Below are 144,179 nucleotides of genomic sequence, written 5' to 3'. Positions count from 1 at the left end.
GATGAATGTTGCCCCCCGCCCTCCACTGTTACCATAGACCACTGGGCCCTCTGCTCTCTTCATTCTGACCAGCACACTCCACACCTTCTAGCTGCCTCAATTCTGCAGTCATGTTTCTAGGTTTTGTTTTGCTTTAGTACTGCCGGTTCTTTTGTTGTATTTATCTATATTCTACACATGAGTGAAGCCATCTGATATTTGTCTTTCTCCCTATTTCACTTAGCACAATCCTCTCCAATTCCATCTGTGTTGTAGCAAATTACCTTTTTTTTAATAGCTGAGTAGTATTCCATTGTGTGTATGTATACACCACATCTTCTCAGTCAGCTGCTCTTCATTTTCTGACTTCTTGTGGATCAGTTTGACTTGGCTTTCTTCTATTTCTTTGAATTTCTATGTTATAATGTTTTTGAACTCTTTACTTGACAGTGAGATAAATTTTCTGTCATTGTATGTTTGGATTCTGGAGAGCTGCTCTCCCCTTGTGACATCACACTCTCTTGAGTTCCTTATTTTCAGGTGTTTTTTTTTGTCTGCCCATTTTACTATTTGAGTTCTCCTTATTTTATTATTGTTTTTAGTATTTTCAGGGCCTCCCTATTGGCCTAGGGGTTAAGTCCCAACCCTAACAAGCCCCTGTGGTATGAGTTTGATCCCCAGCCAGGGAGCTAACCCACATGCAGACCTCTCCTGTCTCACCCACTGCTCCCCTCAGCAGTGTATTTCAGTAGATCTGCCTGTTCTGCTCCCCACTCTGTCTCTGGTGAATCCTCTTACCTCCCGCACCTCTGGCCGATGCCCCAGTTCTTGAATGCATAAAAATAAAAATAAAAATAAATAAAAAACATTTTTAGCAGTATTAGGTGGTTGAACTATTTTACTTTTCCTACAGCTGATTCTGTGATTTTACTTATTTGTGTATTTATTTTGGCTTTATTGGCTGCATGTGGTCATTTGTTTTGTTGTTGCTCAATTTGCAGGGTGAGGGAAGAGCTGGAGGGGTCCTGATGTTGGTTTGCATGAGTTTGGTGGGTTTGGCTTGTGTTTGTGGCACCCCTGGGTTTGGAGATGTGTGGCTCAGCAGCCCCTGTGCTCTCAGTGTGCCTCACAAGTCAGTGCCAGTGGGGGGTGGGGAGAGGGGTGCAGCTGAGAATGCCTGCTGTTACTGTCTTATTGGAGACCCAAGCTGTGTAGAGCACCCCAGCTCCTCCACAAGATTTCCTCCGCTTTGAAGGGGGTTTGCCTCTACACAACCTTTGCTCCTCCTCCCTGGAGCCCCTGGCTGAGTTGACAGTCCTGTCACCAGTGTCCTCACTCCCAAGCACAGCTCCCAGGTTCCTCTCTCCATCCCTTTTATTTGATGTAGTGAGAATCTCTTCAGTATCAACCCTGTTGAATTCTGGACTGAACTCTGCCCAGAACACTAAAGAGTGTCCCTGTCAATCACTGTTCCAAGAGCTGAGGCCACTGGGGCTCAGACCCTGCCATTGCCTCTGCCAGGGCCTGTTGCATTTGTGCCCCTTAGCAGAGTCTGTGCCACTGCTTGCCAGGGCCGTAGCTTCTGGTCTGCTTGCAGGTCCCACCCCAGGGCTTTTGGGGTCTGTAGGTTCTACCACATCAGGAGCACTTGACAGTTTCCTGATGCTTATGGGGCCTGCTCGGCCATGGGGGCTCACCTTCTTCCCTAGTCTACCCTTATGACTTGTTCTACTGCTCACTGCCCCAAAAGTGGTTCCTCTTGTGTTATGTAATAGTCTTTTTTCCCTTCCAGAGTTGCTGACTTTGTTCTGCTGCATCTGCCTGTGAGTATATGGAAGAGTCCATCTTCCTTCTCCAGTTTAACCACTTTAAAGAGAACAATTCAGAGCAAAAAATTACATTTATGATGCAACCAACACCACTATCTATTTACAAAATGTTCTTATCATCCAGATGGAAATCTAATGATTCAACAATAGCTCCTCATTGTTCCCTGTCTTGAGCCCCTGGTAACCCTCTCACCTACTTTCTGCCCCTCTGAATTTTCTTGTTCTGGGTACCTATATATGTGGAATTAATAATATTTGCATTTCTGCGTCTGACTTATTTCATTTAGTATAGTATTTCTAGGGTTCATTCATGTTGAAACAGATATAGTCCCTGGTAATTAACTGACCAGCCTTGGCCTGGGAACAAAAGGAGTTATTGAGTTTACTAGATATTATTGTAGAAGCTTGGAGGAGGCAGAGGAGAGTGCCATGCAAATTCAAACACCCTTATGTGTCAGGAGGTGTTACTGATATATTTGAGGGGCTGCTGATACATCTGAGCTGGGCATGATGATGCTCATTCTGCATGTGGAATAAGAAAGTTGAAAACTGGAATGATCTGATACTTCTGGCCACCCAAACAGGAAGATTCAAGTCACGTATCCCTCCTCTTCCTTCCTGTCTTTCTCTTATGTCTCATCAGAACATAACAGGAAACCAACTGGGCATAAAGAGCCTGTCTTGAGGCCAGGTGGGTGTGGATTGTGGGTTAAGAGGTATAGCAGGAGGGTGATTGACTTGTGGTGACCTCATTTCCTATAATAGATCACCTTTAAGAACAGCTTCATAAATAACTGAAATGTTTTATCCCTCCAACAGCCCAACAAATCAGAATGAAAGCAACCCAATTTATTATTTTATTTTTAAAAAAGATTTATTTATTTATGCATACAAAAACTGGGGTACAGGGCAGAGATGCGGGAGGGTGAGAGGATTCACCAGAGACAGAGTGGGAAGCAGAACAGGCAGATGTACTGAAAACACTGCTGAGGGGACCAGCAGGTGAGACAGGAGAGGTCTGAGGTCTGCTGCACCATGTGGGTATCTCCCTGGCCGGCCAGGCAACAGACCCGTGCTGCAGAGGCTTCTGAAAGCTTTACAGCATGAAAGCAGACCGATTTATTTTTATTTATTTTTTAAAAAGATTTTTATGTCTTTATTCTCTTTTTTTAATTTTATTTTTATATCCCCATACAATTGCAACCCCCTCATTTTGACCCCAATCCCCCCCCCCCCATAGTGTGTCTCTGGTTCATAGTTGTTTGTTGATTTTGATTTTTTCTTTCTTATAGTTATTCTTTTTCCTGGCCCCTTATTTAGGTTTTCTAGATTCCTGCTATGAGAGAGACCATCTGGTATTTTTCTTTTTCTTTCTGGCTTATCTCACTGAGCATGATCCCTTCCAGCTCCCTCCATGTTGCTGCAAATGGCATGAGTTTATCTTTTTTGATTGCTGAGTGATATTCCATGGTGTATATGTACCACATCTTCTTGATCCAGTCATCTATTTTTGGGCATTTGGGTTGTTTCCAGGTTTTACCTATTGTAAATAGTGCTGCAATAAACATAAGTGTACAGGTGTTCTTTTGAATCAATGTTTTTGTATTCTTTGGGTAGATCCCTAGTAGTGGAATTGCCAGGTTGTATGGTAGCTCCATTTTTAGTAGACCGAGGAACTTTCACCCATCTTGTTTTGATCCTACTCCCTTCTCCCACCCTGTAGTGTATCTCTGGTTTATAGTTGCCTGTTGATTAAGACCAATGTTTCCTGGATGGCGTTGGAAGGGATCATGCTCAGCGAAATAAGCCAAAAAGAAAAAGAAAAATACCGGATGGTCTCACTCATAGCAGGAATCTAGAAAACCTAAATAAGGGACCAGGAAAATGAATATAAGAAAGTGAAAATCAAAATCAACAAAAAACTATGAACCAGAGACACTTTTTGGGGGGCGGGGGGCGGGAGGGGAGGGATTGGGGTCAGAATGGGGCGTTTGCAATTGTATGGGGGAATATAAAAATAAAATTTATTATTTAAATTAAAAAAAAAGAAAAATTCAGAAGAAAAAAGAAAAATATCAAATCACACACTCCTATACAGAATACAGAGAAACAAAATAACAGACAAAACTAAACTAAAACAAACCCTGGAAATATGACTGTAGAATTGAAGCTACTAAAGGAGGAAGGAGGAAACAAAATGGTGGAGAGTATCCAGTGGTCTATAGTGAAGGACTGGGTGTACTGATGTGTGGTAACCTACTTTGGAAGAGTATTGCAAATAAGTTTCCTCAATAAAAAAGAATATGACAAAGAAAAAAAATATTAAAATGCTCCAAACTGTTCAGCCTAAGACTTATGATATATATATTCTTAAATTTAAGCTCTGTTGCAACTATAGTAGGTGCTAACATGATTATACACAATATAAGGATTATTGCAGTTTATTTTACACTGAAAGTTTTCATGCTTCATATAAATAAAATATATTACAATGAAAAAAAAAAGACCAATGTTTCCTGATTGTTTTAGGCTTTTTCTTCAAATGACAAGTCACACTGTAAAATTATGTATTTATTTATGTGATTATTTATTTAAAATCTAGCTCTGTTACAGCAAGTCTTCTACAGATTTATTTATTTATACATACAAGAAATGGAGTACAGGCCAGAGTTGCAGGAGGGTGAGAGGATTCTCCAGAGACAGAGTGGGGAACAGAACAGGCAGACATACTGAAAACACTGCTGAGAGTAGCAACAGGTGAGACAGGAGAGGTCTGAGGTCTGCAGAGCTAGATTTTAAATAAATAATCACATAGTGCTCGCTTCGGCAGCACATATACTAAATAAATAATCACATAAATAAAGACACAATTTTACAGTGTGACTTGTCATTTGAAGAAAAAGTCTAAAAAGATCAGGAAACATTGATCTTATCTGGAGTGATAGACAAGGAGACTTCCCTGAAAAAATGATACTTGACCTGGCATATGAAGGATGAAAAGATAATTTGGGGAGAATTATTTTTATAGAGGAATTTGAGGTAGGGAACAACTTATTTAGGCAATGCTTAGGTTTCCTGGACCCAATTACATGGTATGTAGAGGTTTTGCTACACCAATTAGCAATTGTTGGATATCAGCAGGTGTTCAAGAAGTTGACTTAATTCCATTATTATTGACCTGAATATAGCATCAGATTCCACAGGTTAAGGACTTAGACTCCCAAGACTGTCCTTCACGCAGAGGCCAGGTGCAAGCCCAGGGCTGTCACCTGTGCTTCTGACCAGCCAAATGCAATTAATTTTCTAAAGCAGCTTAAGGAAATCCACTTGTTCATTAGATTACCAATTTATTACAAAATTGAATGAAAAGATATAATGGAGGTAGAAGAGATGCACAAGGCAAGATATGTGGATATGTGTCCTCTCCATGCATTCTTCTGAAATCTCCATGTGTTCACCAACCTGGAAGTATTCTTTTTTTTAAAATAGAAGATTCATTCCATAGGCCTAATTGATTAAATTATTGGCCATTGCAACTGAACTCAACCTCCTCTCCCCTCCCCAATGTTCTTGAAAGATTGAAAGTTCCAAGCCTCTGATTACCTGGTTGGTTCTCCAGGCCACCAGCCCCCAACCTCATTCACATAACAAAGAAATCTTTATCATTGTCATTGTAACTTCCAAGGGTTTTTCAAACTCTGAGCCAGGAACTGTGGATGAAGTAGGTAAGAAATATATATTTTGGTCATCTTAATGATCAAATATATATATTTCCTATAAATCAAATATGTATATTTCCTATAAATCACAATATCACAGGGAAAAATGAAATAATAGAGATGAGAACATAGAATGTAGAAGTCAAATTAAGATTCTTTTCATTATCTAGAATCAGTCGGAGACCACTGAAAGATTTTAGTAATATGCATGGCAGCTCATATTCAATTTGAAATGAATAGAAACAACATTTCATTGGAAACAATCGTTCCTGCTGCTGGTGGAGAATGACTTGGAGTATAGATGTGGGACAGAAGTGGATTTGCTCTGCAGCTAACATAGGATAAGCTGTAGGGACCTCACTTTCATGGGTCCCTCCAAGGTTTTGGGAGAGACCTGACAATGCACATATGTGGCCCATGCTAATTCTTTGTTAATATGCTTGTACTTTTCTTTAAGGAGGAAGTCCTCCTGCATGAATCAGACAGGTCCTGTGAAACCTGGTTCTGCCCCTGATACTCAATAATAACCTTACAGGACAGACTTTCAAACCCTTACTAAATAATTGGGGGTTTCCCTTAATCAGGGGCCTTTAAGAATTAAGCCATGCATTTCAACCTTGGGTAGCATATTGTATGAGGTGTAGTTCTTGATGATGAGCAACTCTGGCTAGCTCCAGCAAAGTGGGAATTTGTTGGGTTTTAGGCAGGAATCGGCAAACTTTTTAAAACAAAGTAATTTCAACTTTGCAGACCATATATTGTTTATTGTAACTACTCATGTCTGCCACTACAAAGTGATAGCAGCATTAGATAATATGTACATAAATGAACATAGCTGTGTCAATAAAGCTTTATTTGTAAAAACAGGTCATAGGTTTGATTTGATGAGTGAGTCATAGTTTGCTGATTCCTGTATATGGAGACTCCAAAATTGTTGGGTGTTTGACTCACAGGTTTGTAGATGGATGGGTGTATAATGTAGGTATCAGTAGATACATCAGATCTACTTGGCCCTGTGTATTAGCTTCTGCCTCAGACACTTGCTCTGCCATTATAGTCCCAACAGCTTTATGGCTATTACTACTACATACATTAAGGAACCCTGATTCTACTTGAGAACTTGGTGACCCTAGACAAGTCACTCCCTAATGAAGAGGTTCAGTTGGATCAGGATGATGTGCTTATGTTTCCTGAGGTGTGAGAGGAGACAGACTTTAAGACAACACACTGTTTCATCAAAGAAAAGGTGTGATTGATTAGTCATGTCTGCCCTGGGCACCCAGATAGAGAGAGATGGAATATTTGTTAAGTAATTAAGATCTTGAAACTAGCAGATCTTCATAGTGCCTTATGATTCTGAAAAGCTACGCTTATATATGTGGGACTTTCTTGGGACTATTATGAAGATGGAGCAAACATGTAAAAGATAGACATTAGACAAGGAAGTTTGCCCCTCAACAATATAAATTCCCAGCACATCTGCTTTTACGAAGAGATTCTTTGTTTGGGATAGACACACTTGGGAGGTAGCTGACTACTGGGAAAAAACAAAAACAAATTCATCATGCCTTTCACATCAGCCTGAAAGCTTAAACATAGAGCAAAGACTAGCACATTTAAAGTTGGCAATTCTTTATTGAACATCCATTATATTTGTCAAAGACTTGTCCCCTGCTCTCAAGAAATTGTAACCATCATCATTTCATCAATTAGAAAGAATACTACAAATAACTTTCTGGAATAAGCAGGGGTTGGAAGAAGCAGAAAAGAGGTAAAGAGAGAGACAGGGTACTCCAGCTTGGGGAACTGGTGATAGAAAAGTCTTAGAGGCAGGAATAAGTAAAAGGACATTAGAGTGAATTCATGGTGGGAGAGAAAGGGCATGAATTTGACTGATTTCTAGTAGAAGGTGTATCTGTAAGAGTGTGAAAAAAGAGGATGTGCAGCTTGGCCTTGGTCTCTAAAAATGGGGTGTTACTGTGTCTTCTTGAGTGTTGTAGGGAGATCAATACTTGTGGAAGGCATGGAGGGCAGACGAAGGATGAGATAGGCAGGGAGAGAGGCAAGAAGAAGCTGATGCAAAGGTGCAGATGTGAGAGGGTGGAACTTGAGCATGGAGGGTGACATGTGAAGGAAGAGCAGAGACACATGAGATCCACTGCAAACTCAGAGTAGGCTGGGCATGGTCGCTGGTGGCAGATGATGGATGCAAGAAGAGGGGAATCATAGATAACTGCAAGTTCCAAGCTTGTGATCTGAAATTGAGGGTGCCAGGGTACACTTGGAGGATGAACAGGGAAAAAAAGACTCACTTTTAGCCTTGAATTTTCAGTGATGGTGACCACAGATTATTTCAGTGAGAAGTGTCAGGGCTGGGAATGGGGAAACATGGGCCATAGACTTGGAAGGTAGTGCATTTAATCCAGCTTCTGACCCAGAGCCAGAATTCCATGGACTTAACATTGACTGCTGGTTATTGAAGATTTCTAGAGGTCTTCCAGTGATCTTACTTTCAGGATAAGAACTTTTTTTTGGGGGGCAGGTTTAATTATAAACATTTTCTGATAAAGATTTAGAAGTGGACTAAGTTGAAAGTCAGATCTTGACCCTGACATTGACTTACTGTCTAGCATTTGTCAAGACATTTAACTTCTCTGGATTTCTACCATGTTGTCTGAAAAGTAGCAGGGTGATACTAGGGGATTTTTCAAAGTCCCAACATTCTATGATTTAGAGTGGTTGAATACTGGTATCATGAGAATGGATGAATTTTCTTGAAGAGATGGCTGAGTCCAAGGTCTTGTGTACATATGGATAACATTAGGAGGGAGGGACCAAGAAAAGGTGTCAGCATTACTAGATAGAACTGTGTGAAGGCACCAGCTTGTTAACCAAGGAAGAAGAGTTTTAGAGAAAAAGAACAATTCTTGCATGACTGAATTTCCAAGACTTGGTAGATCATCTATGAGAAATGGCAATGGATCAAGAGTTCAAGTGTAGGTTATAAACTAGATGAGATTCAGGAGCCATGCAAAGGTTTGATTGACGTGGGAGGTGGTGAGTAGGCATTGGTTTTCAGTAGAAAATTTTGCATGGGTAAGATTAATGGGTTTAGCTGAGCATGGGAGCAGAAACAGATAAATGAATGCCCTTAGGTAGCATTCATAGAGGCAGGGAGTCAATCCTGGGGATGGTGATATTAGTTACTGCCATGCCTTGTAGTCAGTTAGCTGGATTGCTCAAAGAATGACAAGGACAGACTGAAGGAGGGCTTGTATCAGGAGTGTGATAAGGAGGGACTGGGTGCCACTTTTTTAACCTTAAAAGAAAATTTGGTAGGAATGGTGAAAATTGCTTCTAAATATCTGTGGGAAGGCAGAGCATCTGCAAGAGAGCCCCTCCCTGCCATTTCTCTTCTACTACAGATAGAGCTGTTTCCGAAGGGTGCTTTGGATTTCAGGGTTCACTTTCCTGGGTCTCCCTTCCTGAACCAGCTCTGCTTCCGCCATTTGCCGTGTCACCTGTAGCAACAGTGGTTGTCAGCTGGAGTTGGACTCCTGGGGAAGTCAGTGTTATGGGCTTATGGGTGAAGGGTAGAGAACAGGGCAGGTGGGTTTCCTAGTTCTAAGATGGGAGACCTTTATTGCGTGATCCTGTACCACAATCTCTATGGATCATTAGTTTGACATTCTTGTTACATGTTTTTTTCTTACTCACCGTGAAAGCACATAACCATTAGAAGAGAAAATCTTGCCCAAACATTCATCAAACCTGAACCATTTAGGGCCTCCCCTGTGGTGCAGTGATTGAGTGCTGGGTTGCGAAGCTGCCCGCAGCCTCTGAGTGCCCATTTCATCTCCAGCCACTGGGGCGGGGGTCCCACATGGCGCCCAAACCTCTCCTGCCGCCCGCTGCTACCCTCAGCAGTATGTTTCATCAGTCTGCCTCTTCTGTTCCCTGCTTGGCTCTGGTGAGTTCTCTCACCCTCCTGCGCTTCTGACTGTACCCAATGCTTGTATAAATCAATCAATCAATCAATCAATCAATCAATCAATCAATCAATCAATCTTTTTTTTTTTTTTTTAAAACCTGAACCATTTAATTCACAAAAAATTATCTATTTTTCATCTAATTCTCACGTACTGTGGAATTCCTTGCATCAGGGAAAATCATTGTTGGGAAATGGGCATCCTGGTGTCTGTGTTAGGACCCAGGTTTGATTTTGGTTGGAGGCAGGGAAGGGGGAAATGCAAATACATTTGAAGAGACCCAGCCCACTCTGCTTGCTCCCTGCTCAGGCTGGGTGGGGGTTCTAGGTCCCTGGTTTCAACTCACCTCAGTCAGGAGTTCCAGAATGGGTCCTTTATTCTCTGTGAACACATCAACCAGGGTCTGGATGAAGCAGGAGCCTTCCTTGTCATGTCTGTAGGCGATGTATCCTGGGAGTCCAGAGAAGCAGATTCAGGGGAGCCTGGTGGGGGTGGGCAGGTGGGTGGATGTGGTGGCAGAGGCCCTGGAAGGGGAGGGATCCTAGAGGTGCATCTTGGGTTTCAGAAGTGGTAAATGAGGTGGAGGAACAGCAGGTAAGGCAGACGAGAAGAGGCTCACTTTGGGTCACCTGGGAGTCATACCCTCCATGGTGGAGTAGATGTGCAGGGCGTCTGTGTACGTTGGGATGGTTTGGGGACTGTCTTTTGTGATCATCACAATTTCATCTTCACCTATAGTTTCACCAGGGTCCCTATGTTCTGAAATACCAAGAAGAGGACAAGGCAAAGTCAGAGATAAAGATGGGGGAAATGATCTGATTCCAAGACAACAGCATTGGGGGAGGGCCTGCCGGGGCTCTGGATGTGGGGTTGGGCTGGGTTAGGAAGGCAAACTCTGTGTTCTTGACTCTGTCCCCACCTCCTCGACAGGCCTGGATGATGTACACCTTAGGCTTGCCTCTCAAGGCCAGGCAATTCTTGTTGTTCAGAACCTCAAAGAGGTTCTCCAGCTCAACCATCTGCTCATCCTCCCCCTTGAGGCGACCTTCTTGTCCATGTGCCATGAGCACCACAAAAGCACAGCTGACGAAGTCTTCCCGGGCATCTATGGCCTCCTGGAATTTTTCCAACTCTTCCTGGAATTGCTGGAGTGAGAGGAATAGTTAGATGCAGGTGTGGTCCCAGAACCTGCCATCTGGTGCACTCCCCAACTCCCACCCCCGGCTGGCCCCACTCCCACCCCCTGCTGGCCTTGGGCTGGTTGCACAATACCTGGGCAGTGGGATTTCTCTTCATGATGGCCTCAAATCCCAACAGCTGGAACATGCGCTCTAGGGCATCCAGGTCTGCCTCTGACCCTTCCCGGGCTTTAGTGACACACAGCACTAAGGCTAGGCGGGCACCTGACATATCATATGCCTCCTGGGCCAGGAGATGACAAAAATCAGCAGAAGGGAGTGAAATCAAGGAGAAGCAAGAGATATAGCCCAAAGAGGCTTGGGATTAGGGTTTCCAGGTGACATACAGGTTGCCAGTTACATTCAAATTTCAGATTATAAAACATTTTTTTGTATAGGTATATCCCAAACATTTCATGGGATGCACTTATATCCCAAGATGATTTTCTGTTGATGCACAATTAAAATTTGACTGCATATCCTTTGTTTTTATTTGCCAAATTTGGTAATCCAACCTTGAATCTGGCTTTGTTATAACCTTGTGTGAACTTGAGCAGGTCATTGCTTCAATCTGAGCCTCAGTTTCCAAATACAGACAGTGAGTGTGTGTGCATGTGATTCTGAAATTGTCCTATTTGGTGACTGTCTCCCTATTCTTTCTAAGGGTGTTCTGAACATGACTTTCTTAACTAGCAGAGATCTCAGAATTTCTGAACATAATACTAAAATCTTATTCCCAAAGAAGAGGGATATTGAGGTCAAAATTTCTTTTCAGAAGAAAAGGAAAAAATTGAATACCATGGTGATAAGAATTTGATAATTGAGACAGATATAGCAGGAATCCACCCTCTACTCCTGACTTGAGTTCTGTCTGAGTCTTTTTCTCCATCTGAATGATCACAAATCAACTTCTAACTCTGAATTAAGGTCATGAGACTTTTCAATCCCCACTGTCATTGAAGCATTAACCTCTCCCCTGCACTCCCCTTCCCCCCGCCCCCGTGCCTCTCCTTCAAACTGCACTGACCCACCTCTTCCAAAGGCTGGAGATGGCTCATTTCCTCTGATTCTGAATCTGGTTCCCAGCAGATTGTCTAATCCTGGGGGGACTGAGAGGAGAGAAGATGAAAGTCTCCAGGGGAAGGAAGAGGAGTTCAGGGGATAGATGAGTTTGTTTTTTCTGGATTTCCAGGAATGAATAGGACTGCAGTGGTGGGGATTTTGTTCATGGTCAGACCTGGGTAAGAGATGATGGACAATCCATGAAGCAATTCCTCTTTAGTGTAACACCTGTTGTGTCTCCCATTCCTGTATATATCCAGGACTCTTGATAAACTCATTCCACAATGCCATTCATCTGGAATCTTCCTTATACCTCCCTTGGGACATTCACCAGCCTGGGACAGACTAGTCCCCCCTCTGAAGGCCCTGGATTGATGGGGGGGGGGCACATAGCCTTGTGCATTCCCCGTGGTCACCCTGGAGCTCCTTCAGGGTTGGGTTTAAAATGAGAATGCTTTCAATGTGTACTATTTTGAGACCGTCCCAGTGGGTCTAGAATCCAAACAGACCAGTCCACCCCCCTTCCCTCTGCCTTGAACCTGAATATCTATCTGATCAAGTTCACTGTACTCATCTCTGAGTCCTGTTCTACTCTGAGTGAAGAGAATGGCTTTTGTTGTGTTATATGCATTTCCTCATCTCCTTGATTTTTGTTGCAATTTCCCTCAGACTGGCATGCTTCCTCACTTTTCCAGATCCTTCTCTTGACATGGTATCATGTCTACTATGCATTTTCCTACCATCTCTCCATCCATCCATCCATCTAGCCAGCCAGCCATCCACCTATCCATCTGACCACTTCTCTATATACAGCAAGAATTTTCTGGAGGCCTATTATGTGTTAGGCATTGGTTAATACACAATATATAAGACAGGCATACTTCCTGCATTCACATAGTTTTGGTCCATAACAGAAATGAACATTAAATCTTTCCCCTCACCTCCCACCCCCCCACACATTCAAGTCAGTGTTGTGAGGAAAGAGAAACCAAGTATTGTGAGAGAAGAAGTGGAAAGAGCATGGACTCTGGAGCCAGACAAACCAGAATCAAATCTTGCCTCCACCCCTTCCCAGCTGTGACCTTGATCATGTCCCTTCCCCTCCGAAACTCTGGGACTCAGCTTTCCCACTTAAAGGGAACCTTGAAAGAGCAGTAGAGGCTTCACAATAGCAGCACAGATCTCTGTGAACCCCCTGGAAGCTGCCTCTCCCTTCTCCAGACTTCACAGCCCTGCCTGCTTATACTTGCATTACGCAGTGTTTTGATTCTTATTCTCATGGCTGAACTGGAAGCTCAGTATTTAGGATTGAAAGTCTTGATTTCATCTCTGTCTTCATCAGTATCACAGGTGTGGGAATGGGCACAGAAGGGGTGTCGGGAAGAATTAGTCGAGTAAACAAATAATAACTAAATGAACAAATGGAAGATTGGATGAGTAGATGAATGGAAATTTCTTCAGTTCTGCCAAAACTGGCTGAGCATCTATTGAAGCAAGGAAAAGAGAGAAAGAAAAAGAAATTGGAGGAGAAAGAGAAAGAGTGGGGTGGAAGCGGGGGTTGCGGGGGAGAGGGAGAGAGAGAGAGAGAGAGCGTGCGCGAGAGAGGCTATTATTGGTGAAATCACTTACTGACTGTAGAAGTCTGCTCCTTAAAGCCGGCTCAATCTCACCACTCTCTTTGCTGCCAAAAGAGCTGGGTACCTAGCAGGAGACCAGGCTGGTGCGTTGATCTTGGAGAAGAGGCTGTCAGTGTGAGATCTTCCCAGGTTTCACTTGAGAGGCCTGTCTGTGAATTAGCAGCACAGCTGTCTGAACCTTTATTGCCAGCGACTTTCTGTCACTCAGGAAATCTCATGACAGAAGTGACACACCCTTGGCACAGCCTTGGTGAGGAAATGAAGCCAGATGCCCTTGGAATGAATGTTGGTAAAGCTCAGCCGACAGCCCCTGGCAAAGGAGGCTGAGGCAGAGCATCCCAATTAGCCAGGGTTTTTATGCCAATGCAACCACAAGGCAGCCCCAAGGTCCAGCTCATCTGGCTAATGCCCATCATTTCCATCACCACACCTACTCCTTTCATCTCTTCCACGTTCAGCTGTTCAGCTAGTGACATTTTCACTCATTATGATCGCACGGTGTGCTTAATAGCCCCAAGACACCAGCATTGTTGCAGGTGAGGAAACAGACCACAGAGGTAAAGTACCTGCACAGGGTCACCCAACAATGATTGGAGCTGTTGGCATTCAAGCCCAGGAGAGCCCGGCCTAGACAGCCCTGTCCCGACTGATGCTTCCCCACTGACTCAGCCTCTCCATCAGGACCTCCCTCCTTCATTCTTTTTCAGCCTTAATTTGTTTTGGTTAATTTGACTTTACCTTAGTTTTTAAAATTGAAATAGCATTGAATTAAAACATTGTATAAGTTTTGGGTGGGCATCATTGTAAATCAACACCTGTACATATTACATCTTGTTCACCATTAAAAGGTATTTTAGGTAAACAACTTTATAAAGAGATATAAATGCGCACACCACATGAGTTACCCATGTAAGTGTACAATGCAATGTATATTTTCTTTCTTTTTTTTTTATATATATTTTTAAAGATTTATTTATTTATTTATACAAGCACTGGGTACAGTCAGAAGCGCAGGAGGGTGAGAGAATTCACCAGAGCCAAAGCGGAGAGCAGAACAGGCAGACTGACAAAATACACTGCTGAGGGGAGAAGTGGGCGGCAGGGGAGGTCTGCGCGCCATGTGGGACCCTCGCCTGGCGGCTGGGGATCAAACTGGTGCTGCAGAGGCGATCAAACTGGTGCTGCAGAGGCTGTGGGCAGTTTCGCAGCCCAGTGCTCAACCACTGCGCCACTGGGGTGGCCCGCAATGTATATTTTCACTATATTTACAGAGTTGTGCAATCACCACAATTTGAGAACATTTTTCATCATTTCAAAAAGGAAATCCATGAACTTTAGTTATTGATCCCTATCCTTTCCAGCTATAGCCACCCATGTGTGTACTTTCTATCTCTGTAGGTTATTGTTTTAGATATTTCACATGAATAGGATAGTGTGCAGCCATCTCTGTCCATCAGTGACAGGCTGTGTGCACAGTGGTGGTCCCTGCACAGACTAGGTGTGAAGCTGCAACTCCATCTAGGGGTGTGTAGTTATACTCTGTGCTCTTTGTGCAATGATGACATCACCTAAATGATGACATCATTTCTGAGAAAGTATCCCTGTCAGTAAGCAATGCACGACTATAATATGTGGTATTTAGTGTTTGGATTCTTTTACTCAGTGTAATGTTTTTTTTTTTTTTTTTCTTTTTTTTTTTTTTTTTTTATAAATTTTATTGTTATATTCCCCATACAATTGCAGCCCCCCATTCTGACCCCAATACCTCCCCTCCCGCCCCCGCTCCTGTAAAAGTGTCTCTGGTTCATAGTTTTTTGTTGATTTTGATTTTCACTTTCTTATAGTTATTCATTTTCCTGGTCCCTTATTTAAGTTTTCTAGATTCCTGCTATGAGTGAGACCATCCGGTATTTTTCTTTTTCTTTTTGGCTTATTTCGCTGAGCATGATCCCTTCCAGCGCCATCCATGTTGCAGCAAATTGCATGTGTTTATCTTTTTTGAATGCTGAGTAATATTCCATGGTATATATGTACCACATCTTCTTGATCCAGTCATCTATTTTTGGGCATTTGGGTTGTTTCCAAAGCTTAGCTATTGTAAACAGTGCTGCTATAAACATAGGGGTGCAGGTGTTCTTTGGAATTGATGTTTCTGTGTCCTTTGGGTAAATACCTAGGAGTGGAATTGCTGGGTCATATGGAAGCTCTATGTTTAGTAGGTCCAGAAATCTCCACACAGCTTTCCACAGTGGTTGGACCAGTTTGCACTCCCACCAACAGTGCAGAAGAGTTCCTTTTTCTCCACACCCTCGCCAACATTTGTTGTTGCTAGTTTTTTTAATATGTGCCATTCTCACTGGTGTAAGATGGTATCTCATGGTAGTTTTGATTTGCATTTCCCTGATGACAAGTGATGTTGAACATTTTTTCATATGCCTGTTGGCCATTTGCATTTCCTCTTCAGAGAAGTTTCTTTTAAGCTCTTCTGCCCATTTTTTGACTGGATTATTTTCTTTGTTGTTGTTGAGTCTCATCAGCTCTTTGCAGATTTTTGTGATCAGTCCTTTATCATTAGTGTTGGGTGCAAAAATGTTCTCCCAGTTGGTGGGGTTTCTCTTTGTTTTTGTTATTGTCTCTTTTGCTGTGCAAAAGCTCTTTAATTTGATATAGTCCCAGCTGTTTATCTTTGCCTTCACTATCACTGCTTTGGGTGATGTGTCTGTAAAGATGTCTTTGATGTGCAAATCACGTAGTGTTTCGCCTATATTTCCTTCTATATATTTTATGGTTTCAGGTCTTATGTCTAGTTCTTTAATCCATTTTGAGTTGATTTTTGTGTATGGTGTGAGGTGGTGGTCAAGCTTCATTCTTTTGCATGTAGCGACCCAGTTTTCCCAGCACCATTTATTGAACAAACTTTCTTTGCTCCAATGCATAGTCTTTGCTCCTTTGTCAAAGATTAGTTGACCATAAATCTGTGGGTTTATTTCTGGATTTTCTATTCGATTCCATTGGTCTGTATGTCTGTTCTTGTTCCAATACCATGCAGTTTTGATGATTATGGCTTTGTAGTATAGTTTGAAGTCTGGGAGTCTGATGCCTCCATTCCCTTCTTTTTTTTTCAGGAGAGCTTTGGCTATTCGGGGTTTTTTGTGATTCCATATGAATTTCATCAATAATTGTTCTATTTCTTTGAAGAATGACATTGAAATTTTGATTGGAATAGCATTGAATCTGTATATTGCTTTTGGAAGGATGGCCATTTTAATAATGTTTATTCTTCCAATCCATGAGCAGGGGATGTCTCTCCATTTCTTTGTGTCTTCTTCTATTTCTTTTAACAGTGTTTTATAGTTTTCTTTGTATAGGTCCTTTACCTCTTTTGTTAGATTTATTCCCAAATATTTGATTTTTTTTGTTTCAATAACAAAAGGGATGGTCTTTTTGATTTCTTCTTCTTCAGATTTATTGTTTGTGTATAGGAAGGCTACTGACTTTTGCGTGTTGATTTTGTATCCTGCCACTTTACTGAACTGATTGATGAGTTGAATTAGCTTTTCTGTGGAGTTTTTGGGGTTCTCTATGTATAATATCATATCGTCTGCAAATAGTGATAGTTTGACTTCTTCTTTTCCTATTTGGATTCCTTGGATGTCTTTCTCTTGTCTTATTGCCCTGGCTAGGACTTCCAGTATTATATTGAAAAGCAATGGTGAGAGTGGACATCCTTGTCTTGTTCCAGATCTTAATGGAATTGCTTTCAGCTTTTCACCATTGAGAATGATACTGGCTGTTGGCTTGTCATAGATGGCCTTTATGATGTTGAGGTATGTTCCTTGTATCCCAAGAACTTCAAGGGCTTTTATCATGAATGGGTGTTGCACTTTGTCGAAAGCTTTCTCAGCATCTATTGATATTATCATATGGTTTTTATATTTCTTTTTGTTGATGTGTTGGATAACGTTGATTGATTTTCGGATGTTAAACCATCCTTGTGCCCCTGGAATGAATCCAACTTGGTCGTGGTGAATTATCTTATGGATACATTGTTGGATTCTGATAGCTAAAATTTTATTGAGGATTTTTGCATCAGTGTTCATTAGGGAGATTGGCCTGTAGTTTTCCTTTTTTGTGTTGTCCTTGTTCGGTTTTGGTATTAGTGTAATGTTGGCTTCATAGAACGTGTTTGGTATTGTCCCTTCCTTCTCAATTTTTTGGAAGAGTTTGTGAAGGATAGGCACTAATTCATCTCTGAATGTTTGGTAGAATTCATTTGTAAATCCATCAGGTCCTGGGCTTTTGTTTTTGGGGAGGTTTTTGATTACCATTTCAATTTCGCCCATTGTAATTGGTCTGTTTAGGTGTTCTATTTCTTCTTTATCTAGCTTTGGGTGATTGTAGAGTTGTAGGAATTTGTCCATCTCCTCTAGATTGTTAAACTTGTTTCCATATAACTGTTCATAGTAGTTACTGATTATTCTTTTGATTTCTGCTGTGTCCGTTGTGATTTCTCCTCTTTCATTGATGATCCTGTTTATTTGTGCTTTCTCCCTTTTTTCCTTTGTGAGCCTGGCTAGGGGTTTGTCTATTTTATTGATTTTTTCAAAGAACCAGCTCTTGGTTTCATTGATCTTTTGGATTGTTTTTTTAGTTTCAATTTCATTTATTTCTGCTTTGGTTTTTATTATTTCTTTTCTTCTACTGGTTTTGGGGTTTTCTTGTTGTTCTTTTTCTAGATCTTTGAGCTTCGAGATTAGGTTGTTTCTTTGCGTTCTTTCTTGTTTCTTGATGTGAGCTTCTATTGCTATATATTTTCCTCTTATTACTGCTTTTGCTGCATCCCATACATTTAGGATATTGGTGTCCTCCTTGTCGTTCAATTCAAAAAATTTTTTAATTTCTTCTTTGATCTCCTCATTAGTCCAATGGTCTTCCAGTAGTGTGGTTTTTAATCTCCATGAGGTAGGAAAGTTCCTTGCCTTCTTTTTATGGTTTATTTCTAGTTTGATGCCTTCATGGTCAGAAAAGATGGTTGATATGATTTCAATCTTGGTGTATCTGTTGATGTTTGTCTTGTGCCCCAGTATGTGATCGATCCTGGAGAATGATCCGTGTGCGCTTGAGAAAAATGTGTACTCCGTTTTTTTGGGGTTTAGTGTTCTATAGATGTCTGTTAAGCCCAATTGCTCTAGGTCTTTATTTAGAGCTTTGGTTTCTTTACTTATTTTTTGTCTTGTTGATCTATCCATTGTTGATAGTGGTGTGTTGAAGTCTCCCACTACATATGTGTTTTCTCTGATGTCTGTTTTCAGAGAGGACAACAGTTGTCTGATATATTTTGGTGCTCCTTCGTTTGGTGAGTATATATTAATGAGTGTTATTTCTTCTTGAAGTATTGTCCCCTTGATCATAATGTAGTGACCATTGGGGTCTCTTTTTATCTTTTTGAGTTTGAAATCTGTTTTATCTGATATAAGTATAGCTGTTCCTGCTTTCTTTTTTGGTCCATTTGCTTGTAGGATTGTTTTCCATCCTTTAACTTTGAGCCTATTTTTATCTTTTGTAGCTAAATGTGTTTCCTGGAGACAGCAAAAGGTTGGGTTTTGTTTCTTAATCCAGGCTGCAACTCTGTGTCTTTTTATTGAAGAGTTTAGTCCATTTACATTCAGAGTTATTATTGATATGTTAACATCTGTATTTGCCATTGTGTTTGTATTTCCTTTGATTTTATTTATTTATTCTTTTAATAACTTTTTTTTTGGCCTTCTTTCATTGTTATTCGTTCCTCTGAGGTTCTGGCTTTAGGACTCCTTGTAGTATTTTTTGGAGTGGGGGTTTAGTTGCAATGAAATTCCGGAGTTTCTGTTTGTCTGGAAAGGTCCATATTCTTTCTTCAAAGAGGAAGGAGAGCTTTGCGGGATAGAGTATTCTTGGTTGGCATCTGTTTTCTTGGAGTCTGTTGACTATGTCCCTCCACTCTCTCCTTGCCCGTAGTGTTTCTTCGGAGAAGTCTGATGTCAGCCTGATTGGTTTTCCTTTGAATGTTATCTGTTTCTTCCCTCTTGCCAGCTTCATTATTTTTTCCTTGTCCTGGATTCTTGGGAGCTTTACTATTAGGTGTCTTGCTGTATTTTTCCTTTCGTCGTGGAAGTTTGGTGTTCTTCTTGCTTCTTGTATATCAATTTTCAGCTCCTTCTTCACATTTGGGAAGTTCTCTTCAATTATCTCTTTGAATATTTTCTCTGTTCCTACATCTCTCTCCTCTCCTTCTGGTATTCCTATAACTCTTATATTTCCTTTCCTCATGGAGTCAGATAGTTCCCGAAGTCTTTCTTCGTTCTTTTTCCTTCGTACTTCTCTTTCCTTTTCTGTTTTGGTTCTTTTTATTTCTATGTCTTCAAGATTACTTATTCGTTCTTCCATTTCATCTATTCTGCTTTCATTGCTTTTCCCAGAATTCTTTAGTTCTTCCATTAATTCTTTGATCTCCTGCATTTCTTTTACTTCCCTCTTTAGGGACTCAATTTCTTTCTTCTGACCATTGTTTTCCCTCTCTAGGGACTCAATTGCATTCTTCTGATCGTTGATTATTTTTCCCTTATCATTGTTTTCCTTTATGACTTCTGTTAGTTTTTTAATCACGGCAATTTTAAATTCTCTTTCTGGAAGGCTCAGAAATTCTTCCAAGTTATTGTCTTTGCAATCTGGGGGCTGGCTTTCTTTTTGTGGTGTGCTTTTTCTCTGGAGAGTTGCTAGGTTGCGTGTGGTTCTTCTCTTCCCTACTGTCTGTTTTCTAATTTGCCGTATGCGTTGGGACACTGTGTAGTTGGGACTGGCCGGCATCTTGGGTGGGCTTCTCTGTTCCCCTCTGGTTCTTCCAGGAGTCATCTGTCAGTTTCAAGCAGTCTTTACTGGAGAAAGGTCCCTGTTCTAAAATGCCGATGTAGGGACACACTCCCCTGTGCGCCTGGTCTGCCCCGGCGGTGGGTTCCTGCTCCCCTCTGGGCTTGGACTGCAGGCCAGAGGGGGTCTGGCGTGGGCGAACTTCCCCCGCTCACCTCTGGCTCCTGAGGAAGCCTTCTGCAGGTAGTCTTTACTGAAGAAATGTCCCTGTTCTAAAATGGTGATGTGGGACACACTCCCTGCGTGTCTGGTCTCAGGCACACTCTTCTGCGCACCTGGTCTGCCCCAGCTGTGGGTGCTCGCTCTCCCTGTGGGCTCAGACTACTTGTTCGGAAGGGGCCCGGTGTGGGCAAACTCCCCAGCTGGCCACTAGCTCCTTCAGGAGCCTCTGCTGGCTTCAAGTCGCTAGGTGGTGCCAGAGATCTCTCCTAGAGCCCTTGGGGAGCTGATTTTCCACCCCGTGGGACAGGGAGCAGAGCGGGGATGGTAGGGTACACCTCAACGGCTTTGGGGTGCTGTGTCTGCCTTGTGCCCCACCGTCGTGGGGAACCCACGCCCCTAATTTCGTGCCCCGGGTCTCTGTTCCAAAGCCCTCAGTTCCAGGACGCGGGCTGTAGCCCAGATCAGTGGGGCGGGAATGGCGCCTTTTGAATCCTGCTCCCCTGCCTGGGCGCCTTGTTCCTGCTCACTCAGGATGGGCCTCCGCCGTCTCCCCCTAATTTCGTGCCCGGGTCTCAGTTCCAAAGCCCTCAGTTCCAGGATGCGGGCTGTAGCCCAGATCAGTGGCGCGGGAATGGCGCCTTTTGAGTCCAGCTCCCTTGCCGGGGCGCCTTGTTCCTGCTCACTCAGGGAGGGCCTCCGCAGTCTTCCCCTAATTTCGTGCCCCGAGTCTCAGTTCCAAAGCCCTCAGTTCCAGGACGCAGGCTGTAGCCCAGATCAGTGGCACGGGAATGGCGCCTTTTGAATCCAGCTCCCTTGCCTGGGCGCCTTGTTCCTGCTCACTCAGGGAGGGCCTCCGCAGTCTCCCCCTAATTTTGTGCCCCGGGTCTCAGTTCCAAAGCCCTCAATTCCAGGACGCGGGCTGTAGCCCAGATCAGTGGCGCGGGAATGGCGCCTTTTGAATCCCGCTCCCCTGCCTGGGCGCCTTGTTCCTGCTCACTCAGGGAGGGCCTCCGCCCGGGTCTCAGTTCCAAAGCCCTCAGTTCCAGGACACGGGCTGTAGCCCAGATCAGTGGCGCGGGAATGGCGCCTTTTGAATCCCGCTCCCCTGCCTGGGCGCCTTGTTCCTGCTCACTCAGGGAGGGCCTCCGCCGTCTCCCCCTAATTTCGTGCCCCGGGTCTCAGTTCCAAAGCCCTCAGTTCCAGGACGCGGGCTGTAGCCCAGATCAGTGGCGCGGGAATGGCGCCTTTTGAATCCCGCTCCCCTGCCTGGGCGCCTTGTTCCTGCTCACTCAGGGAGGGCCTCCGCAGTCTCCCCCTAATTTCGTGCCCCGGGTCTCAGTTCCAAAGCCCTCAGTTCCAGGACGCGGGCTGTAGCCCAGATCAGTGGCGCGGGAATGGCGCCTTTTGAATCCCGCTCCCCTGCCTGGGCGCCTTGTTCCTGCTCACTCAGGGAGGGCCTCCGCCCGGGTCTCAGTTCCAAAGCCCTCAGTTCCAGGACGCGGGCTGTAGCCCAGATCAGTGGCGCGGGAATGGCGCCTTTTGAATCCCGCTCCCCTGCCTGGGCGCCTTGTTCCTGCTCACTCAGGGAGGGCCTCCGCCGTCTCCCCCTAATTTCGTGCCCCGGGTCTCAGTTCCAAAGCCCTCAGTTCCAGGACGCGGGCTGTAGCCCAGATCAGTGGCGCGGGAATGGCGCCTTTTGAATCCCGCTCCCCTGCCTGGGCGCCTTGTTCCTGCTCACTCAGGGAGGGCCTCCGCCGTCTCCCCGCAAGCCTAGGTCGCAGGCGCGGGGACCTGGGCAGCTGCGATCCGGTCCGGATCCGCGCCGCTTTCCGCACGCAACCTTACCGGGCGGCCAGGGCTGTGTGCTGGTGCTGGTCTCCTCCTGGGGGGCGTGGCTCTCTTTAATGGCGCCTGGAGCTCACCTCCGCGGCGGATCCTGCAGGGTTCGCCTCTCCCGTTCACGGGGTGTGGTGGCTGCAATAGTTCCTTTCCACTCACAGTCCCACTTGCTGCTTCCGTTTTTCTTGTTGGCCGTTTTGGTTTGTTGCTTCCCTCCTTTCTGCCGGTCGGTCGGAGAGTGCCGACTTTGTGGGCGGGGGAGGGGAGCAGGGTTCTGCGCTTCCCTCCCTTCTCGTCCTCTTTTATGGCAACTTTCTTCTTCGGGCAGTTTGCTGGAGTCGTCCGTTTATCTTCCATGTCCCAGTTCTCACTGGGACCTGCCGCTTTTCCTCCCTATTAACTTTTTTTAATGGGAGATCTTACTCGCAGCGTCTCCTCGCCGCCATGTTGCTCCGCCCCCTCAGTGTAATGTTTTTAAGGTTTATTCATGTTGTAGAGCATATCAGTACCTCATCCTTTGTTGCAGCCAAGTAAAATTCCATTGTGTGGCTATACTTCATTTTGTGTATCCATCTGTCTGACCATCTGTCCATCCATCCATCCATCCATCCATCCATCCATCCACCCACCTGTTAATGAGTAGTTATGCTGCTTCTACCTTTTGGCTATGATGAATAATGTTGCTATAAATATTAGTGTACAAGTTTTTGTGTAGATGTATATTTTCTTTTCTCTTGTGCTTATGCCTGGGAGTGGACTATTCAAATAATATAGAAATGTAGTTAGCAAAACTAGAACATTCCCAAGAAGTGATATAGACTCTGTAGAAAATGGTATGATGGTTCTTAAAAAAATTCAACATACATTACCATTTTGATCCAGCAATTCCACTTCTAGGTATATATACAAAATAAAAAAATAGAACTCAAACATATACAAGTATTCATAGTATCAGTATTCACAATAATCAAGTTTAAAACAATCCCATGTCCAACAATGGATGAATGGCTAAAGAAAATGTGGTATATATAAAACGTGGGATATTATTCAGTCTTAGAAAGGAAGGCAATTCTGACATATGTTTCAATATAGATGAATTTTGAAGACATTGTATTAAGTGAACTAAGGCAGAAACAAATGGATATATATATTGTTTAATCCCACTTATCTGCCCTGCCTAGAGAAGTCAAGTTCATGGAGAGAGTACGAAGAACAGCTGTTACCAGGAACTGGAGGGCAGGAATGGGGGGCAGAAAATGGGAAGTTAGTTTTTGATGGGGACGGAGTTTCATTTTGGGAAGTCCATGTAGAACAAACTCATTTTTGTTTTCTTTTAAAAAATGTTTTATGGAGCTGGAAGGAATCATGCTCAGTGAAATAAGCCAGAAAGAAAAAGGAAAATACCGGATAGTCTCACTCATATCAGGAATTTAGAAAACCTAAATAAGGGACCAAGAAAAAGACTAATTATAATAAAGTAAAAATCAAAATCAACAAGCAACTATAAACCAGAGACACACCACAGGGGCGAGGGGCGACAGGGGAGAAGGGAGTTGGATCAAAACAAGGGGGGTGGGAATTTTATGGGGACTATAACCGAGATGAAAATGCATACATTATGCAAAAATGAAAAATGATGTAAAAATATATAAAATAAAATAAAAAAAATGTTTTCTGGTTCTGTAGCCCAGTGGTGGGGGTGATTGCACAAAAGGTGAATGTCCTTTTTCTTCTCCTCCTCCTCCTCCTTTGCCAAGTCAGACATATAATTAGAAAGCAGATACTATTTTTTTTTTTTTTGGTACAAAATTTAAGGACAAGTGAAACCAAGTCCACATTACTTTTTTTTTTTTACACACATGTATTTTTATAGACATTAAATCACAAAGCAGCTAATCTAGCAGTACCCAGTGTTTAATAACTTTGGCTGAATCTCTGTTCTCCAGCAAACCTGACTGTAAGATCCTGGAGGGCAGAGACCACGTTCTAATGAGTGTTGGATTTCTCCAGCACATGACACAGTGTAGTGAATGTTCTTAGTGCCATTGATTAAACCATACACTTTAGAATGATTAAAATGGTAAATTTTAAGTTATGTATTTGTATTTGCCGCAAGAAAATTTAGAAAATTGCAACATTTTCTTTTTTAAATTTTAATAATTTTATTTTTAAATATATTATTTACATCATTCTTCATTTTTTTTTTTACAATGTATGCTTTCTCATCTCAGTTACAGTCCCTGTGAAAGTCCCACTACCAATTACCCATGTACCATCACCATAGTCCCTTGTGCTCTTCCCACCCATTTTGATCCTACTCCCTTCTCCCCCCTGCAGAATGTGTCTGGTTTATAGTTACTAGTTGATTTTTATTTTCACTTTATGATAGTAACTTTTTCTCTTTTTTTTCCTGATCCCTTATTTGGACCCTCTATATTCCTCCTATAAGTGAAATCATCTGGTATTTTTCTTTTCCTTTTTGTCTCATTTCACTGAGCATGATCCTTCCAGCTCCATCCATTTTGCTGTGCATGGCATGAGTTTATTTTTTTAATAGCTGAATAATATTCCATTGTGTATATATATCACATATTCTTGATCCAGTCATCTATTTTGGGGCATTTGTGTTGTTTCCATAGCTTACTTATTGTAAATAGTGCTGCAAAAAACATACGGTGCAGGTGTCCTTTTGAATTAATGTTTTTGTGTTCTTTGGGTAGATACCTAGGAGTGGAATTGCTGGATCACACGGAAGCTCCAATTTTAGCAGTTTGAGGAAACTCCACACAGCTTTCCATAGTGGTTGGACCAAAAACTGCAACATTTTTATCTGTCCAATTCTTCCTTGTGTTTCAAGATAACCTAGACTCCAGGCTGGGTAGTTTTTCTCCAAATCCCCATCTCTGCATTGACTGATACTTTTTTAAGTTTATTATGTGCTTTGGCTCATTTTACCAAGTTGTTCTGTTACTCTGCTCTTATATGTCTGGGTCATCTTTCCACATTAGTCCAAACTTATTTTTGTTTTCTTTTAAAAAACCTTTTATGGTAGCTCCATTTTTAGTAGACTGAGGAACCTCCAGACAGCTCTCCATAGTGCGTGGACCAGTTTGCACTCCCACCAACAATGTAGGAGAGTTCCTTTTTCACCACATCCTTGCCAACATTTGTTGTTGCCTGTTTTTTTGATATGTGCCATTCTCACTGGTGTAAGGTGGTACCTCAATGTGGTTTTAATTTGCATTTCCCTGATGATAAGGGATGTTGAACATTTTTTCATATGGCTGTTGGCCATTTGCATTTCCTCTTTGGAGAAATGTCTTTTAATAGGCCTCCCTGGTGGTGCAAGGGGCTAAGACGTAACCTATGGGGTGATCCGCAGCCACTGCAGCACGAGTTCGATCCCCAGCCGGGGAGCTACCCACACGGAGCAGCAGACCTCTCCTGACTTGCCCCCTGCTCCCTTAACAGTGTATTTCAGTTGGTCCTCCTGTTCTGTTCCCCATTCTGTCTCTGGTGAATCCTCTCACCCTCCACACTTCTGGCCTGTACCCGGTTCTTATTTGCATAAATAAATAAATCTTTTTTTTTAATAATAAATTTTATTTTTATATTCCCCCATACAATTGCAAACGCCCCATTCTGACCCCAATCCTTCCCCTCCCGCTCCCCACCCCCCAAAAAGTGTCTCTGGTTCATAGTTTTTTGTTGATTTTGATTTTCACTTTCTTATATTCATTTTCCTGGTCCCTTATTTAAGTTTTCTAGATTCCTGCTATGAGTGAGACCATCCGGTATTTTTCTTTTTCTTTCTGGCTTATTTCGCTGAGCATGATCCCTTCCAGCGCCATCCATGTTGCTGAAAATTGCATGTGTTTATCTTTTTTAGTGCTGAGTAATATTCCATGGTGTATATGTACCACATCTTCTTGATCCAGTCATCTATTTTTGGGCATTTGGGTTGTTTCCAAAGTTTAGCTATTGTAAATAGTGCTGCTATAAACATAGGGGTGCAGGTGCTCTTTGGGATTGATGTTTCTGTGTCCTTTGGGTAAATACCTAGGAGTGGAATTGCTGGATCATATGGAAGTTCTATGTTTAGTAGGTCCAGAAATCTCCACACAGCTCTCCATAGTGGTTGGACCAGTTTGCACTCCCACCAACAGTGCAGAAGAGTTCCTTTTTCTCCACACCAGTTTTTTTAATATGTGCCATTCTCACTGGTGTAAGATGGTATCTCATGGTAGTTTTGACTTGCATTTCCCTGATTACAAGTGATGTTGAACATTTTTTCATATGCCTGTTGGCCATTTGCATTTCTTCTTCAGAGAAGTTTCTTTTTAGCTCTTCTGCCCATTTTTTGATTGGATTATTTTCTTTGTTGTTGTTGAGTCTCATCAGCTCTTTGCAGATTTTTGTGATCAGTCCTTTATCATTAGTGTTGTGTGCAAAAATGTTCTCCCAGTTGGTGGGGTTTCTCTTTATTTTGGTTATTGTCTCTTTTGCTGAGCAGAAGCTCTTTAATTTGGTGTAGTCCCAATTGTTTATCTTTGCCTTCACTATCACTGCTTTGGGTGATGTGTCTGTAAAGATGTCTTTGATGTGCAAATCCCATAGTGTTTTGCCTATATTTCCTTCTATGTATTTTATGGTTTCAGGTCTTATGTCTAGTTCTTTAATCCATTTTGAGTTGATTTTTGTGTATGGTGTGAGGTAGTGGTCAAGCTTCATTCTTTTGCATGTAGCGACCCAGTTTTCCCAGCACCATTTATTGAACAAACTTTCTTTGCTCCAATGCATAGTCTTTGCTCCTTTGTCAAAGATTAGTTGACCATAAATCTGTGGATTTATTTATGGATTTTCTATTCAATTCCATTGGTCTGTATGTCTGTTCTTGTTCCAATACCATGCAGTTTTGATGATTATGGCTTTGTAGTATAGTTTGAAGTCTGGGAGTGTGATGCCTCCATTCCCTTCTTTTTTTTTCAGGAGTGCTTTGGCTATTCGGGGTTTTTTGTGATTCCATATGAATTTCATCAATAATTGTTCTATTTCTTTGAAGAATGACATTGAAATTTTGATTGGAATAGCATTGAATCTGTATATTGCTTTTGGTAGGATGGCCATTTTAATAATGTTTATTCTTCCAATCCATGAGCAGGGGATATCTTTCCATTTCTTTGTGTCTTCTATTTCTTTTTACCGTGTTTTATAGTTTTCTTTGTATAGGTCCTTTACCTCTTTTGTTAGATTTATTCCCAAATATTTGATTTTTTTTGTTTCGATAATAAAAGGGATGGTTTTTTTGATTTCTTCTTCTTCAGATTTATTGTTTGTGTATAGGAAGGCTACTGACTTTTGCGTGTTGATTTTGTTTCCTGCCACTTTACTGAACTGATTGATGAGTTGAATTAGTTTTTCTGTGGAGTTTTTGGGGTTCTCTATGTATATTATCATATCATCTACAAATAGTGATAGTTTGACTCCTTCTTTTCCTATTTGGATTCCTTGTATGTCTTTCTCTTGTCCTATTGCTCTGGCTAGGACTTCCAGTATTATATTGAAAAGCAGTGGTGAGAGTGAACATCCTTGTCTTGTTCCAGATCTTAATGGAATTGCTTTCAGCTTTTCGCCATTGAGAATGATACTGGCTGTTGGTTTGTCATATATGGTCTTTATGATGTTGAGGTATGTTCCTTGTATCCCAAGAATTTCAAGGGCTTTTATCATGAATGGGTGTTGCACTTTGTCGAAAGCTTTCTCAGCATCTATTGATATAATCATATGGTTTTTATATTTCTTTTTGTTGATGTGTTTTATATTTCTTTTTGTTGATGTGTTAATGTTGATTGATTTTCGGATGTTGAACCATCCTCTTGTCCCTGGAATGAATCCTACTTGGTCGTGTTGAATTATCTTATGGATACGTTGTTGGATTCTGATAGCTAAAATTTTATTGAGGATTTTTGCATCAGTGTTCATTAGGGAGATTGGCCTGTAGTTTTCCTTTTTTGTGTTGTCCTAGTTCGGTTTTGGTATTAGTGTAATGTTGGCTCAAGAAACCATTTTAGACATCTCACCTAATTGCCCTCCATGAAATTTAGTACATGTGTATACATGTGTATATAGTTATCTCTCTCTTTCTGTCTCTCTCTCTCCCTACCTACCTACCTACCTATCATCTGTCCATCATCTCTATTTATTTCTATGTGCTGCATGTATAGCTATATATTTTAACTCATCTCAAACTGATTTTTTGTTCCCATAGAGGTAAAATATTGCTCCCACTGAGAATGCATGCTTTATGGTTTTCTATTCTGTGACTATACCACAATTTATGTATCAAATGTATTATTGGTGAACATTTGGGTAGTTTCTAGTTTTTCTAGAGAAGTGTACATGCTACTATATGCCCATTAATGCACATATGTAAACACTTCTGTGTGTATATATTTGAGTGTAATTGCTGGATAATAGGGATTGTATATAGATAACTTTTGTATCTATTGCCAAACCATTTTCCAAAGGGGTGTGCCACTTTTAACCTCCCAACAGCAGTGCAAGAGGACTTCAAATACATGCCAGTCTTGGCATTTTCCATCTTTAACCATTCCAGTGCAAATGCAACATTGTTGGTTTTATAAACTGCATGATATTCCATAGACTGGATGTACAATGATTTGTATAATCATTTCTCTGAATGAGATATTCCATGTGTTTTCATTCTTCTTGTCATGAAAAGGTACCCTGTAAAGAGGAAACTTGAATACTCCTCACTGTCAAAAGAGAGAAATTCCTAGAGGTGGAGTTACTATTTCAAAGGGCGTAGATGCCAACAATTTTGATAAATTCTCACAGCCTTTCCAGTAGGTTTTTTTTTTTTTTTAACCAGTTCACTTTGTGTCTCAAATAATATATGAGTGTCTATTTCCCTGCATCATCCACAACACAGGTTATTCCCACTAAGCTTCAGCTTCCTCACATGAGAAATGAAGACAATACTATTAAGTTCTAGGGTGCCAGGGAGATTCGGAGTGGAATCCTGTACGTACACTCCCCAGGGACATTGGTTCTTGGCATAGAGGAGCCATGCTATGCTTCCCTTCTTTTTATCTCTTCCTCTTCCTAGTTCTCTTTCTCCTTCATTCAATTTATTCAACAAATATTTTCTGAGCACTGTGTCTGATGTGGGTCAGCACTGATGGATAAAACGGACATAGCCTTCATCTTTGTGAAGATTATAATCTCCTGTCATCTTCTCCTCCCCCTTCTTTGTCTCCATTGTCACAGACAGCACCCACATCTTACAAAGTGCCTCATTATCTTCAGCATGGCAACAAGTAGCAATTATATACCATGTCCCAACCATACATTTCTGTGCAGGGGTTGGCTGTTGGGGTGTGTATGCAAGGCATGTGAGGATGTTCTCCTTCTCATGTTTCTTCACAATGATCCAGGTAAGGTCTGACTATTCCAAAGGGATAAAACAACACAGCTGCGAGTGCATGGAATCATCCAGTGAGACTGGGAGACATGCATCACTTTTTCCTGTGATTGTGAGAAATCTTTTTATTTTTCACTAGAAGAGAAACAAAACAATCAAAACACCCAATCAAAACACCTAACATCCCATCCTCATTCTGTGCCAAACATTCTGACCAAACTATGCTTCTTCCATCTTGAAATCCTATTCTGGTTAGCTGAGAAGACTGTTGGAAAATGGCTAGCAAAATGATTTTTCGCCAAAGAAACAAGCAGCAAAAAGTCCTAATTTGTAGTGTTTGCCACTTTCCATGGTAGAAATGATTCCACAGTGGCTGATCTCAAGCTACTAAAATGTTGTCATGGAATATGGAGTTGGGAACAGCTGGCTGTGGCACATCTGAGTGACTCAGAAGGAGTCTTTGAGGGGGTTCAGTTATACCTGCTCAGGTTTGAACAGGGTATTTCTGATGGAGTCCCTTTTCAGGGAAGCAGTTCCTGGGGACAGAGCCATGTCTGAATATTTCACCCAGAGCCAGGCACATAGTGGTTGCACAGGACGAGCTGGGTGGATGAAGTTACTGGATGTCCAATCACCTGGAGAGAGGCAGAGAAGGTTCCTTTTCAGTTCTTCCTCAGTCCATCAATGATGAGACCTCCTGAGACCCTGGCTTCTCTGTGTCAGCATGTGAGAGAAGGATGTGTCACTATGGACTGGAGTAACTGTTAGTTAATCATCTCTAGTTAATGTAATAAAATTGATTAATTATATCAATCAGAGTTATCTGATGATTAGTTAGCCAGAGAAAGACAACCTGGTGCAGATTCCATGGAGGGATGTTACATGTAGGAATTAGAGATGTAGGTTGGCTTCCCAGAGGAACTGGCATTTCATCTGTAATCTGAGGAATGAGTGGGTGGTTTCCTGGTGGGGATGCAGAAGAGGAAGCCCAGGCTGAGGGACCTCAGCATGAGCAGTAATAGAGGTGAAAGGGAGAGCTTGGTGGCTTCTTGGTGTCATGCTTGCTTCTATATACCAGTGAACAAAGTGTCAGGGATGATGGTGGTAAGAAGTAGGCCCTGATGTAAATGTGGGGAGGGGTGGAATCATGAAGAGACTTAAAACCATTCTAGCCAGTCTGGGTTTGGTTGGGTTGTAGGAAGAACAACAGTTCTGGTTTGCCCAGGACTGATGGTTTCCTCGGATTAAAAGATTTCAGTGTCAAAAACACTGGAGAAGTCCTAAGCAAAGCAAAATGACTCGGTTCCCTGTAATGGGAAACCATTCTCGGTAATGGGGAACCATTAAAGAACTCTGCATTGTGGGGTGCTACAACTCTTGGTTGTTAAAAGATCACTGAGATTTCAGGTGAAAGGAAATTTCTATGGGAAGCCATCTCTGAGCCCTCCCTGGGCCAGATGGGATCCAAGCCAGGCTGGATCGATGCTGCCTTCATCAAAGGACAGCTGACAGTGTGAGCTTGAGTCATACACATGCTTATTTAGTGCCCAGAATGACTTGTGGGAAATGGCCAATCAATGTCTATAGGTCAGGAGCAAATAACTTGGCATCAGAATTGACACTCGTGCTCCCTAACCCTATAAGTATAAAATGAGAATAATACCACCTCCCTTAATAAGACTGTGGTGTGAAAAACATCTACGTTATGGAGACATTTGATTTGTCCCAGCACTGAACGTGGCCTGGGTATCCCTGGGTTATGTCCCCATCTGGCTGCAGGTCATTACCTTTTCCAAGCCAGAAAATCAAAACCGATTTGAAGAATTGTTCTGAGGATGAAATGAAACAATTCTTGTAAAGCGGCCTGGTGTCACTTGACCACTTGGCAAGCTCTGGGTCAGATTCTGCTCTCGGAGCTGTGGATACAGCCTTCCCACACAGGGCTTCTCCTCCAAGGCTGCATGTTGCAATTCCTTGGGGAGCTCTTCAAAATGTGGACACGTAGTGCTCTTCCAGGTGATTCTGATTTAAGTGATCAAGTTAGGGGTCCTGAGCTTGGTGTTTTTTAAAAAGGAATCCAGGTGATTTGAATGTGTTGCGACTACCACAGGTTTTGTGGAAGAGGACAGATAATAACTGAACAAATAATAAACTAATTTGGATGGTGATTTCCATTTAAAATGGACCAGAAAAGGTGATGGAAAATCACTAGATGTGCTGACAGGATGGTTGGGGTGGGTATCAGAGGAGAGGGCACTTGAGTGCTGGGATGTGTAGGTGATCAATTCCCATGGCCTTTTCCTCCTTCCATTATACCCCACAGTTTCTTCAACTTGGCTGCCTGGTAGAATTGCTGAGCAAGTTTTAAAAAATATGAATGCCTGACAACCATACCCAGAGATCTGATTTAGTGGAACTCAGGTCACATATAACATAAAATTTGCCACTGTCACCATTTTTAGGTTTACAGTCCTGTGGCATCGAGTCCATGTGCTATGTTGTGCACCCATCTAGTTCTGGAATATTTTCATCACCTCTAGTGAAACCCCATTCAAGTTAAGCATTCTTGTCAATTTGTCCCTTCTCTCAGCCTCTGGTGAGTATTAATCTGGATTAATCTCTGTCTCTACAGATTTGCCCATTTTTACTCACAATAGTCCAGAGTCAAAACAACCCAAACATCCACCAATGGACGAGTCATAAACAAAATGTGGCAGATCCATATAAAGGGGTATGATTCAGACGCAAAGAAAAATGAAATTCTGATCCCTGATACAAAGTGGATGGACCTTGAAACCATTATGCTTAAGTGAAAGGAGCTAGATACAAAAGGTCAGTTAGTGTATGATGCTGCATGATTAAAAAAAAATCTCTAGATGACCAAGATGTGCAACAAAGCTTGTGAACCATTACCTTATATCATATTGGTTTTCAATCAATGAAATGTTGCTGCTCAAATATGAGTTTACATTGTTTACAGTCAGGTCAACAGTGACTTTCCAGATTTGAAATGGATTCATTTCTCATGCAGTTGTCCCCACGCTGCTCAGTCTCTTGGACTGTTTTGTAGAAAAGTGGGAGACATTTTATTGAATGTGCGTGTGTTTCCTGGGTATCATTTCCCTGTGAGTTCACAGACACCGGGGCTGTGTCCCCCTTTTATGAGCAGTCAGAACATGGTCCTGTACCCAAAGATCTCTTGCTCAAACCTTGGTTATACCCATGAATTCATATTTGCAGAAATAGAATCTTTTTTCCTACTATTGACTTTGTTTTCACCTGTTACCAACTCCTGGTTCCATTGGAACCTCCGGTCCTGACCTCTGCGGCCCCCTCTGCCTGTGTTGGGAGATGTGGCAGTGAGATCTCTTTGTTATGAAAGGAGGTGGTGTTGCTTAAAGACTTGGCAACTTCTAAGCATCCCAAGCTCCCTTGGGGGGTAAACAACCCACAGGTGGCTGACAAGACAAGACAAGACAGCATCTCATCTTGTCAGGCAGGATTTTGTCACTATGACTGGGTTGACGCCCATGTGCCCTGGGTGCTCCTTCCCTCCCTGAATGTATTAAGGTTTTGTAACTCACTGTGCTTGCAGTACAACGGGGAGCACAGATGAGTAGCTGTCACTTCCCAGACACCCACTTGGGGCATTTGAAAAACTGAGGACTCTAACCCTAACAATGACTATGAGATGCAATGGGAAGCTGGATGGTTTAGAAACATTAAGCAAGTTGGGCTTAGAAGACAGTGCTCTCAGGCTCCCGAGTCCTCTTTCTCTTCCTTCATGGCCCAAGGGCTAGATCAATTAAAAAGAAATCAAAGAAAGTTTTGGCTACTCTCCCAAGTTCAATCCAAAATGGTCATGTAAGCTCAGCAGAATAAATGAGCCAGTCCAAGCTTCCCTGGGGGTCCATAAGCTGTTCTGGAAACAAAAGCTCTTCTGTCTTAGAACTTGGTTGAGTGTGCTCGCTCCACATGGCTGAGTTCTCTGGCCACATCTACCCTTTGGGCATCTACACATCTCAGTTGCTCCCATCACTACCAATTTCCCACAGATGTCAGTCTATATGACCATGAGTGTATACGTGTGTGTAAGGTGGTGTGGGTGGAAAGATGCAAATAAATGGGCAATCTTTACAGGTTTCAGATTCTGACTGATTTTGTGACTTGAATTATGTAACTTCTTGGTGACTCAGTTTCCTTATATGTAAAGAAGAGACAATGGTGTTCACTTTGCTTTGGTGTAGTGAGAAGCTAAAATGTCTAAATATTTAGAAAACTATTATTTAGAAATCATTCTATTTTACTTCCTAATTACCTATTGGATTCACCCTTTGCTCTTGAACATCTCTTTATCCTAATTGAGACATCCTACATCCACAACCTGGCTGGAAAACACAGACCCCTGATTAATCTCCACTAGCCAGTTGTGTGACCTGGATGGCCCCTGCCACGCCCTACAAGACCTACTTCTGCAGTGAACATAGGAGGTTGGCTATGGTCAGTTGGTTGATGTTCTGGAAGCTGTGTGGTGTTTGCACTGTATGAAGGAAGGGAGATGGGAGGGAGGTATCCATAAACTGATACTATCAATGGATTGAGCCAAGTCTGGGGAGGGATCTAGTTCACATCACTAAGATGCAATGACTTAATAGCATTAATGATGAATGCAATGGTCACACTATTAATGAGACATGAGATGAAATATAAGAATAATTATCATATGATAATGCCATGAACAAACAGAAATGGCTCCTGCCATTGTGGCAACTGTGGATACTCTTGCAATGAAGAGTCACAAACATAATTTTGTGTTTGTGAATGGGTGAGGAAAGAGATGCCAAAGAATGAGTGAGAGGATTCCAGCAAGGAATATCTGGGTGGAAAATTACACCTGGAAAATGGATTATAGTAGAATTGCCTGCCCAAGTCCATTTCTCCACAGAGGGAGAGGACTGAAGCCCCGATGGGACACTGTCCATCAACTGAAATATTGAGGCCTTCTCAGGCCTGAGAAATCACAAGTGGAAGGTTTCTATGTGAAATCACACCTTTCAGATGCTCGCCTCTTGATGGTCTCCTGACTGGGGGGAGGGAGGTGTTCTTAATGGTTTTACACAAAAGTTTTTTTTTCACTTTGGGGGAAATGTGTTTAGGCAGAACTTCCTTTATTTCCCTCCCTCCCTCCTTTTCCTCTTTCCTTCCTTTCTTCTTTCTTTCCTCCCTCCCATCCCCCTCCCTGCTAAGCTTACTAATTGCCTACTATGTACTATGTCTCAATCAATGTGATATATATATATATATATATATTTAAAGATTTATTTATACAAGCACTTGGGTACAGGCCAGAGGCACGGGGGGTGGGGGTTGGGGTGGGGTGACAGGATTCACCAGAGACAGAGTGGGGAGCAGAACAGGCAGACAGACTGAAATGCACTGCTGAGGGGAACAGCGGGTGAGACAGGAAAGGTCTGCTGTGCCATGTGGGACTCTCCCTGGCTGGCCGGGACTTGAACTGGCACTGTAGAGGCTGAGGACAGCTTCACAGCGCTGCACTCAACCCGCTGCACCACTGGGGAGGCCCTCAATGTGATATATTGGAGAAATATTAGATATAGTTCATTCTGTCATGGACCTAATACTTCCTGGTTAAACATTTAAAATAATGAGTATATAATTAGAAGCTAAGGTAAGTACAACAAAGGTGATAAGTGTGATTCTTTGAGAACCTAGAGACCAACTGGGACTATTAAGGGATCTGGGAAATTTTCCCTGAGGAAGAGACAGGCTCGAGTGGGCATCTTCCAGGAAGAGACAGTGGCAGGTGGCAAAGGAGTGAGAAAGAGTGGCTTGGTAGGGAATCCACAATGGCATAAGGTCCTGGGGCAGGGAGAGAAGCCACTGGGAGGGATGGCAGGGAAGTAATCCATGATGCCATGAGAGAGAGATTGAGAGAGAGAGAGAGAGAGAGAGAGAGAGAGAGAGAGAAAGGGAGAGAGGCTTTGCAGACTTTTGTCTTAAAGTGACTCTTTCTTCCAATTGTCATGAAATCAACTCTCCCCACTTTGTCCTCTATTTGCTGCAGGTGGCAATGTCAGAACACAAGAGATAAGGAGCACCAAGACTACTCAAATCAAACCCAGAAAAGCCTTCCTTGATTTATGGGACATTAGATTAGGCTGTTTGTGAGCATTCTGGAGGAGGCAAAGCTCTCAGTAGTCTATTGATGATTTGTTACGCACAACTGCTGATCCCAACAGTACTTGAGCCCTAAAATATACTGAGAATTACAGAATTTTCTACTCATGCTAATGAGGTTCCTGACAGAAGAAGGCAATCTTCAACAGAGTTTACGTGAGGAAAACAATGAGGGATGTGTGGAAGAGGGGGGAGCTCCTAAACTAGATAAGGGTAAGGGAAGGGGCATCTAGAACACATCCAAATAAGATCTGCAAAATTTAGTCCCTGGCCACCTTTCCAGCTGCAGCTACCATCGTCCTAAAATAATTTTCAACTTCCTAAAGGTAGCATCTATTTTTTTCTTTTACCAGAATCTTTGCTCAGGCTGCTTATCCTTCCTGAAACATCATTCCTTTCACTCTCCTTTTTTTTTTTTTTTTTAAATCTGACTTATCCCTCTTCATTTTCAGGTGACAGCTTTAATATCATATACTTTAGGGCCTGCCTTCTCTTCACCAGGTAGGATCTCCCTTGTTTTAGTCTTTCCTCACATCTCAAATATCACTTGCCTGCTAGTTGTGTCTTTTTTTATTCTTACCCTTTGTTTGGTTTCTCTATATTCCTCCTATAAGTAAAACCATCTTATATTTTTCTTTTTCCTTCTGACTTCTTCATATAATCCCTTCCATCCATTGTGTGTGTAAATACCACATCTTCTTGATCCATCATCTGTTTTGGGGCACTTATAACCTAAACATTTTAAATGTCTTATCTAATTTAATTCTCACATCCCTGAGAGGTGAGAATTGTTATTATTACTATTATTTCCAGATTTTGACTTTAATTTTTTTTATTGAAGTAGATTGCATTCTAACATTGAATAGGTTTTAGGTATGCATAATGATAAATCAATGTATATAAATACTACATTAAGTTCACCACTAAAAGTCCAGCCATACATTTCTGTCTTGGGAATAACAAAAGGGTCAGAAAAACATGTCCATTGAAAGAAACTTGCCCTGTGTCTGCTTCCCCCTTAAATGGCTTAGGTTTTTGGGAAAAGATTATTTTAGCCAGGGACTGGAAGTGGTGTTGGTTGTACCAAAGTGATGTTTACCTCTGAAGGCAGAGAATACCAGCAGAGTAGGAAAACTGCCCTCCATTTCTTGCTGTTCTGCTTCACTGCTTGTTTTTTAATTCTTTTCTTTTTTTGCGGCGACATTGGCTTAGCGGCATAGGCTCACACCTCTCCAAATGTACGTTTGTTTATTGCACTGCGCTCACCACCAAAGCCCTGAAAACCTCCATTGGGCCCCTCACCTTTCCTCCCCAGCCTAAACCCTCCCTTTCAGAAGAACTGTTGTTATGACTATTGTGTTCGGGCAACTGAGGCATGGCAAGGTTGAATACATGTGCCAAGGTATCTCAGCTAGGACTTGGCAACACCAGTGTCTGAGCAGAAATCAGTCCTGTGTCCATGTTATTGACAACTTCCTGCAGTGCAGACAAAAGAGGGCTCAGGCTGGAGAATTAGGCAAGGGCTTCTCAGAACAAGGTGGTCTCCTATTCCCAGGTTGCCTTGACATGCAGATCTTATCCCAGAAAACAGGGACCATTAAGCTCCATACTAGATTCTACCAAAACTAGAGACACAATGATTTGCGGGGACATGTGAGGGTTGAGTCCATTGATTACTCAGGTGAGGAGCTGGGAAGGTGGATTCATGGCCATGTCTCTGGAGGAAAGAGGCAAAGTTCTACAGTTCTGTTCTTATAAGGTGGGAAGACAAAGGAATTGTATCTTTAAACATGTGTCATTTAGAAAAATGTGTGAATTGTAAATAGAAGGTAACTTTTCTCTTTCATGTAAAGACAGAGATAAATGGTTAAGGGTTGAATGCTGCTAAATATCCTACAGAACACCCCCGGGCACCTCATGACAAAGAGAGTGATCTGTCCCCAAAGGTCAACAGTATCAGGATTGAGAAACCCTAGCTGAGCAGGATGGTGGGGACACACGTATGCATTCTGAGAAGCTTGTCACTCTTGTGATAAAGCACTTAGTAAGATTGCTAATTACAATGTGGGCAGAGCCTATAGCTCTAAAAGAAATAGCTTACAAATTTCAGAATGTCAGAGTTTGTTAACTGCTTGCTGCTTTCAACAAAGTTCTATAAAAACAAACAAACAAATAAAAAAATGGACTCAGAATGGAGCCAACGAGTGTGCAAGAGAAAAAGAAGGAGGAAACATTATGTGGAGTGAAAGAAGGGCGACACAAAGGGTCATGTAGTGTGTGAATCCTTTTATGTGAAATGTTGAGAAGAGGCAAACCCACAGACAGAGAGGATTAATGGTTTCCAGGGCTGCGGGGAGGGGAAATAGGGGAGTGACTGCTCATGGGGATGGAGTCTGATTTTGTGTTGGTGAAACTGTTTTGGAAGAACACAGTGTTGTACAACACTGTAAGTGTAGGAGGTAAAGGACTGCTGAAGGTAAAGGAGTGAGGGAGGGAGAGAGGGAGAGAGGGAGAAAGGGAGAGAACAGGAATCATCCAAAATTTGTAGTTAGCTATATTAAAGATATTTAGATGAACTCTTTGGTTATAGTAGTTCCCCATGCATGGAACTAACCAGAAATTAATAGACTGGAAGCCTAGTAACACTTTGAGAGAGTTTAATTATTGAAAAAATTTTCCATGTGTGAGTTGTGTCAAAGAGCCTATGATCAAATTTCAAAACACCTCTGGTTCCAAGTCTATATTATTAGGAAGTCAAGTTTGAAATTTGCAGCATCCTTCCCCAAGATTCCAGCTCTTCTGCCCACTTAAGATAAATGTTTTGAGACTGTCTTCCCAAAAGCAATGCCAGAAGTCAGGGGGAAAGTGGAGAAGGAAATTTCCCCAAAAGAGAAGAATGAAGTGGAAAAGTGTACCTTTCAACCTACCCTTCACTGTGTACTCTTCCCTTCATGGCCAGACACGAATGTCACATATCGCAGAAAACACCTTGCATCCCGAGAGAATGACCCCAAAATTGTACTACCTTCTTTTTCCTTAAATTATTCATTAGTTTTGTATATCTTTAAAACCCAATAGATTATAACCAAGATGAAAATGCATACATTGTGCAAAAATGAAAAGTGATGTAAAAATATATAAAATTAAAAAAATTCTATATTAAGTAAAAAACAAAAACAAAAACAAAAAACAAACCCAATAGATTAAATGTTGAGTCCTGTGGTAGGCAGCTTTTGAAATTGCCCCGATGGTCCTACCTCCTATATTGATTCCCTGTGTAACCTGCTCCCCTGAATGTGGGAGGGCCCTAGTGACTCACCTCTAAAGAATAGAATATGGCAAAGTGATGGGATATTCCTCAAGTGCTTGGTTATGTACAGACTGACTTCTCGCACTTTTGGTCTCCCTGTCTTGCTCTTTCTCTGTGTCCAGCTCTCCCCTCCCCCCTCCATTATTCTCCTCCCTCCCCCCTCTTCCTCCCTCTCTCCCCCTACTCCCTCTCCATCCCTCCCCCTTTCTGTCTCTCCCTTGCTTCCCCTTCACTGCCCACCTCATTGGCTTCACACTTTGGTGATGCAGCTGCTATGTTGGGGAGGTCTGTGCAGCAGGAGGCAGTCAGTCTGCCTGTTCTGCTCCCCAGTCTGTCTCTGGTGAATCCTCTCACCCCCCCACACCTCTGGCCTGTACCCAGTTCTTATATACATGTATAAATAAATCTTTAAAAAAGTTGAGATATAATTGACATACAGTATTGTCACTGATTTGAAAAAAAACTATACTGCAACATGATGGGCATTGTAGCATTAGCTGGCCCCTTGGTCTTGTCACATAATTTTCATTTCTTCTAGTGGTAGGGACAATGAAGATCTATTCTGTCAGCAAGCTTAATGTTCATAAGATAGTTTTGTTGTCTATAATCATTGTATTGTGTATTAGGGCTCCAGGACTTTTTTTTTAATCTTCTAGACGCATGTACGTATCCTTACATTCCATTCCATCCGAGTTTTTCTTGAATCAAATTAATTTTACTCCACTGTCTTAGAAGGACATCTTTATTTTATTTTTTTTTATTTTGAAGACATTTTATTTATATATATGTATTTTACATCATCCTTCATTTTTGTACAATGTATGATTTCCCTGTGAAATTCCCACCTCCAATCTACCCATGCACCATCAACATAGTCCTCTGTGCTCTTCCCACCCTTGTACTTGTCCTTTTCCCTCCTCCTCCCTTACAGAATGTCTCTGGTCTACGGTTGCCTGTTGATTTTGATTTTTACTTTATTATAGTTTCCTGATCCCTTGTTTGGTTGCTCTACATTCCTCCTATAAATGAAACCATCTGATATTTTTCTTTTTCTTTCTGGCTTATTTTGCTGAGTATAATCCCTTTCAGTTCTGTCCATGTTGCTGCAAATGGCATGAATTTATCCTTTTTGCTTTCTGAGTAATATTCCATTGCGCGTACCACATCTTCTTGATCCAGGCATCTATTTTTGGGCATTTGGGTTGTTTCCATAGCTGCAATAAACATAGGGGTACTGGTATTCTTTTGAATTAATGTTTTTGTGTCCTTTGGGTAGATACCTAGGAGTGGAATTGCTGGATCATATGGAAGTTCCATTTTTAGTAGTTTGAGGAACCTCCGCACAGCTTTACATAGTGGTTGGACCAGTTTGCATTCCCACCAGCAGTATAGGAGAGTTCCTCTTTCACCGCATCCTCGCCAACATTTGTTGTTGCTAGTTTTTTTAATATGTGCCATTCTCACTGGTGTAAGGTGGCATCTCATTGTGTTTTCATTTGCATTTCCATGATTACGAGTGATGTTGAACATTTTTTCATATGCCTGTTGGCCATTTGTATTTTTTCTTTGGAGAAGTTTCTTTTTAGCTCTTCTGCCCATTTTTTGACTGGATTATTTACTTTGTTTTTGTTGAGTTTTGTCAGCTCTTTGTAGATCTTTGTGATCAATCCTTATCATTAGTATTGTGTGCAAAATTTTTCTCCCAATCAGTGGGGTGTCTCTTTGTTTTGGTTAATGTCTCTTTTGCTATACAGAAGCTCTTTAATTTTATGTAGTCCCAACTGTTTATCCTTTCCTTTACTATTTTTGCTTTGGGTGATGTGTCTTTAAAGATGTTATTGAGGTGTATGTCATGTAGTGTTTTGCCTTTTTTTCTTCTATATATTTTATGGTTTCAGCTCTTATGTGTAGTTCTTTAATCCATTTTGAGTTGGTTTTTGTGCATGTTGTGAGGTTGTAGTCTAGCTTCATTTTTTTCCAATAGCAGTCCAGTTTTCCCAGCACAATTTATTGAACAAATTGCTTTCATTCCATTGCATATTCCTTGCTCCTTTGTCAAAGATTAGTTCTCCACAAGTCTGTGGGTTTATTTCTGTGTTTTCTATTCGATTACATTAGTCTATGTGTCTATTTTTGTTTCAGTACCATGCAGTTTTAATTATTATGGCTTTGTAGTACAGTTTGAAGTATGGGAGTGTGATACCTGCATTCCCCTCCTTTTTTAGTCAAGAGAGCTTTGGCTATTCGAGGTTTTTTGTGGCTCCATATGAATTTCATCAATATTTGTTCTGTTTCTTTGAAGGATGTTATTGAAATTTTTATTGACATAGCATTGAATGTGTAAATTGCTTTTGCTAGGATGGCCATTTTAATAATATTGATTCTTCCAATCCATAAACAGGGGATGTTTTTACATTTCATTGTGTCTTCTTCTATTTCTTTTAACAATGTTTTATAATTTTCTTGGTATAGGTCCTTTACCTTTTTTGTTAGGTTTATTCCCAAGTATTTGATTTTTTTGTTTCAATTATAAATGGGATGGTTTTCTTGATTTCTTCTTCTTCAGATGATTGTTTGCATATAGGAAGGCTGATTTTTGTGTGTCCATTTTGCATTCTGCTATTTTACTAAACTAGTTGATTATTTTGATTTGTTTTTCTGTGGTGTTTTTAGGGTTCTGTGTGTATGTTATCATATCATCTTCAGAGTGATAATTTACTTCTTCATTCCCTATTTGGATTCCTTGTATGTCTTTCTCTTGTCTTATTGCTCTGGCTAGGACTTTCAGTATTATATTGAAAAGCAGTGGTGAGAGTGTACATCCTTGTCTTGCTCCAGATCTTAAGGGGAAGACTTTCAGCTTTTCACCATTGAGAATGATATTGGCTATGGCTTTGTCATGTATGGCCTCTATTGTGTTAAGGCATGTTCAGAAGAACACCTTTAATCTCCCATGTAGAATGATTTGCCATTTGTTTATGATCAGGGACTGCTTAGCTTTCCCTCTTTCCTCCACTTTCTTTTTTTTTTTTTTTAAGATTTATTTATTTATGCATACAAGAACTGAGGTACAGGCCAGAGGTGTGGGGGGTAAGAGGATTCCCCGGAGACAGAGTGGGGAACAGAACAGGTAGATTGACTGAAATACACTGCTGAGGGGTCAGCGGGCTGCTGCAGTCCAGCTCTGGTGAACAGGGTTGAGAGAGGAATCGGACTGAACCTAGAAAATAAAGAAATGACAGACACAAAATAGAGTTCAAGAGAAGTGGGACCCACCCAGGGGATGCAAGACCTTTCATTTGTGCTCAAGGGTCCCGAGTGCCAGGTGCAACTAATTTTTTTGATACCAGCAGCCCCCTTCCCTCAGGTTAATTATTAGAAAATTAAGTATTCTCTTAGCATTTGGCCTTGTCTGGGCACACATTCACTGCCAAGGTTCTGAGCTATCAGGTTTTCTGTTTCTTTTTCTAATCCAGTTTGTCCCCTAGACATAGTTTTGCAGACACAAGAAAGAACATCTGGATCTGTACAGCCACGACTTTGTCTCAAGCCTTAGGGGTTGTCTTAGCACTGCATGCCTTAGGGATCTCCAACAGAGGGCGAGTCAGGAGAGGTCTGCTGTGCCATGTGGGTAGCTCCCTGGCTAGGGATCGAACTCCTGCTGCAGTGGTTTTGGATAGCTTCATAGGCTGCATCTTAACCCCTTGAGCCACCAGGGAGGCCCTCCCCCACTTTCTCGTGGGGATTTTAAACTTCTGCTCTTCTCTTTGAATCCTAACACTATTTGATATTTCTGGGGTAAATAACTAAATCTTTGATTTACTCACAAGGCCTTGAGTCATCACATTCAGACCTGATTCAGAGAACTGCTCATCACTCAGAGGTCCTCAAGCCTGAGCTGGAAGTATTTAGGATGTATTTAGGATTTAGTGTCTAATCCACATAGTGTCTAAATGGAAGAAGTATGCACTGAAAGAACCACTTTTAAGATGTTTTAATTCCTTCCAGGATTTGCACAAGAATTTTTGATGTTGTAAACTCACAGAAGCAGAGAATAGAATGGTGATTGCCAAGGAATGGGGGTGGGTAAATGGGGGAGATGATGGTCAAAGGGTACAGACTTGCAGTTATATAAGATGCTTAAATTCTGTAACTATAATATATAGCATGGTGAATATAGCTAATGATTCTATTGTATATCTGAAATTTGCTAGAAGAGAAAAGAGAAATTGTGGGTGCTGGGGTTGGGGGGGAGGAGGAATGCAGTTAGTGTTTAATGGGAACAGATTTTCAATTTTGCAGAATGAAAAGATGGATGGTAGTGATGAGCGCACATCAAAATGAATGTGTTTAGTGCCACAGAACTGTGCACTTAAGAAGAAGACAGAAAATTTTATACTATGCATTTTACCATAAAAATTTTGCTTTATCTATCCCTATATATAAATTAGTGCCTACTAGGGTCAATGCATAAGTCAGCACTATGAGATTGGCAGCAGAGAGGGAATATATTTTATTTAATTTATTTAATATATTTAAAAATATTTTATTTTATTTTATATAATTCTTACATCATTTTTCATTTTTTGCACAGTGTATGGATTTTCATTTTGGTTATATTCCCCATAAAATTCCCACCCACCTTATTTTGGCCCTGATCCCTCTTCTTCTCCCCACCCCCCCAGTGTGTCTCTGGTTTATAGTTGCTTGTTGATTTTGATTTTTCCTTATTATAATTAATCTTTTTTCCTGGTCCCTTATTTAGGTTTTCTAAATTCCTGCGATGAGTGAGATCATCTAATATTTTTCTTTTTCTTTCTGGCTTATTTCACTGAGAATGATCTCTTCCAGCTCCATCCATGTTGCTGCAAATTGCATGAGTTTATCTTTTTTGATTGCTGAGTAGTATTCCATTGTGAATATGTACCACATCTTCTTGATCCAGTCATCTATTTTTGGGCATTTGGGTTGTTTCCATAGCTTAGCTATTGTAAATAGTGCTGCTATAAATGTAGACATGCAAGTGCCCTTTGGAATAACTGTTTCTGTGTCCTTTGGGTAAATACCTAGGAGTGGAATTGCTGGATCATATGGAAGCTCTATCTTTAGTAGGTTGAGAAAACTCCACACAGCTTTCCATAGTGGTTGGACCAGTTTGCACTCCCACCAGCAGTGCAGAAGAGTTCCTTTTTCTCCACATCCTCGCCAACATTTGTTGTTGCTAGTTTTTTTTTAAGATGTGCCATTCTCACTGGTGTAAGATGGTATCTCATGGTAGTTTTGATTTGCATTTCTGGGATTACAAGTGATGTTGAACATTTTTTCATATGCTTGTTGGCCATTTTTCATTTCCTCTTTGGAGAAGTTTCTTTTTAGCTCTTCTGCCCATTTTTTGACGGGTTATTTACTTTGTTTTTGTTGAGTCTCATCAGCTCTTTGAAGATTTTTGTGATCAGCCCTTTATCATTAGTGTTGTGTGCAAAATTTTTCTCCCAGTTGGTGGGGTTTCTCTTTGTTTTGGTTATTGTCTCTTTTGCTGTGCAGAAGCTCTTTAATTTGATGTAATCCCAGCTGTTTATCTTTGCCTTCACTATCATGCTTTGGGTGATGTGTCTGTAAAGATGTCTTTGATGTGCATATCACATAGTGTTTCGCCTATATTTCCTTCTATATATTTTACAGTTTTAGGTCTTATGTGTAGTTCTTTAATCCATTTTGAGTTGTTTTTTGTGCATGGTGTGAGGTAGTAGTCAAGCTTCATTCTTTCACATGTAGTGACCCAGTTTTCCCAGCACCATTTATTGAACAAACTTTCTTTGCTCCAATGCATATTCTTTGCTCCTTTGTCAAAGATTAGTTGACTGTAAATCTGTGTGTTTATTTCTGGATTTTCTATTTGGTTCCATTGGTCCGTGTGTCTGTTCTTGGTCCAATACCATGCAGTTTTGATTATTATGACTTTGTAATATAGTTTGAAATCTGGGAGTGTGATGCCTCCCTGAGGGAATATATTTTAAACAGTGATAAGCACTGAGCTCTCTGGGAACTCATTTACATTGCATATCCATAGGTTCTGCCCTGTAACATTCAGATTCTATAGGTTTGGGGTGTGGCCTAGAAACCTGCATCATGAGTGACCCTGCATGTCTTCTTCTGAGCTGGTACCTAGATCATTCTTTGAGGGAGCAATAATCATTAAATTGACACAAGCAAGATTAACAAGATAAATGATAAACAGGGGCCTCCCTGGTGATGCAAAGGGTTAAGATGCAATCTATGAAGCTATCTGTAGCCACTGCAGCATGAGATCAATCCTTGGCCAGGGAGCTAACCCACATGGCACAGCAGACCTTTCCCCTCTCGCTTGCTGCTCCCCTCAGCAGTGTATTTCAGTAGATCTGCCTGTTCTGCTCCCCACTCTGTCTCTGGTGACTCCCCCACCCCCCACGCCTCTGGCCTGTACCCTATTTCTTATATGCATAAATAAATAAATCTTTAAAAAAATTAAAAAAAGAAAAATGATAAACATTTTAAATCTTTTTTTTTTATTATTTTCGATTGAAATAATGTGGTGGGACCTGAACCAGGAATATGACCCCTGTTGTAGAAGCCATTGTACCACATTCCTCAGGGCCATGAGAATGGGTTGCCTCATGCTCAGTGAGGTGTGTCTGCTCCTTCCAAGATCCTGGTAACATCAGGTTCTGATGAACACCCGAGGGTCATTTTAATGATAACACAGAAGAGAGCAACCACTCCAGAAATGTTATCAACAGTCTTGTGATATACTACCCCTTGACTGCCTAACACACACCGAAACACTCCTGTATGCTCTCATACCCCTTCCTTGCCACTTGCAGAGAAAAACTTTTCTGATGCTGCTGTCTTCCCTGTGTGGTGCTGCTCTTTAACAAAGTGCTTCCTTTGTGGCAACACCTCCTGGTTCAGTCTGGCTTTCTGGTTGGTGACGGTAATTCTGGTTTACAACACTACATGATTTAGGGGTTAGGATCACAGCTCTTTAATGTGTTACTATACCACACTCACTACCAAAGCATCAATAATCCTCTACCACAGTCCATTTTGCCCTTTACTCCCTTTGCTCCCACTCTGCCCCTCTGGTAGCCTCAATTCTGTAGCCAAATTTCTAGGGTTTGTTTTTGTTTAGTATTGTCTGTTCCTTAGTTTCTTAGAAAAGATAAACTTAATTGTATGTATACAGAGGCTAATACACAAAATAAGTAACCTCTCATCTAGTCACTCCATTGAGGTGAGATAGTCTCTAGAAAGTTGGCAAGAAATTTAGGAGGGAAAAACAGAACAAAGAAACTTTGTGATTTAATGAAAAAGGAATTTTGCAGGGTTTGTCTACACATGTGTCAGAAACAGATCTTGCAAGCCCTAGTCTGGGTCATAAGCTGAAGGGTTATCTCCCACTTCCTGGACCATCACAGAAATTTGGTTCCTGTTTTTAGGGGGAAATAGAATGAGGAAAATTCTCTTTATCATTCTTGGATCTTCTATCTTTTAATTTCTTTTTATTCAAAATAAACACCATGCCAATTAAACACATCTTGACAGCCTATCTTTGTCCTCAACACAAAAGCAAATCTCCATGTGGGGGCATCCCCATGCTTTTAAAAGCCTAGCGTTAAGCTCTCATTGGGTGGGTAGCATTTATATATCTTGCCACTGCTCCAAGCCTATTTCTTCATCTCTTACATGTGGTGACCCACCTTATGATGTCATTGAAAGGTTCTCTAGGTACCCACAACTCTACCTGTACCAGCAGTTGAAATCTCAGTTCTGAGGTAACCTGGGGGTTGTGCAAACAATGTTGGGGAACACTGGGTGAGCTGAGGTGACAAATTGGGGCTGTGTCAACAAGAATGCAGGTTGCAACCTAGATGGTAAGACATTGCATGCAAGGGGTGTATTTGCATTCCCATGCCAGGATTTTGGGCTTGATGGTGTTGGGGTCCAAGACAGGCTGCCCCAGGATGTGTCTACTTAGACATTGATTATTTTGAATTGAAAAAAATCAAGAGACAGAAGATCTGGTGATGAAGTTTTTGCCTAACCAGCTCCCTAAAAATAGGAAGTAAATCAGTGTTGTTGTCCTGGAGGTGAGAGGTAAACTTATCCACCTTATCATTCAGACTAGGACTGGCAAAGTCTGTTTCCTATATGTAGATATCAGATATGTAGATAAATCCTGCAAAATTCCTTTTTTTGTAAAATTGCAAAGTACTTTGTTCTGTTATTCCCTCCTAAATTTCTTGCCTGCTTTCTAGAGACAGTATCGACTCACTGGAATGACCAGATAAGAAGTTCCCTTATTAATTTTGTTAATTTTCTCTTGCTAATTGCCCTTGTGTCAATTTAATTATTTCCCAGTCATACTGGACATAGAAGGTAGAGAAATACTAGTTTCTTCCCCAACAATGGACAAAAGTTCAGGCACAAAGACATTCCCCAGACCTGGGAAGGATCTGCAAGAGGCTCAAAAGTTAGCAAAGTGGAACTCTATCTAGCCAGTGAAGAGCAAGGTAGTAGGTAGGGGCACTTGTTTTCCCAGCATCCACAAGGCAGCACTCCAAAGCTACCTGCTTCTGTCTACCTGGTGCCTTTAGACTGATTGTATCCTGTTCTGAGATGCCGACACCCCCTAGCTGGCCAGAGAGCTAAGTAACTTGCACAGACTTGAAGTCTGTGAAGCAACTATGCAAAAATCTACTGTCTAAGTGTAAACCGGCCTTTCAACTCCCACTATTGCCCAAGGAACCAGATGAAGATTTAAAAAATGGGTATTCAGACCTTGCATCTTCATGGTGCATTCTTTAGAAATCAGGGAAGTGATTAGATCCCAGTATTTGCCTTCCTCTCTACATGATAACATCAGCACATCTTCAGATAAAATAACTGAGAAACAGAAGCCCCCCTGCCAAGAATAATTACATTTTTGCCACCAGTGACTCACTGTTTCTATGTAAACGAAACTGTCACTTGTGATAGTTCGAATATACTCACAGGATTAAATCTGTTGGGCTGCTTCCTGGGTTCGACTTCTCACTTTAATTTTCTAATAAACTGGTTATCATTAAGTTCATTGAAACTTTTATTTCAGTCAAGACCTTACAGGTGACAGCACCTTGGCACTGTGATAGCCTTCAGGTGTTCTTATATCCTGCCTACACCTTTGCAAATATAATTGATTCTTACTATTTGCAGAAGTTATGTCTTTTAATGTTGCTGGAATACCACATTCTCAAGAGAAAGATAAAGGACAAGTATTTGTGAGACTCTGGTCAGTTGATATATATATATATATATATCTCCGTCCTCATTTTATATGTTTTTCCGTTTATATTGTTAAATAAAAATATATTCAATTTTAATGTGAGCCATTAGTATTGAGTTCAAGGCCAATAGCACTATACTTCCTGCCCTAACGAAGCTTGTTTAACACATTTGCCTGTTATGGCACTTCCCAGTCTATTTGTGCTTAAGAATACTAGATAGCACTTCAGCACTACACTTCAAGGCCATTTTAAAGTGAAATCATAATGAAAAGCACAAAAATATGAAAAAAATAAGACACTAAGTAGACCAAAAAACCCCAAAACAGACACTTGTTTGAGTGTGAGCCTTGAGGGGGAATGCAGAGTATCCCTTTACTGGGTTTGGCTGGGAATATGCATGTTGGGCTACAGAAATCTTTCAATGCTCTGCGTATATCTACAAATAATTGCTGGAAAGCCTCTGTATTGATTTGGGGGGTTAGAAATAAATTTTAGTGAGGCAAAGTCACAAATACAGAATCTGCAAATAATGGGGATCAACTGTCTTCAAATGGCTGTGATATCTGCTTCCTGTTGGTGTTCCTCCTGTCGCTCTTGGGATAGGGAATGCTTGAAGAATATCTCTGGGTGAAGTCTGAGCTGCAGGGTACATCCTACACAGTTGATTTGAACCCCCCAGCTCTACTCCTCAGATAGCTGTCTCTCTTTATTTCCTGTGTATTTCCCTGCCAGACGTGTATAATTTACCCCATTTCCATTTGGTTGCTCTAGGGACCAATCAAGATCATGGTGAACGAGCCATGTTTAATACTTGCATGTGGAGTAGGGAGAGAGCATGGATTCAGACCCAGGTTTAAATTCTGTTTTGTTTCTTATTGGCTCTGGCCAAATGAGTTTAATTTCCTGAACTTTATGCCCTTCTCTGTAAATTATTGCCTGGGTTATGTTATATCCAGGTGACTGGTTTGCTTTGCCAAAAGCTAACAATATTCTTGAGAGCCAGTCTCAGCATATGCAAGGTCAGTTCCATGAAGGCAGGATGGTATCTTATTTGGTCTGTATACTAGCATCTGTTATACAACAGTTGCTTGGAAGATATGTGTCGCTTGAAGAACAACCCCCATTTTACATATACCACACAGTGAAATCTTCCTGTGGATAACAAATAATTATTAATTCTCTGTTCAAGTAATTCTATGATGGGAACATACCCAAGAGACTCTGGGAACATAAGAGGAGAAACTGAGGAAGGTGGCCTTCCTCTAAGAGGAGCTGCAACCAAAAGGAGGATGTTGCTTGCACTTGATTAATATGTGAGCTTCTTGAGCAGGGGCCGTGGCCTCCTTGCTTACTGCCACGCTCTTAATGCTTGGTTCACAATTCAGCACTTTGTAGGGGCTCAAATAATGAAGGATGCTGTGAATTTTGAAGGTGCAGTCCCCCTCACCCCCTCAGGTAAATGGAGAAAAGGGCAATAGGTTTAATTCCACCTCCCCAAATTAGCTGCCAGGGATCTGGGAAATAAAGAGCTCCCACTAGAAAGAGCTGGGGGTGGGGGTGGGGGTGGGGAGGAAGCTATATCTGTGTTTGTGTGTGGTCAATAAAGGCAGATAAAGGGGAGACTCATGTTCATCTAATAGGGGAGGACAGAGGAGAGGGCCAAATTCTTTGTAAAGTGCAGAGTTTAGAGTTAGGAATTAAAATTCCAGGTCTTCTACTTAATATTAGCTGCATGACCTCTGGCATCTGCTTAACCTCAGTTAAGTCTCAGTTTCCTCAACTGAGGAAAGGAATGATAATAACTCAGGCACACTGGAGATATTTTATCTGCAGTCACCATTCTGTGAGTCCTACATGTAACTCTCTATCTTTAGGACCACGCTTTGAGGGGGGTGCCATAATTCTCTCTACTTTATAGTTAGTGACAGCCCAGAGAGGGTCAGCACCCCATAGCTTGAAATTATGGACCTGGGATTTGAATCCCAAAATGGCACCCAAATCCATTCTCTGTTAACTTCCAGGATGGACCTGCTAACCTTGTGGGAAAGTGAACGATATTGTGTAGGTGCCTAATAAACCATAAATATTTTTAATTACACTTTTGCTAGAAGGCGCGCGGAGGGTAGGTTTGTCTGAGAGCGAAGGCCGGCAACCTGCAGCCTCCATGGCTCCCAGGGTCCAGCCAGCTCTGGATTCCGCAGGCTGTTGTGGAGCGGGGGCACTGTGGGTCACTGGGTGCCTGGGCCTGGAGGCGTGTGAGGGGTCCAGTCGCTGACGAGGCGCTGCGCCTGCTCATAGTACACGTGCGGGTGGCGTTGGCGGAGGCGCAGGCGCACCACACTGTAGTCTGCTTTCTGGCCCATCTTCTTGCACTCGAGGCTCCAGGAGAGGTGCTTGTGCTTGTCCATCAGCTCCTTCAGGTTCTTTTCCACGTGCGAGATGTGGCGCTGCAACTTGTCAGTGCCCTGAAGACGAGAAGGGGCCGGGATGACACACCAGGGCCAGGCGCTACTTCGCTGGATGGGCCCCCACCTGGGAAGGAGCAAGTCTGAGGAGGAGCTGTCCTCGCCTGCAGTTGGGGGCGACCCATTTGGGTCAGATGTGTTGGGCAAAAATCCTGACAGGGCGGGCCTGAGGTGGGGGGTGCACTTGGAGACTGAGGCCCTGGGCATAGCTGGTCTTCTCAGTGCTTGCTTCTAAGCTGTCAGGCAAGGTATCTGGAAGAAGGGGGGGGAGGGGAAGGGGGGGGAGGGAAAGGGGAGGAAGGGGGTATAGTTAGGGAGGACCCCTGATGGGGTAGAGGGTGAGGCAGACAGGCTGAGGGGAGTTACCGAGACAAGTGTAGAAGGACTGACAGACTCGGGTGAGGGAGGATTACCTGGGCCAGGCGTAGCTTCGGAATCTTACCAGGGAGGGTCAGGGTAGGAGGGTCATCAGGGAACCCACAGAGATGCGGGGAGTCCTGAAGGGGAAAGAAGAACAAGTACCTGGGCAAGGCGCGAGGCCTCCGGGAGTTGGGTGCCCACGTGTCTTTGAAACACGCGAACCAGGGGTCTGTCCAGCTTCTCTCTAGTCTCCAGGTAACTTTTTGACAGAGGACCCTGGCAGAGTGCAAGGTGGGGAGCAATGAGGCCCAGCCTACCTGGCACCTTTGGCGCCCCCCCCTCACTCCCCACAGACCCTTTACCAAACGAGACCTTGATGAGGCCGCCGGTGATGTGCATCTCCTGGCTGAATTTCGTGCACCGGTGGATAGTTCCCCTCATTAGTCCTAAGGCCATGTTCATTTTTTCCTGGGTGGGTGAATAATGACAGCTCCCAATTCCTCTGCGCTCAAGTCTGCCCCCTGCCCTCTGTACTCATGTATCCTAAAGCCCAGCCGCCAACTACCTGCACCCTCTCTGCCCACCTTCAGCTCTGACGTCTCGCGCATCTTCTGCGCCAGTGAGGTGCACACACTATCGCTTATCTGCTGCTGTTGCTGCCGGATATCCTCCTCGTTCTTTGCCATTTCTTGTAAGGTGTCCTTGGACTCCATCAACAGTCGCTTGGCTTCATGCAACGCTGTGGCACACTCTGCAGGGGGGTGGATCGTGCATGGGGTGCCAAGCCCTCCATTCCCTGACCTTGGCTTTCTATTCTCAGTGGGTGGTGACTTCTGAGTGGAGGCTTTACTGAGGAACTTGCAGAAAGTCCCCTGTGTGAATGGCATCTGCAAGTGACTTGGAGTGTAGGAAGCAGGAACATGCCAGGGGAAGCACTCAGTAAGAAAGTGGATCCAGCTGGAGATTGGCTAGGGCAATCACTGAGGGTAAAGGGCAGCAGCAAAGTCAAGAGTGGTGGCCATTGTAGGATAAGTCTCCCCCAAAAGGTTCAGATAGGCTCTTTCCCCAAGATGCTCCGGGTAGGTTTTGTCCAATAGGCAAGACCATGCATGTAAAACTAAGGTCAAGGCCCTGGGGGCCTTGGGAGAAACTGTTACCATTACTTAAAGAATGCAGTTTCCTGAGATTTAAGAGTATTTCTTGATACAAGCTTTTTAACCAGAGAAATCTATCTTAAGACAGGGCAAACATAAGAGGTAAGATTTTGTCATGAAGGCATTCCCTCCTTTTCACGTGAAACCCATTTCTCTCTCCTTGACACCTAGGTTCCTTAATACTGTATATAAATCCCCAGTTTGTGCCATTTACTTTAGAATTTGTTGCTGTGTAAAGTCTCCCTATGTATATTATTAAGTTTGGCCTTTCACTCCTGCTAGTCAGTCTAATGTTAATTTGTTTGTCCTGCCTCAGAAAAGGGATGGGGGAATGTTTCCTCATGTCCTGATAGCACCAAGGACACCCAACACAGAGGACTGCTTTCTGTGGACCTACCTGGGGTATAGGCACCCACAGGGTCTATAGGTGGTGTCTTCTGGCCCTGAGTGCGTGGGGTGGGCACACGGGAGAGGTTCACCCATGAGTGGCGGCCAGCCTGCTCCAGAACCTTGTCCAGTGGCTGGTTCATTAGGTCCACAGCTTGGAGCCTCTCCTTATAGCAGAAGACCAGAGTGTCCCGGCAGGAGGCTAAGGCCTGGGGGAAAGAAAGAAGAAAGAGTTGGAGGAGAAGGCAGAGTGTGATCTGGGAGGTTGGAGAGGTGGCTAGAAGTGATTTCTCTGCTCATGCTTGACGCCCAAGGGGCTTGAGGCAAAGCATTTCTGCCTTCAAACAGACCCTCAAGTTCTTGTTGTAACCAAAAGGAGTGATTTCAAAATGGAAACTCAGAGTCTGGCAAGATGGTGGCAGAGTGAAGACCCTGGACTCACTCCCTTCACATAGTCACAATTAGATATCAGCAGAACAAAGCCAGCAACACCTTAAGGAAAAATAACCTAAGCACACGCTAGGAGCAATCATCTGGCTGAAAGGAAAAAAATTAAGTGAACCGTGTTTATAGTGATAATGGGGCAGCACAACCCACAAGACGGAAGGGTGGCTGCTGGGTGGAGCCCCCTAAAGTTGTGACTCAGGGGTACATACCAGCATCGGAGACTCTTGAAACCTGGCACGGCATTGAATAAGGGAGTGCACAGACTGTACGCTCAGCTCAGGGGGTGCACTGGTGGAGAGCTACAGGAGCAGGGGTGCAGAGTAAGGGTTACTAGCTTGAGACGGAGGCTCTTTATATCAAACAGTCAGAGCCTGAACTGGAGGGGAGGAACAGGTAGGGGCACCTGTGTCTCCCACAGACAAGGCTGGGCTTTTCAAAACAACTGCACTTCTCCGCCCCTCCCCCCGCCCCCCCACATACCTAGGGGTTAAAACGAAGACAACAAATGAACACTTGAGTAAACCAGAGTTTAAGCACCTGTTAATAATGGGGGCAAACACATCAGGATAAGGGCCTATGCTGGAAAGGACAAGGGAACAACTCCTGATCTGTGACCCCCATGTCAGCTACAGCATGTACCCATGCTGCACCCATGCTTCAAAACAGCATGTACCCATGCACCCATGCTTCAAAACAGCTGAGAGGTGCAGCTGACATAAGGAGACCTTAGAATAAAGAAATGGCCCAGAGGAGGGCTCACTGAGGACCCAGCATACAGCTCGGGTCTCAGTAGGGAGCTTCAGCCCCTGATGCTCACTGCAGATGAGTCTGTGGTTTCCTGCTCTCCATCCTTTTTCGTTTAACTTTACTAACCCTTGCCTGTACCAGTTCTCTGATTACTTCAACAGGTACAAAGGCAAAAGTCTAGAAGTTTATGCCTGTTACACCCATACAAACAAAAAATGAAGAGACAGAAGAACATAAACACTGGAGCAAATTAAAAAAAAAAAAAACAACCTGAGAGGAAACTTAATCCAGCAGAACTGTGGAACATGGCTGAAGAGGAGTTCAGATTAGAGTTATAACAATACTTATAGAACTGAAAAAAACAATGGTTACTCTAAAACAGAAAATATGAGGCAGTTGTAATTAGAAGTAGTGGAGCTAAAAAATACTATAACCAAATAAAAAAACAATGGAGGACCTCAACAGCAGACAGACAGAAGCAATGGAGAGAATCAATGAGCTTGCAAGCACAATGTCAGAGAACATACAAATAGAACACCCTAGGGGAAAAAAAAAAGAATAAAAAATGAAAAGGGTTTAAGAGCCCTTTGGGGTAACCTCAAGAGAAATAACATCCATATCAGGGGATCCCAGAGGGAGAAGAGAAAAAGAAAGACAGAGAAAATTTATTTAAAGATGTAATTGCTGAAAATTATTTAAATTTGGAAAATGAATGAGATGTTGTGATCTAGGAAGCCCAAGGAGTTCCAAATGAAATAACAGACAGACACACAGCAAGACACATTATAACAAAGCTGCTGAAAGCCAAAGACAAGGACAGAAAACTAAAGGGTAATCTATAAGGGAACATCAATCAGACTGTTAGTGGACTTTTCCATCGAATCATTACGAGCACAAAGGAAATGGCAGGAGATATTTAAAGTACATAAAGAAAAAGATTTCCAGCCCTTCAAGATTAATTTTCAAGACAGAAGGTGGAGTAAAGAACTTAACTAAAAACCAAAAACTAAAAGAATTTATGAACACCAAGTGTACATGAAAGAAGTCTTGCAGGGGTAATTATAAAGCAACGGAACAATGAATACAGAGGTAACAGACACCTAAATCATTTAACTCAGAGGAAAAGGAGAGTAATAATGTGGCCCATCAGATTGAGGGAGGCACCAGACCGTCCAACAAGCCATACAAACAGCCATACAAATATATGCTAATCTCAGCAGAGTCCTCAAGTGAAAATTAATGGAAATAATACATAAGACTAAGGAACTAGAGCCTAAACAAAACATAAAAGGAAGAATTTAAAAAATAAAAAAGACATGACAAACCAAAAATCAAAAACAAATCCAAAACATATCAAAATGGCAATAAGCACTTGTATCTCAATAATCACCTTAAATGTAAATTGATCTGAATTCATCTGTCAAAAAATGTAGAGTTGTTTGAAAGGATTTCAAAGCAAAGTCCAACCTTCTGCTGTTTACAAGAAACCCATCTTACCTATGAGTAACTTAGAGTTAAAGGCTGGAAGATAGTTGTACAGCAAAAGGTAACAGAAAAAAAAAAAAAAAACAAAAACGGAAGAGCTATACTTCTATCAGATAAAATAGATTTTCAATTAAAAAATTATTGACATAGAGATTGACACTATGTTATGATAAAGGACCTAATACATAAAGAAGAAATAAACTCATAAATAAATATGTACTAAATGATGGAGCACCAAGGTACATAAGACAATAATAGAACCAGTGAGAGATACTAACAACTCAATAACACTAGAGGATTTTATGGTTATTTATTTATTTTGTTTTTCCCTGCGCAATTACTTTATTTTTTTTTAGTTTATTAACACTTAAAAAATCTGTTTATTTATTTATTTATTTTACAATGTTTGCTTTCTTTTCTCAGGTGTAGTCTCTATAGAATTCCCACCATCAATTCACCCACGGACCATCCCTATAATCCCCTGTGTGCTTCCCTCCCTCTTTTTGATCCCCTTCCCTACTCCTCCTCTGCAGAATGTCTCTGATTTATAGTTGTCTGTATATTTTTTTGTGTCTTTGTTTTTGTATTTTATTCTCCGCCCACCCCCCCCCCCCACCACCCGGATCCCCTATATGCCTCCTATAAGTGAAACTATCCGGTATTTTTCTTTTCTGTATGACTTATTTCATTGAGCATAATCCCTTCAAGCTCCATCCAGGTTGCTACGAATGGCATTAGTTTATCTTTTTGATTGCTGAATAGTAAGTATTCCACTGTGTATATATACCATATCTTTTGGATCCACTCATCTATTTTTGGGCATTTGGTTAGATTTCAAGTCCTACCTATTATAAATAGTGCTGCAATAAACATAGGGGTGCATGCATTCTATTGAATTAATGTTTTGTGTACTTTAGGTAGATACCTAGGAGTAGAATTAATGGGTCATATGGAAGCTCCATTTTTAATAGTTTGAGGAACCTCCACACAGCTTTCCATAGTGGTTGGACCAGTTTGCATTCCCACCAGCAGTGCAGGAGAGCTCCTTTTTCATCACATCCTTGCCAACATTTGCAGTTGCTATTTTTTTTTTTTAAATATGTGCCATTCTTACTGGTGTAAGGTGTTATCTCATTGTGGTTTAAACTTCCTTTTCCCTGATTATGAGGGATGTTGAACATTTTTTCATATGCCTGTTGGCCATTTACATTTCCTTTTTGGAGAAATGTATTTTAAGTTCTTCTGCCCATTTTTTGATTGTTTACTTTGCTTTTGTTGAGTCGTGTCAGTTCTTTGTAGATCTTTGTGCTCAGTCCATTATCAGTTGTATGGAGTGCAAAAATTTTTTTCCCAAGGGTGTCTCTTTGTTTTGGTTAATGTCTCTCTTGCAGTACAGAGCTCTTTAATTTGATGTAGTCCTAGCTGTTTATCCTTTTCTTCACTTTCTTTGCTTTAGGTGATGTGTTTGTAAAGATGTTACTGAGGTGTATGTCCTGTAGTGTTTTGCCTATATTTTCTTCAATATATTTTATGTTTTCAGGTCTTATGTCTAATTCTTTAATCCATTCTGAGTTGGTTTTTGTGCATGGTGTGAGGTAGTAGTCAAGCTTCATTCTTTTGCATGTAGCAGCCCAGTTTTCTCAGCACCATTTATTGAGCAAACTGTCTTTGTTCCATTGCATATTCCTTGCTCCTTTGTCAAATGTTAGTTGTTCACAAGTCTGTGGGTTTATTTCTAGGTTTTCTATTCAATTCCATTGGTCTGTGTCTATTTTTGCTCCAGTACCATGTAGTTTTAATTGTTATAGCTTTGTAGTATAGTTTGAAGTCTGGGAGTGTGATAGCTCCATTCCCCATCTTTTTAGTCAGGAGCACTTTGGCTATTTGAGGCTTTTTGTGTCTCCATATCTACATGAATTTCATCAATATTTGTTCTATTTCTTTGAAGAATGTCATTGAAATTTTTATTGGAATAGCACTGAATGTATAAATTGCTTTTGGATGGCCATTTTGATAATGTTAATTCTTCCAATCCATGAGCAAGGGATGTCTTTCCATTTCTTTGTGTCTTCTATTTCTTTTAACAATGTTTTATATTTTCTTTGTATAGGTCCTTTACTTCTTTTGTTAGGTTTATTCCCAAGTATTTGATTTTTTTGGTTTCAATTATAAAAGGGATAGTTTTCTTGATATCTTATTCTTCAGATTATTTTTGCATACAGAAAGGCAATTTATTTTTGTATTGATTTTGTATCCTGCTACTTCACTAAACTGGTTGATTAGTTTGATTAATTTCCCTGTGGTGTTTTTGGGGTTCTCTATGTATATTATCATATCATGTGCAAATAGTGATAGTTTTACTTCTTCTCTCCCTATTTGGGTTCCTTGTATGTCTTTCTCTTGTCTTATTGCTCTGGCTAGGACTTCCAGTATTGTATTGAAAAGCAGTGGTAAGATGGACATCCTTGTCTTGTTCCAGATCTTAAGGGGAAGGCTTTAAGCTTTTCACCATTGAGAATGATAATGGCTATATGGCCTTTTATGTTAAGGTATGTTTCTTCTATCCCAAGAATTTCAAGGGCCTTCATCACAAATGGATGTTGAACTTTGTCAAATGCTTTCTCAGCATTTTTTGATATTATCATATAGTTTTTATATTTCTTTTTGTTGATGTATTGGATTACATTAATTGATTTTTAGATGTTGAACCATTGTTGTGTCTCTGGAATAAATCCTACTTGGTCATGGTAAGTTATCTTTTTGATGCATTGTTGGATTCTGTTGGCTAGGATTTTATTGAGGATTTTTGTGTCAGTGTTTATCAGAGAGATTGGCTTGTTGTTTTCTTTTTTTTTGTGTTGTCCTTGTTCAGATTTGATATTAGTGTAATGTTGGCTTCATAAAATGTGTTTGGTATCCATTCCTTTTCAATTGTTTGAAAGAGTTTGTGTAGGATAGGCACTAGTTCATTTCTAAATATTGGGCAGAATTCATTTGTAAAGCCGTCTGGTCCTGGGCTACTGTTTTTAGGGAGAGTTTTGATAACTGTTACAATTTCACTGCTTGTAATTGGTGTGTTTAGGTGTTCTATTTCTTCTTTATCTAGCTTTGGATGATTGTAAAGTTGTAGGAATTTGTCCATCCTTTCTAACACTAGAGGATTTTAAAACCCCACTTACAAACAGATAAACAAGACAAAGAATAAGTAAGGAGCCATTAAACTTAAATGAGGAGCTAGGTCAAAAAGGTTTAGCAGACATCTACTAAACACTCCAGCAAAATCTGTTGCATACACTCTTTTTTCAAGTTCACCTGGAACATCCTCAAGAATAGTCCATATTTTGGGACACAAAACAATTATCAATAAAACTACAAGGATCATTATCATGCCAAGCCTCTCCCTTATCATAATGCCATAAAATCAGGAATCAAGTATGAGGGAAAAAACATGAAAAACTGTGACCATATGTTTATGGATAAAAGAAGAAATTAAAGCAGAAACTAAATAATACCTTGAAACTAATGAAATTGGGGATATAAATCACCAGAATATACGGGATGCAGCAACATGGTCTTAAGAGGGAAAATCCTTGCACTACATGCTGACATTAAGCAGCATGAAAAATCCCCAATGAAAAACCTAATACTAAACCAAAAGCAATTTAAAAAGAGGAATGAATAAGATCTAAAATTAGTAGAAGGAAGGAAATAGTAAAACCAAAGTGGAAATAAATAAAATGGGTGTCAAAAAGACTAAAAAAATCAATGAAACTAAAAGTTGGTTCTTCAAGAAGATAAACAAAATAGAAAAATCTTTCACAAAGCTAAAAAGAAAAGAGACAAAATGATAGTGTCACAGAAGAAACAGATGAAATCACCATAGATAGCACAGAAATACAAAGGATTACAAGGGATAACTTATGAACAAGTATATACCCATAACCCATACTTGGGCATCTATCCAAAGAATATGAAACCATCAGTGAAAAAAACCTTGTGTTCCACAGTATTCATAGCTGCTTTATTTGTAAAAGTCAGGACATAAAAGCAGCCTTAATGTTCATCAATAGACACCTGAATCAAAATATGGTATATACATCCTTTGGAATATTATTCAGCTATAAGGAAAGATGAGATGCAGCCATTTTCACAAAGTGGAGGGAGTTTGAGAGAGTTATGTGTAGTAAAGAAAGTCGGAATGATAAGAACAATACTAGTCATGGGAGTGCAAACTGGTCCAATGACTATGGAAAGCTGTCTGGAGTTTCCTCAGTCTACTAAAAATGGAGCTACCATACAACACGGCAAATCCACTACTAGGTATCTACCCAAAGGACACAAAAACATTGATTTGAAAGAACACCTGCACACCTATGTTTATTGCAGCGCTATTTACAATAGGTAAAACCTGGAAACAACCCAAATGCCCAAAAATAGATGATTGGATCAAGAAGATGTGGTATATATACACAATGGAATATTATTCAGCAATCAAAAAAAGATAAACTCATGCCATTTGCAGCAATGTGGATGGAGCTAGAAGGAATTCTGCTCAGTGAAATAAGCCAGAAGGAAAAAGAAAAATATTGGATGGTTTCACTTATAACAGGAATATAGGGGAACCAAGTAAGACATCAGTGTAAAAAAAAAATAACAGTACAAAACACAACAAAGCAAAAACAGACATTTACAAATCAGAGACATACTGCAGGGGAGGAGGAGGGAGAGGGATCAGAGGGAGGGAGGGAGGAGCACAGGGGACTGTGGTGATGGTGCATGGGTGCCTTGGGGAAGGAAATTCTATGGGGACTCAACTGGAGGGGGTGGGGGAAGCAAATATTGTTTAAAAATAAAAAAAAATTAAAAAAAGAACAATGCCAGACATTTACATAACAGATATTTGATAAAGTCAGATACTTACAAAAGCTAGAGGACATCAATAAAAGGGTAAGAGGGAAGGGGGCGGGTGAGGAAAGGGACAAGGGGAAATCAGGGATGGTGTGGGGGAAAAGTGTTATCCAAAAAAGCCTACACAGTTCTTAAAAGAGCTGGAATTCTTGTGAACCAATGTTATCTCAATTAAAAAATATATCCCCTTGTAAAATAAGTAGGCCCCCTTATCCTCCAGAAATATGTCAGGATCCCCAGGGGATACCTGAAACCACAGGACCAAAGCCTATATTATACCATGATTCTGAGACATAAAGTTTGAGGAGAGAGTTAAATTTATAAATTAGGCACAATGAGAGAGTGAAAGCAATACTTAATAATAAAATACAACAATGGTATCAATATATTTAATACAAGTTAAGTGAATGTAGTCTCTCTCTCAAAATATCTTTTGTTGATACTATTTTTGGATCAAGAGGAATGGAAATCATGGGCAGTGAAACTGCAGATTAGGAGGCCTACTGTATTGCATTCCTTTAATACTTGCAATTGATTGAAGGTTATCTTAAGAGAAGTTTTGTTTTTTGCAAATGTATATGCCTATAGAAACACCACTATCATCAAAATATAGACTATAAAGAAATGTCACTAGTGCCATTTTCCTTGTCCCCACCAAGCTGCCTTGTAGGTTCATTTCTCATGTTCTTTAACAGTTTATGAAATGCAGCTGTGGACTAGCTATCTGTTTTGTAAATAAAACTCTATAGGAACGTGGTCACTCTCAGTGACATCCTTTTTATCTCTGGTGTTTTTTGTGCTACACTGAATGAATTAAGTAGTTGTGATAGAGACTGTGTTGCACACAAAACTTAAAATATTGACATGTTTTCTGACTTTAAGAAAAAGCTTGTGAGACCTATAATTTCCTGTAAATAGGACCATACGGTGTGTACTCTTTATGTCTTTAGCAGAAAATCATATCTTTGGAATTCATTCATTTGGATGAAAAATGGGTTTAAAATGTCTTTTGTTCATTAATTCAAGTACTCATCAGGCCGCTCCTGTGTGTTGGGTGATGGTGGTGGGGATGCAGTGGGGAAGTCAGCCTAGTACCTGTGCCAAAGAAAAGGGTCAGGTCAGATGAGATTGACTAATGAGTGAATCAGAGAAGTGGGGATTATCTGGGATCAAGAAAAGTGGGCTTTTTTACATTGTGGTAAATCAGACATCACGAAGTTTGCCTTCCTCTCTTGTTAAGCACGCAATCCAGCAGCATGAAGCACACGAGTGTAATGTGCAACCAGCAACTTTTTCCATCTCCAGAACTTTTTCATCATCTCAAATAGATCTTTACCTATTAAAGAATAATTCCCACTTGTTTACTGTTGAGAAGGATTCAACAGAGAAGGAAACATTATGATGGATAAGACAGGGGTGAAGGTGGGGGCGGAGGTAGCTGGAGTTAGTGGATGGCAGAGGAAAAATGAGAGAGATTCCCTTCAGTGGCTGCCAGACAGTGGGGTCATTCATTGAGAGTGAGGAAAACTCTTGGAAGAGGAGAAGGTAGGACATAACTTGCACGTTAGGTTGGAGAGCCCAGGTGAGATCCCTGGGAAAGTTCTGAGTGTCTAAAAGCTTTGAGTTCATGATTTTAAGTTGAAATCTATTTGCTTGGAGGTATTTTAGTCCAGAAATATTTACAACCCAGTTCTCTCTTGGCAGCCTGTCTGTTTCTTTTTTTCTATTCCATCTTTTCTCATCTTTGTAGTCCCCTTACTCTCTTTCAACCCCATCCTACAGGGCTTATAGGATCTCCCCCACACAGCCTGCCCCAACTCTCTTTCAGACTTTCTGGAAGGATTTGCAATCACCAGATTTAGAGGAATACCATAGTGCCCTGACAATCCCTTGACTCACACTTGTCGGGTAGGGGTGGGGTGGGGGAGTGTCTTATCCTCTTGGAGAGTAGGGCTGGAAGCTTTTCTCTTTACAGGCAGGAGTCCAGTGAGTTGGGGTGGTGACAATTTAGAGGCAGATTGTTCTCACTGTCTGGGCCTGGGGGGGTCCAGCTTCTGTAGTGATGGGGTGTAAGGGCAGGACTTGGACACGGTGCAGGTTTTCTGATCCCATGCAGACCGGGTAAAGGAGGAGTCAGAGTCCTCAGTAGTTTTGCAGGTTTTTTATTTGGGGTTCACCAGGCATATGGCAGGCAGGGGTGCTGGCTGGGGAGCTGGGAGGCTGGCAGGCCGCCCAGCTCCCAGCAAGTCTTCACTCTATCTGGGCTCTCTGGCATTCTCTGCTTCTGCTTCGGCTTCTCTTTCAGGTTCTGCTGCTGGTGCTGCTACTGCTGCTGCTGGTGTCCCCCCGTGACACCGCCCTTAAAAGCACAGTCTTAGCTCAGCTGAATCCCATCTACCTATGCCCACACCCTATTCCAGGTGCCCGCCATCAGGCATGCATTCAGGACAAGGATCCATCATCTCTCCTGATGGCGGAAGGGCAGAAAAGCCTGACATTCTCTTTACCCTACAGTCCACCCCCTCAGGGTTTTCTGCCATACAGTCTATACATATATATATACAATTTTCTAAACAAACAATGCAGCCATGGCCCACAAAAGCAAATACATCACAATATAACAAAATACAACAGAACACAAATAAGTCCAGGCAGGGCACCAACTTAGTGCAAAAGACAATTATTGGTACCAGCAGATAAGCCACCAAATCTGCTGCCGAAGGCACTGCTCATACGAGGGAGGGGAATCACTCACGGCATCTACTATATCACACCAGGAGCCATCAGGCTTCCTGGCCTTCTCTGGCTGTAGTCTCGGCTACAAGGCACACACAGCATCCACCCCCAGGATGCACTAGCTCTGGGATTGGCAATTTTATTCTGTTGGGGGTAATTGCCAACCCTCAGGGTTTCTGTCTGCAGTCGCTCCAACACTCGGCCTTCATGGCCACCAATGCGACTCACAGACCCCTGCACTCAAGCCAACCCACTGCACAATCACATGGGTCGGGATCCAAACTCTGCATTCGGCTTGGGCTCCACCCCAAGCCACATTCCCCACCCGTCCCCCAAGGACAGGTTCCTCAGCTCCTCACCCTCACTCAAGAATGAGCAGGGCATCACCCACAGGTGATTTTACGAGACTCACAGTTCTTCAGCATACCCAGGCTGCTTAACAGCCGCTTAGGGCTTCTCAACTTAGCATCAGTACCAGCTTTTGCCTTCTTAGTTGGCTTTTCTCCTCCACCTGGCTGCTGGGCATAACAGGCTGCTTTTGGCCATCTAGGCCCACTGGCCACCCCCAGATTCCCATCTCCTGGGGTTTACAAACAAAACTGTTCCACCCCCAGGGTCCCAAAACATATCAACCTGCAAGGTCCTCCGCCTTCTGGCGGGTATTGTCAGTCCTAGTCCATCAGTCCATCAGTTCAACTCCATTGGCCTCTCCCTGCATCAGCAATGGCCTGCTGCCTCAGGGGTCATTGGCTGGTCCTTTCCGGTGTCGTTGGCTGGTCCTTTCCGGTGTCGTTGGCTGGTCCTTTTGGGCGTCTCCTTCACGCCAGGTCTCGTCCTGTAGCTCGTGGAAGTTGTCCACCTTCTGTGCCACCATGGCGCCTCCAGCGTCATCAAAGGCAAACAGTCTGTTCTCCTTAGTCCCTCCAGGTCTTCGGAGGGCTCCAATACCCGTCTGCGTGGATCTTGCCGACTTAACGCCAATTGTAAGGGCAGGACTTGGACACGGTGCAGGTTTTCTGATCCCATGCAGACCGGGTAAAGGAGGAGTCAGAGTCCTCAGTAGTTTTGCAGGTTTTTTATTTGGGGTTCACCAGGCATATGGCAGGCAGGGGTTCTGGCTGGGGGGCTGGGAGGCTTGCCAGCCTCCCAGCCCCCCAGCAAGTCTTCACTCTATCTGGGCTCTCTGGCGTTCTCTGCTTCTGCTTCGGCTTCTCTTTCAGGTTCTGCTGCTGGTGCTGCTACTGCTGCTGCTGGCGTCCCCCCGTGACGCCGCCCTTAAAAGCATAGTCTTAGCTCAGCTGAATCCCATCTACCTATGCCCACACCCTATTCCAGGTGCCCGCCATCAGGCATGCATTCAGGACAAGGATCCATCATCTCTCCTGATGGCGGAAGGGCAGAAAAGCCTGACATTCTCTTTACCCTACATGGGGTTATGTCTCCTTTCTAGCAATAACCCCTGCTTATTGAGATGATTACAATGAAAGCAATTAGCATCAAAGACAAGAGTTTAAGGCCCCAGCCCATAAGTATCTCCCAGCCCCCAATACCACCTTCCAATCCTGGCCAGTTCCTTTTTTGGAGAAGCCCTTATAAGGTGAATCCTGAGAAGACAAGGCCAGCTCTGTCGTGTTCAGTACTTTGTCTCCAAAGCTAAGTACAGTGCCTGGTACACTAGAGTACTGGGTTAATATTTATTAAATGGATAAGTCAAGGCACACATACAGGTTATGGGCTAAGCCTAACTAATCCTAAAGGCTCTGTGAAACCTGGCCACTCTCTCATTTTCATTAGTGCCCTCAAAAAGAGATCTTGGTTGCAAGAGTAAAGAATGTAGTGAAAGTTCATCTTTGGTTGGAGTTGTCAAAAAGGGAACACTTGTAAAGTGCTAAACTCAAGACACCTGAGCTGAATTAGAAGGTAGTTCTTTGCTGGGCATAGATCCAGAGGATCGGGATCTGGAGGATATACCTATACTCCTGTTCATTTCAGCTTAGATGTGGAATAGCCTTGATGTGGAAATGGTCATCAATGGATGATACACAAAAAACATGTCATAAATTGGAATATTATTGAATTGGAATATTACTCAGCCTTAAAAAAGTATTGCCATTTGTGATAATATGGATGAACCTGGAGGATATTATGCTAAGTAAAAAAAGCCAGGTGCAGAAAGACCAACACTGCACAATCTCACTTGTATATGGAATCTAAAATAGTAAAATTCATAGAAGAACAAGTAGGGTGACGGTTCCCAGGAGCTGGGGGGAGGGAGAAATGGGGAGATGTTGGTAAAGGGGTACAGAGTTTCAGTTAGGCAAGACGATCACAATCCCAAGACCTAAGGAGACCAAATGTATAATCATGTAACAACGGCTAATAATGCTGTTATTTTAGAATAGAAATTTGCTAAGGGGAGAGATGGTAAGTGTTCTCATTATACACACAAAGAGGTAATTGTGTGAGGTGATGAATATGCTAATTACTTCAATTGTCCTTTTATTTCACTACTATACATATTGAATCATCAAGTTATATACCTGTGCATAAACAAATTTTGTCAATTGTATCTCAGTAATTATATCTCAGTAAAGGAAATAAAAGGCACCTGAGCTGAAACCATGTCTTGCCACTGGCTAGCTCTATGCCTTGGGTGTGCCATCTCTCTCTGAGCCTCAATGCCCTTATCGTTAATAAGGAGATTGTAGTTTCCATTTCACAGGAGTATTTTAAGGAGTTAACTCAAGGACTCCATCGGGTTTGGCACAGAGGGGATGGCCACTGTTATTTGTAGGCTCCCCTCCATCTCTTCAAGGCCCAGTTTTTCCATTTCACAAAGTGGAAATAAGGTTTCCAGTCAGGGAGGGCCGTGTGTGGATGGAGGGTTTGCTGTTGCTATAGTCCCAATGTCAGAGACATTTGCTCCCCCCACATCCCAGTCGTCTTAACGCGGCCCCAGCTATTCCCAACCTTGAGCATGGCCTCTGATTTTTCCATGTCTTTCTCCATCTTCCTCTTCATGCCCCTTAGCTCCTCCTTCTCCCACCTAAGCATGCTGTCAGCTTTGTCTGGAATCTAGAAAACAAGAGACTTTTTCACTCCTTTGGGAGAGGGGTTGATTTCCAGGGCCGTGGAGGGTTTGCCAACCTCACAAACTGGGCCTGGAGGAGTTAGGGTTACTGTCATCCTTTGGGGATCTCACTCTGAGAAGGGTTTATTTTTTCAGGGGACTCAGACTTGTGGGGCAGAAGGGGGGAGTGTCTTATCCTCTTGGAGAGTAGGACTGGAGGCTTTTCTCTTTACAGGTAAGAGTCCAGTGAGCTGTGGTGGTGACAATTTAGAGGCAGGTTGTTCTCACTCTCTGGGCCTGGGGGTCCACCTTCTGTAGTGGTGGGGTTATCCCTCCTCTCTGGCAAGAAGTGAAGGGCTCTCATCATTTTAGGGGTGATGAGGGTTTGCCTTTTTGGCATCTTACTATCTGGATTTGGTGGCTGGGAGTAGGAATCCCACTCTGTGGTGGGGTATCACCGCTCTTCAGGAAGGCTGGAATGTCCTCCCCTTTTGGGGTGGGGATTTGGGAGGATTTCACCAGGGCTGGGACTGGGCATTCTTTTCCTATGGCTTAACTCTTGGGCTTGGGGGCTGAGAGTCTGAGGGTCTAAACCTGTAGGCAGGATGTGTTCTTTTCTCAGATGAGGCCTGAAAGGGGCTCTTGTTCCTGGAAGCTGGAGAGAGGGCTTGGGTTTTTAAAATAAACGTTTTGGGGAGAGTTTCATCTGGGCTGGAACCAAGGGCATCGCCCACTTCCCTCAGCTGGGGTCTTTGGGTGTGTTTTTACTGGGGTTGGGGCACTCATGCCTATGGGATCCTCTATGCCCGGGGACTGTGTGGGTGATTTTATGCCTGTGTGAGGTTATGGGCTTTACCCGTTGGGTAGAGTTGCACCTAGTCTAACTCATATGTGTCACCTTCTCTCCTGCTGGGTGACTAGAATAGGTTCCCCCTCTGGAACAAGGGATCTGAGGATCCAATCCCCTTGGAAGAGTCTCACCATGTGGGGCTGCTGACAAGGCCCCTCATCTTGTGCATATCCTCATCTTATTGTGTCCCTACCACTGAGCTGGAGGTTGGGGCGAGAGTGTTCGCTCTTTGGGGAGGGTTTTTCCCCTGGTCTGTATCCAGGAATAGAGACAGTCTTTGCTACTGGGTTTTTTGGGGGCTGTGGTCCCACCTTCTCAGACTTGGGTCGGTAGTTCCGCAGCTTGACGCTCTGCTGGTTAATGAGCAGCCCTTTGCGCACTTCGCTGAGCCGGTGGTCGGTAGCGTCCCGCTGGCGCTGCAGGAGCTGCAGCTGCGCATTGATCTGGTGCTGTGCGCGGCCCAGGCGGGCAGCGGTGAGGCGCGCCCCGCGCGTGTGTGCGTGCACCACCTCCGCCGTCTGCAGGGCCCGCGCGTCGCGGTGCATGGGCAGCGGTAAGCGTGCGTGCCAGACTGGTGGCTTCATCTTGCTTTTCCACAAAGTGACGCCCTCACCCGGCGGCGGCTTCTCTAAGGTGCCACCACCTTTGAGCATCTCCACGCGGAAGCGCCAAGGAAGGATGTAGGCGGCGCGGCTGAGGTGGCTCGCCACGTGTGGGTCCCGCACGCTGTCCTCGGGTTGCCAGAGGGTCACTGCCTCCCTCCCGCAGCGGTCGGTCAGCTGGCGCGCCTTCCGCGTGATGACCTTGGCCGCCTCGCGCCATGCTGGAGCCCCAACGCGAGTGTCCTGGCTGCGCTCAGCAGGGGGTATCAAGACTGGCATGGTCCTCGCTGGATGCCCGCCTCTGGCCCAGGACCTTCGCGGGGAGTTGCAGGGACCTCCAACCTAGCCGAACTCCTTTCGGGTCTGAAGAGTGAATGAAGCTGGGCGTGCCCACCCCCATCACCAGGGCGACAGGCAACAGCGCTGGCAGAGTTCCAGAGGTGGGGGAGGGGGAAGGCTTCAGGAAGGCTCCCCAGAGACTCTTAAGACGAGTAATTCCCTCAACAGAGATAGCAGGTCAGAGTCTGGGGAAGGGCAGAGACAACTGCCCTCCATCCTTCCTGCATAATCGTCCAACACCTTGTTTCCTTCCTGAAGTGGCATCTTGGGCAATCAGTAGGCAACTCAGACGCAGAAGGACCAAAACCAAACTTTTACTGAACTCTCCAATTTTTTTTCTCCTTGAATGTTCTTTGAGTTGATAGTTGGTCTACCACCTGTGGCTTTTCTGCACACCCCATGTGGCCTCTCTATGCACCTGTGCTGTAGGGTTTGAAAGAAACACTCCTGCATAACTGCCCTAAGACAATGGCCCACATCAAGAGGCAGCCTGGATGCTTAGGTAGGCATTGACTGACGGTGGCCTGAGAGTAGCTCCGAAATTACAACAAGTACCTGCACAGGAAATCCTCCCTATGTAGGTGGCCAACATGTCCTTTCCAACTCCCCATAAAAATTGATTACCTTTGTCTCCCCTGGATGCTGTTCCTGCTGCTCATTGTCACATAATCAATCACACTTGTTTGTTACTGCTAATAAATAGCAAGAGGGCTTGCCTTGCAAATCTGCTCTACAACTTATCCCTTGGGGAACATGCTGGCCTGGCAGGTTTCTGACTCAACAACAACCCACCCCAGTTGCTCATGTTAAAAACTTAGGAAGCTTCCTTCTTTTTTCACTTCCAGTTCCAACCCACCAAATTCTGCCTGTGTTATCTTCAAAATTTATCCCCAGTGTGAACATTTGTTTTCTCCATTACTACCACCAGCATTCTTTTTTCTTTTTTATAAAGCATTATTATTTCAGAGAAAAGGGTAAAACTTTCCAAATGCAAAGGTTTAGCTGGAGTGCAGTCTAAGAGATTCCGAGACATTAGTTAGGACATGGATTGTTTTGCTATTACAAGTCTGGATTACAATTTCAAGGGATCCAAATTTCCGATAGATTAGTTTTTTTTCCAATTGAGGTAACATTGGTTTACAACATTGTTTGTGATTTAGAGATCTAGGATGTCCCCCTTCAGGTGTTGTTACTACACCACACCCACCACCAAAACCCCCAGTCCCTCCCCATTGTGATCCCTCCTCATGTTGTTCTCACCTCTCCACTTACCCTGATAGCTCAGTTCTATAGCCAGCTTTCCAGGGTATTTTGTTAGTTTGGCTCTATCTGACTCTTTCTTTGGTTTCTCCATATTCTATATATAAGTGATACTTTTTCCTTCTCACACAATCCCCTCCAGTTCCATCCCTGTTGTAACAAATGCAAGAACTTACCTATTTGTACAAATGGGCAGTATTCCATATATATATTCTACATGTTCTTGATTCACTCATTTGTCTTTGGGCATTTAGGTTGTTGCCATATTTGGCTATTTATTTTTTTTATTATTTTTTTTATAGAGGCATGTTTTATTTATTTGTTTGTTTGTTTTGTTTATACATGCACTGGGTACAGTCAGAAGTGCCGGAGGGTGAGAGAATTCACCAGAGCCAGAGCGGGGAGCAGAGCAGGCAGAAGGACCGAAGTACACTGCTGAGGGGAGCAGCGGGCGGCAGGAGAGGTCTGCGCGCCATATGGGACCCTCCTCCGCGCCATATGGGACCCTCCTCCGGTGGCCGGGGAGAAGCCGGGGATCGAACCGGCGCTGCAGAGGCTGCGGGGCAGCTTCGCAACCCAGCGCTCAACCGCTGCGCCACCGGGGAGGCCCATATTTGGCTATTGTAAATAGTGCTGCAACGAGCAAAGGAGTACATGTTTCCCTTGAATTAGTGTTTCTGTGTTCTTCTGGTAGATACCTAGGAACCCCCAGCATTCTTACTCCCATCATCCTCTCACTTTCCTGGTCTCCCTGCTTGCCCACTCCCTCTTACCTCCTTAAAAGCATACTCCACATCACAGCCAGTTTTATGTTTTAAACTAGAACACATCAGTTTTTTTTTACTTAAAACCCATCAGTTAATCCCAGTGTGTATAAATAAAACTAGACTCTAGTTGCAAGGCTCTGCATGGCCAGCTTTCCCTGCATTAACTTACCTTTTATCTCCCACCCCGAGGGCTGGCGCTTGGTGCCCTGGCCTCCCTGACCATCTTTGTGCTCCTACAATATGTCATGCTAGTTCCTACTAGCACGTGCCTTAGCACTTGCTCTTGATGTGATCCTTTTGGTTGAATCTCTTTCCCTCGAAATTTTTGCCTGCCTAGTGTCCTTGGGAGGGGGATGTCGCACATCTTAGTCAGGTCTTCCTTGAGTACTTGATCCAGCTCTCTTAGTCTCACAGTTCCTTCATATAGTGTCTTCAAAGTACTCACCATTATCTCAAAGTAGTTTACTTTAAATTTTTGACTTTCCCCATCTACCTAGAAGATTCTAAAAGCCTTGTGAGTAGGATCCAGCTGGTCTGAAATTTTTAGTGCCTAGCATGGCTCACAGGTTCTTTTTATACATGGGATGAATGGATGGCATCAGTCACATACTGTGATTATTTTATTTGCTTTCTTTTAAGTGAAATTCTCACAAATAAAATTAAACATTTTAAAGTGAACAATTCAGAGACATTTAGCACATTCACAATGTTGTGCATCTACCAGTCTCTATCTAATTCTCAAATATTTCCATCATCCCAAAATAAAATCTCACCCTCATAACCATTTACTCTCCATTCTCTCCCCATGGCTCCTGGCAACCACTAATCTACTTTCAGTCTCTGTGGATTTGCCTGTTTTGCGTATATCCAGTAAATTTACCATATACTCTGGGAACTTTGTGTTTGGCCTCTTTCACTCAGCATATTTTCAAGGTTTCTTCAAACTGCCGCATGCTTCAGTACTTTATTTCTTTTTATAGCTGAATCCCATTGTATTTATATACCACAATTGTTTTTCCACCCATCCATTGGCGGACATTTTGTTTGTTTTTTGCAGGTCTCCTTGTCCATCTTTCCTATCAGAGCTTCACGAAGACAGTGACCTTGCCTCTTTTTTTTTTTTTTTTTAAAGATTCATTTATTTATTTATACAAGCACTGGGTACAGTCAGAAGCGCGGGAGGGTGAGAGAATTCACCAGAGCCAGAGCGGGAAACAGAACAGGCAGACTAATGACATACACTGCTGAGGGGAGAAGCAGGCATGGCAGGAGAGTTCTGTTGCACCATGTGGGACCTTCGCCAGTGGCCAGGGATTGAACTGGTGCTGCAGAGGCTGCGCGCAGCTTTGCAGCCCAGCACTCAACCACTGCGCCACCAGGGGAGGCCCCCTGGCCTCTTTTATACATCACAGAGTCCCAGCACCCAGCACAGATTGTGGCTCAGAGTGGCACTCGATAAACTTTGATTACATGAATTCATAAGTTAAAGAATGAATACACATCTTCTTGTTGAGTGAATGAGAGGTGAAGAAATGAAAAGGGATGAATGACCTTGGTTTTGCAAAGCCGAAGAGTTATTCAGTCCTGGAGAGGAATAAAATGGCAACAAAAGACTCAGCCATGCTAGGAACCCAGCGGAGAGACCAGGACAGATAACGCTAATTTCACAGATTCATAGAATGAGGGCTTAGCTCAGTCATGAACTGCTGGACCTAACTGTGTCTGGTTAAACAAATCTTCACTAGAGTCAGGCGAGTACTATGATCAAGATTGTGAAGACTGGTGACTTGACTTCAAATTATAATTCTGACACTTACCAACTGTGTGACCTTGCTTGACTTCTCTGTGCCTCTATTTCCTTAACTATCAACTGGGATATTATTAGGATCATGGCCCTGGATTAAATGAGTTAATATGAGTTGAGTGCTTTGCGCAGTGACTGACAGAGTAGGTATTATGCAAGTGCTTACTTTTTGTTTTTATTAATTGAATGAACAGATGAATGAGCTATCCTAAAATCAGAGTTTCCCAGAGAACAAGACACCTCACATGGACAACAACCAGCACTGACCTATCTACTTTTGCTTTGCTCATTTAGTGTTTCCATTTTTCTACCAAGAGGATTTCATGGGGTTGGCTTTCTGCCTCGTATGTGGAGCATCACAGTGATGCCGAAGAAGGTGCTGTGTGTGTGTGCCCCATGAAGGGAGTATTTTGACTCCACAAGGTCTCTGATGAAGCTTATTAGGGCTATTGATTGGGGTGTGGACTGTTCCTTTGTGACATTTTTTATTGGCCAGTCCATCCACACCAACACATGCCTAGTGTATATTCCCGTTGTCTGAGCAGAACTTGATACATATGTTTGAGTTTGAGGAATAATAGATCTCTGCTATCAAAGCCCACAGGCCACATCTTTGGTTGGCAGTAGTTAGAGGCTGGATGTTTGTGAATCCCCAAAATTCACATGTTAGCTCCTAATACCTAATGTGATGGTATTATGCAGTGGGACCTAGGAAAGATGATTGGCATGAGGGTGAAGCCCTCGTGAACGGGATCAGTGCCTTTATGAAAGAGACACCAGAGAGTGCCCCTGCCCCTTCTGTCATGGAGAACACAGGAGAAGACACCTGTCTGTGAACCACGAAGTCCTCATCAGTCATTGAATTTGCTAATACCTTGACCTTGGACTTCCTAGTCTCCAGAAGTGTGAGACAGAAATTTTTGTAAATCATCAGTCTATGACATTCTATTACAGCAGCCCAACCACCTTAGGATATCAGGTGCCTGGAAGGAGCCATAGCAGGCTAGTATTAGTGCTCAGTCTCCAGGACATGGAACTACATATGCCTGAATAGAAATGACATTCAAATGTAACAAAAAAAAATTGAACTGGGGAAATTTTTAGCTACTGTTCAGATCCAAATACATCTCCTAACAGGTCTGTTTTATGCTACGAAAGTAATGTATGCACCTTGCAGAGATACCTATTTTATCATCCAGAGATATCTATTCTAAGTAGTCTTTGATTTCATTGTGGCCATTTTCTTATTTCTCCCATTACCCCATGTATGTGATTATAGTTATATACATCTCCCTTCTCCCAGTATATTAAAGCCCAAATATTTCTAACTCAGGCCAATTGGGAATAATATTAGTAAAATTACATCTTTAGATCTTTGATTTTTGTAATGATGGATGCTATACAGGAATTCTTTTTTGTAGCCATCTTTTCTAGGACCACTTGTTCTATACAATGAGTACAGCAAAGTGGGGAGCAAAATTCTGCCCTTGGATTAAATAGAGTGAAATTGCAGGATTTATGAGCAGGAGGAAACTTCTAAAACTTCTAGTTTTTCTTTCCTTTTTTTTTTTTATTTGGCATTAAACGGAGTTGCCCTTCGCTCTGATATCTTGGCAGGTAATTATCAGAGACCCCTTTTCAGGTTCCCCAATGTCTTCCCTTCTGGGGCACCAGGTTCTACTTTTAGTAGGTGCCCCCTTTCTCTTAGAGATAATCACATCAAATGGTCTCTTGTTCCAGGGGGATGTGACCTAGAATCAATTTTGTCTTTGAGAAATGAGGTCACTTTCCTGGGGGAGGTGTCAGGAGACTGTGGGAAGCCCCAGGCTGGGAGAGGAACTTCTTCCTGGTCACCTCTTACAGAGGTGCTGGTTGGTGAGGGATAAGGACTGGTCCTTATTGCCCTAGCCCCTATCAGTTTCCTAAAAATGGTAGGTAAATGTCTTCCTTCAATTGATAAATTACACATTTTCTTTTTTGCCCATTCAGTTTGACCTGTAGATAGCATTTGAAATTATCAACCACTGACATTTGCCTCTCCTCTCTTGTACTCTTTTACACTTTTCCTTTTACTTATACTCCGGGTCCTGATTGGCTACTATCCAACTGTCAAATATTGTGCTCTTTGGGTGAGTCAGGCATTCTTGAAGATGAGCCCCATCCCCTGGTCTTCATGCCCTGTGTGGCCCCCTCCCTTTGATTGTGGACTGGACCTGGTAGCTCACTTCTAACCAACAAAATATCGCAAAAGTGATAAGATGCCCCTTCTGAGGTTGGGTTATAAAGGTATCATGGCTTCTGCATTGCTTGCTCTTTTAGAAAATGGAGAAGCCTATATGGCAAGGAATTGAGGGAGCCACTGGCTATCAGCCATAAAGAATCTGCATCCCTCAGTCCATTATCCCATGAGGAACTGAATCTGCCAGCAAGTACATGAGTGAGCATGGAAGCAGATCTTGCCCCACTCTAGTCTGGAGATGACATCTTGTTGGCAGCTACAGGAACAACACAGGAGACAGTGCAGGAGTATCTAACTAATATATTAGGTTTCTGTCTTCCATTCATTTTGCATTCCTTACCTTCTCCCTGGAAAATCTCATCCACATTTAGATTTGGGTAGTACTTGCTAGGTTAGCATGACTGTAGCTTTAAGACCAGTGGGTAGATTCAGTGAAGTGAGCCTCAAGTTTAGAATAACATCCAAGTTCCTTACTATGATCTACAGAATCCCAGTTCCTTAGCATCTGGCCCCTGCCCATCCATCTCCCAACATTCTGACATTGGATCATTGTGCATCAGTCATGCTGCTGCTTAGACTCACCAAGCTTGTTTTAATCTCATGGTTTTATGCTTGCTTCCTCCCCCACCCCAATTTGCTTTTCCTGCATTTTCTTACTCTCTCTCACCTTTTTGTTCTCTGCTCAAACACTATCTCAAACACTAAAAAGCCCTTTCTTAAACCTCTGATCTGAAGTATCACACCGCCATGCCAAACTATCCTTCCTTGTCATAGCACTCATCAGTCTGTGCTTGTCTCTAGATATCAATTTCTTGGTAGGACCTCGTGTTTTAGTCATTTCTGAATCTTATCACTGAATCCGTGGTGTCTACCCCAGACTCCTAGTACTTATTTGTTGAATGGCTAAGTGATGGTGGCCCTGCCATGCTTGGACATAATCCATGTGTAGACCAACTAAGGATTTTCTGCTGTTTCCACCATGGAAATTCCCATTCTGTATGATTTATTTGCAAACATCCTTCTGATTTATGGGGGTATTCAAATCTGATGGGAAGCAGGACCGATGAAGAGCCTTACCCACTGATGTCGGTTGAATTGTGTCCTCCCAAAATGGTAGTAGAAGTCCTCACTCCTGGTACCTGTGAATGTGAACTTATTTGGAAATAGGGTCTTTGCAGGTAATATATTAAGCTAATATGAGGTTATACTAACTAGAGAAAGGCCCAAATCCAATAACAGGGGTCCTTATAATCAGGCTATGTGAAAAAAGAGAGGCATACAGGGAAGACAGCCAAGTAACAAGATGCAGAGACTGGATAGTTGCATCTATAAGCACAAGAATGCCAAGGATTGCCAGCAACCACTAGAACATGGGGGAGGTGAGGAAGGATCCTCTCTTAGAGCCTTTGGAGAGAGCACAGCCCTGCCAACAGCTTAGTTTTAGACTTCTGGGCTTCGGGACTATGAGAGAATCAATAGCTGCTATTTAAAGTGTTGGTTTCATGCATTTAAATCTTTAAGTATGGTTATCACCTCAGAGTATTCAGGTACTTCTATCATGCTACATAATTATCATTTCTTTTTGGTGGTGGGAACAATTAAGATCTAGTCTCTTCGCAACTTTGAGTTTATAATACTTCAAGTTTTTAATATTTTCTGTTATCACTGTGCTGTGTATTGGATCTCCAGGGTTTATTTATCTATGCCCATTTATTTTTCTATTTATTCTAAATTCTGGTTTAGAGGGACATCTCAGCAGAAACAGAAGGCACACTCACACTGGGGTCTGCTGTCACTTTCCTCCATCCTCTGACCTCCTGCAAGGGTCTCCCGTTGTCTGAACCCAACCAGAAGTCAGTGAGCAAGAGAACTTTTGGTATGATCCATGAGGGTCAGTGTCCTAGGAGACAGAGCAAGTATGGAGAGTGTCCAGGAGTCCACAGGGAGAGTTTCCAGTAGCATTTTCCATTAAGGCAGAACTATGAGGGCAGGGCCATTCCCACTCCTCCCCACTCAGTGCAGTGCCCCTTCTGTCTGTATGGATTTACCTGTTCTGCAAATGTCACATAAATATACATGCAGGCTGGAAGGGGGATGGAGGGAGGAATTACCCCCTCATCTTTGACTTTCCTCTTCTTTTCTTACCTGAAATTCACTTATATATCAGGCCATTCTGGTAATGGGAGGGAGGTCAGAGAAGGGGGACCTGGCCTTCCTATGTCCCCTCCTTTGCTCCCTCTGGGGCCTCAAGAATGATGGGGAAACTGCTAGCCAATAATGAGACCCCCCTCTCCCTTAATGACTCTTGGGGCTGCGGGGATGCCGCAGGCTAGCTCTGCCCTAATTAATTAATAGGGAGTGCTTCCCACAGAGGAATTAGCCTCAATTCTTCTATCTCAGGCTCCTCTTGACTCAGCTTCTGCTCAGGCCCCCACCCCACAGCCAGGGCAGTCCTTTGGGACAGCCTGGGGAAGCTCCATCTGGGAAGGCTTGCCTTCCTACCGCCAGGGCCAGAGCTAGAACCACTGGTCGGAATGGAGCTGGACTGGGCTCCTAACCCAACCTCACCATTTACTGATGATACAAGCTGTGACTTAGCCTCAGAGCCCTTTCCATATCTGTAGAGGGAACCTGTAGCTTTCTTCTATTGAAAGAATGAGAGAGAAACTTGAGGGGTCAGGGTGAGCAGAGTAAGGTATGTGCTTGGGGTGCACAGTGTAAGAAAGCACCAAAACCTCTGTAATTAAGGTAAATAACACTGCAAACTTTGAGAGGTGATGTGTGCATGGCCTTGATGGTGGTGACAGCTTCATAGGTTTATTCCCAAACTCATCTGGATGCAGACATGAAATACATTCAACTCTGTATATATAAATTATACTTAAATAAAATAGTTAAAAGTAAGATGACTAGGGCAGTGAGATAGACAGAAACACTGTATTTATCTGTGATTTTGAAATAATGAAATTTACCAGAAACCATATTTTTATGAGTTATTTTCTGGGTCTATGCTTATGGTATCTTTTCACCATTCAGAGGCAACAAAGATATTCTCCTATAAAAATAATATTCCAATGTGAATAGTTAGAAAACACTAAATTAATACAAAAACTCATAGTGAGCTAAATATCAGAATGTCAATGTTTGAATCAGTAAGAAGATCGAGCTGAGGCATCTTGGAGCAGGAATTCTGATCCTGTCTTTATTTGAAATGTTGATATTTTTTTCATTGTGATTTTTTTGCATTTATTTTGATTTTTAAAAACGTTGCATAGAAATATTGTTATCTTAAATACTGGTTTTGGAACCTCCCTTGCATTTTTCTTATTGAGGTGAGATGCGCACAACATAAAATTAACAGTCTTTAAGTGTGCAATTCACTGGCATTTAATACTTTCACAATATTGTGCAACCATCACCTCTATTTAGTTCCAGAACATTTTTATCACCACCAAAGGAGGCCCTATACTTATGAGCAGTTACTTCCCACCCCCTCTCCCCAGTCCCTAGCAACTACCAATGTGCTTCTTGTTTATGAATTTGCCTGTTCTGAATGTTTTCTATGCATTCTGGCCATAGAATCAAATATGGCAAGCTAATATATGACCTTTACTTTCACTCAGCATAATGTCAGGGTTTATCTGTGTCATAACATGGATCACTGCTGGGGTGCACAGTGTAAGACTTTGCATCCACCGTGAAAGCTTCATGCTTTTCAACTTCCTCAAGCCCTGAAGAATCACAGCTGTTACCTTTTGTCAAGCCCTTGGTATAGGCTTCACTTTTAAAATTGAGATATTATCCACATATAACAACATGTACATTTAAAGTGTACAAGTGTTGATTTGAAAATTTTAAATATTGTAATGTAATGTTAGTTAATGCTTATACCACATCATATAATTACCGTTTTTTCTTTATGGTGAGAACATTTAAGATCTAGTCTCCTAGCAACTTCGAAGTATTTATTGCAGTGTTGTGACTGTAATCACCATGTTCTGCATTAACTTACCAGAACGTGTTTATCTTCTAGTTTATTTAAGCCTCATTACAGCTCTAATGGGGTAATTCCTGCAAGTGCAAAGTCTCTGGACATTCCAATTTTACAGAAAGGGACACTGGAACTTGAAGAAACAAAGCCCCCAGTCCCAAGCTAACAAGTGAGGAAAGCAGAATCCAGACTCAGGTACTGAACTCCAGGGTCCGTACCCTCAATACTGCTTATAGAGTGACAGGCAGTGCCTGGCAGAGGTGGTGCTTGACAGATGCAGAGTAGCTTAGACCATATCGACCCCAAAAGCACCTTGTTTGGGGTTAGACCAGTCTTTCTGAGCTGCTTCTCAAAGGCTTCCTAGTTGGGGACAAGTTGAGACTGAATTTACTGTGAACTCCTCTGGTTGATGCACGCTGCCCTCTTTCCAGGGTGCCGCCTGCCCCATTTGCTGTTCTGGTCACCTGGATTGTCTGTCCTCCAGATGGCCTCATAGGTCCCTCCCTCATCTTCTTTGGGTCTTTGTTCAAATGTCACTTTCATACCTAGACCTTTACTGGTTGCCCAAATAAAGCTCTTTTCTCACCTCCTACATATTCTTTTTCTGATGCTCGCCACCGCCCCGTCCCCCCAGGCTCATCACCCTCTGACAACAGTTTGCAGAGTGTGGCCTGCAGAGTCCTGGGGTATGATCTCCTTGAAGCCTTTTCAGAGCTCCACAAGGTCAAAACTATTTTCAGACCAATACTAAGATATCATTTCTCTTTTCCACTGTGTTCATCCTTGCACTGGTTGTACCAAAGCCACAAAAGGTAACTATCATCTTAGCAAGAACCAAAGCAGTGACACCAAACTGTGCTAAGAGTTGTTGTCCTAGCACTGCCATCCACTCAACGTCAAAAAATGTCTGTTTTGCTTTAGCATGTCCTTTAGGAAACAATAAAAATTCATTTCTATTAAATCTCAGTTCTTGAGAAGAAATTTTGAATTTTTCTGATTTATTTATTTGTTTACTTATTTATGAGTTATCTTTGGGGATAATCTGTGGCATCTTTTTTCCATTCAGAGGCACTCTTCTATTAAAAGAAATAATATTCCAATGCCAATAACTAGAGAAACACAAAGTCAATGCAAAAATAACTAGGTAGGGCCCTGTGAGCCTATAGTCACAACGTTTTGTCAACCAATCAACCCCTAGCTCTGTTTCTGGATACAGATATTGCTTTTAATATACATTATTGATTCATTAACATTGAAGTCACATCCAACAGTCACAGCTTCAACAAAGCTCATTTAACTAGGATATTTCTCTGTAAGGCACATCACAACCTTCTTGTAAAACGAGAAGGTAAAAAATGTGGCACTAAATAGACTGGAAAGGACATTTTCTATGGTATTAACAGCTGGAACAAGAAGTCAGAACACTGTCTGGTTTGATCTCGGCTGAAAACTCACACATGAACTACATCAAATTTTTCACCACTGTGCATGTCTGCCAATGGACACAAAAGTGCCCTGGGTTTTGATTCTGTGGTTACAAGTAAATTTTAGAGTAGGTGACAGCAAATGTGGAATGCTCACATGATAGAGATCATCCGTGTGAGAATTCACTTTCTTTTTATTAAGATAGACATTAAAGAAATTTTCAAAAGTGTAAAGAATTATCTTATCTCATAATTTTTTGATTGGGAAAATACAGCTATTTTTCATAAAAATACAGTAGGTAATATGTAATGAATTTACTGTTATTTAAAAATAAATATTAAACAATGTTCTCAGTTTTAATTTCTAATACGATAAAGATCAATTGGCATAATCTACATAGATAAAAACTCCATAATCTTTTTAATGAACAGACACAATTTTCTAAACTAGCTTTATATTTTCCAAAAAATTGAAAACAGTAAATTCCACACTTCCCAACACCTGAACTTTCTCCTATTATTACTATCTTCCACTAGTGCATACATTTTTTATAATTAGTGAACCAATATTGATATGTTAAAGTTCATACTCTATTCAGATTTCTTCAGTTTCTGCCTAATCCTTTTCTATCACAGGATCCCATGCTACATTAATCATCATGCCTCTTCTTTGCTGTGATCCCTTTTCATACTTTGTTTTTGATGACTTGACAGTTTTGATGAGTACTGGTCAGGTATAGTGTATGATGCCCCTCTATTGGCACTTGTCAGATTTTTCATAAATCATTAGACTGGGGTTGTTGGCTTTTGGGGGTTCCTCACTAATTTTTAGAGTGCAAAGGGGTTCTGAGCCTCAGTAGTTTGACAATCACTGGTATTTTATTATTTTGTGCAAAGGGGCAGAGGCTCTGGTTTCTCCCCTGTTCACTCTACTGGGGCACAGTACATGCACAATAAATATTTATGGATTGAAAGACCACAAAACTAGGGTCTCAGAGGCAACTGTAGGCTCAGAGAAGGAAGCAGCAGCATTCATGCATGGCTAAAACAGGAAGAAGAAAGCCTCAGTCAGGTATGGTCCAGCAGAACCTGACATCTCGGGTTCAACTACACATTGAAATTACTTGGGGAGCATTGAAACCTATGGTGCCTGGGTCCCTGGGAAGCTGGTGGATTGGTCTGAGGTGTCATCTGGGCATCAGAATTTTAAAAAGTTCCCCTGGTGTTTCCAAGATACTGGAAAGTTTGAGAACCACCTACCTAGGAGGTGAGCTCTAGTTGTAGGACAGCAAAATGGAATTAAGGTGGTTGATCCCTGGCTGTGACTTTGGGCAAGTTACGGAATCTTTGTAAATGCTTGTCCCCTCATCAGCAAATGGATGTAGGTGACAACTACTTCATATGTGCACAGTTTAAATATAAATCAAAAGAGGCTTTCTAGATTAGGAAGTGGCAACCATAGCTCCAGAACAGCAACATGAGAAAATAAGTTTTGAGTTGTTATTACCTGCTCAGCTCTTTAAAATGGCAATTAGCTTTCATGAGAGGTGGGAGATGTTGAAAACAACCAAGTCAGTGCCCTTTGAAGAGAAGCAGGACATTTCTCAGAGTACACTAAAGACAGCAAAGAATAATAACAGAAATTGCAATGCTAACAGCAATTATTCATCTTCCATTTGCACTGTGCTTTACACCGCACGGCGCATTTTCTCACTAACGTACTTTAATTTTCGGTTTTAATTTTCCGTGGGGTCAGCTCTCACATCCGTTCAGAAGAGGAGGCCAGGCTCAGCGGAGAGGACTGCCCCAGGGCACCCGGCAGCCAAGTGCCCAGGGCCGGAATGTGCACCAGAGGGAGAAGCGGCGCAGAGGAGCCCACGCGGTGACCGCGGTCTCCAGGACGCTCGCGCCCAAGCCTTGCCCAGACGTCCGCGGAGGATGCGGGTGCGGGCCTGGCAGAGCCAGGGCCTGTCGTCTGTGCTCTCTAGGGATGTTCAGGCCTCAGGAGGGCTCTGGAGGGGGCGGCGAACGGAGGCTCCGCGGCTGGAATCTGAGCTGGGGGCGGGGGCTGGGCCCACTCCGCCCACCCTATCCCCCCTCCCTCCCCAAACACGCGTTTCCCTTTCTCCCGCGCGGCTGCCAGCCCAGGCTGGGCGCAGGGGAGGCGGGGGGCATCCCGGAGGGGATCCCGCCCCCTCCCCCGGCCTCCTGGTGCCCCCGCACCCACGTGAGTTCAGGGCCAGCCGGGATCCCACCAGCACACAGCGCGTGCCGGCTCGGCGCCGGTGCCTCTGCCGTCCGGTTCCCTCGCCAGCGCAGCGCGATCCCTGGCGGGTCTCAGCTGCCCGGGCCGGGCGCTTCGCCGGGCTCCGGCTTCTGCATCCGGCGGTAGCCAGTAGGCCGAGGCGCGGGCAGGCCGCCTCAGCCGCTCCGAGTGTGGGTGAGTGAGGAGCCCGCGGGCCCTTGCGTGCTGGGGCGCTGAGGTTCTGGGCAGGTGGGATACGAGGCTGGCTTGGTCCACCCTAGGGTCAGGTGATGGAGCGCCTTATGAGCCCACGTTCCCATCTTTCCGCCGCTCTTTGTCTTTGCGGCTCCCAGCCCCACCGCTCAAGTACGGTGTTGAGCAGGTGAGTTCCTACCACAGTAGTTATCCTGGGGTCTCCCTACCCATCTCCTCTCTCCATCCTGTCCCTCTGTCCTTGGCCCTAACTCCTGGCTGTTTGCCATCTCTGTGCCTGATGTCTCCTTTATTTCTAGGACTCAGTTCTCTTCCCTACCAGGGGTTTATTCCTTCAGTCTTGAGGGAACAGGTCTTGATGGAGCCTTTGGCTGCCCCTGAGGGTGACCCGAGATCCGAAGTTGTGAGCGTGGTTGTAGTGCAATGTGCTGGTGTGTGCTACTGAATTTATAAGCGGGGTTGCCTTCTTTAAGAGTTGTGTGGGATTGCATGTTTGCATGTGGGAATGGATTAGAATGGCTGGAGTTTTGTGCAAAGGTGTGTTGTATGTATAGGAATTATGACAGCCATGGTATGGAGTCCTGTATAACAGGCATTTGTGCAGGGGCTGGAAGGTGTGTGTGGAGTTGTGTGTCTGTTTTTGTGCATGAATGTGGTATGTGTGCATATCTGTGTATGTAGGAATTGTGTGTCTGATGCTGAGTGAGCAGAGTTGCATTTTTAAGTGTGTGCATTTCTGAACTGTCCTTGTGTGTGAATGTGTCTGTAGTTATGTATATGTCAGTTGCGCCCAAGATATGTGTGGATGAGTATTCAAGTGTGTGTGATGTGATGTGATTTTCTGTCTATCTTTCCTAGTAGTCCTCTGGCAAGCAGAGTGTTGAGATAAAATGTATGGAAACATGTTTGTTTTGTCCAAGGTAGCTTCAGCTTTTGAAGGGAAGAGGTCCTTCCTTTCTTTCTCTTGGCTGGAGGGGGCAGCCAGCACTTTTCATCTAAGTCTGGAGGTTGGGGAAACCAGGGAGCTATCCATCCTTGAACCCCTGCAGAGAGTGGGTATCCTAGAAAGACCACTTCCCCAGCAGAAAGCTTTAGAAGTAGGGCCAAGAGAAGGTCCAGGACCAGGAGACACCTGAAAAGAGTGAATCCAGGATGAGGGGAGAAGCCCATGGGGGTCCATGAGAGGCTGAGAAAGGACCAAGTAGAAGCCAAGCTCCTGACAAGTAATGCAGACAGGACTGGGAAACTGAAAGGAAGACAGCCTCCCAATTCAGCATTTTCCTCTGTCCTCAATTGTATCTGTTGGGTCTGAGCTTTTTTATTAACCATTGTAGATATTTATTTCATGCTCACCAGGCGCTGTTCTAAGCGTCACATGAATTGGGTCATCTGAGCCACACACAAAGTGACCAATTCCTACAAGGAAGTGGGTGGTTTAAAATAAAGAGCTTAGGTATGCTCTTCTTCTAGGCCAGAGTTGGCATATTTTTTTCAGCAGAGAGCCTGAGAGATTATAAAGGCTGCAGAAATTGCAGCCTTTATAAAGAAATTGTCTTTATAGTCTTTGTCTCAACAGTTCAACTCAGCTGCCGTAGCAGGAAAGTGGACTATAGATAATACCCAATGAATGGGAATGGTTGTGTACCAGTTGGTACACAGCTGAACACCCCTGTGGGAGCCAAGTTACCTCATTATACTGTGACTAGCTACATACATCCTAGAGGAGAGGGTGTAATTGTGAGTTTCCTGTGTAGTCTGTGATCTTGTATCTGGTCTTGTATCACATCAAGAGGTGGGAAGCAGCACTGTGATTTCAAGAAATGGATCCATTTGGAGCAGGACCCCAACTGAGGTTCAGCATTGGGAACCAGGACTCGACTTGGAGGAAATAGGGTGAAAGCTGAGGTAGATGTCCTATTCCTTGGCGATGGGGGAGCAGAGGAGGCCAAGGAAGACAGTTACCTCAGAAAAATAGCTGTTCAGCCTGTGACAGAAAAAAATAATTCCAGGTACCTATCAGTTGGTGGAACTGAAACCTCCAAAAGTCTTCCAGTTTTCACCAGTGTAAATTCAGGTGCTGGGAGTGGGGGTGATGGGGGTGCGTGATGCAAGGAGAGAAATCAGAAGCTGTGATCCCTCAGAGAGTAGCTAGGGAAGACCACATTCTTTTAGGTGAACAATTCCAGGAAAATCAAATATGCAGAGTCCTGCACAGGTGACAATATTTCCTGTCTTCCTTTGGTCTGGAGTTTTTTTCTTTCTTTCTTTTTATTTTTAAAGATTTATTTATTTATTTATACAAGCACTGGGTACAGTCAGAAGCGCGGGAGGGTGAGAGAATTCACCAGAGCCAGAGCGGAGAGCAGAACAGGCAGACTGACGAAATATACTGCTGAGGGGAGCAGCGGGCGGCAGGCGAGGTCTGTGCGCCATGTGGGACCCTCGCCTGGCGGCTGGGGATCAAACTGGTGCTGCAGAGGCGATCAAACTGGTGCTGCAGAGGCAGCGGGCAGCTTTGCAGCTCAGCACTCAACCGCTGAGCCACCTGGGAGGCCCTGGAGTTTTTTTTCTAAGAGTGAGTGCAGGGTTAAGGGAAACCAGTACGGTTGGTGTAGCACTTAGGGACCAGTTGGAATCGGAGGGTACACGGAGGGAGCAGGACAGGGCCCACGTGGCTGTACCAGATGACTTTTTTTTTAAAATGCAAATATTATTAACATAAAACATTGTTTAAATTTAAGGGGTAAAATATAGTTTTATTTATTTTTTTAATCATGAAGGACTCCACAAAGGCAAAAGTTCCTCAGGTCCATGAAAGTCACATTTCCAAGCTGCGTTCTTCACATATGAAATGTTTAGTTGAAAAAGGATAGCAGGTTTTTATTTTTATAATACATGTTATTTGATGTGTATTAAAATAGAACTAACATTTCATGTTATCACCCAAAGTTTCCATTTTAGATACATTTATTTAGATAACAAGGCCACATGGATATGGCTGAAGGTAAAGAGGAGACACAAAGTGTGATATTTGGGAAACAGTGCCAGGCACCCTGGAAAGAATTCTGAATATCATGTTTCCCTTCCAAGACTGATGCTGAGGAACCACTGGGGACAGGGATTGTCAGTTTCCTTCTGGAGGAACTCTTTCCTCTCCCTGTTGCACACCTGGACATTCAGGCAAAGCAGCTACATTCATTTGGCACCCACTGTTTGTGAGGCACCTGCCATTTAGTTGTTGTGGAAAGTTCACTTGGCAGCACCTCCAGGCCAGACACTAAACTATTAATTTTGGGGACTTACTGTAAGGTACAATGGCTAGGGCTCTGCATGCAGTTGGCACTCAGCAGAGGTTTGTTTGGCTTGTGAACTGGGACAGTCACCAATTGCTTGTGATGATCTGAAATAACCATAGGGCTGGAGTCAGGGAATGGCAAAACCATCCATCACATTTTAGTGTCCTTCACTGTCTCTCCCCATCCATGCCAGGAGGTGATTAAGAAACCTTGATCCCTTTTTGTCAGGACTTGACTCTGAAACCCCAAGCAAAGTACCCCTCTCCTCGGTGTCTAGGCGCTTGCTGAGTTCCTCCACTCTTTCCCTTCTGCCGGCACCATCCTCTGTCCCGCCCTTCACCAGGGCTTCTCTGTCCTTTGCAGATAGAAGATGAGTAGCCACGGAAACAGCCTGTTTTTGCGGGAGAGCGGACAGCGGCTGGGCCGGGTGGGCTGGCTGCAGCGTCTGCAGGAGAGCCTGCAACAGAGAGCGTTGCGCACACGCTTGCGCCTGCAGACCATGACGCGCGAGCATGTGCAGCGCTTCCTGCGCAGGAATGCCTTCATCCTGCTGACCGTCAGCGCTGTGGTCATCGGTGAGTGGGCTGGAGGGGCGGAGACCTCAGGAAAATTCCCTGCACGCTCATATCTTTACTCCACCCACTCATTTTTTTTCGCATGCGCACACATCCCACCACCCACCCTCTCCTCTTCCTTCCCTGTAAGGACACCTTTACACAAATGGGTACGGTTGTGCAAACACAGCGGTTTGTGGCCACAATGACACATGTGTATGCACATGCACATACACACGTGTTTCCACGACACACACACTTTCTTCATATGGACACACAAACATGACCATGTTTTTTTGCATGCACAAAACTTACAGGTGCAAACATGTAAACCATATACACGCACGTAAAACACATTCAGATATGCAGTGTATTCCTCTGCACACACATTGGCATATTTATGAGGTATAATGCACATATGCACTCATGTTTGAAAGTGGTCACAAATATGTACAAGTCACATCTAGATACACATAGGAAAAACATGTGAATCTCATGTGTAGGAGACCACACATATAGTCACAGATACAGTTGCACAATGAGTGTATGCATGTACACATGTATACATGAATGTGTGCATATACATTCATTTACACATATCCACATGGTAACACAAGTCATACATTTCTACAGTACACACACACACATGCACACACACACAGACCCATGCTCTCATAGGACATTTCTCTCACCTCCATGGTGCACACTCATCTTCGGACAGGTGATCTCTGGTGCTGAGTGACCCAAACTTAATGCCACTGACCCCTGTTCTTGGCCATAGGGGTCAGCTTGGCTTTTGCCCTACGCCCTTACCAGCTCACCTACCGTCAGATCAAGTACTTCTCTTTTCCTGGAGAGCTCCTCATGAGGATGCTGCAGATGCTGGTGCTGCCACTCATTGTCTCCAGCCTGGTCACAGGTGAGAAAGCCCAGAATAGTGTTGGCTCCAGCATGCACCAATCTGGAGTCAAAGCAAGACCCCAAACTCGGGTCCTCAGCAAACTCAGGACCTCAGAACCCCCATCCCAAAACTCTCTAACTCTCAAACTCAGGACCTCAAACATGGAGCACACACCTACCTTCGAGTCTGTGATCAAAGCCCAGATCCTAGCAGATGCATGTTCCAACCCCCATATGACCTATACCACGTATTTTAGTCATTTCCTGTACTTTTCTTTGGAGGTAAAGACTGGCCTTCCAGGAATGTAATATCCAGCGGTGACAGAGCATTGTGGGCAGCCAGGGAAGGCAGCTGGGATATGCTGTAGGTGATCAGTGGGTAGGATGTGGATGAAGTTGTTTGAGATGGAGGTGATGAGAAGGTGACTGGGAGTGGGATGGAAATATAGATGTATTATACAGTGGTCACCAAAATTTTTCTGTTAAGGTCCATATAGAGAAGAAAACAGTTTAGCTTTGGGGCCATAAGGTCCGTCTTGACCACTCAGTTCTGCTCTTGTAGTGCAAAAGCTGCTGTAGAGTAATGTGTGAACAGATGGGGTTGCTTGTGTCCCAAGAAAACATTATTTACAAAAATAGGTTATGGGTCAGGTTTGGCTCCTCAGTGATCAATTGCCAATCTTCAGAATGGGATGGGAATGAAGATAAAGACATGGAAGTATGGCTTCATGGGTTGGTTTTCCTGCAGGCAGAACCTGAGCTGGGGATAGCTTTCAAGGGAAACCCATGAAGAAGTGAGGCAAGCAGAATGGGGCAGGGAAAGAAGCTAAGCTGAGATGTGGGTTCAGAAGAAGGCTGGCCTCTTAACTGGCCCCCTGGACAGTGCTCTGGAGCATGAGCAACACTACAGAATCGATCCCTACCACTGCCCCCTACCTGGGTCAAAAGAGATGGAATTTTGGAATCCTGTACTAGGCAGTCATTGGCCATAGATTTTTAAAATTTTTTTAAAAAAGATTTATTTATTTATTTATGCATACAAGAACCGGAGTACAGGCCAGAAGTGTGGGGGATGAGAGGATTCACCAGAGACAGAGTGGGGAACAGAACAGGCAGATTGAAATACACTGCTGAGGACAACAGTGGGCGAGTCAGGAGGTCTGCTGTGCCATGTGGGTGGTACCCTGGTTGGGGATATAACTCGTGTTGCAGTGGCTGCGGATAGCTTCATAGGTTGTTTCTTAATCCCTTGTGCCACCAGGGAGGCCCTTAGCCATAGATTTTTTTCCCATGGGGTAATTCTTTAGAGGAAGGACAGTATGAGCTGTTAGCGGCCAAAACACTCAGCAGCTGAAGGCTAGGTGTGTGGCCTGGTAGAGGGCACTGAAATAGGGCACCGAAAATATCTATACTGGATAATGTGCAGCGAGGGAGTAGGGCTTTTGGGAGTGAATAGCAGAATGATGAGTAGAATGAAAGTGAGGTTATGGTGCAAAATAGGGGTAAATGAAGGATGGGGTGGGCGTTGAAAATGTTGGCTTGGAGTGGAGGGAATGTTAGCGAAGTAGTGCTTGGGGGAAGGAATGGGATGGAAAGTGTATATGGTAAATAAAATGGGGGTTAGAGAGTGATGATATGGGTGCGAAGATTGTCATGAGGGAGCCGGGTGGGGTGTAGGAGGAGGAAATATTTGGTGGAATGGTTATTGAGTGGGTGGTGTGAGGGAGGGTGGAGCGGTTGGATGGGAGAGTGGGGGCGGGGTATGGATGGGGCTGTCTTCCACATGGAAGACCACTTGTCTTCCAGGTATGGCTTCCCTGGACAACAAGGCAACAGGGCGAATGGGGATACGGGCAGCTGTATACTACATGGTGACCACAGTCATTGCCGTCTTCATCGGCATCCTCATGGTGACCATCATCCATCCTGGGAAAGGCTCCAAGGAGGGGCTGCATCGTGAGGGTCGAATTGAGACCATCCCCACAGCTGATGCCTTCATGGACCTGGTCAGGTGATGTATTTTCTAATTTTGATGGGAATTTTCATCCTACATACAACAACCCTGCTTAAGGAGAGGCAAAGGGGATAAGCTGACCTACCCTGGAAATGACAGCACCCAAATCAAGCCTAGTTTTATTGGGACCCATTTTCTCCTTGGAGAGCAGTTGACTCTTAGGATGTGATCTTTTGACCCTTAGGCTGCTTAATGGAGACTTTCATTGAAGCATCTTGGGATGGGCTTCGAACAGGTGATATTTGGGGAGTGAACGATGCTCTTACAACAGCAAGACTTTGCCAGCCAGAGTCAAGACTAGCCATAATTCTACCCTAGTCATCAACTTAGGGAGGATTGGGAGTTGGAGGAGTTCAGGAGCTATCTATTGTTTTTGAAGCACACATGTGAATTAAATTGAGTAGGTCCTATGTTAGGGCTCAGATAGACCTGCATTTGAGGTCCACCCACACTCCGTAGGAGCTGTGTAGTTTTGGGTAATTTACATAAATTCTCTGCACTTTGGTTTCTAGGTGCATAAAATGAGGGACATTGAGAGTACTCATTTTTGTAGTTATTACAGTATTAAAAACAGAACTTACAGGTAAGGCATTTAGCTCAGCCTCGACTAGAGTAAGTGTTCTATTGTTGACTCCCATTATTATTATTGTTGTTATAATTATTACTGTTCTCTCCCTATAATCCCTTCCAAGGTCTAACTGCTTTCCTTCATCTGATGTTTTTCTGCAGAAATATGTTTCCGCCCAACCTTGTGGAAGCCTGCTTCAAACAGGTCAGAAAGAAGTATATATTGAATAATTTCATCATGGAGGCTTGGAGGGTGGGGGAGTTTGCTGCTGAGAGAATGGTTCAGAGGTGAGGGGTGGAAAGAAGGACCCCATGGCGCATTAGGCTGGAGATTTTGGAAGAATCTGGGAAAATGAATGCATTTCTGATTTGTGGGATAATCAGCTTACATGTCACCTCTTCCACAAACTCCTCCTTCAACACTCACAATTAAGTAATGCCACTCAGAGAAGGACTTAGGAGAAGGGCTGCCTGGAAGTGGTACTGGAAGAGGAACCAAGGTTTCTGACCATAGATGGTGGAGGTGACACACCCCAAACACTGTCTGTACTTTGCCCAGGAGTTTATACTCATTTCCCCATGCACATTGTTCACACTATCATTCATTCATCCACTCACTCATTCTTCAAAGCATTGGTGAAATCATTCATTCACTCATTCAGATAAATGAAATAAGACTCTCCAGAGTGTGGGAATCAGGAATTGATGCTCTAAAGAAATTTCTCCAGGGGATTCTGATGCATCCACTGAATCAAATTTGGGTCCAATCTCTTCATATTTCAGTTTAAGACACAGTACAGCACAAGGTTGGTGACCAGGACCATTGTGAGGACAGAGAATGGATCAGAGCTGGGTGCCTCCATGACTCCTCCATCCTCGGGGGAGAATGGAACCAGCCTCCTGGAAAATGTCACACGAGCCTTGGGAAGCCTGCAGGAGGTGTTGAGTTTTGAGGAGACTGTACCTGTGCCTGGCTCAGCCAATGGCATCAATGCCCTGGGTCTCGTTGTCTTCTCTGTGGCCTTTGGGCTGGTCATTGGCGGCATGAAACACAAGGGCCGAGTCCTGCGGGACTTCTTCGACAGCCTCAATGAGGCTATTATGAGGCTGGTGGGCATCATTATCTGGTGAGTGCTGAGCTCGGAGGGTGGTGGGTGATGGCGTGAGGGAGGGATGGAGCCAGGTCTGGAAAGTCAGGCTGTGGGCAGTTGCTGAATGGGTTGTTAGAGTCATTCATGTATGTCTTAATTCACTCGTTAATTCTTGCACTCTTTCTCTTATTCATGTGTACCTTTCTGTAATTATTTACTCCCTATTCACTCTCACTTCTTCTCCATCTAGTCATTCACTGATTTATTTGTCCCCATTCTTCCATGATTTATTCATTCATTCACTCATTCCCTCATTCTTCTATTGATTGGCCAAATCATCCACTCACTCATTTATTCCTTTATATTTATTCTTCCATACATGGTTTCACTCATTATTTCATTCATTCATTCATTCTGCTATGTGTTGGCTAATCCATTCCTTCATACATTTATTTACTCAAAATAATTTATAAACTCATCCATGCTTTCTTTTCTTCCCTCTCCCTTTCCTCCCTCCGATCCTTTCTCCTTTCTTTCCTAAATCATTTATTCATTAGGATTTACTCTTTGATCCACTTATTCATCTTTGCATTTGTTACTCTTTCATTCACTCAGTCCCTATATTTATTCATCCATTCATTAAACACACTTGTTCATTTACTCACCTACTCATTCATGTCTTATTTGCTCATTTTATTACTCATTTACCCACTTGCTAATTATTTCTTAGTTGATGCATGCATTCTTTCATTTTTTATATACCTTCATTCCTTCAACAACTCCTTCACTCATTCAGCAGACACTTTTCAGGCTTTGTCTTGAGCTCTGGTCTATAGAGATACTTTGAATTAGTCCTTGTCCCCAGGTAGCTTGCAAAGTCTCAGAGGAGACAGACACAAACTAGATAAATATAATATGGTGGACTAAGGTTCTGTAGTCAAGAGGCACTTAAAAAGTGTTGGGAACATGGGAGAACAGCTAGTGGAGGAGTATGCAGTGAACTGTGCCTCAGAAGGTGATGGGGAAGTCATCTCTTAACTAGGCCTTGAAAGGTGACTAGGAATCCAACAGTACAGGAAGAGGGGAGAGATGAGAGAAGGAAGAGACTATGTGAGCCTGAAAAAAACCTGAGTTGTTCGGAGAATGGTGAGGAATTCAGGACTGGGAGCATAGGATAAGCTGGGAGTAGTGGTGGGAGATGTTAACAAGATTCTGATTCCAAATGGGGAAGACTTTGACATCATCCCAAATAATTTGAAAGTTGTGTATGGGGGGGGGAGTAAAGGCCAAGTTGTGAGTTTGGAAAAGCAATTGAAGGCAATGAGAGTGGAAGCTTATTTTGATAAACAAGAAGATTGATAAGGAACAGTGAAGGCTTAACTGAATTGGGGATAATAAATTTATAGTGTCATTTGTATGGTTGGAATGATTAGAATATCCAGCTGTGCTGGGTGGGTGAGTATAGGAGGAGAGATGTCATGTACAACTGATCCAAGGTTGAGGAATTTTGCAGAGGACAGGGAGGAAGGGTGGAGGTGATGGCTTGGGACTGGGGTTCACAGAGTTATCAGAGAGGTAGACCTAGACTTGGAGAGATCTTAGCAGCAACTGACCTGGGCTAATCCTAAGCCTGGGAATACAGATGTTACTGGAGAAGTCTACCACATTCTCATTCTCATAGCCTTACGTCTTATCATTTCTGATTCAAGCTATTATCCCAACTTCCCAAATGGTCTCCTCCTCCTCTACTTTGAGGATGACCAAGGGTATACTTGAATGTATAAAGAAAGGTATTACAGTTGAAGCCAGTGATGGGTGAATGATGGTACCTAGGGCAGAAATTCACAAGACTAAGCAATAGGCTGGTTTGTGGGGAGACTAGGTGATCCCCCGATGAACTTACTTGTTCTTTCTCCTCTGCTCTCCTTTTCACTTATTGCTGTAGCCACAATGGTCTCTGTTCCTTCAATATTTCTAGCTGAGAGTCCTCATAGGGTCTTTGCACTGTACATGCAATGTTTTCCCTTCAGATATGCCTGGTGTATTCTCATCAATCAGGTCTCAGCTTACATGTCACCTCTTCCACAAACTCCTCCTTCACCACTCACAATTAAGTAATGCCACTTAGTGATTCTTTTGCAATATGCCAAACAAAGTTTTTAATTGTGTGTGTTTATGTGAACCATCAGTTTTTCCATTAGAATGTAAGCACCCTGGAGGCAAGGACCATGCCCCTGGAACATAGTAGGTGATCAATAAATAGTTGTTGAGTGAGTGAATAAATAGATGATGTGATAAGACAGCTTGCATATGTCCATGGGAAATTCAGATGAAGTAGCTCAAGACAAATGAGAATTTGCTTTTATAGGAAGGACAACAAATACAAAGCAGAGAGCTGTGAGCAGCAAATAAAGGAAGTTAGAAAGTCAGAGATAGGGAATGTTTGGGCAACATCAAGGGAAAGCACCCTGAAAACAGTGATTGTTTAGGAGTTAGGGCTTATATGGGGGAGTGGGTAAAGGAGAGACCTGATAAAATTGTATGCTCTAGAGTTGTAGGAACTTTTTGCTGTCTGGGGGTGAGCTTTGGATGAACAAGAAGAGGCGTTGGGATATATTTGTGCTGCCCAGCCCCATTTGTCAATATATGGGGAAGATTCAGGTGGAGTTGAGTGGTAAGTATGGTGGGCACTACCTGGCTCCTGGGTCTTATATGGGCAGTGCCTTGAGGTTGCCAGCTTTAGGTTTGTAGTGGTCATGAGGGAGCCCTGATATGTGTTTGACATGGCCCAGGTATGCACCTGTGGGAATCCTGTTCCTGATTGCTGGGAAGATCCTGGAGATGGAAGACATGGCTGTCCTTGGGGGTCAGCTGGGAATGTACACCCTGACTGTCATCGTGGGCTTGTTCCTCCATGCTGGCGGTGTCCTGCCCCTCATCTACTTCCTCATCACTCACCGGAACCCTTTCCCCTTCATTGGGGGCATGCTGCAGGCTCTCATCACTGCCATGGGCACATCTTCCAGGTATGTCTTATCTTCCATCACTGGTACCTTCAAAGTTGACTCTGTCCTTCATGGGCTCTCCTAGGAGTCCTACCACCATGGCCCTCCACCCCAAATCCTGAACTGTGTTGTCAGTGCCTCTAGAAGGTCTCCAGGTGGCTCAACACCTGGGCACTGATCTCCTGTCCCCCTTTTCTTCTTTTTCTATTTCATATGGAGAACCAACTGCTGATTTTGAGGTATGGTAGTTTAGAATCTAACCTGCCCCAATTCTCAGTCATTTTTTAGCTCAGAGCATCTCATCTCTTCTTGAGATGGTCTCTGGGAACTCTCTTGGCTTCTTTCTTTTTTGGGGTAGTCTAAGGGATTTATAAAGAGTTATACTTTTCTCCATCATCCAAATTCAAGACAAATTAAAAAATATCACAGGAGTCAACCAGGTGAAGAAAACTCATTTTTATTGTCCATAGTGCTAATTGGAGAATATGCTTTTTCATCTTCGGCCAAGTAGGGCTGGTACTATTGAACCCAATATTGAACTCACCTAGTTACCACAGGATACCAAAAAGCCTTTTCTGTGGTCTTGGCTTCTCACTGCATGATAAAGCAGACAATATAAATGTTTTATAGACAGACTCACCCCAAATCAAATGTCCACTCCTTTGACTAAACTCAACAATCAATTAAGCCACTCCTCCTCCCTTGGGAAGTGGTAGGGAGAGGGACTGAGAGGGTTAATATAGCTGAGGTCACTCCCCAAAGCAAACATGGGGAGTGGGAAATAGAGTCCTCTGTGATGTCACTTACTTAACCCTTAGGGGTGGGAAATCACCAGACCCTTAGTCCTCTTCTTTTTGGGAATAGACTTTTAGAGTGAACTGGTTGCATGAACTAGTGTCTAGTAATTTGCCTTAGCTAATGGCTTTAAGTGGGTTAGCCTGGGGGACCCTCATCATTCTCTGCTTCTTATCCCTCTTCTCCATGCACAGTTAACAGGCTCTGAAGTGGGAGTCACCTGCCATCTTCCCCTTGTTCTGGCTCCCACCTCACTGCCCTCCTTTATCCACTGCTGATGTAGCACGTTCCCAGCTCTGGGTTTCTCTCCCCCAGCTCTGCAACACTGCCCATTACCTTCCGCTGTCTGGAAGAGGGCCTGGGTGTGGATCGCCGTATCACCAGGTTTGTGCTGCCCGTGGGGGCCACTATCAACATGGATGGCACTGCCCTCTATGAGGCCCTGGCTGCCATCTTTATTGCCCAAGTCAACAACTATGAGCTCAACCTGGGCCAGATCACAACTATCAGGTGAGGTGTCATGGGTGGTGAGATCTGAAAAGTTATTGTTTGGCTAGCAGAGGAAGGAACTCCAGGTCGTGGCCAAGGGATGCCTTGGATGATGGAGGGGGGATGTATGGAGGCTCCAGCTGCCTATCTGGATGAGGCTAAAGGTGGGAGTTTGCAACCTGAGACTATCAGAAGCTGGCAGTATTTTCAGCCAGCTCATCTCTCACATGCTATTGTGGGAAGCACTTTGCTAGTATTTTCCAAAGCATTACTGATGCATTTAATTAATTAATTTATTTTTTAAGATTTATTTATTTATACAAGAACTGGGGTACAGGCCAGAGGCATGGGAGGGTGAGAGACTGAGTGGGGAGTGGAACAGGCAGACGGACTGAAAACATTGCTGAGGGGAACAGTGGGCGAGACAGGAGAGGTCTGCTGCGCCATGTGGGTAGCTCCCTGGCTGGTGGGGAATTGAACCCGTACTGCAGAGGCTGTGGACAGCTTCACAGTGCTGATGTCAACCTGCTGCACCACCAGGGAGGCCCTGACTGATGCATTTTAATAAACTGAAGTTTTTGTTGTAAATATGGCTTTCTGACCTAGAAGTTCCAATTAAGTTCCAGCTTATACCTAGAAGTTCCAATTTAATTATTATATAAATAATAGAAACATGATCCTCTCCTTCAGGGCTTTGCACCAATGTTATCCGTTCAGGGACGTGTTCCTTCAATTACCTATTTTAAATAGCACATCTGGACTTTTGTAGGCTGAACTATTTCCCCATTGCACCATTTGCCTTAGTATGTATTTTACTTATTGTTCTTGCTTATTGTCTTCCTTTCCTACTAGAATATAAGCTCTATTCAGGCAGGGGTTTTCTTTTATGGGGATTTCTATTAGGTGTCTAACATGTAGTAGATGCTCAATAAATATGAGTTGAAAGAAAAAATTTATTGAACTGTCTTGTGTAAAGTGCCTTTGTATTCATTCATTTGATCTTCATGACATTCTCCAAGGTGGGTAAAATATTCAGTATTGATTTAGAGAGGAAGAGGTGGAAATCCAAGGCAAATTAAGTTACTTGCCCAAGGTCAAATGATGGAAAGAGGTAGAACCTGAGTCTTGATTACTGAACTAGTGCTGGTAATGACAGTATGAGATGGAAGGGGAGGTAGATGACGAGTGGGAGGAAAGAACATATGTTCAAGGAAACTGGGCTTGGAAGTAGGGGTTTGTGTGGGCCATGGTTGAGATTCTCTTGCCCAGGTGAAGGATCTGAGTCATCAGACGTTGCCTTCTTCTGCTCACATCTGCCTGTCCTGCTCACACTCTGGCTGCATGAAGTCCCTGGGACTCATGGGACTGGGGTTCTCATTCTCCATGGCTTCTCAAAAGCCTCACAAGTATTGGTTATTGGGGATAGCCTCTTGTTCAGTCAGCCAGAAAATATTTGTCACGTTATTACTGATTAGATCCCAGGCATTGGAAATAGGACTTTGAGCCACATAGTCACAGTCATGTGTTTGTGTCTTTGGAAACCAGGTGGCATAGCAGAGCCACAGGCCTGGGAAGGTGTCATGGAAGGTTTTCCTCATGAGCTGGGCTCCTTTATATAAGGACTCTGCATAGACTCCTGGGATGTGCTGAACACCAGTCTCCAAGGTTCTGCTTTTGTGCAGCGATTTGTTGGAAGAAGACACAGCATGACTTCTGATGGTAGAGGCCCAGGGGTCAGTTTCTTGACTTGTTTCCATTTCCTTGGAAAAAGCAAGCTTGGAAAGATTTGCAGTAATTTTGCTGGTGTTGATCCTTCTTCGTTCATTCCTTCCATATTCAAATGTTCACCTGGTGTCTACATGTAAGCACTATGCTTGGCACTTGGAGTACCAAAAGATGTGGAAGGTATGAACTCTGTTCAGGGGACACCGTGAGTGAACTAAACATTCCCACATAGCCTGCTAAGAGCTGTGTTGGGAAAGCTAAGGGCTATGTGTGGGGCCACCTGGTCCAGTCCTGGAGAAGTAGTGGTGAGTGAAGCCTTCATGGACAGGTAACATATGAACTGAACGTGGACAGAGAAGTAGTTGCTGACCAGGTGGTTTAGGGTTTTATGGCTCCTGAAGGTAGTGGTTCTCAAAGTGAACCACCAGTAGCATCAGCACATTGGGAATTTGGGGAATGAGTATCCCATGGTAGTTCTACTGAATCAGAATCTTTGGGATAGACCCCTGCCATTTGTGTTTTTACCAACTCACTAAGTGATTCTTGTGCACAATCAAGTTTGAGAAGCACTGTCTTAAAGGGACTAAGGGGAGCTCATTATGGTTAAAGCTTAAAGGACATGTGTGGGGGTTGAGAGTAGAAGGAAATGAGACTGAAAGATGAACAGGGACCAAGTTCAGAAAGATCCCTGGGCCAAGAGTTTCAAATTACTAGCAAACATTTCAAAAACATGTGTTGAATGCTTTATATATTACAGGTTCTATGTGGAGACCTAGGGATGCGGGGAAAATAAAACATAGTTCTTGACCACAGGGAAGATCCAATCTAATAAAGGAAAAGGACACACATGTGATGGTGGTGGTGGTGGTGTTGGTGATGATGGTGACAATGATGTTGATGATGTTAGTGATGTGGTGATGATGTTGGTGGTGATATGGTGACAGTGGTGATGATGAAGATGAAGGCCGACATTTATAAAGTACCTGCTATGTGCCAGATATAACATGAAGTATTTTGCAAGCATGAGCTCTTTGATTAATGGGCTATGTTGCGTAATGCCTAAGCATAGCCCCATCATTGCCTTTGTCAAATTAAAAAAAAAGGATTACTTGCTTATTGTAGATAGTATAAAAGCTGTGGGAATCCAGAGAAGGGGTATTTGGCTTAACTGATGTCATGTAGCGCTCTTCCTTTCTATTTTGTTAGCCTCCCCATGAATCATTTCAGCATTCAATCGAGTGACCCTTCCATCTTCTTCTTTTCAAGGTTCCCTGGTTTGCAACTCCAATCATCTACCCTTGGGACCAGACCTTGGACTTGGTCCCAACTCAGGCTGCTGTAACGTCTGTAGTATATGTATCATAGGCCATCTCCAGTCTCTCCATTCATTCTTCTTTGCTGCCTTTAATATTTTCTTTAGTTGTGTAAGGACTTTTGCCTCCTTATGGTTTTACTTTCCTCCCTCTGTAATTTAGTCCAGTGTTTTTCAAAATTTATTTGTATGTTAATCACCTGGGGATTGTTCAAAGGCAGATTCTGATTCAGATTTTTCATTTCTTTTTTTTTTCACTTAAACTTTTATAAATTCTTTTTAAAAATTTTTGTTAATTTTATATATTTTTTACATCATTCTTAATTTTTATGCAATGTATGCTTTATCATCTTGGCTATAGTCCCTGTGGAATTCTCACCACCAATTTACCTGTGTACCATTACCATAGTCCCTTGTGTTCAGATTCTTCATTTTTAACAAGTTTTCAGGTGATACTGCTGCTGCTTTGGGGAACATACTTGGAGCTGTGATCTTCTCCACCAGAGTGTGGCATGTCATTCTCTTCTCTTCTGCAAGGCGTCTGTGACATCCTTACCCTAGTCTTTCTGTCTATGTGCTCTCTAAGTCCTTAACATAGAAAATTCAACCATCTACTTTATCTGCTCATATTTCAAGGTATCTGAGCCCAACTAGAGAAACATCTACCCACTGAGGAGCCTATCGCCATGATGGGATGATGTCTTACATTCTCAACTGAGCACAGTTCCACTTAGAAATTCCTTATATCACTGGTTTGCAGATCTGAGTAGCATCACCTCAGATCACCTACTCTAAGAGACCCTGATTAGGGTGGAGGTGGGGTCTGGGCATTGGTATGTTTGGGAAAGCCACCCAGGTAATTCTGCCATACACCCAGGGTTCACAGCCATCTAGTTATGTGGTAGAACCATTATTTGTTCTTCAGCAGTCATTCCAAAACTTTACCACTCTTTATTTCCCAACCCCATTCTCTAGTTTTCTCCTCATGGAAGATCATATCACCTTCTACATCAGAGAGATAGTTGGGGGTATAAATAGACCCAAATTTCTGTTTCACAACTCAAATTTACTGGGGTATGCATCCATCCATGTATCCTTCCCCTTGGACTCAGTTTAAATGTGGTGCTGTCGCTCTGATAAAACTCATTCTCTACAGTTCCCTGAATCTTATCCCCACCATCTTCTAACTCTGCCAGCCATTCCACTTCTCACTTGCGTTTCAACCCCACTGCCTTTATTTGACTTTCTCTGCAGCACATGAGGACATGTCAGTGTCTTTCATTTTATAAAAACAAAGACTTCACACCGAAAATGTTAATGATAGCAGGCAAGCTGCTTCATAAACTTGATGGTGTCCATGCTGTTTAGTGGAGTGGCCCACCATCTCCAGCAGCTGCCTGTTTTTGGTTATACAGGGATTATGGATGGAGGCAGGTACCACAACTTTATATAGCATAGTACAAAGCTGGCTTGGTTGAAAACACTTAACACTGGGGGTGCTCTCTTTTTGTAGGGTTTCCAGGAGGCCAGTAAATAAGAAACCTGAATCTCAATTGCTTAGGGGAGTTTCAGGACCATACCTTATACCTGGAACCTAGGGATGATGGCACCTGATGGTTTTTGGGATCAGGAAATCCCTGTTCCCAGGTACCTCATAGCTACCACAACCCAGAGATTGCCATTGAGTCTGTCTTCAAATAATGTGTGTGTATATATATATATATATATATATATATATATATATATACCTTTCCAGTGGATTGCTGGGCTATAGGAATTCTTTTTAAGGGGAAACCTAGGATGCAATAAAGATGAATAAAGGTAATTTTACACCTTTTCTAAAAAGATTTATTTATGCATACAAGAATTGGGGTACAGACCAGAGGTGTGGGGGGTGAGAGGATTCACCAGAGACAGAGTGGGGAACAGACTAGGCAGACTGACTGAAATACATTGCTGAGGGGAGCAGTGGGCGAGTCAGGAGAGGTCTGCTGTGCCATGTGGGTAGCTCCCTGGCCAGGGATTGAACTTGTGCTGCAGTGGCTGTGGATAGCTTCACAGGTTGTGTCTTAACCACTTGCACCATTCAGGGAGGCCCTCACAAGAACACCTTTTTAAAAAATTGTTTTTTAACTGGGGTAATATTGGGGTACTCCATTAGGTATTACATCATATGTAGTCACCACCAACTTACCCATATTCCTCTACCATAGACCATTGTACTTCCTTTCCTCTTTGTGTTCCTTCCTTTCCTTGGGGCTTCAATTCTCTAGTCAGCTATCAAGGGTTAGTTTTTCAGCTTGTCTTTATCTATTGATTTACTTACTTTATATTCCACATATTAGTGCCATCTTTCATCTTTGGACTTATTTCACTTAGCATTATCCTTTCAAGCTCTATCCATGTTGCTGCAAATGGTATGAGTTTATCTTTTGATCGCTGAGTAGTATTCCATTGTATATATATATATATACCACATGTTTTTGATCATCTGTTCTGGGGCATTTAGGTAGTCTCCTAATTTAGCTATAGTAAACAGCACTTCAATAAACAAGGAAATGCAGTCTTCCTCTCCAATTAGTGTTTTTGAATTTTTTTGATAGATACAGAGGAGTGGAATTACTGGATTCAATGGCAGATCCATGTTTAATGTTTAATGTTTTCAGACATTTAATGTTTTCAGACATTCCATAGGGGCTGGCAGTATAAGAGGGTTCTCTAGTAATAAGTGACTGTGGACATTTTTTCATGTGCCTGCTGACCATTTTAGTGTATTCTTTGGAGATGCATCTGTTTTATTCTTTTGCCCATTTTATTTTGATTGGGTTGTTTGTTTTGTTTTTATAGAGTTTTAGGAGTTCTTTGTATACCTTTGGTATCAGTTCTTTGTCAGATGTATGGTGTACAAATATTTTTTGCCATTCAGTAGGGAAGAACACCTATTTTTTGGTTTGTCTAGGTTAGTATGCAAATAGTGATTACACCTCTGGGAAACATTGACATCCCTGAGAGTAGGGATGTCATCTAGAAGGGTGAAAATGGGCGATTTTTGAGGGATGGTCTTAAATGAACCAGAGAACTAATCAGCACTTCCAGCTTATTTCTGGCAATCAATGGGGAGAGTTTAGTGATGGCCAGTTTGATACTTGCTAGGTAGTGCTTCAGAATTTAGCAGCAGAATATGGATTATTGGGTACTCCAAGTTTCAGGAGGCTTCTTGGATTCAGGTGGAATGGATCCATCTCAAACATGCTGCCTGCCCCCTCGGGCACACCCAGATCACTGTTTATGTGAGGCCTAGTGCTTGGAGGAGAGTTTCTCTCACTTAGGACAATGGTGATAATGACCCTCCTTGAGGTCCTGTTCTAACAGTACCGTCTTTTACTGCTCTCCATAACTACTCAATATGTCTCCTGTTCTACAGGTGAAGAAATGGTGCTTCTGATTTTACTTCTGAGGGGATGTAGCTAATGAATGGGAGTTGGCTGGACCCCGAAGTTTATTCTTTGTCCACTAGCCCAAGTTTTTACTCATTCACTGTTTGGATAGAGTCACCATCTTGGCAAAGCATCCCAAGTAGCTTCATGTTCACTTACAGAATTTGGGGAGGGACTTCAGAGGCCACATCAGGGCACTAAAACACTTCTTGGTAAAATCAGTGACTTTAGTGTTCTGGTGCCATACCAGACAATCAGCGAATGCGGGAACCTCTACTTAATGGTGGATCACAGTCTCTTTCATTTTCCATGTGTTCTACCTTTCAGTTTTCCAAAACTCTCTCTCTCTCCCCCCGCCTCCACATATATATTTATATAATTTGTTGAGCATCATACATAATTTTTTTTTGCTCTAAACTTGACTAGCCTTCTAGAATTCCATGCCTAGCAGCTGGCCCTAGCAGTACTTATCTCTCTACTACTTTTAGCACAGATGTAATTCAATCTCCTGGTTCACAGCTGTTACCCAAATTGATTCTTCTGTCCTTTTCCAGCCCCCAAAGACAGCTGGTTAACTATCTACTCTTGCACCTACATTATGAGTTGTTTAAACATGTGAATACCCATGATTGGACTAACTTCCAATCTGATCCCAGGAAAGGAAGAGCATGTGCACTGATATTCTATGAAAGTCACTTTGGATTGCTTTTTATGTTCTGAATTTGATGTGATACCTGGTACAATAAACCGCTTTCTTCTGTTGTGTCCTTTCTCACTCTTTCCCTTATTTCTTCCTTTCTCCTTTTGCTTCCCCATGTTCTGTCTCCTTTTGCAGTATCACGGCAACAGCAGCCAGTGTTGGGGCTGCTGGCATACCCCAGGCGGGGCTGGTCACCATGGTCATTGTGCTCACGTCGGTTGGCCTGCCCACTGAAGACATCACACTGATCATTGCTGTGGACTGGTTTCTGTGAGTGTCTTCAGACAGGACCTGGTGCTGTCTTCCCCTCACCTCCTGCACTATCCCTGATCCACGACTTTCATTCCAGCAGAATTTTAGAGTAAAAATTCTAAATACTCACTGAAGTTTAGACTTTTAGAGAGAAACCAAATGCAAGCCATGGCCTGGGGACCCAAAATTTCGTGCTTAATCTTGGGAAGTAGGGCAGGGAGGAGACAAGCCCATCACCCCCCAAAAGCTGCCCTTTACCTGTTTTATGTAGACATCACAAAAAGGTGGTCTATGGGGCAGGACTGACTTGAAATTACTATTTCTTTTTAATTCTCAACTTCTAAAACATTAAGTTTACATTAAAAAAAATTATATTCCCCCTTCCCACCTGGGAGCAGTCAGCTGAACCTGAATCCCATTTGGGTGGTTTCCAGCCTGGGCAGATTTACTCATGGTGGTTACCTTTCTCATCCTGTATGCTGTTTAACTCACTATCCCTAGTTTTTGATATAAGATGTTACATCTTAAAACAAAAAACAAAAAACAACAGTTGTATTGCTAAGATCAAATGCAAGCATATCAGAGTGGTCTAATCTGCAATTGTTAGGAGTACAAGCCCAGGACAGGGAGGGGGAGGGACCTACCTGAGATTATTTGGTTATGGGTTGGACTGAGCAGAAACTGAAGACAGAGAAAGAGCAGGATCTGCCTGGGTTTATGTGGTTGTGGATTGGACTGGAACATGAGCTCCAGCTTCTAGGCACAGGGACTTCCATGTTACAGCCTCTTCCCGATCGAACTCTTCAAGCCCGATTAACAGCATCTTCTCTCTCCTCTCCTCTCCATCAGTGACCGACTTCGCACGATGACCAATGTACTGGGGGACTCTATTGGAGCAGCTGTCATTGAGCATTTGTCTCAGCGGGAGCTGGAGCTGCAGGAAGCTGAGCTCACCCTCCCCAGCCTGGGGAAGCCCTACAAATCACTCATGGCCCAAGAGAAAGGGGCATCCAGGGGACGGGGGGGCAATGAGAGTGCTATGTGAGGGGTCCCCAGCTCTGATGCTCAGAGAGAAGGGAAGGGTGCCGAATGACTGTGCACTGAATACACATATTCTATCTGGGGGAAACTTAGATAAAGGAGCAGGAGGGAAAGGCGTTTAGGTCTCCATTTTTCTCTGAGCATAAGCTGAGAACTTGGTGGTTGGTAAGCAAGGCAAGGGAGGAAATGCTTCCTATGGGGGTGGGGGCAAGGGAAGCTTAAGGTTTAACAACATGAAGGGTCAACTCATGTTTCTTATTTTCTTAAGGAACTGAAGAAAGTAAAGGAAAACCACTATTTCTCATAATAAAATGGTGTCTATGGCCTCTGTGTTTGGGGTCCCCAAGACCACCTTCAGGTCCCATGATTTGCTAGCAGGACTCAGAGAACTCAAAAACCTGTGATGCATGTGTTTATGGTTTGTTGCAATGAAAGGAGACAGATTAAAGTTAGCAAAGGCGAAAGGTTTATGGAAAAGGGTCCAGGAGATAATAAGACATGAATTTCCAATTGTCCTCTCTCTGGGAAATTGCATAGATAGCACTTATCCCAGCAACCATGTGTGACAACACTTATGAAATATTGCCAGCCAGGAAGCTCACCTGATCCTTAGTGTCCAAGGTTTTGGTCAGGGGCCTGTCACACACACACACACACACACACACACACACACACACACACACAGATACCTGCTGATTATCACTATGCATGTTCAGTTCCTCCAGAGGTCAAACTAACAGATTGCCTAGGGACCCAACTAAACAAAAATGCATTCACCATAAATCACACTGTCAGACTATCTGGCATGGTTCAGTGCTCCAGGTAGGTGAAGACACTTATCAGATAGGATACTCCAAGTGCTCAGAGGTCACCTCCTTATGGCCAGTCAGGAGTCAGTCCTTTCTTTGAGATGTGTAGGTTTGGAGCACCCTTAACAATCTTTATTAAACCTTTACTTCATATACCCTGTGGATGGGAATAGAGTAAGTAGCTTCTCATGGCAATGGGTAGTTGGGTCTTTTAGCCTAAACTCTTGACTCCTGAGACTGAGTGTTCTACCCTGCCTCCCCCAAAAGCTGGCCTGAAAGGATTCTCATGTCTATACCACACAACAAGGGATTTTAATCTCTTAGCATTATTTTCCTGAAGCCCAGTGAACCATGCGGGGCATTAAACGAAGACTTGGGGAAAACACATACTGTGTGAGTAGAGAGTAACATGCTTCTAGCTGTCATAGGTTTAACTCAACCTTTTTGTCCAGGAAACATGATATTTATTCTTTTCTAAATCAAATTAAACTTCATTTGGCCACTCGCCTCACCTAAAGAGAGAAGTTTGATCACAAGTATATTGGGATGCCTTACTGGTATTCTTTAGGATCCCAAGAGAACCCTTGGGCACAAGCAATTGAGAAAACTTGGAAAAAGCATTCCAAAATTCTTTTATCTATTTGTGGACATATTTGTGGTCCATGACTGCTAACAGTTCATGCAAAGGCATGAAGTTCCAGTACTTATAAAACACACTACTATACATTTGACCATGGGAACTTTTCCTTATGCCAATCTCAAATGGGAATTTTAGTTTTGGCCCCACCCTACCCCACCTCATTGTCTGTGGTCTCTGTCCCAGTGGGCTCATTTATGGGAGCAGGATGTGTGGGATGCTAGGGTTAGCATGACAAGGTACCACAGAGTAGGGTGGCTTACACAACCAAAATTTATTCTTCCATAGTCTTCGGTGCTGGAAGTCAGAAATCAAGGTGTTTGCAGGCTGGCATCCTCAGAGACTTATCTTATTGGTTTGTAGATGTCCATCTTCTCCCATGGTCTTCCCTCTGTGTGTCTGGGTCATAGTCTTCTCATAAGGACACCAGTGAGATTTGATTAGGGTCCATTGGAACAATCTCATTATAACTTGCATCTTTAAACACCCTATTTCTAAACACAATGACATTCTGAGGTACTGAAATTTAGGATTTCTACATGCATTTTAGGACATTTCAGGCCATGAGATGGCATGATTTGCAATGTCAAGGGATTCACAACTCTGTGTCCTCCAATCCTTGGAAACACCCCAGCTTTATTTGCAAATCTGGGTTTTTCAAGAATAAAGTCTTTTATTCCCTGGGGCACGGGAAACAACACATTTTGGGGGAGGGATTGTGGTTTGAATTAGATAGTCTTTACATTCTTTCAAGTCCTTCATGGCTGCTAGAATAGACAAATGAATTTATCTCTAATCACACAGGTAATCTATTGTAAAGAATGTGGCTTGCTTTCTGGATTTGTTCTGAAAAGGTAAGATGGATGCACAGTGGGGTAGCCAAATACAGGCTGGAAGCCACAAGCAAGAGGATTGAATAAAGCTAGTGTCCACTTGTGTTACCTTTGACCTCAGGGATAGGGTATTCTGCAGTGGTCAGAGCCCCTGTCATGGATATTAACACACATACATGATCCAGGAGGGAGAGAGACTGAAGGAGGATCTAGGAGGAACATAGAGCATTTCAGGGTCAGTTACTGCCTCATGCCAGTGATGCAAATCAGCAGATCACCATTGTGTCACCAAACAGCAGCTGTTTCTGGTAACCCTCCATATATTCAAGAAGCTTCCCCATCATGTCTACTAGTTTCCTGTGATTGTTATGACACTTTACCACAACCTAGGTGGCTTAAAACACCTAATAGTGTTTTAATGCCTAATAGTTCTGGAGGCCAGAAGTCCAAAATCCATGTATCAACAGGACCACACTACCTCCGCACAGACTGAAGGCTCCAGGCTTCCTTGGCATAGGGCTGCATCACTTCTGTCTACATTCACCTTACAGGATTTTCTCTTCTTGGTGTCTTCTCCTCTTTTGTATGTTACAAGGATACTTGTGATTGGATTTAGGGCTAACCCAAGCAAACATTGATGATCTCATCTCAAGATCCATAACTTAGTTAACTGTGCAAAGATGCTTTTTCTAAAATAAGATCACATTCACATGTTCCAGGAGGCATATCTTTTTGAGGACTGACAGTGGAACCACAACATGACTCAGGAAATGTAGCCCAGAATAGCTGAAGCAAAGATTTCAGTGGTCACAGAAAGTGGACACATGAGTCAGGGAAAAGCAGCCACAAAGGGTATATTTATCAAGCCAGTCACCGCATGGTCATGTGGGGCTTCTGCTGAGGAAGGCAGTGTAATATATATGTCTCAGAGTTAGGAATTTAACTAACTCTAACATTAATTTAATGTCTCAGCCAAGGAATTTACACATCAACTCCTATTAGTCTTCTGTTAAGGAGTGATTCATGGGAGTTAATTCTCTCAGCATGTAGGCAGAGCAGACTTCAGCAGCAGGGAATTTCCTCAGGCAAAGAGATGATGATACAAGAAATGGAAGCCAGACAAGATACACTGAAATGGTAAGTGGTGGTGAGATATCTTCTACATTAGGAGTCTGTATCCTACCTCCCTGGGATGCAGTCACAGAGGTGAAAGGGCAGAAGCCATTTTGTGATCGTGAGGGTGATGATCCACATGCTAAATGTGGATGCATGATCCACATGCTAAGTAAGGGTGGTGGCCAGAAAAGTGGAAGCATCCTGAGTACTTTAGAACCAACTTTGGGTTGCTTAGAGCCAGAGCTCATATTTCTTGAGGAAACAAAAGCCTCTTTGGTTAAGCCATTGTGAATCTGACCTCACTACTTGTAGCCAATTGCAATTTTTAACTGGCATAGAAGAAATTTTCCAGCAATATCTGATGGGACATCCTTGAAGAGGATTATATGAAAGACTGCATGCTCTCTTATAGAACTTTCTTCAATGACGGAAATGTTCTCTATCTGCCCTGTCCAATTTGGTAGCCATTACTTACACATAGCTTATTGGGCACTTCATATGTAGCTAGTATGATTTAGGAACTGAACTTTAAAAATTTATTTTAAAATATTTTGGAATTAATCAGCCACATGTGATAAGTGGCTACCACATTGTATTGGATAGCACAGTTATAAGTGAACTCTTTGGGGGCAATGATGATATTTTAGTTGTTAGGAGTGGGCAAGACATAGCTTGATCCCTCTGAAAGACTAAGGTGGTCGCACCCCTGTCCCAGAGTGTAGGGCTCAAGTTTCTTTATTTTTCTCTTGTCTATGATCAGAATGAAACTGAGAGTTTCTTTTTTTTTTATTTTTTTCATTTAATTTAATTTAAATTTTATTTTATTTATTTATTTAAATAACAAATTTTATTTTTATATTCCCCATACAATTGCAACCCCCCCATTCTGACCCCAATCCCTCCCCTCCCGCCCGCCACCCCCCAAAAAGTGTCTCTGGTTCATAGTTTTTTGTTGATTTTAATTTTCACTTTCTTATAGTTATTCATTTTCCTGGTCCTTTATTTAAGTTTTCTAGATTCCTGCTATGAGTGAGACCATCCGGTATTTTTCTTTTACTTTCTGGCTTATTTCGCTGAGCATGATCCCTACCAGCACCATCCATGTTGCTGCAAATTGCATGTGTTTATCTTTTTTGAATGCTGAGTAATATTCCATGGTATATATGTACCACATCTTCTTGATCCAGTCATCTATTTTTGGGCATTTGGGCTGTTTCCAAAGCTTAGCTATTGTAAATAGTGCTGCTATAAACATAGGGGTGCAGGTGCTCTTTGGAATTGATGTTTCTGTGTCCTTTGGGTAAATACCTAGGAGTGGAATTGCTGGATCATATGGAAGCTCTATGTTCAGTATCTCCACACAGCTCTCCATAGTGGTTGGACCAGTTTGCACTCCCACCAGCAGTGTAGAAGAGTTCCTTTTCCTCCACAACCTCGCCAACATTTGCTGTTGCTAGTTTTTTTAATATGTGCCATTCTCACTTCTGTGAGTTGGTATCTCATTGTAGTTTTGATTTGCATTTCCCTGATTACAAGTGATGTTGAACATTTTTTCATATGCTTGTTGGCCATTTAAATTCCTCTTTGGAGAATTTTCTTTTTAGCTCTTCTGCCCATTTTTTGACTGGATTATTTTCTTTGTTTTTGTTGAGTCTCATCAGCTCTTTGTAGTTTTTTGTGATCAGTCCTTTATCATTAGTGTTGTGTGCAAAAATTTTCTCCCAGTCGAGGGAACTCTGTGTCTTTTCATTGAAGAGTTTAGTCCATTTACATTTAGAGTTAATATTGATATGTTAGCATCTGTATTTGCCATTGTGTTTGTCTTTCCTTTGATTTTATTTATTTATTCTTTTAATAACTTTTTTTTTTTGGCCTTCTTTCGTTGTTATTCGTCCCTCTGAGGTTCTGGCTTTAGGATTCCTTGTAGTATATATTGGAGTGGGGATTTAGTCGTAATGAAATTCCAGAGTTTCTATTTGTCTGGGAAGGTCCTTTTTCTTTCTTCATAGAGGAAGGAGAGCTTTGCGGGATAGAGTATTCTTGGTTGGCATCTGTTTTCTTGGAGTCTGTTAACTATGTCCCTCCACTCTCTCTTTGCCCGTTGTGTTTCTTCAGAGAAGTCTGATGTCAGCTAAATTGGTTTTCCTTTGAATGTTATCTGCTTCTTCCCTCTTGTCAGCTTCATTATTTTTTCCTTGTCCTGGATTCTTGGGAGCTTTACTATTATGTGTCTTGCTGTATTTTTCCTTTCGTCGTGGAAGTTTGGTGTTCTTCTTGCTTCTTGTATATCAATTTTCAGCTCCTTCTTCGCATTTGGGATGTTCTCTTCAATTATCTCTTTGAATACTTTCTCTGTTCCTACATCTCTCTCCTCTCCTTCTTGTATTCCTATAACTCTTATATTTCCTTTCCTCATTGAGTCAGATAGTTCCCGAGGTCTTTCTTCGTCCTTTTTGCTTCGTACTTCTCTTTCCTTTTCTGTTTTGGTTTTTTTATTTCTATGTCTTCAAGATTACTTATTCGTTCTTCCATTTCATCTCTTCTGTTTTCATTGCTTTTCCCAGAGTTCTTTAGTTCCTCCATTAATTCTTTGATCTCTTGCGTTTCTTTTGCTTCCTCCTTTAGGAACTCATTTTCATTCTTTTGACCATTGTTTTCCCTCTTTAGGGCCTCAATTTCCTTCTTCTGATCATTGTTTTCCTTTTTGAGTTCTGTCATTTTTTAAATCACGGCAATTTTAAATTCTCTTTCTGGAAGGCTCAGAAGTTCTTCCAAGTTACTGTCATTGCAATCTGGGGGGTGGTTTTCTTTTTGTGGTGTGCTTTTTTCCTGAGGAGTTGTTAGGTTTCGTGTGGTTCTTCTATTCCCTACTGTCTGTTTTCTAATTTGTCGTATGCATTGGGACACTGTGTTGCTGGGACTGGCCGGCATCTTGGGTGAGCTTCTCCGCTCCCCTCTGGCTCCTCCAGGAGACATCTGTCGTTTTCAAGCCGTCTTTACTGAAGAAAGGTCCCTGTTCTAAAATGCCAATGTGGGGACACACTCCCCTGTGCGCTTGGTCTGCCCCCGCGGTGGGTTCCCGCTCCCCCTCTGGATTTGGACTGCAGGCCAGAAGGGGCCTGGCGTGGGCAAGCTTCCCCACTCACCTCTGGCTCCTGAGGGAGTCTTTACTGAAGAAATGTCCCTGTTCTAAAATGACGATGCGGGATGCACTCCCTGCATGCCCGGTCTCAGGCACTTACTTCTGCGTGCCCGGTCTGACCCGGCCGTGGCTGCCGGCTCCCACTGTGGTCTCAGACAGCTGGTCTGAAGGGGCTTGGGGTGGGCTAACTTCCCAGCTGGCAACGGGCTCCTCCAGGAGCCTTCCACTGGTTTCAAGCTAGGTGGCGCCAGAGATCTCTCCTATTGTTCTTGGAGAGCTGTTTTTTTCACCCTGTGGGACAGGGAACAGAGTGGGAATGGTAGGGAACACCTCAACGGCTTTGGGGTGCTGTGTCTGCCTTGTGCCCCACCGACGTGGAGGACCCACATCCCGAATTTCGTGCCCTGGGTCTCAGTTCCAAAGCCCTCAGGTACAGGACACGGGCTGTAGCCCAGTTCAGTGACCGTTGGAATGGCGCCTTTTGCACCCCGCTCCCGTGTCTGGGTGCCTGGTTTCGGATTACTCAGTGAGGGACTTTCACCTCAGTGAGGGCCCCCGCGTGTCTCCCCGCAAGCCTATGTCGCAGGCGCGGGTACCTGGGCAGCCGCCATCCGCTTTTGCTTTTCAAGTGCGCCGCTTTTCCATGCAAGCTTTCCGGCCGGCCCGGGGCTGTGTGCGGGTCTCTGGGAGTCTCTGTTGTTCTCTAATGGTGCCCAGAGCTGTTCGCTCACCTCCGTGAATCCTGCAGGTGAATCCTGCAGGGCTCTCCACAGCTCCAGTTCACAGGGTGTGGTGGCTGAAATAGTTCCTTTCCACTCACAGTCCCGCTTGATGCGTAGTTTGTTCTTGTTGGTTGTTTTGGTTTGTTTTTTTCCTATATAGTGTTTCTAAGAATTATTCATGATATTTTGTGAGTAATGGTGCTCTTTTCCCTCAAACCAATATATGATCACTTTATCCTATTATCTTCTATTTTATATAAAAGAGAAGCAAATATGAATTTATTTAATTTACTTCTACTTTTCTGAATCTATATATGGCACTCTTATTTCTTCTTAAGTAGAAGAAATCTCCTACCACTGCTTCAATGTGACTCATTTACCTGTGTTCTGAATTCTGCTCTGATCCATGCACTGTTAGAATTTTTTGTTCCTCCTAAGCAGTTTATTGGCATACAATTGCATATTATATTTTACATATTTAAAAATGTACTATTTGGATCCCCCATTTTTTGGCTCTCCGCCAGCTCGCAGCGTCAGGCCAGCTCTGAGAGTGACTTTGGGTTTCCAGGTCGTCGGATCAGGAAACCTGATTAACAAAGGTGTTTAAAAAAAGAGGACGAGAAGGGAGGGAAGCGCAGAACCCTGCTCCCCTCCCCCGCCCACAGAGGCGGCACTCTCCGACCGGCAGAGAGGAGGAAAAAAACACACTAAAACGACCAACAAGAACAAACGACGCAGCAAGCGGGACTGGGAGTGGAAAGGAACTATTTCAGCCACCACACCCCGTGAACGGGAGCTGAGGCGAACCCTGCAGGATCCGCCGCGGAGGTGAGCTCCAGGCGCCATTAAAGAGAGCCCCGCCCACCAGGAGGAGACCAGCACCAGCACACAGCCCTGGCCGCCCGGTAAGCTTGCGCGAAAGCGGCGCTCGGATTGCAGCTGCCCAGGCCCCTGCGCCTGCGACCTAGGCTTGCGGGGAGACGGCGGAGGCCCTCCCTGAGTGAGCAGGAACAAGGTGCCCAGGCAGGGGAGCGGGATTCAAAAGGCGCCATTCCCGCGCCACTGATCTGGGCTACAGCCCGCGTCCTGGAACTGAGGGCTTTGGAACTGAGACCCGGGCGGAGGCCCTCCCTGAGTGAGCAGGAACAAGGCGCCCAGGCAGGGGAGCGGGATTCAAAAGGCGCCATTCCCGCGCCACTGATCTGGGCTACAGCCCTTGTCCTGGAACTGAGGGCTTTGGAACTGAGACCCGGGGCACGAAATTAGGGGCGTGGGTTCCCCACGACGGTGGGGCACAAGGCAGACACAGCACCCCAAAGCCGTTGAGGTGTACCCTACCATCCCCGCTCTGCTCCCTGTCCCACGGGGTGGAAAATCAGCTCCCCAAGGGCTCTAGGAGAGATCTCTGGTGCCACCTAGCGACTTGACCCCAGCACAGGCTACTGAAGGAGCTAGTGGCCAGCTGGGGAGTTAGCCCACACCGGGCCCCTTCTGAACAAGTAGTCTGAGCCCACAGGGAGAGCGAGCACCCACAGCCGGGGCAGACCAGGCGCGCAGAAGAGTGTGCCTGAGACCAGAAGCGCAGGGAGTGTGTCCCACATCACCATTTTAGAACAGGGACATTTCTTCAGTAAAGACGACCTGCAGAAGGCTTCCTCAGGAGCCAGAGGTGAGCGGGGGAAGTTCGCCCACGCCAGACCCCCTCTGGCCTGCAGTCCAAGCCCAGAGGGGAGCAGGAACCCACCGCCGGGGCAGACCAGGCGCACAGGGGAGTGTGTCCCCACATCGGCATTTTAGAACAGGGACCTTTCTCCAGTAAAGGCTGCTTGAAACTGACAGATGACTCCTAGAAGAACCAGAGGGGAACAGAGAAGCCCACCCAAGATGCCGGCAAGTCCCAACAACACAGTGTCCCAACGCATACGGCAAATTAGAGAACAGACAGTAGGGAGGAGAAGAACCACATGCAACCTAGCAACTCTCCAGAGAAAAAGCACACCACAAAAAGAAAGCCAGCCCCCAGATTGCAACGACAATAACTTGGAAGAATTTCTGAGCCTTCCAGAAAGAGAATTTAAAATTGCCGTGATTAAAAAACTGACAGAAGTCATAAAGGAAAACAATGATAAGGGAAAAATAATCAACGATCAGAAGAATGCAATTGAGTCCCTAGAGAGGGAAAACAATGGTCAGAAGAAAGAAATTGAGTCCCTAAAGAGGGAAGTAAAAGAAATGCAGGAGATCAAAGAATTAATGGAAGAACTAAAGAATTCTGGGAAAAGCAATGAAAGCAGAATAGATGAAATGGAAGAACGAATAAGTAATCTTGAAGACACAGAAATAAAAAGAACCAAAACAGAAAAGGAAAGAGAAGTACGAAGGAAAAAGAACGAAGAAAGACTTCGGGAACTATCTGACTCCATGAGGAAAGGAAATATAAGAGTTATAGGAATACCAGAAGGAGAGGAGAGAGATGTAGGAACAGAGAAAATATTCAAAGAGATAATTGAAGAGAACTTCCCAAATGTGAAGAAGGAGCTGAAAATTGATATACAAGAAGCAAGAAGAACACCAAACTTCCACGACGAAAGGAAAAATACAGCAAGACACATAATAGTAAAGCTCCCAAGAATCCAGGACAAGGAAAAAATAATGAAGCTGGCAAGAGGGAAGAAACAGATAACATTCAAAGGAAAACCAATCAGGCTGACATCAGACTTCTCCGAAGAAACACTACGGGCAAGGAGAGAGTGGAGGGACATAGTCAACAGACTCCAAGAAAACAGATGCCAACCAAGAATACTCTATCCCGCAAAGCTCTCCTTCCTCTTTGAAGAAAGAATATGGACCTTCCCAGACAAACAGAAACTCCGGAATTTCATTGCAACTAAACCCCCACTACAAAAAATACTACAAGGAGTCCTAAAGCCAGAACCTCAGAGCGACGAATAACAATGAAAGAAGGCCAAAAAAAAAAAAAAGTTATTAAAAGAATAAATAAATAAAATCAAAGGAAAGACAAACACAATGGCAAATACAGATGTTAACATATCAATATTAACTCTAAATGTAAATGGACTAAACTCTTCAATAAAAAGACACAGAGTTGCAGCCTGGATTAAGAAACAAAACCCAACCTTTTGCTGTCTCCAGGAAACACATTTAGCTACAAAAGATAAAAATAGGCTCAAAGTTAAAGGATGGAAAACAATCCTACAAGCAAATGGACCAAAAAAGAAAGCAGGAACAGCTATACTTATATCAGATAAAACAGATTTCAAACTCAAAAAGATAAAAAGAGACCCCAATGGTCACTACATTATGATCAAGGGGACAATACTTCAAGAAGAAATAACACTCATTAACATATACTCACCAAACGAAGGAGCACCAAAATATATCAGACAACTGTTGTCCTCTCTGAAAACAGACATCAGAGAAAACACATATGTAGTGGGAGACTTCAACACACCACTATCAACAATGGATAGATCAACAAGACAAAAAATAAGTAAAGAAACCAAAGCTCTAAATAAAGACCTAGAGCAATTGGGCTTAACAGACATCTATAGAACACTAAACCCCAAAAAAATGGAGTACACATTTTTCTCAAGCTCACACGGATCATTCTCCAGGATCGATCACATACTGGGGCACAAGACAAACATCAACAGATACACCAAGATTGAAATCATATCAACCATCTTTTCTGACCATGAAGGCATCAAACTAGAAATAAACCATAAAAAGAAGGCAAGGAACTTTCCTACCTCATGGAGATTAAAAACCACACTACTGGAAGACCATTGGACTAATGAGGAGATCAAAGAAGAAATTAAAAAATTTTTTGAATTGAACGACAAGGAGGACACCAATATCCTAAATGTATGGGATGCAGCAAAAGCAGTAATAAGAGGAAAATATATAGCAATAGAAGCTCACATCAAGAAACAAGAAAGAACGCAAAGAAACAACCTAATCTCGAAGCTCAAAGATCTAGAAAAAGAACAACAAAAAAACCCCAAAACCAGTAGAAGAAAAGAAATAATAAAAACCAAAGCAGAAATAAATGAAATTGAAACTAAAAAAACAATCCAAAAGATCAATGAAACCAAGAGCTGGTTCTTTGAAAAAATCAATAAAATAGACAAACCCCTAGCCAGGCTCACAAAGGAAAAAAGGGAGAAAGCACAAATAAACAGGATCATCAATGAAAGAGGAGAAATCACAACGGACACAGCAGAAATCAAAAGAATAATCAGTAACTACTATGAAGAGTTATATGGAAACAAGTTTAACAATCTAGAGGAGATGGACAAATTCCTACAACTCTACAATCACCCAAAGCTAGATAAAGAAGAAATAGAACACCTAAACAGACCAATTACAATTAGCGAAATTGAAATGGTAATCAAAAACCTCCCCAAAAACAAAAGCCCAGGACCTGATGGATTTACAAATGAATTCTACCAAACATTCAGAGACGAATTAGTGCCTATCCTTCACAAACTCTTCCAAAAAATTGAGAAGGAAGGGACAATACCAAACACGTTCTATGAAGCCAACATTACACTAATACCAAAACCGAACAAGGACAACACAAAAAAGGAAAACTACAGGCCAATCTCCCTAATGAACACTGATGCAAAAATCCTCAATAAAATTTTAGCCATCAGAATCCAACAATATATCCATAAGATAATTCACCACGACCAAGTAGGATTCATTCCAGGGGCACAAGGATGGTTTAACATCCGAAAATCAATCAACGTTATCCAACACATCAACAAAAAGAAATATAAAAACCATATGATAATATCAATAGATGCTGAGAAAGCTTTCGACAAAGTGCAACACCCATTCATGATAAAAGCCCTTGAAATTCTTGGGATACAAGGAACATTCCTCAACATCATAAAGGCCATCTATGACAAGCCAACAGCCAGTATCATTCTCAATGGTGAAAAGCTGAAAGCAATTCCATTAAGATCTGGAACAAGACAAGGATGTCCACTCTCACCACTGCTTTTCAATATAATACTGGAAGTCCTAGCCAGGGCAATAAGACAAGAGAAAGACATCCAAGGAATCCAAATAGGAAAAGAAGAAGTCAAACTATCACTATTTGCAGACGATATGATATTATACATAGAGAACCCCAAAAACTCCACAGAAAAGCTAATTCAACTCATCAATCAGTTCAGTAAAGTGGCAGGATACAAAATCAACACGCAAAAGTCAGTAGCCTTCCTATACACAAACAATAAATCTGAAGAAGAAGAAATCAAAAAAACCATCCCTTTTGTTATTGAAACAAAAAAAATCAAATATTTGGGAATAAATCTAACAAAAGAGGTAAAGGACCTATACAAAGAAAACTATAAAACACTGTTAAAAGAAATAGAAGAAGACACAAAGAAATGGAGAGACATCCCCTGCTCGTGGATTGGAAGAATAAACATTATTAAAATGGCCATCCTTCCAAAAGCAATATACCGATTCAATGCTATTCCAATCAAAATTTCAATGTCATTCTTCAAAGAAATAGAACAATTATTGATGAAATTCATATGGAATCACAAAAAACCCCGAATAGCCAAAGCTCTCCTGAAAAAAAAAGAAGGGAATGGAGGCATCAGACTCCCAGACTTCAAACTATACTACAAAGCCATAATCATCAAAACCGCATGGTATTGGAACAAGAACAGACATACAGACCAATGGAATCGAATAGAAAATCCAGAAATAAACCCACAGGTTTATGGTCAACTAATCTTTGACAATGGAGCAAAGACTATGCATTGGAGCAAAGAAAGTTTGTTCAATAAATGGTGCTGGGAAAACTGGGTCGCTACATGCAAAAGAATGAAGCTTGACCACCACCTCACACCATACACAAAAATCAACTCAAAATGGATTAAAGAACTAGACATAAGACCTGAAACCATAAAATATATAGTAGGAAATATAGGCGAAACACTACGTGATTTGCACATCAAAGACATCTTTACAGACACATCACCCAAAGCAGTGATAGTGAAGGCAAAGATAAACAGCTGGGACTACATCAAATTAAAGAGCTTTTGCACAGCAAAAGAGACAATAACAAAAACAAAGAGAAACCCCACCAACTGGGAGAACATTTTTGCACCCAACACTAATGATAAAGGACTGATCACAAAAATCTGCAAAGAGCTGATGAGTCTCAACAACAACAAAGAAAATAATCCAGTCAAAAAATGGGCAGAAGAGCTTAAAAGAAACTTCTCTGAAGAGGAAATGCAAATGGCCAACAGGCATATGAAAAAATGTTCAACATCACTTGTCATCAGGGAAATGCAAATCAAAACTACCATGAGATACCATCTTACACCAGTGAGAATGGCACATATTAAAAAAACTAGCAACAACAAATGTTGGCGAGGGTGTGGAGAAAAAGGAACTCTTCTGCACTGTTGGTGGGAGTGCAAACTGGTCCAACCACTGTGGAAAGCTGTGTGGAGATTTCTGGACCTACTAAACATAGAGCTTCCATATGACCCAGCAATTCCACTCCTAGGTATTTACCCAAAGGACACAGAAACATCAATTCCAAAGAACACCTGCACCCCTATGTTTATAGCAGCACTGTTTACAATAGCTAAGCTTTGGAAACAACCCAAATGCCCAAAAATAGATGACTGGATCAAGAAGATGTGGTACATATATACCATGGAATATTACTCAGCATTCAAAAAAGATAAACACATGCAATTTGCTGCAACATGGATGGCGCTGGAAGGGATCATGCTCAGCGAAATAAGCCAAAAAGAAAAAGAAAAATACCGGATGGTCTCACTCATAGCAGGAATCTAGAAAACTTAAATAAGGGACCAGGAAAATGAATAACTATAAGAAAGTGAAAATCAAAATCAACAAAAAACTATGAACCAGAGACACTTTTAGGGGGGCGGGGGCGGGAGGGGAGGGATTGGGGTCAGAATGGGGGGCTGCAATTGTATGGGGAATATAACAATAAAATTTATAAAAAAAAAAAATGTACTATTTGAAGAATAGTACATTTTTAAATATGTAAAATATAAATAGTACATTTTTAAATATGTAAAATGTAATATGCAATTGTATGCCAATAAACTGCTTAGGAGGAACAAAAAATTTTTATCTTTTGTAGCTAAATGTGTTTCCTGGAGACAGCAAAAAGTTGGGTTTTGTTTCTTAATCCAGGCTACAACTCTGTGTCTTTTTATTGAAGAGTTTAGTCCATTTACATTTAGAGTTAATATTGATATGTTAGCATCTTTATTTGCCATTGTGTTTGTCTTTCCTTTGATTTTATTTATTTATTCTTTTAATATCTTTTTTTGTTGTTGTTGGCCTTCTTTCGTTGTTATTCTTCCCTCTGAGGTTCTGGATCTAGGACTCCTTGTAGTATTTTTTGTAGTGGGGGTTTAGTTGTAATGAAATTCCGGAGTTTTTGTTTGTCTGGGAAGGTCCTTATTCTTTCTTCATAGAGGAAGGAGAGCTTTGCGGGATAGAGTATTCTTGGTTGACATCTGTTTTCTTGGAGTCTGTTGACTATGTCCTTCCACTCTCTCCTTGCCCGTAGTGTTTCTTCGGAGAAGTATGATGTCAGCCTGATTGGTTTTCCTTTGAATGTTATCTGTTTCTTCCCTCTTGTCAGCTTCATTATTTTTTCCTTGTCCTGGATTCCTGGGAGCTTTACTATTATGTGTCTTGCTGTATTTTTCCTTTTGTCGTGGAAGTTTGGTGTTCTTCTTGCTTCTTGTATATCAATTTTCAGCTCCTTCTTCACATTTGGGAAGTTCTCTTCAATTATCTCTTTGAATATTTTCTCTGTTCCTACATCTCTCTCCTCTCCTTCTGGTATTCCTATAACTCTTATATTTCCTTTCCTCATGGAGTCAGATAGTTCCCGAAGTCTTTCTTCATTCTTTTTCCTTCATACTTCTCTTTCCTTTTCTGTTTTGGTTCTTTTTATTTCTGTGTCTTCAAGAGAACTTATTCGTTCTTCCATTTCATCTATTCTGCTTTCATTGCTTTTCCCAGAATTCTTTAGTTCTTCCATTAATTCTTTGATCTCCTGCATTTCTTTTACTTCCCTCTTTAGGGACTCAATTTCATTCTTCTGATCTTTGATTACTTTTCCCTTATCATTGTTTTCCTTTATGACTTCCGTCAGTTTTTTAATCACGGCAATTTTAAATTCTCTTTCCGGAAGGCTCAGAAGTTCTTCCAAGTTACTGTCATTGCAATCTGGGGGCTGTTTTTCTTTTTGTGGTGTGCTTTTTCCCTGTGGAGTTGCTAGGTTGCGTGGTTCTTCTACTCCCTACTGTCTGTTTTCTAATTTGCCGTATGCGTTGGGACACTTTGTTGCTGGGACTGGCCGGCATCTTGGGTGAGCTTCTCTGCTCCCCTCTGGCTCCTCCGGGAGCCATCTGTCAGTTTCAAGCAGTCTTTACTGAAGAAAGGTCCCTGTTCTAAAATGCCGATGTGGGGACACACTCCCCTGTGCGCCTGGTCTGCCCCGGCGGTGGGTTCCTGCTCCCCCTCTTGGCTTGGACTGCAGGCCAGAGGGGGTCTGGTGTGGGCGATCTTCCCCCGCTCACCTCTGGCTCCTGAGGGAGCCTTCTGCACGCAGTCTTTACTGAAGAAATGTCCCTGTTCTAAAATGGCGATGCGGGACACACTCCCTGCGCGTCCGGTTTCAGGCACACTCTTCTGCGTGCCTGGTCTGCCCCGGCTGTGGTTGCTCACTCCCCCTGTGGGCTCAGACTACTAGTCGGAAGGGGCCCCGTGTAGGCTAACTCCCCAGCTGGCCACTGGCTCCTCCAGTAGCCTCTGCTGGTTTCGAGTCACTAGGTGGCGCCAGAGATCTCTCCTAGAGCCCTTGGGGAGCTGTTTTTTTTTTTTTTTTCCCACCCGTGGGACAGGGAACAGAGCGGAAATGGTAGGGTAAACCTCAACGGCTTTGGGGTGCTGTGTGTGCCTTGTGCCCAACCATCATGGAGAACCCACGCCCCGAATTTCATGCCCCGGGTCTCAGTTCCAAAGCCCTCAGGTCCAGGACGTGGGCTGTAGCCCAGTTCAGTGTCCACAGAATGGCGTCTTTTGCACCCCGCTCCCGTGCCTGGCTGTCTGGTTCCTGGTGAAAGTGAGGGACTTTCACCTCAGTGAGGGTCTTCGTGCGCGTCTCCCCGCAGGCCTAGGTCGCAGGCGTGGGGACCTGGGCAGCCGCGATCCCGATCTGCATTTGCTTTTCCAGCGTGCCGCTTTTCCGCGCAAGCTTACCGGGAGGCCCGGGACTGTGTGCTGGTGCTGGTCTCCTCCTGGGGGGTTGATCTCTGTTTAATGGTGCCCGGAGCTCACCTCTGGGGCGAATCCTGCAGGGTTCTCTGCAGCTCCAGTTCACGGGGTGTGGTGGCTGAAATAGTTCCTTTCCACTCACAGTCCCACTTGCTGCGTAGTTTGTTCTTGTTGGTCGTTTTAGTTTGTTTTTGCCCTCCTCTCTGCTGGTCGGAGAGTGCTGACTTTGTGGGTGGGGGAGGGGAGCAGGGTTCTGCGCTTTCCTCCCTTCTAGTCCTCTTTTATGGCAACTTTCTTCTTCGGGTAGTTTGCTGGAGTCATCCATTTATCTTCCCTGTCCCAGTTCTCATTGGGACCTGCCGCTTTTCCTCCCTATTAACTTTTTTTAATGGGAGATCTTACTCACAGCGTCTCCTCGCCGCCATGTTGCTCTGCCCTCCCGGAATAGCATTGAATCTTTAGATTGCTTTTGTTAGGATGGCCATTTTGATAATGTTAATTCTTCCGATCCATGAGACAGGGATATCTTTCCATTTCTCTGTGTCTATTTCTATTTATTTTAACAGTGTTTTATAATTTTCTTTGTATAAGTCCTTTACTTCTTTTGTTAGGTTTATTCCCAAGTATTTGATTTTTTTCATTTCAATAAAAAAAGGAATGGTTTTCTTGATTTCTTCTTCTTCAGATTTATTGTTTGTGTATAGGAAGGGTACTGATTTTTGTGCATTGATTTTGTATCCTGCCACTTTACTGAACTGATTAATTAGTTTAATTAGTTTTTCTGTGAAGTTTTGGGGGTTCTCTATGTATATTATCATATCATCCGCAAATAGTGGTAGTTTGACTTCTTTTCCTATTTGGATTCCTTGGATGTCTTTCTCTTGTCTTATTGCTCTGGCTAGGACTTCCAGTATTATGTTGAAAAGCAGTGTTAAGAGTGGACATCCTTGTCTTGTTCCAGATCTTATTGGAAATGCTTTCAGCTTTTCACCATTGAGAATGATACTGGCTGTGGGCTTGTCATGGATGGCCTTTATGATGTTGAGTTATGTTCCTTGTATCCCAAGAATTTCAAGGGCGTTTATCATAAATGGTTGATGTACTGTTTCGAATGCTTTCTCAGCATCTATGGCTATTATGCGGTTTTTATATTTCTTTCTGTTGATGTGTTGGATTACACTGATTGATTTTCATATGTTGAACCATCCTTGTGTCCCTGAAATAAATACACTTGGTCATGGTGAATTATCTTATGAATGTATTGTTGGATTCTGTTGGCAAGGATTTTGTTGAGGATATTTGCATCAGTGTTCATTAGGGAGATTGGCATGTAATTTTCTTTTTTTGTGCTATTTTTTGGGGGGTTGGTATTAGTGTAATGTGGGCTTCATATAATGTATTTGGTAGTATTCCTTCTTTTTCAATTTTTTGAAATTTTATGTAGGTTAGGCACTAATTCACTGCTGAACATTTGGTAGAATACATCTGTGAAGCCATCTTGGCCTGGGATTTTGTTTTTGGGAATTGCTTTGATTACTGCTTCAATTTCACTGCTTGTAATTGTGTGTTTAGTTGTTCTATTTCTTCTTTGTCCAGCTTTGGATGATTGTATCGTTTTAGGAATTTGTCCTATTCTTCTAGGTTGTTGATTTAGTTTGCATATAAGTGTTCATAGTAATCTCTGATTATTCTTTTGATTTCTACTGAGTATGTTGTGATATCTCCTCTTTCATTTATAATCCTATTGATTTGTGTTTTCTCCCGGTTTTTCTTTGTGAGCCTTGCTAGAGGTTTGTCTATTTTTTTTTATTTTTTCAAAGAACCAACTTTTGGTTTCATACTTTTATGATCAGAGAAGATATTTGAAATGATTTTGATCTTCATGTATCTGTTGATGTTTGTCTTGTGGTCCAGTATGTGATCGATTCTGAGAATGATCCATGTGCACTTGAGAAAAATGTGTACTCAGATTTTTTTGGGTGCAGTGTCCTATAGATGTCTGTTAAGTCTTTATTTAGGGCTCTAGTATCTTTATTTTTTTGTCTCGTTGATCTGTCCATTTTTGAGAGTGGAGTGTTGAAGTCTCCCGCTATATGTGTATTTTCTTTAATATCTGTTTTCAGAGCTGATAATAATTGTCTAATATATTTTGGTGCCCCTTCATTTGGTGAGTATATGTTGATGAGTGTTATATCTTCCTGATGTATTGTCCCCTTGATCATAATGTAGTGTCCATCTATGTCTCCTTTTACTTTTTTTAATTTGAAGTCTATTTCATCTGATATAAGTATGGCTGTTCCTGCCTTCTTTTTTGGTCCATTTGCTTGTAGGATTGTTTTTCAACCTTTTACTTTCAGTCTGTGTTTATCTTTTGTGGTTAAATGTGTTTCCTGGAGACAGCAGAAAGTTGGATTTTGTTTTTTCAATCAACTCTGTGACTTTGTGTCTTTTTGATTATTTACTCCAGTCACATTTAGAGTTAATATTGATACATTGGCATCTGTATTTGCCATTTGGTTTTTCTTTTTGTGATTTTATTCCTTGCCTTATTCTGTTCTTCTTATTCATTCCTCTGTTGGCTTTGACTTTAGGACTTCTTTTAATATTTTTTGGAGTGGGGGTTTAGTTGTAATGATTATCTGGAGTTTCTGTTTGTCTGAGTTTTCTGTTTCTTCAGAGAAATCTCATGTCAAATGATTGGGTTTCCCTTATAGGTTTCTGCTTCCTCCCCCTCAGCTTCATTATTTTTTCCTTATCTTGGACTCTTGGGAGCTTTGCTATCATGTGTCTGGCTGTAGTTTTCCTTTCATTGTGTCAATTTCGTATTCTTCTGCCTCTTTTTTGTCTATTTTCATCTCCTTTGTAATGCTTGGGAAATTCTCTCAATTATCTCCTTGAATCGTTTCTTGGTTCCTTGGTCTCTCTCCTCACCTTCTGGGATTCCCATAACTCCTAAATTTCCTTTCCTCATGGTTTCAGATAGTTTTTGAAGTGTTTCTTCGTTCTTTTTCCTACTACTTCTCTTTCTATTTCTTTTTTGGTTCTTTCTATGCTTTGCTTTTTCCAGAGTTCTTTAGCTCCTCCATTAGTCTTTTAATGTCCTATGTTTCCTTCATTTCCTTCTTTAAGGACTTGATTTCATTCTTCAGTTCATTAATTATATTTCTCATATCATTCTTTTCTTTTTCCTTTTCTTTGTTTTTTAGTCATGACAATTTGAATTTCTCTATTTGGCAGGCAGAGAAGTTCTTCCATGTCATTGTTGTTGAGTTCTGGTGACTGACTTACTTTTTGTGGAGTGTCCGTCCCCTCAGGGCTTGCTTATTTATTTGTAGTTTTCCTTCTCCCTGTTATTTATTTTCTAATTTGTTCTATGCATTGGGACACTGTGCCACTGGTACTGGTGGCCATCTCTTTGGGGTGCCTCTTGTGGGATGTCAGAAACTGGAGGCCTGACCATTCCAGCACTTCTATGCCAGACTCCACAGGACGGTGATGCTGTGGCTGTGTTGATGGGTGCTGTCCCTGAGAATCCCTCCCTCTGTATTTACTCAGTTCCAGAGGGGTCATGGGGTCCCTGGCTTCAGTTTTTCTCACTCTCTCAGTTCCCTAAGGAGATGGGGGGGGTCCCTCGCTTCCAACAATGGCACAGGGGCTGTGCTCTCCTGGTTTCTCCAGTTCACCTTGATGGCAGATCCTGACCTGTCTCTACTCAGTTCCAAAATATGCATGCAAACCCTGCAGCTGCCTTGCTTGGCATTTACATGATCCTGCTCACCTTTGTTTATAGAGTCCACCCTCTCTCAGTTCCAGAGGGAGACCATGGCATCCCTGGCTTTCAAAAATGGTGCAAGGCTTCCACCTTTCATTGCTGAATTTTTATTTGCATGATTTATTTAGATAATAATGGCTTACAACACTGTGTAAAATTTAGGAGAATGGTTCATACCTCATCAGATGTATGTTCCCCATAATCCACCACCATAGTCCAGTGGGCCCCCTCCCCCTTTGTTTCCTACTCTCACCCTCCTCCTCTTATAGCCCAACACTGTGCTTATATTTCAAGGTTTTGTTTTATCTGTTCCTTGTTGGTCTTTTTTACTTTATATTCCATGTATGAGAGAAATCATCTGGTAAATATTAAATGAAGCAATTTATAAGATTTTATTGATAAGTTCTGCTCATTATGCACAAAAAGATTTTACGATATAACTAGCTAACCTTTTTCCTTTTTTATTTTATTTTTATATATTTTATGTCATTGTTCATTTTTTTGAAGATTTATTTATGCATACAAGAACTGGGGTACAGGCCAGAGGTGTGGGGGGTAAGAGGATTCACCAGAGACAGAGTGGAGAACAAAACAGGCAGAGTGACTGAAATACACTGCTGAGGGGAGCAGTGGGCAAGTCAGGAGAGGTCTGCTATGCCATGTGGGTAGCTCCCTGGCTGGCTTCATGCTGCAATGGCTGAGGATAACTTCAAAGGTTGCATCTTAACCACTTCACCACCAAGGAGGCCCTCATTGTTCATGTTTTAAACAATGTTTTCTTCCCCCCACCCCTTTCAGGTGTAGCTCCCATAGAATTTCCTTCACCAATTCACCCATGTAGCACTATTTATAATAGGTAATACCTGGAAACAACCCAAATGCCCAAAAATAGATGACTGGATCAGGAAGATGTGGTACATATATACAATTGAGTACCATTCAGCAATCAAAAAGATAAACTAATGCCATTTGCAGCAACATGGATGGAGCTAGAGGGAATTATGCTCAATGAAGTAAGTCAGAAGGGAAAGGAAAAATAACTTGCTACCTTTTTAATGAAGAAATAAATGATAAGTGCTAATCTGTATAACAGGCATGAACCTCCTCATTGATTTCTCAAGAGTGTCATGAAGCCAAGGGGTATAGGACACAGGTGCTATAGCAAATGTATATTCCCATATTGAGACTGGAATACCAATTTTCTAGAGTGATTTCCAGCTCTTCCCAGGCTCATGTCAATGATTTGGAAATCCATGAGACCAAATGGAGACAAGATACTCAGTCTTTGGTTTGGAGAAATTATTACCTATGGATGGAATGAGGTGGTTAGAACTCTGGAGGGCAAGTGTATATAGAAGCAGAGTATTCGAAACTAGATTAAACTGACTTCTAAATTGGTCTCTTAGGAACACAGAATCAGCAGGAATTTTTCTTTTGTGTCCATACCGAGGTCCTTTAGGGAAATGATGTGCTCAGAGGTGGGAGTAACAGTGGAAACAGGGCTTAATGAGCAAAGAGAGGCAGCTGCAAATATCTCCTCTGCTGCAATTCCTCAACATGTGGAACTTTAGGCTGGATGGGGCATGGTTGCTACCTTTGAACACCTAAGTCAGGCTCCTGCTGTCCTATCTGGAAACAAAGCATCAATATCCAGTGGTAACCACACATGTAAGTTTTTGAACATCCACAAGGTGGTCATCCTTTCAGACACTGCATACAGGTGAGTCTGAGAGCTCAGTTGGGGGCTTCAGTTAAAAACAGAGGGAAAATGTGAGCACAGAACTTGTACCAGGGAATACCTAGTAGCCCCACCTGCATAGCTCAGAGCAAATATCTTACCATGTGTTTATTTGATTGAATAATTAATTGATAATTAATGTATTTAATATGTTAAAAAGAGAAGTTCTACTGGGTTCATCAATACAAAATCACTGTTATAATTAAGTTATGGGAAGACAGCTCAGTTATATAAAACTGAGGCAAAAATGTGATACATAAGGTGGTTCCAGTGAAATTGGACATTTCCAAAGTGTTTGCATTTAATGAGACTATGAAATAATGTATTATTTTTGGGAGCAAGTGCAGTGAACCAAGAGTATTTTTTTATTTTAGGTGTATATTTGAGCAGGTTCAGTATGTATTAGAAAGAAACAGACCAAGAGATGTCAATATTAGCTTGAAATGTGTATTCTTAAACATTTCACATTGTCATTTCTAGTATTGGGTATTAATATGAAATATTATATTTAATATTCAAGAGTGGTGTGTGCTAATGAGCTTTTCTTTGCAATTATTTCATTATGAAGAGAAGATAAGCATTTGCAAAGTAGAAGGAAAAAACATATCTCACTACCAGTGATAAACATGTGTTTTATGAAGGTCTAGTACTTATCTTTTAATATATATATTTATCAAATCTGTCAACCACATTAAGAAGATGATACTATAATTCCCACTATTTTGGTAACTATTTTATAAATAGAATGGATTGGATGGCTCTCCAAGTTCAAACAGCAATTATGTGGTAGATCTAAAATTCAAAACTCAGTTTTCTGATTCTAAAAGTTTTATTTTTAATATATATAAAGACTTTTGCCTTTTCATGTATGCTGTACATTTTTCTGCATTAAATCATGGTTTTATTACCTTTGCTCACTTTTTCTAGTAAATATTGAGTCAGCAATATAATACATAAATGTATCCCCTTTATCTTAAGGTTAAGTTGCTTTTACTGCTTTCTTACTTATTCTGGACATCAAGGGAATATAACTGGATTTGGAATGTTGCCAGATCAAAGGAAGCTTCCTCCTCAACCCAATCTCTCTAGAACCAACGGTACTTACTAAATCTTTTTCCCCTAGGATGTATCCATTTCTGCCTTCTCTCACTGTTTTTGAAATGCTTTTTGTGTGTTTCCTTAAATGCACAATACAAGAGTGATATGAATGTGAATTCCCATTTTTATTTTTTTTAAATAATAAATTTTATTTTTATATTCCCCATACAATTGCAGCCCCCCATTCTGACCCCAATCTCTCCCCTCCTGCCCCCGCCCCCCTAAAAGTGTCTCTGGTTCATAGTTTTTTGTTGATTTTGATTTTCACTTTCTTATAGTTACTCATTTTCCTGGTCCCTTATTTAAGTTTTCTAGATTCCTGCTATGAGTGAGACCATCCGGTATTTTTCTTTTTCTTTCTGGCTTATTTCGCTGAGCATGATCCCTTCCAGCGCCATCCGTGTTGCTGCAAATTGCATGTGTTTATCTTTTTTGAATGCTGAGTAATATTCCATGGTATATATGTACCACATCTTCTTGATCCAGTCATCTATTTTTGGGCATTTGGGTTGTTTCCAAAGCTTAGCTATTGTAAACAGTGCTGCTATAACCATAGGGGTGCAGGTGCTCTTTGGAATTGATGTTTCTGTGTCCTTTGGGTAAATACCTAGGAGTGGAATTGCTGGATCACATGGAAGCTCTATGTTTAGTAGGTCCAGAAATCTCCACACAGCTTTCCACAGTGGTTGGACCAGTTTGCACTCCCACCAACAGTGCAGAAGAGTTCCTTTTTCTCCACACCCTCGCCAACATTTGAATTCCCATTTTTAAATGTCCATGGTAAACATACCAACTAGAAATTAGGTGGTACTTCTGCATTCTTTGTGGTAAAGATGATGTGATGTTTTAATTTATCTTGTCTCGCTTCTACTTATTGTTGCCAGGGTTAGGAAGACCCTGAGAGTAAATTGACCCAGGAATAAACAGTGTGAACTCTGTTGCATCAGAGGTGTAAGTCGTTCTTGGGGAGAATACCTAGATCATACTCTTCAAAATTTGACCTTTAACGTGCCAATGCCAGAACTTAACCAACAAATGGAAATAAAAAGATCGTCAGTTCTTTTATAATTGAGGTATTATTGGTAAATACCGTCATATAAGTACAGCATGATGATATACCTTTATTTCAACATCATTCTCCTTTAACGTCAGTATATAATACAATATGATCACAGCAAAAGTCTAGTTTCCATCAGCATACAATTGACCCCTTTTACCAATCTTAACCACTACCCATACCCCTAACTCTCAGTGACGCATCATTTTTATGTTTCTTTAAATGCAGAATACAAAAGTGTCAAATGAGTATGATATAAAGTCCCATGTTTCAATGATCATGGTTAAACAGAATCTAAGGGATTTTTTTTGTTTTGTTTATTCATTTATTTTGTTTTTTATCCTCCATATATGAGTGAAATCATGGTATTTGACTTTCTCTTTTTTATTTATTTCACTTAGCGTAGTTTTCTCCTGAGGATTCTCAGGGCTCAAATAGTCATCCGTGTTGTTAAAATGGCAAGGTTTCATCTTTTTGTATAGCTAACTAAATAGCATTCCATTGAGTATTTATACCATGCCTTTATCTGACCATCTATCAGTGGACACTTTAGTTGTTTCCTATTGTGGCTATTGCAAATAATATTGCAAAAATATAATGTGAATCTATCTTTCTGAACAATATTTTCATGTCCTTTGGATAAATACCTAGAAATGGAATCGCTGGATAATATGGTATTTCTATTTTTTGAGGGATCACTATATTGTTTTTCATAGTGACTGTACAAGTTTACATTCCCACCAACAGTGTGTAAGACTGTTTTCTCCACATCCTCACCAGCGCTTTTTATTTCTCATCTTTTTCATAATAGACTAACAGGTATGAAATAATAGCTCATTGTGCTTGTCATTTGAATGTCTCTAATAATAATTGATTATGTCCTCCTTTTGTTTGTATATCTTCTTTGGTAAAAGTATCTATTTAGCTATCCTACCCATGTTTTATTTGAGTTTCTTTAAATACATACATACACAAACACACACACACACAAACACACACAGCTTTCTTTGTTGAAGAGAGTTTTCTTTCTTCATTGCATGTTTATGGCTTCATTGTCCTCAATTAGCTGTCTTTATATATGTTAAATTACTTGGGAACTTTCAACTTGCTCCACTGATCTGTGTGTTTTATTTCAATATCATACTGTTTTATTACTATATTTTTGTAGTATAATTTGAAGCTATGGAGTATGATACCTTCAAATTTGTTCATTTTTTCCTCAACATATTTTTGGATGTTGAGGGTCTTTTTTGGTTCCACAGAAACATTAGGATTTTTATTCTATTTCTGTGAAGATCACCATTAGGATTTTGGTGGGGATAACATTGAATCTGTGTATTTCTTCATGTAAAATGTCCATTTTGACAATGTTAATTATCTAATCCACAATGGTGGCATATCTTTCCATTTGTGTTCTCTAATTCTTTCAATAATGTTCAGTAGTTTTCAATGTACATGTCTTTCGCATCCTTCATTAAATTATTTTCTATTCTATTAATTTTTAAATTATTTTTCCTTTTAAATTTTGCTAATTTCAATTTTATTGATTTACAATAACATATAATTTTCAAGAGTACAACTTCATCTTTTCCTGTGTGTATAAGTCTCACCTCCCCTACTACCCAAGTTTTAATATTACCAGTGTAACATTGATACTCTCTACTGCTTTCTCTCAAATCCTTCCTTTGCCCCACTCATAACCACTATATTTTTCAGAGTGTAAGAGGTTTTTTTGCTGTTGGTATTTGTTAGTTAGTTTTCTTTTGCTATTTATTTCGTACACATAGACAGAAACCATGTAGGATCTATTCTTCACTTTCTGACTTATTTCACTTAGCATAATCATCTAAAGTTCCATCCATGTTGTGGCAAAAGGATATATTTCATCTTTTTTAATAGCTGGGTAGTATTCCATTCAGTATATATGCCACATCTTCTTCATCCAGTCATCTATCAACGGGCATTTAGGCTGTTTCCATGTCATGACTGTGGTGAATAAAGTTGCAGTCAACATAGGGGTGCATATATCTTTTGGAATTAGTGCTTTCGTGTTTTACAGAAAAAAATATTCCTGGATCATCCGGAATTTCTAGTTTTAGTTATTTAAGAAATCTCCAATGTTAAATTTTCCAATCCATGAACACAGTGTATCACTGCATTTCCTTGTGTCTTCTGTTTCTTTTAACAATGTCTAATGATTTTCATTTTATAGGTCTTTCATCTCCTTAAGAAGTTTACTCCAACATGTTTCATCCTTTTTACAGTGATTGTAAATGGGCTGTTTTCTAAATTTCTCCTTCCTCTAAATTCACTACCTGGAATAGGAATGTAATAGATTTATAAGTAGTTATTTGAATCCTGATGCTTACAGTATTCATTATTTCTAATAGGTTTTTTTGTGCAGTCTTTAGGATTTTCTATGTTTATTGACATTTAACCTCAAACAGTGTTAGTTTTACTTCTTTTCCAATTTGGGTTCCTTTTACACCTCTTTCTTACCTAATTGCTCTGGCTAAGACTTCCAATACTTGTGCCAAATTTTAAGAAAAAGTTTTCAGTTCTTTATCATTTAATGAGATATTGACTGCAGGTTTCTCACATAAGGCCTTTATTATATTGAGATATCCCCAATCTATTGACAGTTTTTATCATCAGTGGGCATATAATGTTGTCAAACATTTTTTGCACCTATTAATATAATTATGTGATTTTTTAATTAATTAATTGGGGCAACTGAGGTACACCCATAAGATATTACCACCTTAGTACAACCATCACCAAATCACCCACAGTCCACCAATATAGCCCATTGTATTTCTTTCCTTATTTGTTCTTAACTCTCCTCATCCCCTCCCTCACCTTGGTGCTTTAGTTCATAAGTCAGCTATCAAGGGTTAGTTTTTAAGCTTGTATTTATCTGACTCTTAGTTTAGTCACTTTCTATTCCACATATTAATGACACCATCCAGTATTTATCTTTCTCCTTCCAACTTATTTCACTTAGCATCATCCTTTCCAACACCAACCATGCAGCCACAATGGTATAAGTTCATTGTTTTTTTTTTGTTTTTTTTTTTTAATTAATAATAAATTTTATTTTTATATTCCACATACAATTTCAACCCCCCCCATTCTGACCCCAGTCCCTCCCCTCCCGCCCGCCACCCCCCAAAAAGTGTCTCTGGTTCACAGTTTTTTGTTGATTTTGATTTTCACTTTCTTACAGTTATTCATTTTCCTGGTCCTTTATTTAAGTTTTCTAGATTCCTGCTATGAGTGAGACCATCCGGTATTTTTCTTTTTCTTTCTGACTTATTTCGCTGAGCATGATCCCTTCCAGCACCATCCATGCTGCTGCAAATTGCATGTGTTTATCTTTTTTAAATGATGAGTAATATTCCATGGTATATATGTACCACATCTTCTTGATCCAGTCATCTATTTTTGGGCATCTGGGCTGTTTCCAAAGCTTAGCTATTGTAAATAGTGCTCCTATAAACATAGGGGTGCAGGTGCTCTTTGGAATTGATGTTTCTGTGTCCTTTGGGTAAATACCTAGGAGTGGAATTGCTGGATCATATGGAAGCTCTATGTTTAGTAGGTCCAGAAATCTCCACACAGCTCTCCATAGTGGTTGGACCAGTTTGCATTCCCACCAACAGTGCAAAAGAGTTCCTTTTTCTCCACACCCTCGCCAGCATTTGTTGTTGCTAGTTTTTAAATATGTGCCATTCTCACTGGTGTAAAATGGTATCTCATGGTAGTTTTGATTTGCATTTCCCTGATTACAAGTGATGTTGAACATTTTTTCATATGCCTGTTGGCCATTTGCATTTCCTCTTCAGAGAAGTTTCTTTTTAGCTCTTCTGCCCATTTTTTCACTGGATTATTTTCTTTGTTGTGTCTTCTTTTTTTTTTTAACAGTGTCTTATAATTTTCTTTGAATTGGTCCTTTACCTCCTTTGTTAGCTTTGTACCTGTGCTTGGGGGTGGGGAGAATGTGGTTGTGTGTGTATGATTGTAAATGAGATCATTTTCTTGATTCTTCTGTTATAGTTAATCTTCTATTATAATCCTCATATTAAAGTCTATTTTGCTTTTTATGATAATGGTTGTACCAACTCCCTTTTTTATTCCATTTGCATGAATTTTTCCTACCCCTTCCTCCTCAGCCTATTTGTGTCCTTACACTGAAGTGAGTTTTGTATGCTAGTTATAGTTGGATCTCATTTTTCATCCACTTAGGTACTCTGTGTCTTATGGATAGAGAATTAAACCATTTACAATTAAGGCAACTACAGAAAGGTGTAATATGTATTGCCTTTTTGTTAATTTTTCCTCTGCCTGTTTTCATGGTTCCTCTTTGTTCCCTCTTCTTTTTTCTCTTTTTCCTTGAAGTTTGATAGTTTTCTTTAGTGGTGTGATTAACTTCCTTTCTTATTTTTCCTTTGTGTATTTACCATAAGTTTTTGCTTTGAGGTCATCATGATGGTCAGGTATAACACCTTTAGTAAATAGCAGTTACTTTGAGTTGATAGCTACTTACAGTTAATCACATTCAGAAACTTTACAGTTTTGCTCCTGACACATTTTACTTTTATGAACCCTTGTATTAAATGTATCCCTTCACTAATTATTAAAGTTAGCTCTTATTAATTTTATCTTGCATTCTTCAGACTTGGTTTATAAGTGATTGATTCACTACTTAATATGGTATTTTTCTTTTCTGGTGAGATTTTTTTTTTCTTTTGTTTGTTTTCTTGTTGTTTGTTAGTGTCATTGCCTTTTAGTTTATAGAAGGCCCTTTAACATGCTTTGCAACTTCAGTTTAGTGGTAATGAACTTTTATTTTTTCTTGTCTGGAAGACTCATAATCTCTCCTTTGATTTTGTATACATTCTTGGTTGGAAGGTTGTTCCTGTTAGCATTTCAAGTCTGTAACAACACTCTTTTCTGACCAATAAAGTCTATTGGAAAATGCTGATAGCTTTACAGCAAAAAAATTTTTTTTCTCATCCTACTTTTACGATCCCCAAATTTCAAATTTTACCATTTTAATGATAATGTGTCTTGTTCTAGATCCCTTTGAATTTCTGGTATTTGGAACTCACTGGGTTTTGTGTACATGAATGTCTGATTCCTTTACCAAATTAGGGAATGTTTCAACCATTATTTCTTCAAATATTTTTCTGAACTTTTCCCCCTTCACCTTCTGGACCCTAATAATGTGAATGTTACTCTTCTTAATGTTGTACCAGAGGTCATTTAAAGTATCCTTGCTTTTAAAAATATCCTTTGTTTCTCATTTTATTGCTCCATCTTTGTGATTGCTAATTTTCCAAGATTATGTAAGGACTCAAATTTATTTCCTTCAAATATATGAAACAATATTGTAGTAAAATTTTAAAATGGCATTACCTATTGGGGCAAAAAGCTGAGTGCAATAGAAATTCCTAATAAGAGATGGTATGGAAGATCCTTTAAAGACTACTAGATTTACACACACACATAGATAATAAATACATGGAAAGATGAGAGATAGATAGATAATAAATCTCTTGGCTGAAACATAAAAATTTTAATATTTTAATTTGTTAGCAATGCCATTGTGTAAACATTAATTTTTTTTTTATTCCTAGTTATAAGAATCACTGAATGGTACCAGGCAATCACACATGGGTTACAAAATTTTATCTTCTGGGATTATTAAAGGAACCAGAACTGCAATCCCTCATTTATGGACTTTTCCTTTGCATGTACCTAATCACTGTGTTTGGAAATCTACTCATCATTCTAACCACAATCTCAGACTCTCACTTACACACACCCATGTATTTCTTCCTCTCCAACTTGTCTTTTGTAGACATATGTTTCACTTCAACAACCATCCCTAAGATATTACTGAATATACAAACACAGAGCAAAGTCATAACTTACGAAGGCTGCATATCACAGATGTATTTTGCATTATTCTTTGGAGTACTGGATGACTTACTCCTGACTGTCATGGCTTATGACCGCTATGTTGCCATCTGCCATCCGCTACACTACATGGTCATCATGCATCCCCGCCTGTGTGTGCTGCTAGTCTTGCTGTCCTGGATCATTAGTGCCCTGCATTCCTTGTTACATAGCTTAATGTTGTTGCGACTGTCCTTCTGTGCAGAACTGGAAATCCCACACTACTTCTGTGAAATCAGTCAGATGTTCCAACTTGCTTGTTCTGACACCTTTCTTAATGATATCTTGATGTATTTTGCAGATGGGCTGTTTGGTGTTGGCCCTTTTGCTGGTATACTTTACTCTTACTCTAAAATTATGTCCACTATACATGGAATCTCATCAACTCAGGGAAAATATAAAGCATTTTCCACCTGTGTGTCTCACCTCTCAGTTGTCTTCTTATTTTATTGTACAACCCTAGGAGTGTACATTAGCTCTACTGCCACCCAAAACTCACACTCAAGTTCAGCAGCCTCAGTGATGTACACTGTGGTCACACCCATGCTGAACCCTTTCATCTACAGTCTGAGGAACAAAGACATAAAAGAGGCTCTGAAAAAACTCCTTGGAAAGGAATCTACAAAAGGACCAATTGTCACGAAGCGGAAGAAGTTCCCATGATTGGAGGACTAAAAGCCTTGGAATCATAAATTGTTAATGTTGAATTTACTCATTCTATATTTACTGGAATTTCTGTTTTTTGAAATCAACTTTGCTATACAATTTGAGTTACTCACACTAGCACACATTCTGTTTTGATAGGTAGTTTTTAACTTCATCCATTTTCCTACCTTCTCAACATTCTTTTCCAACTGCAATCAGAAATATTTGGAATTTCCATTTATTTATTGGATTTATTTGTTTATTGGATTACTTATTGGAGAAATGGATTTCATAAGAATAATTTTCAAACAACACATATTCCGAGATTTTCTATTTTACTGAAGTGTTAGTGAGTTGCATTTCTCATATGAAACAAGCTATACTTCGGAATAAAATCGATGATTTTTGCACAAAGAAATTCAAAGAAGTTACAGTTATCATTCATTTTTGGTCAACTTGTTGCATTGAAACCTACCAAGCATGATACACTGATATTTTATTTTGTGCTTCATTTATTATAATTTATTCAATTCCAATAAATTAAATTTTACCCTCTACTAGGTCCTCATCTCAGAATATGGAAAACATATTTCTAGAGTATATTCTGCTGTATTTCATGTTCCTCTGCTTCTCCTCTTTCAGCTGTTATTGACAAACACATTATCTAATTTCTCTATATTTTATTTATTTAGCTAATGGTAGATGAGGCAATATGATGGTGATGTATAACATTACACACACATGACTCTAGATATTTATAATCAGAAGAGAAAATGATCGATTAAATAAATATTGCACAGTGATATCCAACATTTAAGTGCATGAGGAAGAGTCCTTTTCCTTTGTAAATATTTTTAAAATTTATTTCATAAAGGGTATGACTCCAGACAGTCTGAAAATATAAATGTAGCTTTGATATTAGAGAAAGGGAGAAAGACAGAAACAAAGAACTGGGTGAAGCCAAAAGGAGAGGATCATGGCAGAATAAGCCACCTCAGAAAAACATATCCTTAAAGACATCCTGATTAAAGCAAAATATCTCATCCATCTATATCAACTTACCACAAGGGAGCACCTCATTACCCACAAGGGTGCATAATAACAGTTGGTGCTGCATGACCAAAAAAAAATTAAAAAGAAAACATTGAGCAGAGTGATGAAAAATAACAAAGAATCAGAAATATCAAAAGGATGAAATCAAATAACTAAACAAGAAAAGAGAAGAAAGAAAAGATCAGTATTTATTTATTCAAATGATGAGTTGACACCAATACCCAAAGACTACTATAGATATAGATAGATTTATACAAGCATCATGGTAATAACAAAACAAAAATATGGAACAGACACACTTTGAAGAAGAAATTGAGAGAACGACTGTAGAAAATCACCCAATAGATTCAAACAAATAGAAACAAGAGTAAAATGAAACAGCCAGAAAGCAAATGATAGAAAGGCAACAACCAAGCCCCATAAGCAACCTAAGTGAATGGTCTGAATTGACCAACAAAAGACACAAAATTGGGGTTGGACAAGAAAGCATTGGATCCAACCATGTTGTACACAAGGAGACTTACATCTAATTCAAAGACAAATATATACTTAAAGTGAAAGCCTGAACAAGGCATTTCAAGCCAGTAATACCAAAAAAAAAAAAAAACCTCACCAGAAACAGCTATTCTTGTATTTTGATAAATTAGACTTTAAGCTAAAAAATGTAATTAGGTACAAAAATGGACACAATATAATAATCAAGGGGACAATTCATCAAGAATTTGTTACTAATATGTATACACCAAATGCAGGTGCACTTAAATACATAAAACAACTGGTTGATAAAAGGAAATTACTTACAAAAGTGATGAAACTTTATCTATGATAACTAAAAAAACTGAGAGAAAACCCAAATAAAAAAATCAGCAATGAAAAGACAAATCTACAACACATATCAAAGAAATACAAGAAATTATATGAGGTTAAAATGAACAACTATATGCTAATATCCAGTACAACCTACAAAAAAACATGGATAAATTTTTAGAACCAAACAACTTTCAGATACGGGACTAGGAGTATATAGACATATTGAACTGACAAATACAAATACTGAAACCCAAACAATAACAGAAAACCTCACTAAAAATAATAATCCAGGACTATATGGCTTGATTAATGAATTCCATAAAACATCCAAATTCTAATACCTTACCTTCTTTCACTCTTCCAAAAAGCTAAGGGGGAGACACTCTAAAACACATTTTATGAGGTCAACATTAGCATAATACCAAAATTAGATGAAGACTACACATACACAAAACCTGTAGACTGATATCACTGATGAACAAAGATCCAAAATTCTCAACAAAGTATTACAAGTCATATACAATTAAATATTAAGAGAATCATGCATCATGACCAGATAGGATTATCTTATGGGTGTAGGGATCATTCAACATATATAAATGAATCAATGCCATTCACCACATCAACAAAAAGAAAGATAAAAATCATGTGATCAAGGTTGCCCTGGTGTCCTGGGGGTTAAGTCTCAGCACTATCATTTCTACAGCCTGAGTTCAATCCCCAGCCAGGGAGCTAACCCACATATGGTGCAGCAGACCTCTTCTGTCTCACCTACTGCTCCCCTTAGCAGTGTATTTCAGTAAATCCACCTGTTCTGCTTCCCACCCTGTCTGTGAATCCTCTCACAAACACCCTGCCCCATACCCCTGGCCCCAGTCTTTCTATGCAAAAATAAAAAAATATATAATGTGAGAGTCGGAGCAACATGACGGCGAGGAGACGCTGCGAGTAAGATCTCCCATTAAAAAAAAGTTAATAGGGAGGAAAAGCGGCAGGTCCCAGTGAGAACTGGGACACGGAAGATAAACGGATGATTCCAGAAAACTACCCGAAGAAGAAAGTTGCCATAAAAGAGGACTAGAAGGGAGGAAAGCGCAGAACCCTGCTCCCCTCCCCCACCCACAGAGTCGGCACACTCCGACCAGCAGAAAGGAGGAAAAAAACAAACTAAAACAACCAACAAGAACAAACTACGCATCAGGCGGGACTGTGAGTGGAAAGGATCTATTTCAGCCACCACACCCCGTGAACGGGAGCTGTGGAGAATCCTGCAGGATTCGCGCGGCGGTGAGCTCCAGGCACCATTAAAGAACAGCAGAGACCCCGGGAGACCTGCACACAGCCCAGGCCGGCCTGTAAGCTTGCGCAGAAAAGCTGCACACTGGAAAAGCAAACACGGATCAGGATTGCGGCTGCCCAGGTCCCCGCGCCTGAGACCTAGGCTTGCAGGGAGACGCGCAGGGGCCCTCACTGAGGTGAAAGTCCCTCACTGAGTAATCAGAAACCAGGCGCCCGGACACGGGAGCGGGTTGCAAAAGGTGCCATTGCTGCGGCCACTGAACTGGGCTACAGCCCACGTCCTGGACCTGAGGGCTTTGGAACTGAGACCTGGGGCACGAAATTTGGGGCGTGGGTCCTACACGTCGGTGGGGCACAAGGCAACACAGCACCCCAAAGCCGTTGAGGTTTTCCTTACCATTCCCACTCTGTTCCCTGCCACACGGGGTGAAAAACACAGCTCCCCAAGGGCTCTAGGAGAGATCTCTGGCGCCACCTAGCGACCAGAAAAAAAGTCACTAACACCTTTCTTCAGAAAAGACCACTTGACCAGCAGAAGGCGGAGCCCGTGGCCAGCTGGGAAGTTAGCCCACCCCAGGCCCCTTCAGACCAGCAGTCTGAGCCCACAGGGGGAGCGGGCACCCACGGCCAGGGGAGACCGGGCGCGCAAAAGAGTGTGCCTGAGACCGGACGCGCAGGGAGTGTGTCCCGCATCGCCATTTTAGAACAGGGACATTTCTTCAGTAAAGACTGCCTGCAGAAGGCTCCCTCAGGAGCCAGAGGTGAGCGGGGAAGCTTGCCCATGCCAGGCCCCATCTGGCTCGCAGTCCAAACCCAGATGGGGAACGGGAACCCACTGCCAGGGCAGACCAAGCACACAGGGGAGGGTGTCCCCACATCGGCATTTTAGAACAGGGACCCTTCCTCAGTAAAGACTGCTTGACACCGACAGATGGCTCCTGGAGAAGCCAGAGGGGAGCGGAGTCCCAGTCCCAGCAACACAGTATCCCAATGCATACGACAAATTAGAAAACAGACATTAGGGAGTAGAAGAACCACACGCAACCTAACAACCCCTCAGGAAAAAAGCACACCAAAAAAGAAAACCACCTCCCAGATTGCAACAGTAACTTGGAAGATCATCTGAGCTTTCCAGAAAGAGAATTTAAATTTGCCATGATTAAAAAAAAGACAGAATCATGAAGGAAATTGAGTCCCTAAAGAGGGAAAACAATGCTCAGAAGAATGAAATTGAGTCCTTAAAGAGGGAAGCAAAAGAAACGCAGCAGATCAAAGAATTAATGGAGGAACTAAAGAACTCTGGGAAAAGCAATGAAAGCAGAATAGATGAAATGGAAGAATGAATAAGTTCTCTTGAAGACACAGAAATAAAAAGAACCAAAACAGAAAAGGAAAGAGAAGTACGAAGGAAAAAGAATGAAGAAAGACTTCGGGAACTATCTGAATCCCTGAGGAAAGGAAATATAAGAGTTATAGGAATACCAGAAGGAGAGGAGAGAGATGTAGGAATAGAAAAAACATTCAAAGAGATAATTGAAGAGAACATCCTATATGTGAAGAAGGAGCTGAAAATTGATATAAAAGAAGCAAGAAGAACACCAAATTTCCATGACGAAAGGAAAAATACAGCAAGACACATAATAGTAAAGCTCCCAAGAATCCAGGACAAGGAAAAAATAATGAAGCTGACAAGAGGGAAGAAACAGATAACATTCAAAGGAAAACCAATCAGGCTGACATCAGACTTCTCTGAAGAAACACTACGGGCAAGGAGAGAGTGGAGGGACATAGTCAACAGACTCCAAGAAAACAGATGTCAACCAAGAATACTCTATCCCTCAAAGCTCTCCTTCCTCTATGAAGAAAGAATAAGGACCTTCCCAGACAAACAGAAACTACGGAATTTCATTACGACTAAACCCCCACTCCAATATATACTACAAGGAGTCCTAAAGCCAGAACCTCAGAGGGAAGAATAACAATGAAAGAAGGCAAGAAAAAAAAAGTTATAAAAAGAATAAATAAAATCAAAGGAAAGACAAACACAATGGCAAATACAGATGCTAACATATCAATATTAACCCTAAATGTAAATGGACTAAACTCTTCAATAAAAAGACACAGAGTTGTAGCCTGGATTAAGAAACAAAACCCAACCTTTTGCTGTCTCCAGGAAACACATTTAGCTACAAAAGATAAAAATAGACTCAAAGTTAAAGGATGGAAAACAATCCTACAAGCAAATGGACCAAAAAAGAAAGCAGGAACAGCTATACTTATATCAGATAAAACAGACATCAAACTCAAAAAAATAAAAAGAGACCCCAATGGTCACTACATTATGATCAAGGGGACAATACTTCAAGAAGAAATAACACTCATTAACATATACTCACCAAACGAAGGAGCACCAAAATATATCAGACAACTGTTGTCTTCTCTGAAAACAGACATCAGAGAAAACACATACGTAGGGGGAGACTTCAACACACCACTATCAACAATGGATAGATCAACAAGACAAAAATTAAGTAGAGAAACTAAAGCTCTAAATAAGGACCTAGAGCAATTGGGCTTAACAGACATCTATAGAACACTAAACCCCAAAAAAACGGAGTACACATTTTTCTCAAGAGCACACGGATCATTCTCCAGGATCGATCACATACTGGGGCACAAGACAAACATCAACAGATACACCAAGATTGAAATCATGCCAACCATCTTTTCTGACCACGAAGGCATCAAACTAGAAATAAACCATAAAAAGAAGGCAAGGAACTATCCTACCTCATGGAGATTAAAAACCACACTACTGGAAGACCACTGGACTAACGAGGAGATCAAAGAAGAAATTAAAAAATTCTTTGAATTGAATGACAAGGAGGACACCAATATCCTAAATGTATGGGATGCAGCAAAAGCAGTAATAAGAGGAAAATATATAGCAATAGAAGCTCACATCAAGAAACAAGAAAGAACTCAAAGAAACAACCTAATCTTGAAGCTCAAAGATCTAGAAAAAGAACAACAAAAAAACCCCAAAACAAGTAGAAGTAAAGAAATAATAAAAACCAAAGCAGAGATAAATGAAATTGAAACTAAAAAAACAATCCAAAAGATCAATGAAACCAAGAGCTGGTTCTTTGAAAAAATCAATAAAATAGATAAACCCCTAGCCAGGCTCACAAAGGAAAAAAGGGAGAAAGCACAAATAAACAGGATCACAAATGAAAGAGGAGAAATCACAACGGACACAGCAGAAATCAAAAGAATAATCAGTAACTACTATGAAGAGTTATATGGAAACAAGTTCAACAATCTAGAGGAGATGGACAAATTCCTACAACTCTGCAATCACCCAAAGCTAGATAAAGAAGAAATAGAACACCTAAACAGACCAATTACAAGCAGCGAAATTGAAATGGTAATAAAAAACCTCCCCAAAAACAAAAGCCCAGGACCTGATGGATTTACAAATGAATTCTACCAAACATTCAGAGACGAATTAGTGCCTATCCTTCACAAACTCTTCCAAAAAATTGAGATGGAAGGGACAATACCAAACACGTTCTATGAAGCCAATATTACACTAATACCAAAACTGAATAAGGACAACACAAAAAAGGAAAACTACAGGCCAATCTGCCTAATGAACACTGATGCAAAAATCCTCAATAAAATTTTAGTTATCAGAATCCAACAATGTATCCATAAGATAATTCACCATAACCAAGTAGGTTTCATTCCAGGGGCACAAGGATGGTTTAACATCCGAAAATCAATCAACGTTATCCAACACATCAACAAAAGGAAATATAAAAACCATATGATAATATCAATAGATGCCGAGAAAGCTTTAGACAAAGTGCAACACCCATTCATGAAAAAAGCCCTTGAAATTCTTGGGATACAAGGAACATACCTCAACATCATAAAGGCCATCTATGATAAGCCAACATCCAGTATCATTCTCAATGGTGAAAAGCTGAAAGCAATTCCATTAAGATCTGGAACAAGACAAGGATGTCCACTCTCACCACTGCCTTTCAATATAATACTGGAAGTCCTAGCCAGAGCAATAAGACAAGAGAAAGACATCCAAGGAATCCAAATAGGAAAAGAAGAAGTCCAACTATCACTATTTGCAGATGATATGATAATATACATAGAGAACCCCAAATACTCCACAGAAAAACTAATTCAACTCATCAATCAGTTCAGTAAAGTGGCAGGATACAAAATCAACATGCAAAAGTCAGTAGCCTTTCTATACACAAACAATAAATCTGAAGAAGAAGAAATCAAAAAAACCATCCCTTTTATTATTGAAACAAAAAAAATCAAATATTTGGGCATAAATCTAACAAAAGATGTAAAGGACCTATACAAAGAAAACTATAAAACACTGTTAAAAGAAATAGAAGAAGACACAAAGAAATGGAAAGACATCCCCTGCTCATGGATCGGAAGAATAAACGTTATTAAAATGGCCATCCCTCCAAAAGCAATATACAGATTCAATGCTATTCCAGTAAAATTTCAATGTCATTCTTCAAAGAAATAGAGCAAATATTGATCAAATTCATATGCAGCCACTAAAAATCCCGAATAGCCAAAACCATCCTGAAAAAAAAAGAAGGGAATGGAGGCATCACACGCCAAGATTTCAAACTATACTACAAAGCCATAATAATCAAAACTGCATGGTGCTGGAACCAGAACAGACACACGGACCACTGGAACCAAATAGAAAATGCAGAAATAAGCCCACAGGTTTATGCTCAACTAATCTTTGACAAAGGAGCAAAGAATATACACTGGAGCAAAGAAAGTTTGTTCAATAAATGGTTCTGGGAAAACTGGGTCACTACATGCAGAAGAATGAAACTTGACTACTACCTCACACCATGCACAAAAACCAACTCAAAATGCATTAAAGAACCTTACATAAGACCTGAAACCATAAAATATATAGAAGGAAATATAGGCGAAACAATACATGACATGCACCACAAAGACAGCTTTACAGACACATCACCCAAAGCAGTGATAGTGAAGGCAAAGATCAACAGCTGGGTCTACATCAATTTAAGGAGCTTCGGCACAGCAAAAGAGACAATAACCAAACAAAGAGAAACCCCACCGACTTGGAGAACATTTTTGCACCCAACACTCATGATAAAGAGCTGATCACAAAAAACTACAAAGAGCTGATGAGACTCAACAAAATCAAAGAAAATAATCCAGTCAAAAAATGGGCAGAAGAGTTTAAAGAAACTTCTCCGAAGAGGAAATGCAAATGGCCAACAGGCATATGAGAAAATGTTCAACATCACTTGCAATCAGGGAAATGATTAAGATACCATCTTAACTACAATGAGATACCATCTACAATGAGTTTATCTTTTTGGATTGCTGGGTAATATTCCATTGTGTAATCAAACTACAAATGAGATACCATCAAAACTACAATGAGATACCATCTTACACCAGTGAGAATGGCACATATCAAAAAAAAAAAAAAACTAGCAACAACAAATGTTGGTGAGGTTGTGGAGTAAAAGGAACTCTCCTGCACTGTTGGTGGGAGTGCAAAATGGCCCAACCACTATAGAAAGCTGTGTGGAGCTTCCTCAACCTACTAAAGATAGAGCTTCCATATGATCCAGCAATTCCACTCCTAGGTATTTACCCAAAGGACACAGAAACATCTATTCCAAAGAGCACCTGCACCCCTATGTTTATAGCAGTACTTTTTACAATAGCTAAGCTTTGGAAACAGCCCAAATGCCCAAAAATAGATGACTGGATCAAGAAGATGTGGTACATATATACCATGGAATATTACTCATCATTCAAAAAAGATAAACACATGCAATTTGCAGCAACATGGATGGCGCTGGAAGGGATCATGCTCAGCGAAATAAGCCAAAAAGAAAAAGAAAAATACCGGATGGTCTCACTCATAGCAGGAATCTAGAAAACTTAAATAAGGGACCAGGAAAATGAATATAAGAAAGTGAAAATCAAAATCAACAAAAAACTATGAACCAGAGACACTTTTTGGGGGGTGGAGGGTGGGAGGGGGGGGGATTGGGTTCAGAATGGGGGTTTGCAATTGTATGGGGGAATATAAAAATAAAATTTATTATTTAAATTAAAAAAATGTAGTTTTTGATGAATAGAAAGAGCCATACAAAGCTACAGTACATGTTGTATGTTTCCATTGTTGTTGAAATAAAGAAAGTGTACCATAAGATTTAATGGCATTTGGGGAACTTTGAAAAATGTATTCTCCCAGAGCCTCAATTTTCTTATTTCTGAAGAGAAATGTGAGTTAGGAAATACCATTTTAGATGATTGTTGTGACACAGAAATGAACTTTGTGGACATATTTTGCTGAAAACAAAATTAAATATTTAAAGTATTTTCTATGTATATGTGTATATTATTTTGCACATTATTTTATTTTTATAAACATACACAGATATATGTACAGAACAGACTCATATAATGTCATATTGAAAGGAAATATTGAGAGAAAGTTGAAAGGATAGAAACAAAAAGGAAGAATTTATGAATTAAGATATAATTGAAAGAATACAAAAGTTTAACACAAAAATATAAGTGTTTTTAATTTTATATATATTTTACTTTGTTCTTGTACAATGTATGCTTTCTCCTCTCAGGTGTAGTCCCTGTGGAATTCCCAACACAAATTCACCCATGTCCCATCACCATAGTCACTTGTATTCTTCCCACCACTGTTTTGATCTTTTACCTTCCTCCTCCCCTGCAGAATGTCTCTGGTTTATAAATTAAAACAGTACAGTACTATATGGTGGATAACATTTAAAGGATGAATTACTTTTTCATGTTACTGCCACATAAATGTCAGGTTTTTTTCACCACATTTATTTATTATGAATTAGATTTAT

At 41.9% G+C, this 144,179-nt stretch overlaps 4 protein-coding genes across 4 annotated transcripts; 2 read left to right on the top strand and 2 right to left on the bottom strand.

Moving 5' to 3' along the window:
- Window positions 1-8,856: 8,856 nt before the first annotated feature.
- On the bottom strand, window positions 8,857-11,752 carry CASP14 (caspase 14; the record flags this gene model as incomplete). Its single annotated transcript, XM_084249696.1, has 6 exons — window positions 8,857-9,048; window positions 9,863-9,966; window positions 10,159-10,275; window positions 10,436-10,661; window positions 10,789-10,938; window positions 11,726-11,752. 6 exons carry the CDS (start codon window positions 11,750-11,752, stop codon window positions 8,947-8,949), a joined length of 726 nt encoding a protein of 241 aa, XP_084105822.1. The 3' UTR covers window positions 8,857-8,946.
- A 39,027-nt stretch (window positions 11,753-50,779) lies between these two features.
- On the bottom strand, window positions 50,780-68,041 carry TEKTL1 (tektin like 1; the record flags this gene model as incomplete). Its single annotated transcript, XM_084250002.1, has 7 exons — window positions 50,780-51,016; window positions 51,539-51,652; window positions 51,749-51,844; window positions 51,961-52,127; window positions 52,928-53,126; window positions 66,211-66,315; window positions 67,472-68,041. 7 exons carry the CDS (start codon window positions 68,039-68,041, stop codon window positions 50,780-50,782), a joined length of 1,488 nt encoding a protein of 495 aa, XP_084106128.1.
- A 17,669-nt stretch (window positions 68,042-85,710) lies between these two features.
- SLC1A6 (solute carrier family 1 member 6) lies at window positions 85,711-103,226 on the top strand (the record flags this gene model as incomplete). The annotated part of the gene is made up of 9 exons (XM_084249089.1): window positions 85,711-85,915; window positions 86,676-86,813; window positions 88,601-88,805; window positions 89,538-89,580; window positions 90,159-90,502; window positions 93,259-93,492; window positions 94,582-94,776; window positions 102,065-102,199; window positions 103,031-103,226. 9 exons carry the CDS (start codon window positions 85,711-85,713, stop codon window positions 103,224-103,226), a joined length of 1,695 nt encoding a protein of 564 aa, XP_084105215.1.
- Window positions 103,227-133,125: 29,899 nt separating this feature from the next.
- LOC311181553 (olfactory receptor 7A17-like) lies at window positions 133,126-134,094 on the top strand (the record flags this gene model as incomplete). The annotated part of the gene is made up of 1 exon (XM_084250001.1): window positions 133,126-134,094. The coding sequence occupies one exon, from the start codon at window positions 133,126-133,128 to the stop codon at window positions 134,092-134,094; it is 969 nt and encodes a 322-aa protein (XP_084106127.1).
- Window positions 134,095-144,179: the final 10,085 nt, after the last annotated feature.

The sequence above is a fragment of the Talpa europaea genome, assembly GCF_964194135.1.
Source record: "Talpa europaea genome assembly, chromosome: 12".
In the NCBI taxonomy this organism is placed as follows: domain Eukaryota; kingdom Metazoa; phylum Chordata; class Mammalia; order Eulipotyphla; family Talpidae; genus Talpa; species Talpa europaea.
This window is presented reverse-complemented; position numbering and strand designations above follow the sequence as displayed.